The 103,480-nt window shown below is 42.5% G+C and overlaps 24 protein-coding genes and 1 long non-coding RNA gene across 36 annotated transcripts; 12 read left to right on the forward strand and 13 right to left on the reverse strand.

The window, feature by feature from the left end:
• Positions 1-5,044: 5,044 nt before the first annotated feature.
• On the forward strand, positions 5,045-6,237 carry LOC108006361 (uncharacterized). Its single transcript, XM_017069885.4, has one exon. The coding sequence runs from the start codon at positions 5,079-5,081 to the stop codon at positions 6,156-6,158; it is 1,080 nt and encodes a 359-aa protein (XP_016925374.3). The 5' UTR covers positions 5,045-5,078; the 3' UTR covers positions 6,159-6,237.
• Positions 6,238-7,402: 1,165 nt separating this feature from the next.
• LOC108021538 (uncharacterized) lies at positions 7,403-13,898 on the reverse strand. The gene is made up of 8 exons (XM_070997774.1): positions 13,098-13,898; positions 12,166-12,285; positions 11,694-11,781; positions 11,136-11,545; positions 10,032-10,735; positions 9,614-9,784; positions 9,400-9,553; positions 7,403-9,069 (listed from the first exon to the last, which is right to left on the reverse strand). The coding sequence occupies exons 1-8, from the start codon at positions 13,479-13,481 to the stop codon at positions 8,527-8,529; spliced, it is 2,574 nt and encodes an 857-aa protein (XP_070853875.1). The 5' UTR covers positions 13,482-13,898; the 3' UTR covers positions 7,403-8,526.
• Positions 13,899-16,315: 2,417 nt separating this feature from the next.
• On the reverse strand, positions 16,316-22,439 carry LOC139353484 (uncharacterized). The gene is made up of 2 exons (XM_070997778.1): positions 21,500-22,439; positions 16,316-21,414 (listed from the first exon to the last, which is right to left on the reverse strand). Exon 2 carries the CDS (start codon positions 21,201-21,203, stop codon positions 16,476-16,478), a length of 4,728 nt encoding a protein of 1,575 aa, XP_070853879.1. The 5' UTR covers positions 21,204-21,414; positions 21,500-22,439; the 3' UTR covers positions 16,316-16,475.
• Positions 22,440-26,508: 4,069 nt separating this feature from the next.
• On the reverse strand, positions 26,509-28,053 carry LOC108021234 (phenoloxidase-activating factor 2). The gene is made up of 2 exons (XM_017089843.4): positions 27,800-28,053; positions 26,509-27,400 (listed from the first exon to the last, which is right to left on the reverse strand). Exons 1-2 carry the CDS (start codon positions 28,013-28,015, stop codon positions 26,546-26,548), a joined length of 1,071 nt encoding a protein of 356 aa, XP_016945332.3. The 5' UTR covers positions 28,016-28,053; the 3' UTR covers positions 26,509-26,545.
• Positions 28,054-32,310: 4,257 nt separating this feature from the next.
• On the reverse strand, positions 32,311-35,080 carry Nnp-1 (Ribosomal RNA processing protein 1 homolog Nnp-1). Its single transcript, XM_017089842.4, has one exon. It carries the CDS (start codon positions 34,981-34,983, stop codon positions 32,893-32,895), a length of 2,091 nt encoding a protein of 696 aa, XP_016945331.3. The 5' UTR covers positions 34,984-35,080; the 3' UTR covers positions 32,311-32,892.
• A 249-nt stretch (positions 35,081-35,329) lies between these two features.
• Positions 35,330-36,285, forward strand: Grx3 (Glutaredoxin 3). The gene is made up of 3 exons (XM_017072767.4): positions 35,330-35,626; positions 35,686-35,948; positions 36,008-36,285. Exons 1-3 carry the CDS (start codon positions 35,417-35,419, stop codon positions 36,183-36,185), a joined length of 651 nt encoding a protein of 216 aa, XP_016928256.3. The 5' UTR covers positions 35,330-35,416; the 3' UTR covers positions 36,186-36,285.
• A 293-nt stretch (positions 36,286-36,578) lies between these two features.
• Tap42 (immunoglobulin binding protein Tap42) lies at positions 36,579-38,004 on the forward strand. The gene is made up of 2 exons (XM_017069874.4): positions 36,579-36,808; positions 36,866-38,004. The coding sequence occupies exons 1-2, from the start codon at positions 36,686-36,688 to the stop codon at positions 37,883-37,885; spliced, it is 1,143 nt and encodes a 380-aa protein (XP_016925363.3). The 5' UTR covers positions 36,579-36,685; the 3' UTR covers positions 37,886-38,004.
• Positions 38,005-38,673: 669 nt separating this feature from the next.
• On the forward strand, positions 38,674-39,965 carry LOC108005187 (DET1- and DDB1-associated protein 1). Its single transcript, XM_017068375.4, has 2 exons — positions 38,674-38,825; positions 38,898-39,965. The coding sequence occupies exon 2, from the start codon at positions 38,909-38,911 to the stop codon at positions 39,236-39,238; it is 330 nt and encodes a 109-aa protein (XP_016923864.1). The 5' UTR covers positions 38,674-38,825; positions 38,898-38,908; the 3' UTR covers positions 39,239-39,965.
• Positions 39,914-40,670, reverse strand: ND-B22 (NADH dehydrogenase (ubiquinone) B22 subunit). Its single transcript, XM_017068363.4, has 3 exons — positions 40,468-40,670; positions 40,252-40,391; positions 39,914-40,195 (listed from the first exon to the last, which is right to left on the reverse strand). The coding sequence occupies exons 1-3, from the start codon at positions 40,563-40,565 to the stop codon at positions 39,999-40,001; spliced, it is 435 nt and encodes a 144-aa protein (XP_016923852.2). The 5' UTR covers positions 40,566-40,670; the 3' UTR covers positions 39,914-39,998.
• A 216-nt stretch (positions 40,671-40,886) lies between these two features.
• Positions 40,887-43,374, reverse strand: Bdp1 (transcription factor TFIIIB component B'' homolog Bdp1). Its single transcript, XM_017089606.4, has 3 exons — positions 42,163-43,374; positions 41,773-42,101; positions 40,887-41,714 (listed from the first exon to the last, which is right to left on the reverse strand). The coding sequence occupies exons 1-3, from the start codon at positions 43,151-43,153 to the stop codon at positions 40,971-40,973; spliced, it is 2,064 nt and encodes a 687-aa protein (XP_016945095.3). The 5' UTR covers positions 43,154-43,374; the 3' UTR covers positions 40,887-40,970.
• Positions 43,375-43,763: 389 nt separating this feature from the next.
• Positions 43,764-45,826, forward strand: LOC108021086 (stAR-related lipid transfer protein 7, mitochondrial). Its single transcript, XM_017089607.4, has 2 exons — positions 43,764-44,771; positions 44,831-45,826. Exons 1-2 carry the CDS (start codon positions 44,130-44,132, stop codon positions 45,458-45,460), a joined length of 1,272 nt encoding a protein of 423 aa, XP_016945096.1. The 5' UTR covers positions 43,764-44,129; the 3' UTR covers positions 45,461-45,826.
• A 362-nt stretch (positions 45,827-46,188) lies between these two features.
• Positions 46,189-48,207, reverse strand: LOC108021634 (protein disulfide-isomerase A5). Its single transcript, XM_017090445.4, has 3 exons — positions 47,380-48,207; positions 46,713-47,324; positions 46,189-46,638 (listed from the first exon to the last, which is right to left on the reverse strand). The coding sequence occupies exons 1-3, from the start codon at positions 48,035-48,037 to the stop codon at positions 46,376-46,378; spliced, it is 1,533 nt and encodes a 510-aa protein (XP_016945934.3). The 5' UTR covers positions 48,038-48,207; the 3' UTR covers positions 46,189-46,375.
• Positions 48,208-48,660: 453 nt separating this feature from the next.
• beta'COP (coatomer subunit beta') lies at positions 48,661-52,224 on the forward strand. The gene is made up of 4 exons (XM_017089881.4): positions 48,661-49,140; positions 49,261-49,880; positions 49,945-50,527; positions 50,828-52,224. Exons 1-4 carry the CDS (start codon positions 48,786-48,788, stop codon positions 52,012-52,014), a joined length of 2,745 nt encoding a protein of 914 aa, XP_016945370.2. The 5' UTR covers positions 48,661-48,785; the 3' UTR covers positions 52,015-52,224.
• A 597-nt stretch (positions 52,225-52,821) lies between these two features.
• loqs (double-stranded RNA-binding domain-containing protein loquacious) lies at positions 52,822-56,710 on the forward strand. 6 transcript variants are annotated; one of them, XM_017090064.4, is made up of 5 exons: positions 52,822-52,981; positions 53,097-53,859; positions 53,929-54,214; positions 55,263-55,400; positions 55,974-56,710. In XM_017090064.4, exons 2-5 carry the CDS (start codon positions 53,141-53,143, stop codon positions 56,220-56,222), a joined length of 1,392 nt encoding a protein of 463 aa, XP_016945553.3. In that variant the 5' UTR covers positions 52,822-52,981; positions 53,097-53,140; the 3' UTR covers positions 56,223-56,710. The 6 variants fall into 6 exon arrangements, with proteins under 6 accessions (XP_016945553.3, XP_036669259.3, XP_036669262.3 ...); XM_036813364.3 differs by having other exon boundaries at positions 55,977-56,710; XM_036813367.3 differs by lacking the exon at positions 55,263-55,400.
• A 326-nt stretch (positions 56,711-57,036) lies between these two features.
• Ing5 (inhibitor of growth protein 5) lies at positions 57,037-58,524 on the reverse strand. Of its 2 annotated transcripts, none has more exons than XM_017072063.4 (5): positions 58,374-58,524; positions 57,954-58,310; positions 57,728-57,888; positions 57,296-57,454; positions 57,037-57,232 (listed from the first exon to the last, which is right to left on the reverse strand). In XM_017072063.4, exons 1-5 carry the CDS (start codon positions 58,408-58,410, stop codon positions 57,131-57,133), a joined length of 816 nt encoding a protein of 271 aa, XP_016927552.3. In that variant the 5' UTR covers positions 58,411-58,524; the 3' UTR covers positions 57,037-57,130. The 2 variants fall into 2 exon arrangements, with proteins under 2 accessions (XP_016927552.3, XP_016927544.3); XM_017072055.4 differs by having other exon boundaries at positions 57,686-57,888.
• Positions 58,525-58,739: 215 nt separating this feature from the next.
• LOC108020587 (general transcription factor 3C polypeptide 1) lies at positions 58,740-66,043 on the forward strand. Its single transcript, XM_017088940.4, has 7 exons — positions 58,740-58,898; positions 58,958-59,510; positions 59,600-60,335; positions 60,401-61,420; positions 61,503-62,501; positions 62,572-63,932; positions 63,996-66,043. Exons 1-7 carry the CDS (start codon positions 58,814-58,816, stop codon positions 64,948-64,950), a joined length of 5,709 nt encoding a protein of 1,902 aa, XP_016944429.3. The 5' UTR covers positions 58,740-58,813; the 3' UTR covers positions 64,951-66,043.
• On the reverse strand, positions 65,440-66,358 carry RpL24 (ribosomal protein L24). Its single transcript, XM_017088957.4, has 3 exons — positions 66,342-66,358; positions 66,151-66,226; positions 65,440-66,089 (listed from the first exon to the last, which is right to left on the reverse strand). The coding sequence occupies exons 1-3, from the start codon at positions 66,344-66,346 to the stop codon at positions 65,703-65,705; spliced, it is 468 nt and encodes a 155-aa protein (XP_016944446.1). The 5' UTR covers positions 66,347-66,358; the 3' UTR covers positions 65,440-65,702.
• A 549-nt stretch (positions 66,359-66,907) lies between these two features.
• LOC108012012 (membrane-associated progesterone receptor component 1) lies at positions 66,908-67,489 on the reverse strand. Its single transcript, XM_017077290.4, has one exon. The coding sequence runs from the start codon at positions 67,487-67,489 to the stop codon at positions 66,908-66,910; it is 582 nt and encodes a 193-aa protein (XP_016932779.3).
• Positions 67,490-68,021: 532 nt separating this feature from the next.
• LOC108007900 (dynein intermediate chain 3, ciliary) lies at positions 68,022-70,643 on the reverse strand. 2 transcript variants are annotated; one of them, XM_017071672.4, is made up of 3 exons: positions 70,588-70,643; positions 68,530-70,531; positions 68,022-68,469 (listed from the first exon to the last, which is right to left on the reverse strand). In XM_017071672.4, exons 2-3 carry the CDS (start codon positions 70,075-70,077, stop codon positions 68,128-68,130), a joined length of 1,890 nt encoding a protein of 629 aa, XP_016927161.3. In that variant the 5' UTR covers positions 70,078-70,531; positions 70,588-70,643; the 3' UTR covers positions 68,022-68,127. The 2 variants fall into 2 exon arrangements, with proteins under 2 accessions (XP_016927161.3, XP_070850491.1); XM_070994390.1 differs by lacking the exon at positions 70,588-70,643 and having other exon boundaries at positions 68,530-70,397; positions 70,453-70,531.
• A 438-nt stretch (positions 70,644-71,081) lies between these two features.
• LOC108021662 (trichohyalin) lies at positions 71,082-80,001 on the forward strand. Of its 3 annotated transcripts, XM_017090476.4 has the most exons (7): positions 71,082-71,242; positions 71,317-71,762; positions 76,871-77,002; positions 77,123-77,538; positions 77,596-77,668; positions 78,189-79,484; positions 79,558-80,001. In XM_017090476.4, exons 2-7 carry the CDS (start codon positions 71,319-71,321, stop codon positions 79,684-79,686), a joined length of 2,490 nt encoding a protein of 829 aa, XP_016945965.3. In that variant the 5' UTR covers positions 71,082-71,242; positions 71,317-71,318; the 3' UTR covers positions 79,687-80,001. The 3 variants fall into 3 exon arrangements, with proteins under 3 accessions (XP_016945965.3, XP_036672011.3, XP_016945966.4); XM_036816116.3 differs by lacking the exons at positions 71,082-71,242; positions 71,317-71,762 and adding an exon at positions 74,420-74,438; XM_017090477.4 differs by lacking the exons at positions 71,082-71,242; positions 71,317-71,762 and adding an exon at positions 76,518-76,733.
• Positions 80,002-80,204: 203 nt separating this feature from the next.
• Positions 80,205-80,693, reverse strand: Vm34Ca (Vitelline membrane 34Ca). The gene has a single exon (XM_017075606.4). It carries the CDS (start codon positions 80,637-80,639, stop codon positions 80,283-80,285), a length of 357 nt encoding a protein of 118 aa, XP_016931095.1. The 5' UTR covers positions 80,640-80,693; the 3' UTR covers positions 80,205-80,282.
• A 919-nt stretch (positions 80,694-81,612) lies between these two features.
• Flad2 (Flavin adenine dinucleotide synthetase 2) lies at positions 81,613-82,927 on the forward strand. Its single transcript, XM_017077033.4, has one exon. It carries the CDS (start codon positions 81,696-81,698, stop codon positions 82,458-82,460), a length of 765 nt encoding a protein of 254 aa, XP_016932522.3. The 5' UTR covers positions 81,613-81,695; the 3' UTR covers positions 82,461-82,927.
• Positions 82,928-83,097: 170 nt separating this feature from the next.
• LOC108012155 (uncharacterized) lies at positions 83,098-84,029 on the reverse strand. Its single transcript, XM_017077450.4, has 2 exons — positions 83,794-84,029; positions 83,098-83,740 (listed from the first exon to the last, which is right to left on the reverse strand). Exons 1-2 carry the CDS (start codon positions 84,012-84,014, stop codon positions 83,203-83,205), a joined length of 759 nt encoding a protein of 252 aa, XP_016932939.3. The 5' UTR covers positions 84,015-84,029; the 3' UTR covers positions 83,098-83,202.
• Positions 84,030-85,143: 1,114 nt separating this feature from the next.
• Positions 85,144-90,414, forward strand: LOC108017082 (uncharacterized). 3 transcript variants are annotated; one of them, XM_017084045.4, is made up of 2 exons: positions 85,144-85,282; positions 90,012-90,414. In XM_017084045.4, exon 2 carries the CDS (start codon positions 90,184-90,186, stop codon positions 90,412-90,414), a length of 231 nt encoding a protein of 76 aa, XP_016939534.1. In that variant the 5' UTR covers positions 85,144-85,282; positions 90,012-90,183. The 3 variants fall into 3 exon arrangements, with proteins under 3 accessions (XP_016939534.1, XP_070850496.1, XP_070850495.1); XM_070994395.1 differs by lacking the exon at positions 85,144-85,282 and adding an exon at positions 88,866-89,220; XM_070994394.1 differs by lacking the exon at positions 85,144-85,282 and adding an exon at positions 88,866-89,177.
• Positions 90,415-101,851: 11,437 nt separating this feature from the next.
• On the forward strand, positions 101,852-102,514 carry LOC136117345 (uncharacterized). The gene is made up of 2 exons (XR_010654882.2): positions 101,852-102,210; positions 102,279-102,514. It is a non-coding gene; the product is annotated as an uncharacterized lncRNA (long non-coding RNA).
• The last annotated feature ends 966 nt before the right edge of the window (positions 102,515-103,480 follow it).

Below are 103,480 nucleotides of genomic sequence, written 5' to 3' on the forward strand. Positions count from 1 at the left end.
AGGAACAACTGACGGCCTACCTATTTGTTGGGGTTCTTGGAGTAATTACGATTATAGTGTGTCGCTAAGCCAAGTTGAGATGTTGATAAGGCCAAAGTCCTAAGGATTAACTAAGTCAATGTCCTTAAAAACATATTTATCTAGTGTTGCTGATGAAAATAATTTAACAGTGCGTTTTTATAGAACTCAATCCTAACTCAATCCTGTTCTCACTTGTTTTGCACCCCTACCATCCCTTGTTCTTAATAAAATGAAAAACCTCTGCACAGCACAACCCAAATCTCCGCATCATTTAGAATAGCAACTTGATTACAGTTACTTTTAATTATATAAATTAGCTACGTTTCCTTTTTAATCAACGAATTAATTTTCACCCAGCTTCTGTGACAGTAGCCAGATCGCTTTCCGAAATTTCCATGGGCTGAAGGCCTGGGACAACGGGAGAATAAAGTGATGGCTCCTGCGGCTGGCCGCATATGTGGGCCAACTTAGTGGCAATAAGTTAAATTAGCATAAACTTAATTAGCATAAGAGTGCTGTGCTCTGCCGGGCCAACTGGGAGACAGATAGAGGCCAGGTGGGTGTCGCAGGTTGGCAGTTATTTCCCAGCCCACCCATCCCCCAACTCTGCATATTTCACAGCAAATCCGCAGCGCATTAAAAGAAAATACGTGGCGAAAAAAAAGAGAAGAAAATATCAAAAATAAAATGCACAGCAAAACAATGAAGGCAGCAAAAGCAGCAAATGCGAGCATTTCGAGTCTGGGGATTGTGCCAATGAAGTAACGACCGCACACACAATGTTGCGCAGCTGAAAGGTTGGAGGTTGCAGGTTGGATGTGGATGTGGATGTGGATGTGGATGTGGATGGCAGCAGTGCGCTAAGTGACTGCTGTTATACATTTAGCCGGGGCTGATGGGATTGCCGGGCGATACGGCGTAGCATGGGGATGTTATGGCCAGGGCTTCGTTCACAGTTAGAGCCGAGCCGAGAGTGCCTGGCCTCCTCGCATCCCCATGTCCCCATAATATCCCCATGTCCCCATATATGAACAAATGTACATACTCGTACACCTGGCGATTGTGATCCCCAAAGCGTCCAGGAGCGCGACAAGATAAAAGCTGGCGTACTAAATCTGCTGGATGTGCGCCACGGGACACAGTGGCCAAGCTTCCACTGCAGCTCTTACTCTGGTTCTGATTCTGATTCTGATTCTGGTCCTGATTCTCGCACTCTCACTGTTTCCTTGGCCACGCTGCGGATGAGCAATGCCATGCATGTTGAGTATACGTATTTGTCCTACAGGATTTGGCAACCGGGCCTCATCATGGCCTCCTGCATATGCAAAATAACGCGCTCGAAAATTTTCCACTCGTTGAATTCACTTAGAGCAGAGGTATTTCAGAAGAGTTATGTAAGTGCATACAGTACACATGTATTTCTTTATGATTTTCATGCAACATTATATTTATTGCACAAGAGTACATATTTGTGTAAAAACAGAAGATATAAGGCTATAATAAGAATATATTAATCTGTATTTATTTCAGAAAAATACTTACTTTCATAATATTTATTGACCTAATAAAGTAAGCAGTTTAATAATATTTAACTATAAGCTGAGCTCTTATAACATCGTGTTTTTACCCTCCACACATGAGAAAACAATATCTGCACAATTCGCTGAAATTGCAATACATTTTGTAGCCCCCTAAAGCTCGATGGCTATCATTAATGCAACCATTATTTCACAATTTTTTATTTGTACATATTTCTTCTTATCAGGGGGCAGGCCTGAAAGGGGGGCCAAGTTAATTTCACAGAACACTTTACGTGCTGCAATTTGGAGCGGTTCGGTTGCATTCGGACCCAGGCCAGCAGCACATTTGGTAAGCAATAAATTGACCAAGCAGCCAACGCCATCATCTACTTTAAAAGCATTTGTTGCCGCACCATCACCCAAACCAGAGGCTCCGCCCCCAATCAGCAGCCCTTTGACCTCCACATCCTCCAGCTCCTCTCAGTCCTGCTCCTCCTCCCCCAATCCCCTCCAGTTGGCAGCCAGCAATACTCGAAGCGGCGACGACGCTAAAAAGATACCGGAAATGTTACAGGAAACAAAATGACTTAATGGCCGCGATTGCAACGGCATGGAATCGTTTCAGGCATCGTCCTGATCCTGGTGCTTCCTTTCTGCTCCTTGCTCCTTGGTCCTTGGTCCATGGCCCGCTGGCATTCATGGCAGTTGCCGAGGTCAGCAAAAAAGCATAAAGGGAAGGTTATGTCACAGGCATGTGTCGGGCGAAATGCTCTTTCGCAGATCAAAGCTATTTTATTTTTATATTGAGCAGACATTTTCTTCGGCTATTAAGTAATAGTTTAATTAACGTTGAATGGGTAATATTATACAGAAATTGATCCTGAAATATCCAGTCTAATTAATATTTCGTTAAAGAAAACTTTGTGGTTTTTGGTATCCACGGCTGTTAAAACTAGACTTAAGAGTTTGAAAAGCTAAATTAAAACTCAAAATGGCCTTTAGTTTCAAAACGATCCTTAAAATTAAAAACTATTTAGACTTCTTTTGTCAAAAAAAACAAAATTTAGTCTACTCTTATCTCAAATTTAAGATCACTTCATCTCGAAAAACGAACTCGAGATTACTTTCGTCTTGGTTTTAAGAACATATCTTATATCTTAATACTCTAGAAACTGAAAACCTTTGATCTAGGTTTATTTTCGATCTCATTTTATCTAAGTATTATCATATATATTAATCAAATTAATTTTAATACACCCAAGAGTTGCTTTTCCACTGCACAGTTCCCAGCCGTTTTCCGTACTTTTGACTTAATGAACGACACTAGCTTTGTGACCTTTTCAGCATACATTTTATCGCCATCGTTAAATAATGCAGAATATCTCACACCTCACGTGGTGTCCTTTAAATCGACCTGATGATGAGCCAGCAAAGGCCAGATACTGTCCCTCCGATCCGACCTCCATCCATACAGGTAATGTAATTGCAATTGCGACATCATTATCATAAGCTAAACGGGGCCGCATGCTATTGAAACGGTTTTGAGGTTTGAACTTCTTTTGAGCTGTAACATATTTCTAATTAAATTAATTAAGCGAAGCGAGAATATGGCAAGTATGCAAGCCAATTAGTGGAAAATGCAAAATTAAATGTCTGTGCAGTGGGTAGACAGATGGGGGAGATGGTGGGCAGGACGGGCAGGGTGAAAAAGCCAGAAGACTGTGGGTGTCGCCCAGCCAGGACCCATTGTCCTTGCCCCTCCTGGTGGCCACTCGTCCTGCGGAGCCCTTTGTTGGCCACTCCGGCAATAATTGCGTTGAGACATGTAAGCTTTTGTTTTGCAGTTATGCGTGTGGCTGTGCGACAAAGTTAATGACAGCATAATTAAACAAAACTAACAGCAGACTAATAAAATGTTCATAGTGCATGTCGCTCAAGGCCTCGCCACATTGCCACATCGCCACCCCCACATTCCATCTCCATATCTTTGCATGTCTGCTCACATACCTTCCCAGTATTTCAGGACGGTGTTTGTCAACGTTTGTCAAGCAACAATTAAAGTCATAATAAAGGCAGGCTGAAGACAATCATTATACCTGGGGCCCCCCCATTCCAGCTCTCCAAAATGCCCCATTCATCCTCCCACTCTGAGCCCCTTTCCTTTTCGGTTAGTTATGCATAAAGTTCGCCACAAAAGGGGTTTAACCTGAGCGTAAACATACCGCTGACGGTATGCTCACTCCTTTGTTTTGCAGGCATATAAATTTCAAAATTAAAGCAAAGTTTAACCTTTGTCCTTGTGCAAATGCGGGGGAGGGAATCCACGCGATTGTTTGGGTGTGCATTATGGGAATGTACGTGTGAGGCCCGCATAAAGAGCACTTTAATTTTAATGCTTTCGAAATTGACTTTTTTGATTTATTTTCACCTTTTAACCAGCGAGCTTTGATTGCAAAAAATATGACAGCGCTAAATAGAAAACTATTAGGTGTTTTAAAGCAATTAAATACAGGAAAATATGCAGGCTCTGTTTTATCATTGCTCTTTTAAGTATTCCCCTTTACCATATTTCTTTAGAACCAAAGTTCAACAATTATTTGAGGTAAATTAATGTAAATTTTAACTAGTGGACATTTCTCTTCGCTAAATAAAACTTTAACTGAAATTTAAAGTCCATAAAATCAGAGACCGAAAATTATAGTACTTCTCTATGTAATATATCAAAGCAATTTCATTAAAGATAACTAATAAAGAACTGTTACTACACAGAGAGAATTCTGACGTTCTCATTTGAGTTGAAAATGTTATTAAAAATGGAAGGAAATTTTTGACGTTGAAAATGTTTTTATTGTGCTTGAATCGAGATGAGTTGGAGGTACTTACATTGTAAATATCAACAACTAAACTGTTAGTCCAGTCATTTGTGTATACTTATTAAAAAGTTGTTATATAAACTCAATTTACCTTTTCTCTTCTAAACATTTGGTCATAATATTGAGAACATTGATAACAAAAGAAACATGTACTTGAATATTTATTTAAATAATATCAGTTAATAAATATTTCGATGCCTAAAACGAAATTTTGAAAAAATAACATTGCTTGGAGAACAATTTGTTTTTTTAAAAGAACAAACTTCTTTTTATTAAATTTAATCTAATCTTACATTTGCAACATTTGATGACAATATTTTGTTCATCATATTGGTACCTCAATGTGGAGACTGCGACTTTGTTATACGATCATAATGTATTTACTATAATTTCAACCACATAAAGTAACACGTTTTCTCTCAAGAATTGTGCAAATAGCTTTCTTTGAAAATTATGCAACCAGTATGCACTTTTCTTCTATTGTGGACAGCGGGTGTCGTCAAGCGAAAAGCGGCTGATTAAATATTAACTAATTTAATAAAATGGTCTCTCCAAATACTGAACTAGTCGGCAGATCTATTTGCCCGAGCACCAAGCAGCTATCCGAGATATATAAAAGGCAGTCCCGGGGCAGAGAGATGATTAGGGTATCAGTGGACCGACGATGCATTCAACCAAGTCATCACTGCTCCTGCTCGCCCTGGCCATCAGCGCCAGCTGTGTGGTGGCCACGCCGCAACCGGAACTGCTGGATGAACTCTTGAGCTCACTCAACCAGACCGGCCAGAATATCATCAGTGGGATCGTGGATGCCAGTAAGAATGGAACGGCCATAGCCGGGGAGTTCCTCGAGAGCCTGAAGAACTCCACCGAGCAGTACTCCCATGAAACGGTGGCGTTTGCCCAGAGAATCGCAGATGCCGTGCACCAAGCTGCCACCGGCGGAATCAGGGACTTCGCCTACGCCCTGCACGAAGGCATCTCTAGACTCCTCAGCGAGATAAACCGGGTTAGGAATGTCCTACAGCGACAGGCCCTCAAGGACGCCCTGACCAAATTGCAGACCATAAATGCAGGAGTCGCCGATCTGGAGGTGGCCGTTAACAACCTCAACGATCGTCTGGACGAGAAGAAGACGGAGTACTCCGCCGTAATTCAGGAGAAGTGGAGCAACTGGGCCGCCGCTCAATTGCAGCGAGTGGATGAGCAGACCAATGGCGTTGGCAACGAGGAGGCCGAGGAGATCCTCGACGAGCTGGTCAACCGATATGGCGGATATCTGCACAGCTGCGTGGAGGAGTTGCAGGTGCAACAGGCCACCTATGAGCAGGTTGTCCAAGAAACCATTATCAAATACCAGAATGCCACCAGCAACCTGACCGCCCAAGTGGAGCTCTGCCTGAAGAACAACCTCAACTTCCGCTCCTGCCGCAACGGCATCGATAAGGCCCTGCGAGGACTCGACTCAGCTCCCCAGGATCTGCTCAACCTGAGGGTCCGAGGCATCCGACTGCTGGCCATCGGCCTGAATGCCAGCGGCTGTGTGGGCCAAACTCTGGCCGAGCACGCGCTGGAGAGGCCCATTGTGGAGCGAAAGCTGGACGAGATCATCAGGCAATATCTGGAGCAGCGCGATTCCACCGATGACGACTCGAGCTCCGAAGAGGAGACCACCACCGAGAATGACTCCGGATCAGAGGAGTCATCGACCGACGACTCCAGCAACGATGACGACTCCTCGTAGAAATATTCACTAAATCGTATTCTATTATTAAGGTGTGGGGTAAAAGAGGCACAATAAAATTTTATTTAATGCAACAAAATATGCTAAATAGTCATCGATTATATTTTCTGGGCAAAAATTTATGCAACTCTCTAATTAAATTGGCCAATTCCTTTGAAGTTCCAATGACCCTTCAAAAGGCTCTTCTACATTTTGTGTTAAAATTCTTAAAAAAACATGAAATTGGAAGTGCTTGACCTATATGCCAACTTATCGGTAACATTATAAGATATAACATTATATAATATCTATTTAAAAAGCTTCATGTTAACATGAAAAATTTTACCCATCCAAACAAACAAAAAACTTCATGGCCAGTTACATTTTAAGGGATATAAGGGTGAGCCACAAACATATATATCCCAGAAAAATATTACTTTGAAGCTTCATCTTACCGTGATATGTATTTTATTACTATCCAAGCGAACAAAAAACTTATTGGTAAGAGTCAGCTTGCAACCTGAAATTAACTTCGTCAATGAAAGGACACATTTTTTGCGGTTGCTTTCGCATTCAATTTCAATATAATAATGAGACAACGGTCACGCCTTAATGGAAACATTGTTTCTGTTAATCATTCGTTTTTAAAGTTCGCTAAAGTTTTATTTAATACATATTTTTAAAAAGATGAATATCATCCGGACTTTTTTTTACTGATGAGAGACGGAGAAAATAAGTGTTATACCAACTTACACTCAAAATACTTCCCCTATTTACATAAGTAAGTTACAAATGAACTTTGTGGATTCCCCTTAAAAGTGTCGTACAAGTTTGTTTTGTATAACAATAAAATTGGCAAAGATATGAATCTTGTTGTATGCCATTTACAGACTTTTGTGCTATAAATGGACGTCTGAACTTTTGTGCTTTTGTATATCCAAGAAAAACTTTACACCAAATGTCATATTTATAGCGCATACGCCCTGTATAACAAACATAAAGAACGAAATTGTTCTACCATAAGAATCCAATTATTGCTAATACGCCCTGTATAACAAACATAAGACAACAAAAATGTTCTACCACAGGGATTCCATTTATTGCGCATACGCACTGTATAACAAACATAAGACAACGAAAATGTTCTACCACAGGAATTCCATTTATAGCGCATACGCCCCGTATAACATGCATACGATTTCCCCTTACTGAATTTGCGAATGCGGAGAACTGAATGAACCTCTCCCAGAAAAATGAAAGGCAAGTTCTCTATCTTAGTTTGCTTAATTGCAATTTTATTGACTTCTTGTATTTAATAGATCTCTTTAGCATCTGAAATTGCCACTTAATTACTATAGATCGACTATTACGTCATTGTTTATTTCGTTAATGTTATGTTTGATTTACTTTATAATTATTTTATACCTTTTGCGCGCTAAGCCAAACAAAAAGTATACAGATTTCGAAGCATTGAAAATTCGTTTCAGTTTTGTGGTAAGCCTTAACTAATTACTTTCGATTTTTGCTGCCAGATCGAGTCTAGGGACAAGCAGATATGTCCTAAGCCCTTTATAGCCCGCTAATTCAGAGTCTAAGCGAGTACCTCGGAGGATTTTTTGCCTTGCGAAATGGTAATGTTGCACTAACAGTTCGCAGGAAAAGTATTATTACATATTCACTATCTGTACGCCTTTTGCTTCAATTTCTTTTTTGTATATTTTATTGCTTAATCTACAACACGAAACAATGGCTTAGATTACATATGAATTTCGCTTTAGGAATTTTCTGAATTTTGCTTAGGAATAATTTTGCATTAGGATTACCAAAAATTGGGAAACAATATTTTCCAAATCAAGAAGAAAAACTAAACTGTCATTAGTGATTATAATTTTATTAGTTGCTTCTATCTAGCATTGTCTGAGTATTTTTTGTGCAGTTGGAAAACAAATATCGACCTTTTTTAAGTTTTCCTTTTTTTGTAACCTGCTTCTGGTTTGAATCTAAAATATTTCAAATAAAGTTTTTGTATGATAAGATCAAAATTTAGATAACTGGAAAATATTCTTTAGGACTCAAAAAGTATTCAAAGGACTTTAGATGTAATAACGTGTAAACAAATATGTTCTCTATACTGTATTCGTATTTGCTGATGTCGTTGCTTCGAGATCGTATTGCTAGAATCTTGTGGTATTGCTTTGGGCTTACTTAAATGAGTGCGGCGTTTTACTTCTAGGGTGAGCAAATAAGTGTACTTAAATCGTAAGGGTCAGTTCGATTGTTGAGCATTCTGATTAACCGCAGCGGAGCACAACCAAAATATAATCTCAAACTAATTGGCACAGAAACGAACCAAAAGCCCCGTCTAAATGTTGCCAGCCAAGTCCCTATCTCATTGGTACTCCACCCGGGCCACGGGGATCCCGAAATCATTGATCTCGAAGACGATCAGTTTCCGTTTCTTGCGCACATTGGCCGAAGGATGCGATTGCTTGGGGGCTGTTGAAGTCCTTGCCGTAGTGATCATGGGCGTGGTGACCGGGAGGGATTTCTGCTGCTGCTGTTTCTTCGTTGTCACTCTTTTCGTTGTTGCCTTCGTCGTCGTTGTTGATTTGGTTTTTGGGGCAGCTGTGACAGCCATTCCTTTGATTAAGCTCTCCTTCGTTGTGACACCCAGGGGTCGGGGGTCCTTCGCTTTCGATTCTCGCAGCAACTTGGGCTTCTCCTTGGCATCTTCCTTGGGCTTCTCTTTGGCCATTTCCTTGGGCTTCTCCATGGTCTTGGGCAGCGGGGGCAGGGCAGGAAGGTCGCAGCGCTGGCGCAGATGACGATAGACCGCATCCACCCGTTGGACCAGGCGATTTACATACTTCGTGGTCGTACGATCCACTATTGAGGGCGCCTTGATGCAGTCGTTGCCACCGAACTCACAAACCTAGTTATAATATAACAATAAAATAATAATAAAATATTTTAGATTTTCAAAAAAAATACAAATTAAACAGATTTACTTAAACATATAATACTCTTTCTTAAGGACCTATCTAGTTTATGAGGAACCAAATATTTCCAGGACCTACATTTGTAGTTTATAATGTGTATCTTTTAGTATCCCATCTGTACATCAATTATTATGTACCTATGATTCTACAAAATTAATACAACTTTAATGAACTAAAAAAATCGTAAGACTATCTTAGGCATATAAAATGTCCTCTAATTTCTGCTCTCTAAAAACGATTTAATTTTTATTTTGAGTACTCACCCGATAGTGTTGCAAAATGGCCTCCTTTGGCGGAACGTTGAGGGATCCTTTTCCCGGAGCGAATTCCCACACAAAGTGATTGCCCGCCTCGACAACAGCCTCCGGCTTGCAGATGTACTTGGATCGCTGCTTCTGCGGATGCAGCTTATAGCGCCTGAGGAGTGTTATTATATATTATCCCGATTTCCTCCTTCTTTTAAAGAGGTTCACTCACCTGCGGGTCTTTCGTTGGGTGACCAGAGAAGCCCGCACACTGGCCAGCTGGTCATTGCCACCCTCTATTCCCGAACTGGCCAGACTGTCATCGGCAAACTGCAGATAGTAAAAGGCGTTCTGGAAGGAATAGGCTCCAGTGTTGCGATTGCGAAAGCGCTGGTTCAAAGATCTACGAAAATAAATATTAATATTGTTATTCAACTTCAAAACGTCAGAATTATCTTTAGTTAGGTGTATTATAAGGAATAATCGGGATTTATGCAAAGAACTGAATTACATTGTATATATATAACGCCAAGGTAAGTCATTTTATAAAGACGAAACAAGTGAAACATCAAAATTAATCTGTTTTAGGAACAACAGAATATGTTTTTGATCTATCATGAACATATCCTCCACACATCCTTGAAACTGACCTTATGAGTTCGTTAAGCGTGTCCGAGTAGCGGGGGACAATGAACTCGTCCAGATCGACCAGGGCCAGATACTTGTAGCGATACATGGTGCGGTAGAGGCAGTCGTTTAAGGCCGCAAAGAGTCCTTCGGTGCGGATCTCCTTCTGGCTGCGCATGCGCAGGTTCCACGGCAGGATGCTGACCGTGGGTCGTTCGTACTGCGTCCTAAGAACACGGGGCGTGGCATTATTGGCCGCATCCGCTGGCAGCAGCGGTTCCAGATCATGGGCGGTGAGATTTCCGGGCACCAGGCCCTGCTGATAGCTCTGCAGGACGCAGGAGGCGTGCGGTCCCAAGGTGTGGTTGTAGAAGGTGAAGTGGGAGACACCCAGCAGGGCGTAGAACTCCAGGTATTCCATCAGATATAGCGCTTGATCGTAGTTAAAATGTAAGGGTTTCACGCAGACGGCTATACGATCGGGTATGTTATCGCCACTCGGCGGAGGCCGACCCACTGGTAATCCTTTCCTGGCACTCGCATTGCGCGCCGTACTCGCCGCAAAATCCGCATCCTGGTCGGTGTTGCGCAAGATCAGTAGATTACCCGGAGGAGCCCGCAGGCGGGACACCACGCTCACAAAATGGGGAACGGCCAGAGGAGGAGTTCGCACCGGACACAGGATAAAACAGGCGCTGTATTTCAGATTCCAGTTCTCGCGAATGATCTGAAATACGGAAAATACATTTGGAGATCAAATTTTGTAAATACACAAAGTATATAAAATGCATTTCTTTAATAAAAATCAAGAAACCTAGGCTACTTACGGACGATGTGATGAATAAGAAAATATTCCATTTTAAATTATTAGACATGTAAGTAACCTCATCCTAGCTTAAGGCTTAGAGCCTATACCTATACAAATACAAGTAATTGTCTAAAATAGAATCTAAATCAAAATAAAAAATTTCCATTTTAAGCTGTTCCTTATTGATAAATTTAAAATGTGTTTTATAACAAGTTGAGTGCACTACGGCCAGACAAAGCTTTTTTAAAATTATCTTTGGTAAGAAATCAAGGCAATACATGTGCGGACATGGGGAAAAAGTGAAGCTAAGCCGACTCACCTTGACGCGGGCCATCACAGTGGCCGAGGAGTACTTGGCACGTGTCGAGGAGGAGGAGCCCCCATCCGAGGCATTGGCAGCACTCGGTCCGTACCAGAACCGGCACCAGACCCGCTCCGGTCCCCTCGTCTTGGTGGCACCCACCACTCGCACCAGACGCGCTCCTTCGCGCCGATCGAAGTAGGCGGAGTAGACAAAGAACTTGAAGCGGGTGCCGTTGACAACCTGCCAGGCGCCGTCCGTGGGCCGAGTGCCAAATGGGAAGTGGGGCAGCGTCTCCTCCACCTTGCCGGGCAGCACCTGGCCCCAGGGTATGAGCGGTACATTCACACCAAACGCTCCCGCTCCACCGCCCCCGCCGCCATTGAGGAGCATTCCTGCCAAGCGCTGGCCATCGGCGCCTGCGGCTTCTGTGAAATTGGAAAATTCATGAGACATGCGGCGTATACGTAATGTCCCATTGTCATCGCAGCCATCCCCTTTGTCAGTCAGCCTTTTTTCGATTCGCATTATTGGCGAAATGGCTCATTGTGTGCCGGGGATTGCTTCGATTCTTACCTTGAATTTTCAGTTTATTGTCACGCAGCTGTATAAATCCTAATTTATTATCACTCAAAATGCTGGCATCCAATAGATCGTAATCGTCCTGCAAGTAAATGCAATGGAATATTTATAGTGATGGGAAAACATTTAAAGGTTTTTAAAAAATTGTATAAAAAGAAATTATCAATTGAAAAATATTGCAATATCATAAAAAAGGGCAAGTCTAGTGCAATTTAAAATTAACAACTATTCTAAATTTTTGTATTTTTAGTGTGAATGAACTCGATCCTAAAATATTTGTAAAGTACGTTAGGCTTATTATGTAAATGTCTTTACTTGAGGCTTATGAAATTGTTAAATTTTTGTTTAAGTATTCAAATCGTTCTGCCCAGCGTACCAAAAAGCACATCTTTTCGTTCCCAAGGACCTTAACGAGTTGTCCCCTAAGCTGCCTAGGCCCTGCCTGCGATTTGCATAGCCAACTTACCTTAACATTATCATAATCCGGCATCGAGTCGCCCATCCGTCCGCCCAGACTGGCACCTCCTCCTCCGCCCGCCCGCATCGCCAGCATGCCGCTGTGGGTCCGCTCGTCGATCATGAAGACCTGCAAAAACGAGATGGGAAAAACGTTGCCTTTGGTCAATTTGAATTTCAAGTGGCTCTCATTAAGAATGGGCCGACTGCATTTTTAATTCAATTAAGTTGAAACATAAAAATGTACAATTTAAAGCTTCTTTGAATCTCATATTTATACCATCTAACCTTTTGGATTTTTAATGCTAAGCTCAATTAATTAATTATATCTTGGATTATTTTCCTAAACTGTATTGTTAAATTAATTAAAATAAGTCGGATTTGGGATTAAAAGAAATAAAATTTAGGAAAATAAATTTATTACAGATTCTTGAGGTTCTTGCGCAGCGCAAGTTTATTTCAGCAGGGTGTCATGCCCATAACGCAAAAAACTTTTTTTATATCGTGTAAAAGTTTTAATGGGATTTTGTTCTGATTATCATTACCCATCTGCATGCCAAAAATTACTCAAATCGGACCTTTAATTAAAAAGTTATAAGCTAGCAAAGTGTGCCATCTCGGAAACAGCCGATTTGTTGCATGCATATCTCCATCTCCCTCGCACTTCCTATAGCTGAGTAACGAGTATTTAATAGTCGGGGCCCTCGACTGTAACGTTCTTTCGTGTTTTTAATACGATAACATAATTTTAACGATGTATATATGGTAAAACCATTATAACTATCAAAGATTAATTGTGGGCATTACCTACATGATTTTAGGAACAAAATAACAGTTTAAAATATCGAAATTATATGATCTTGTAAAAAAGTCAAGGTTAATATAAGGTTTCGAGTAAGTGGTCTACATCATAATACATTTTGAACTGCTTTCTACACTCACCTCGGTCAGTATGATCAATCCGAAGACGGCGAAGAACGTGATGACGATGAGGAAACTCATGCCGGATCTTTCCCTGGTGCCCCACTGCTTCTTGCCCCGCTTCATGGTGGGGGTGAGCGAGGTGCGTCCTCCGTGGTGATGATGCTGGTGGTGATGGTATTGCTGATGCTTCTGCTGCTGCTGGTGTTGCTGCTGCAATTGGTGCTGGTAGCAGGCGTGCGAGTGTTGGCCCTGTTGTCCGTAGGCGGATTGGTAGTGACCCAGCAGCTGGGCCGCGGAGCTGGTGGAATTGACGGAGCTGATGGAACCGGCGGAACCGACGGAGCCGACGGAGCCCCCCGGGGAATGCTGCTTGTACTGAGGGGGGCTCCGGCTATTCAGCATGTTGGAGTGCAGGGAGCGGGGGATTAGTTTCTGTTCTCAGGGCGATAATTTTTCCAATGATTCAGCTATTTTTCGAACACTCATGAGCAACTTATCATGTCTATAGTCGTATTTTTTTTCATTTCTGATAATACATAATTTTTCCGGCGAATTTTGTGTGGGGTAACTTGGGTTGTTTATTTGCGAACAAGCTGAGCAAAACAAAGGGGCAAAATGAGAGCGGCACTTTTGGAGAGGGAAATGGGAAAGCCGTGAGCAGACAGAGAGTGCGCTCTCCGCAGACTTTTCCTTGCTGGCCAATTACAAAGGAAAAATCAATAAAATCTGTGCGAAGTTTGTCGCCAATTATTTTGTATAAAGCTGATTCAATCCACAAAAATGCCTCAAATTATCCAGATTATATAATTTGTACCCGACTTTGGCCTTAAGCGATGCGTTTGTAATAATTATTTTGACATAGTGCATTTAAGCAGGTGCCTCAATCACACACTTTTATCACCTTTTCAAAGCATTTAACTCGGCAATACACTTTATCACTTATCGCCTAGCTCTCGGATTATGTCCAATTTTGTTTCTAGTACGAATTTAAATTATGTGTTATTCAATTTTTGAAGTTTTTTTTGGCAGTTGGACAAAAATTTTACTCGCGTCGACAACAGCAGGAAAACAATGCGGCACAGCTGGGCCGCTCAAGGCGAAGGACATGCGCACAGGACATTGAACGCCAACAGATGATGAGAAACATTGCCAGACATTCGCAGAATTAAATATCCAAACAAAATGTTACATACTTGTGCACTAAAATAAAATATTAATAACGATCTTTTGATAGTTTTAAATCTTAAAAAAAATTGTATAATCTTAAACTTTTTAAAGAGTAGACTTGAAGAATCATAATATAGTGTAAAATATATATTTAAAAAAAAGTCTTATAATATTTCATATTCTTTAAGAAAATGTTTAATTTTTTAATTAAAAGACTTATCGTGCGTTCGCATAAGGTTTTTATTTTTTAATTTAAAAAAAATTTAGCAAAGTTTACTGTAAAGTTTTCTTTTTAAATGGCATGTTTGAATTTTTATTTAGTATTTTTAAAATTCTTAAAATATATTCCGGGAATCAAAACCTAATCAAAATAAAATTTTAATTTTGTTCATAGGCAGATTTATTTTGAACGTTTTAACTGTAAAAAGGCTTTTAACCAACAAAATATTGCCCAAGTGGCTTTGCGGAATTCATAAAGTCTTAGCCATATGTGAAAGCTGGCTTTAAGTAAATCAAAATTGGCAAGAAAATCAAAAAAAACCTTTATTCACACTGGGGCCACAAAGGTCCTTCAATTCAATGGCTACCATTACCGGGAAAACTTTCCGGCCAAAAGGGGTCTTCGGACCATTCCACATACCATATCTTTTCTGCCTGGTCTGGACAAAAGAAATTAGCGGAAACAATAAAATTTGGAAAACTTTTGAAAACCAATAAATTCCAAGTGTTTGGAAATCAATTGGGAACAAATTGCAACAGACAAAAAGTGGGAGAAAGAAAAGTGGAAGTCAGATGTGTGCTTGGCCAAATGCATATCTATACGTATTCACTCTCATTCATGGCATTCTGCTCTCCACCTTTTATTTGGGTGAACATTTCTGCCAGTTCCCAGTGGAGTTTGCAAGACAAATATGCAAAGAAAAAGGTGCTCAAGTGGTTGGGGCAAACAGTTTTGTTTGCTAAACTTTTGTCATTGAGTACGCTCAACAATAACAAACCAATCGCCAGATCTAACTTAGAAAATACATTCGAATTCGAACGGAGCTTCAAGTCTTGGGATGAACAAGCCAAATGCTCTTCCAGGAAAACAAACATAAATGTATGCTCAAGTTAATGCAGGGTAAATATGAAAAACAACCCAAAGGTAGACAAATTAATTAAGGTAAAATTGAAATGGAATTGAAATGAAAAGGCAAGTAAATAAATGCAAGTAGCTTGGTTGAACAAGAGATATGCACCCCAGTTGAGTTCTTCTCTAATATTAAATACTAAATTAAATATCTGTATATTGTTGGTCAGTTATTATGAAGACATACAGGTAATTGTGTAAGTTGCCAAATAACAAGAGTAAACAAAGAGATGGAAATACAGGAGCGCAAGTATTTGGCAATAAATACGAACCACTAAGAAAACCCCAACTCATGGTAAACACTCGGGAACATCCGCTGCTGCACCTCAAGTGAGATTAAATAAAACTGCAGGAAAATTGAAATGAAAATTCGGCAAGGCAAACACAAATTCGAGACAAGTTATAGCAGCATCTATGAGATACACTCCCCCGCTTATCCGTTGCCCTCCCCGGTTGCCGAAAATATTTCATTTATACAGATAGAACCCACTTACATATATTTGCTGGCAACTGGGAACTGGGAACTTCCACGTCGAAGTGCCGCTGTGGCAGCTTAAGTTACTACCAGGCCAGGCCATCTCCATCTCCATCTCAGCTCCCACCGATATTGCCCAGGCATAGGCAACTTAACTTTGATGAGTTTGCAAAGTAACATTCCGGGGAAAGGGTGGAATCGCAATAAGGAGTGGCGGACTTACCTTATCCACCGCCTTGAATGCCGTGTGCGGTCGGGTGTGCTTAAAATTATGATTAAAATAACGAAAAGGATGGGTTCACCTCAGTTTTGGCTGTTCTGAGGCAACCAATGGTTCCGAAAACTAATAAAGCGATTGTTTGTGGGGAAGACAACAAATATGCCACCCTTATATTTATAATTAATAACGCACGAATAGGTTATATTAAAGTGTATAGCGTTTATTCGGAGCGGCAGACGGACTGTGAATGTGTAAAAAGCTTGGCTCCAAGATCTTCATATAGACATATGCAGGCTTACAAAGTAGTTGCTGAATAGATAAGCGACAGCTTTATGGGTATAAGAAAGAAGGCGAAAGATAAGCAGAGAGCGATGCAGGTGCCGTCGTACACCTATGCGCGCATGACTAGGCGCAGGCGATCTGCTCCGAACATACTCCCCCCGTTGGAAGAGGTAAGGTTCCATCTATCTCGGAATCGATGGGCAGAACGGCTAGCTTGGCGACGGCTCTCTTGATCAGACCCGTAGCTGTACGGACCATAGCTACTCTGATGACTCCGTCCCCGCCGGGTATGACTTCTTGGATGCACCCAAGCTGCCATCTCAAGGGTGGAACGTTGTCCTCCTTAAGCAAAACTATGCGTCCAACCTTGATGTTAGACGTTTCGACGCGCCACTTGCTCCTCTCTTGAAGTAGGGACAAATACTCGCTGCTCCACCTTTTCCAGAAATGTTGCTGCATCTGGGTAACCCGCTGCCATCTGCTGAGGCGGTCTTCGCGGAGATGAGTAATGCCAGGCTCAGGAAACTTAGTGTAGCTGGAACCCTTCAGGAAATGCGCCGGTGTTAGCACCTCAAGGCTTTCAGCATTTTCTGAAATTGGACAGAGTGGACGGGAGTTAAGGATGGCAGAAATCTCATATGCAAGAGTTCTTAATTCATCGATGGCTAAGATGGATGCACCGACGACTCTGTAGAAGTGAAATTTAGCTGACTTCACAGCGGCCTCCCATAAACCACCGAAGTGCGGGGCACGCGGAGGGATGAACTTCCAATCGATCCCATCAGCTAAACAGACGGAAGATATCGATGCTGTGTGCTGCTCGCTCAAAAAGAGCTCTTTCAGCTCGGCAAGCTCTCTCTTTGCACCGACAAAGTTTGTAGCATTGTCGCTCCAAATGGTACGCGGACTGCCTCTAAGGCTGATGAATCTCCTCAGCGCTGCGATGAAAGAATCCGTCGTGAGATCCTGGACCACTTCCAAATGAGCAGCCTTCGTAGAAAAACAGACAAAGACGGCGATATAGCACTTGTGGGGTGCCTTATTTCTGGCCTCTGCTTTATGATAGAATGGCCCACAATAGTCCACTCCTGTGGTATGAAAAGCTGGATTAGGCTGCACTCTATTTGCTGGAAGGCTACCCATGACGTGCTCCCAAGTAACAGGCTTCATTCGGAAACATCGGACGCATTTGTTGATAACGCTGGCGACGAACTTGCGGCCTCCAATCGGCCAGTACCTTTGCCGTAATGCGGCAAGCAGCGCCTGCGATCCTCCATGCAAATATTTCTCATGATAATAAACGATGATCGCCTTGGTGACTGGATGATCCTTGGGCAACAGTATCGGATGCCTCGTGTCGTAGTTCAAGTTTGCGTTCTGAAGCCTTCCACCCACGCGAAGTAACCCATCGGAGCCGAGTATAGGTCTAAGCGAAACCAGCTTGCTTTTCTGTGGAAACGGCTTGCCCTGGCTAAGAGCTCCATACTCCTTCGCCAAGTTAACCTGTTGGATGCTCCTCAGAAGAAGTACAGTTCCAGAGTTGATCTCCTCCACCGAAAGTCGACCTTTTAACGGCGCAGATTTGGCTCTGCAATTTGAAATGAATCGATAAATGTATGCAAATACGCGCTGCAACTTATCGAAAGAGTTGAGGAATTTGCAGTTTGATGAACTGTCTATGCAAACGGCCCCAATTAGAGCCACAGAACGGCGCTCTGGAAGATCCTTTACTGAGTCTAGCAGGGACGGCCAATTTGACGAGCCTTGCAGAAGGAATGGAGGCCCGTTAGCCCAAAGGGAATGTTCCAACAATTCTCTTGGGGTACATCCTCGCGATACGACGTCTGCCGGGTTCAAGTTTGTAGGAACGTGATGCCAAGACATGTCTTTCGTCATCTCCTGAATTTTCGCGATTCTGTTTGATACGAAAACGTTAAACTCCCTCGGAGGTTGCCGAATCCACGCCAACACAATGGACGAGTCCGACCAGCAATGAAAGGTGCAATCGAAATCTATGGCTTCCTTGGCGTTTACGATTAGCTCAGCCAATAAAAGCGCTGCGGAAAGTTCTAATCTTGGAATTGTTAAGGCCTTCAATGGAGCTACCCTTGACTTGGCACAGAGCAGATGGACTTTCGATTCTCCATTGGTCTCCGATCGCAAGTATAGACACGCTCCATAAGCTGACATGCTAGCATCGCAGAATCCATGCAACTCAACGGAAGCCCTTGGTTGCAGTACGAATCGTGGGAATTTTAAGTTCTGTACGACCGATAACTGTGAGGTCAACTCCCCCCATGACGAAAGAATGGGCTCTGGCAGTGCATCATCCCAATCCACGTTCGCACTCCATAGAGATTGCAGAAAAATCTTAGATTTTGTGATAATAGGAGTTATTAAACCGAGTGGATCATAGAATTTGGCAATCGTCGACAATGCAACCCGCTTAGTGGGTCGTTGATTGATTGGCAGTTGAGAAAAATGAAATAGGAGCTGATCAGAAGATGGATCCCAGACTAGTCCCAATGCCTTGGCGACATCCGATCCATCGTGAAATTTGATTAACTGCTCCTTGTCGCATTCAGACTCTCCCTTCAGGGCTGCTGACTCATTCGAACACCATTTGCGAATTGGAAAGTGGCCTCGCGACAGTAATTCCTTCACCTGACGACGAATTTCTCTCACCTCCTCAACTGAGTCCCCACCAGATATTAAATCATCCACATAGAAATCTCTACGAACAATTTTTGCTCCAATAGGAAATGATTCCTCCTCATCGTAAGAGAGTTGATGCATGGCCCTTATAGCCAAGAAGGCAGCTGGCTTGGTTCCGTAAGTCACCGTGTTCAATTTAAAAACACTTAATTCTTTCCTGGAGCTCTCTCTCCAAACGATGCACTGCAAGAAATCATCCGGGTACGAAACACGCACGCAACGGTACATCTTGCAGATATCTCCACAAAGGGCAACTTTAAAAAATCGAAAGCGAAGCAGTATATTGAAGATTTTTTGTTGAATTGTTGGTCCTGCCAGAAGTAAGTCGTTCAGAGAGCTACCAGAAGTTGTTTTAGCAGATCCATCAAAAACGACACGAAGCTTCGTACTCGTGCTTTCCTGCTTATGTACGCAATGATGGGGCAAAAAGAATTGTGTTTCTGGCGGTTCCTTAGTTACAAGAGACATGTGACCTAGGTCGATATACTCCCTCAAAAATGCTGAATACTGAGCTTTCAGGGCTGGGTTTCTATCTAATTTAGCTTCCAAACTCTTGAAACGACGACGAGCCAAGCAATAAGAATCACCTAAAGATTCGAATCCGGAAGTGGTCAAGAGACGAACAGAGTATTGGCCGTTTCCAAGTCGAATGCAATTTTCAGTAAAAAGTTGCTCACATCGCAAGTCTTCCGGCAATAAAGATGGCTTAGACGAAGTGAAGTCCTCAATTTCCCAAAATCGCTTTACAATGGCGGAAAGTGTGTCATCGGAATAATCAGCTGGGTCCTTGATGCTGGCTTGTAAAACCGACTTATGAGTTGGCATGTTCGATGATAACCCTCCAGAGACTATCCAACCAAGCTTGGTGTTCTGAAGAGTTGGCAAAGCCCTATCCAAATGAATTTGTCCCATAGAAATTATTTCGAAAAACAACCCAGCGCCGAGTAAAAGGTCAATTCGTTGTGATTGATTGAAATTAGGGTCAGCGAGTGAAATGTTTTGCGGTATCCTCCACGATGTTGCATTTATATTGAAATGGGGTTGATAATCAGTAATACTGTGAGTCACAACCGCTGTGAATGCCGCTCGATAGCTTGCATCCCGTGATTGCACAAGAATATCGACAGTCTTATCAGAGATCATGGAAGATTCTCCTATCCCAGAAATCGACGTTTGCGATCTTCTGTGATTCAAGTTTAGTTGGCTGGCTAAGCGAGAGGTTATGAAGTTTAGCTGGGAGGCCGAATCTAAAATTGCTCGGCAAGGCATAAATGCTCCAATTCTATTTCTGACGTAGATAATAGCAGTTGGAAGCAACACGTAGTCGATCGGCAAAATATTTAAGGCTTTGGGTGGAGGGCTTGGTAAATGATGATCAGGATGCGATGATGTATGCGAACATGATACTAATGCTGATGAAGTAGATGGTAATGGCTGAGAGCTCGAGGATGGATCGCATGATGGAGATGAAAATGAGGTTGATGTTGCGGATGGGTCATGGTTCATGTGTAATAATGAATGATGCTTCATGCGACAATACTTGCAGTGAGTCGACTTGCATTGCTGCAAACTATGCCCCTTGCGCAAACAGTTGAGGCAAAGGTGCAACTTCTTTGCTTCTCTATATCGAAGATTCGGACTCAAATTTAAAAATCGAGGACACTTTGGCAAATAATGATCCCGTGCATCGCAAAATAAGCATGTCAAATGATTTGAGTTAGTAGCAGATGCAATAAGTGTATTTTGGTTATATTTGTGCAAGTTTTTTCCCACCTGCTGGCCTGGTGTTTGAGTTACCAAGGCTTGATCCAAGTTTTCCATCATCCTGCACCTCTTTTCCAAAAACGACTCCATAGCATCCCAGGTAGACAGCTCAGTGATTGACAAATCCTCTTCCCATTTTTCCCGCGTCCTCTGATCCAGTTTCCGAGTGACGATGTGAATTAAAAGTCCATCCAAAATTCGTTGCGTATTGGCCAGGGTTCGAATTGCTCGCAGATGCGAATTCATGCAATCGCTCAGCTCCCGAAGACCCTTCGAAGATCCCTTCTCGACACCCTTTAAACCGAATATTGCCTGAACATGTGCCTGAAAGTGTAAAACTTTATTATCAAATCGATTAACCAGCAAATTCATAGCCTTTTTAAAATTAGCATTCGAGGGTTCGAGCGATCGTATGGTTTCCAGAGCCACGCCGCCCAAACTCGAACGCAAATATTGTAATTTTTCAATGTCGCTTAGCTCATCATCATTTCCGATGACCGTAGTGAAAGTCGCAAGAAAATCCGGCCACTCAGAGTAGGATCCATGAAAACGAACAATTTCCAAATTTGGCAACCGAGGCTTTCTAGATCGAAAAGAAAGATCCGCATTATTAGTGATGTCAATAGATGTTGAATTTGCAGCGGTTGAAGCCGGCAATTGTGACTTGCGATGAGCCGCCAAGCCTCGGCTTAGTTTCGCCTTCACATCCATGAAGACTTCAGCAAATTCAATCCGATGGTCGCTCGAGATCTCTGCAAAGTCCAGTCTTTCCAACGATGTCTGCGCAGAATCAAATGCCTGGTTTAAGGAATTGATCCATTCCATTCGCGCCAGCAAATCAGATTCGTCAAACTGATTAACCGCATCAGCGTTTAAATAGCATTTCATCGAGCTCATTTGCCGCAAAATAGATTGGGCTTTGACTCGGTAGTAGTCGACGTCACTTGTGGATTCATTTTGAGCCCGAACCGAGTTTTCCGTATCAGACATTTTTCAATCACGAAAAAGAAAAAAAATGAAATGAAAATGAAGTAAAGTAAAATGTCCGACCGCGTTAGAGGCACAAAACACCGTATACCCTTTACCGCGAAAACGTGAAGGTTAACAAGCGTCGCCGAGATGCAACGGAACCTTTAACTTTGTTGTTGTTGTTCTTGCCGATAAATTGCCTGCCTAGCAACAGCGGATTGTGTAACTGGCAAACGAATGTATGTATGGCTATATGTACATGTATATATGTAATATGCGCTATTAACAAAGATTAAATGCGATTCACTTTGTTAAGAATTATTTGCACAACACAAATTTGGTGCTTTTTCACAGCGCAAAATGTACAAAAAATCAAACGGCCGGCTGTGCACTTTTATATGCACATATGTATGTATGTTTGTCTGTTTGTGACCGAATGCACGATAAAGACAGCGAAACAAAGCGTTTGTTTAAACTATATTAAACAATCGCGAAACCGAGTTGCAGACTCCGATTAAAACTGCTATCACGTCGGGGTCACCAAATGTTTGTGGGGAAGACAACAAATATGCCACCCTTATATTTATAATTAATAACGCACGAATAGGTTATATTAAAGTGTATAGCGTTTATTCGGAGCGGCAGACGGACTGTGAATGTGTAAAAAGCTTGGCTCCAAGATCTTCATATAGACATATGCAGGCTTACAAAGTAGTTGCTGAATAGATAAGCGACAGCTTTATGGGTATAAGAAAGAAGGCGAAAGATAAGCAGAGAGCGATGCAGGTGCCGTCGTACACCTATGCGCGCATGACTAGGCGCAGGCGATCTGCTCCGAACAGCGATTACGGAACATACATTTATGAAAAGGAAATCCCTCAAGATTCCTCTTTAATGTACATTTTTAAACCTCTTTATCGAAATTAAACTTTCTCGCACTAAATTTACAATTATCTTTTCAGATTTATCAAATGTCAGATATTGATAGGAAAATGATTTAGTTATTTATTAAATTAGTTTTAAGACTTCAGATCAGAAATATTATTTGTATTTACTAAAATTTAAAGGGAGAGTTTGATTTTAAAACAATCTAACTTAATAATAAACACATTGCCTTTATTATTTCCCATTTATTGTAACTATATTCTGTTTAAAAATCACAATATAACCTGCGAAATGTTTATACTAATTTTTGGATCGGATTCAGATCTTCTGAGCTAAATATATTATGTAGATAACTAGAATCCCAGCTTTATGCCCCAAGCAACTAGCAATAGCAATGGATTTTTATCCAACCACCAAGTTGTATATCCGTGGAGAAGACAACGTGGCATGCTTCCAGGCATTTTATTAATTTCACTTCATTTTGATGCTCTCTCGTTATCCTGGGCAGAGGACGAGGACGAGGATGAGGACAATGATGTCTGGAAATGGCTTGCAGCACTGCGGGCGCACATCTGCCGGATGCGCGGGTTGTTTGGTAATTTCCTTAACGGAAGTGCATGCAGTTGCAGGACCATAATAGGAGGAAAAGAACCATCCCTGTCCTGGTTGGGCTGTCGGCCGGAGTTCGGAGGAAGTTGGCTGGTCAGTGTATGTCGGATTGTCAGCCCTGTTCCTGCAGACGAGTGTGCTTGAAAAATGTGTGTGGCTGAAAATTTTCTACACAAATTTCCGCAGCAATAAAAGACCAAGAGCATTGAACGCTTTCCAAGGCCAATTTTCAATTGATTAAGCACTTTCGTGGTCGGCACAAAACCACAAAAGCCTGCAGCATAGTCCAATTTTGGACACTAATCGATGGATATGAAAATGTGAAACAAATTTAGAAGTTCGGGGCTCTCCCAGTAAAGTTATAATGCATTTTTTGAAGCACCTGTAATAATACAAAATTTATTTTGACTTATTAACTTTCATTAACATTAGATTGTTTATGGTTTATTTGATTGTAAGCATTTCAAATACAGGTCAAATTTATTAAATTTGTTTAATTTATTTCGATAAAAACCTATTTAAATATTCTCTGAACTACATCCACCCAAATCGAGAAGATGCAAGCAATTGACTTTTATCCTTATGATAAATTATGTATGATTATTGGGATTTCCTAGAAATATTTCCTTACACATCAAATAGAATCCAAGTTTGAATAAAGCATGTGCAGTAATCGCAATCTAGAGCCACCACCTCTCATTAAAAGTTTTAGTTTTTGAAGTAAGTATTATTGCGCTGACCGATTGTCGAGTGCAAGGGCTCAACTAGCCCAGCCCATTAAGTTCAGGATGAATCTGAATCGGAAGCACAATTAGGCTGAGTGCCAGGGGCGTGGGCCGTGCGAAGTGCCACAAAAATTCACCCTAAATTAGAGAACGGGAAGGGGAAAACCATCAAATGCAGAGACCGCAAGTCTGAGACGATTCCGACATAAATTCAATAGAACGATGGCAATAAGTGCATTAGCAGCATATTTCACAGATTGGCAGACACGTCGCTAGATGTGGTTCCCGTGGCCGGCGGAGGAACCAGCCAAGCACACCAGACCGGACCAAAACCACCCAGACGATGGCCAAGACCAAGCAGTAAGCCACAAATTGCATGAGATCATAAATATTTCAAGCATAAAGTACAAAATATGCAAAAGTTTCCTATTTTCCTTTAACGTTCTGTTCGCTTTGGCTATTGCCGTTTCCATTGCCAATGCCACTGCAGTTGGATGCAGTGCTGCCCATTTGTCCATTTTATCCCAAAAATGTCATACTTTCGGTCTTTAAAGTTGACTAGTAGTGTAGATTATCTCAGCAAATTATACAGTATTAGTATTCTACTCTTAGTTTTTAACACTATTATTAAAAATAAAAACGAATTCATATTAAATAAGAGAAAATAAATAAAAATGTACGTGTATAAGTGGGACCTAAACCTAACCTTAAAATTGTGAATAAATATTTTTAAAAACTACCCAAAACCTTGAAGTAATATTAATATTTTTGACCCTCTGAATGACAATTACTCACTAAAAATTATTTAAAAAAATAAATATTTATGTCAATTTGAAAATATAGAACAGTTGGTTTTTGGAAGAATCGCAAATAAATATATCAACACAAGAATAAATATATCAAAACAAGAATAATAACAACTATAATATTTTTAAGATATATTTAAATGGTATAATTTCCCTTTTTTCTCCATTTTTTAAATAGTTGCTGGCAGCACTGGTTGCTGCTGGCTGTTGGCTATTGCAGTTGGCCAGATACGAAGGACGTCAAACGGAGTAAGAAAAATATATTGCTAAATTCTCGCACAGGAAACGGCAGCAGGAGCAGGAGCAGCAGCAACAGCCAGCGGGTGGACAGGACAGGACCCTTCCGTAGTCCTGCGTCCTCCGTCCTCCATCCTCCATCTTCCATCCTCCATCCGCCATTCAAGTCCAGTGTCCGTTGTCCGTTGTCCGGCACGTGCACTACGCCAAAATGGCAAACGGAAGTTCAAAAGAGCAAAGAGCATGTAACGATATTTCGGTTCTTCTTTCTGCTTTTCCGAGTCGTATGGCCGTGCGATTGCGGGCAACAAATTTGCAATAAGCAATTTTTCAATTTTCAATTTAGGCACCAAGGCAGCGGGTGGACCAGGATATGCAAAACAGCGGGCACATATCGCCCAGCCATAACTCAACGCGAGTTGCCAAAATCCGAATCTGCAAAAAGGACAAACGGCAGTTCTGACCCAAGCCGTCAGTCAGGCGCAAAGCGCTATTAATTAACAGCGATTCTGTCCAGGCGATAAATTAGACCCAAAGAAGTTGATTTGGATAGAGAACCTAAAACCGGTAGGTTCTTAATTAAGACGCCTAAACTTATTTATTTTTTATTCGCCAACGTTGGCCAATCACCAGGGCAGCCAAAAGAAGCCACATAATAAATGCCACATATGGATAAGCGGATGCGGCCTCCTCTTCAGTCAGCTCCGAATTTTTCAGGACAAACACAAAGTTCCTGTAGTTCTCCTCGCACTTTGTGCAGCCATCGAAGTCCACAGCCACAAAGTCATCCTCGTAAGGTCCTTCCCTGGAGATTAGTTTTGCATTGGCTGGTGGAAGCCAGAAGCCCATCAGCAGGAAAAGAAGTGGGGAGCCCATGGGAGGTCAAGCCAGGTGTGTGGCCATCCACACAACTAAACTGACAAGCCTTCTCCAGGGCCTTTTATAGGCAAGTGCAGCGAAGGGTTTGAAATTACAGATTGGAGAATTCACCAGGTGGTCAGGCCAATTCCTGGATTTCCACCGATACGAAATAGGTTTATGGTAAACAATAAGTTTAGTAAATAGACAGTAGAAAAATACTGTAAAATCTAATTTTTTAAAAATTTAATTAATTAATATATGCTCAATGAGCTATGCTCATGCGTTTTGATTTCGAGCAGTCAAATTTAGGAGATTAAGAAAAGACTCCAGTGGATTAAATTCATAAAAGGAATAGATTCTTGAGAGAACTAAAATTTTAATTTGCTATAATTGCCCAAGTATGCACCCAAACTAACAAACTGATTTTACACCTGAACCAAATTCTACTTAGCCCTTCAAGATATTGAAAATGTTTGTTATTATAAAATATTTAAACATGTTATTTCGATTAGAAAATATTAACAAAATTAACTTTGAGTGTGAAATCAGTTTTCTGTATAAGAACTAAAGTAAAACAAAGACGAGTCATCATACATGTACTGTTTATTTGTCGGGGATTGCTTTACACCATGTACTGCCGTATATCGAGATCGCGTTCCCTCAGCTTCAGATCGATCCACTGTCGGTACAACTTGACGTTCGTGTAAATACCGAGGAACTGTGGGCCATCGCAGCGGGCTGTCCTGGTCAAGAGGCCGGCCAAGTGGAACCGGTCATCGTGTCCGGAGAGCGGACACATCAAGGGCACTCCGGTCATGTCCACGTCACCGCAGACGAAGTCACCCTTATCGCCGCCGGCGCAGAGCAGGCTGTCGTTGTGGGCGTGGCGTCGCCCCAAAAATGACAATCGCAACTTGGTCCTGCACTGATCGGGGGGCAGAACATAGAGGGTCCATCGCTTGGGCAGGATCGCTGATGCCCCAAAGTCGCCTCTCTGCCAACCGGATACATAGCACTGACTATAATTGTAGGCCATTTGTGGGGGCGGCAGGCAGATGGGCTGCACATTGGGGGCCAGCTGAAAGGGTTTATCCTTGTCCACCAGCAGGATCGCCATGTTGTTGGCCATCGGCATTTGCGTGTAGTTGGGATGCACCAGCGACTCAACCACCGATCTCGCCTGGTGTGGCTGGGGTTCCAGCTCCACGGCAGCATCCCATTCCCCGGCCACCACGCGAAGCTTACCGGCTTCCTGGACATTCTGGACACAGTGAGCTGTGGTTATCACGGCCAGCGGAGTGATGAGTGCCCCACTGCAGAGATACGTATCCGCCCCGTAGACCGCCACCAGCCAGGGAAACTCCCCGAACTTGGCCTCCTGCTGCTTGTAGCCCAGCGGTCGGAGATAGTACCAGAGATCATGGCGACCCCCACATGGACAGTTGGCCGCCTCCTGAGGGAGTCCTGGTGTCGAGAGCTATTGGTAACCAAGCATTATTTTAATTAATTAATTCAATTAAATTCATCTATAAAATAAGGGCTTGAAAAACTTGTACTGAAAAAACGTAACAAAGGTAGATTTTTTGTTACAAACGGTTTGTAAAGAGAATGAAGTTTTCCGCAAACTATCAACTAAAGGATAAACAATTTTTTTCCGATAAAAAGGATGGCTTTTTTGACGGACTTAAATTACAACTAAAATAATAATTGAATGTGGTTGTCATTGCAACCGTTAACTGGTTAAAAATAATCCTTTAGGGATTAAATAAAACAAAGAGAGTCAAAACAAAATCGGAATTGATTTTGTTATGGGAATCAGTAAGCAGTATTCGATTTCAGAATTTTTCTTTTGCTTTTTGTTCAACACTGTACTCACTATATCTTGGATATTACAGCACTTTTCCATATAGTGACAGTTCCCGTCCAAAGTAGTCCGACTGCGATCCGGGTAGAATTTTCCGTCCACCGTTAGACCCTCGTTGCACTGTTCGTACGGCACACATTGCTTTTCAGGTGCACAGTTCTGGAATACCGATATCGAGGGTCTTAAGGAGCCCAGCAAATATAGTACCACAATATAAACAAACCACATATCCGCGAATTCCGTCCCGGAACAGTTTCCGAGCACTTGAACTGCGCAACTGGCCGACCGCTGGTTTTTATAGCCTCGCCGAAGTTCAAGCCGTACACCCCGATTTGATTGGGTAAAAAATAGATTGCGATCCATTAAAGAGCTAAAAATAGTCGGCAAAGCGCTGGGAAAAAGGGGCTGGACCTGGAATAATCAAATAAATGCTTCAGGCGACCATGCACTAAGAAAAATGTTCAGAGTTACATTTTTAAATGTTTACAACGTAATGTTTATGGTAACCAAACGTTTTTAATTCCAATACATTACCATATAATTCCATTAAACTAGCATATTAAAAGGAATTTATACAAAAACGACCCAAGATTTATTACACACAGTTCTTAAAACTGTAGCTTGTAAGAAGAATTTTTTGCTTTAAAATTAGTATATTTTCTTACGATTATCAGGTTCAATCCTACAGTCGTGTCAGCTGGAAATGGTAACCAATTAATTTTTATATACAAGTATCATAAAGTTTAAAAATCTGTGATGTTATTAAATATCTTTTTTTAGCTCAGAAAATGTGTTTAAAATAGTTTATTTACTAGAGACTATCAGGTTTAAGCTCTGAATGCCATGCTCTGCTTAAAGACCTCCTACAAACGTGTCGGCTGGAAAGGGTAACCAATTACCCAGATGTACTTGTATCTGGCACTTTCCTCAGTCTGCCGACTATTCCACGTATCCATATCTATTACCGAGCATTCAAATAAATCGTCCAGGGGGCCAAAAGTGGGGGAGGATGCGGATCAGCTGTGCAGTGCTTCAAGTTTGTGCGTCATATCTTAATGTACAATCGTCGCCTAAGTGCACGTAAATTGAATAAAATTTCGACAAGTTTTAATACACAAGACATGCATACAACACAGCACTCGGAGGAAAATGAGGTGGCGACAAGACAGGTTGGCTTTTTCCGGGGGGAAATAGTTTCCCAGCCGTAGTTCGATAGACACACAATTCAAGTGAAGTGCCAGTGCTGTGTGTAGTTGGACATACACACACGTATTTGTTGCACTGACTTGTTTGGCTGGGATTTACGCAACTTAAACAGATTGTCAACAGGAATTGTGAGGGATGAGATCGAATCGAGTGAAGTGGGCTGGAGGACGGGGACACCAATACCAGGAGGACAAAACATGCGTCAAATGTGTAGAAAGTTAACGTGTCCTGTGCCTGCTGGTCCTGTGTGAAACTTAATTTGTTCAATCGTGTTGCAACACTTCTGAACAGATGTTATCCTCGAGGAAATGAATTCTGTTATTGTTGCTGGCCATTCACTTTAAACAGATTTATGAACATGTCACACCTCCTCCATCCGCCCCCAAATTCCCCTCTGCGGTGCCCAATATTCAATTATTATGAAAATTTATTATTCAACCAATTGCGTTGGACGGATCGGAAGTTCATTTTGCATGGGTGGGATCAAAACTGTTTGTGAATTGTGTTGTGAGTCCGTATGAATATCTTTTAATACACATCAACCGCAAAATGACATAACCAAAAGAGTTTTTTGTCCAAATTACAATGGCATTCAAATGTAGAACACACTTGCAAATTGAAATTGAATGAAATTGACTTAAGCGTTAATGAAAACAAAATATTCAGAAAAGCTGGGACTATGTATTTTATCATTTGAAGAAAAGTAAAAAATAAACTAATTGATTTGTGTTATAAATCTAACTGAGACTTTATTACTAGATAAAATACAATAAGTATCAAAGGATTTAACATTTTTAGCATTTTTAACATTTGAGCAACTCTCATCTCATTGTGAGTCAAATGTAAACGCATTTGAGCACTTTCGTTGAGTATGTAAGTTGAGCTCTTTTATTTGAAAACTCAAATTGCATACAAATCGCTCTCTTAAATGCAATTTCTTTTGCTCAACTGCAAGTGGAGTGAAAGTGTACAGACTGTTAACTGCAAACTCAAGAGTCAAGAGCAAAGTGACTCATATAAGGAACATTGAGTGCAATAGACTGAGTTAAATCAACTTTAGGTTAATCCAAGGGCTGTAAATTGCACTTGTTTGATACCTTTATTCAAAGTATACTGCAATATGTATTACTTAACGACAAAAATAAAGCAGATTGTAGGCTTGTTCCTCTGTTATCCTTATTGTTTGCAAGGTGCATTAAAATCAGTAAAATGAATAAGCAAAGGGTTAAAATCTCCCCGTTGAGCAACCCCAGATACTTAATTTTAATTATTTAATATTAATATTTGATTGATTAGTAAAAATAGTATTAAGATATGTCGAAGGTATAAAATAGGGAATACATGTAACTTTTTCAAAAAAGATCGAAAAACATCGTATTGTGATCCCTATAACTCCGGTAAAACTCAAAACTAAGCTTTTTTGTCTTTGTATAACGGAAAAGAAAAAAGTTCGACGAAAATCCGACCATCGGATCTGGGTTACCCAATTTGGAGATTTTTACTGAAAAGAAATACAAAAATTTTATTATGACTTACAATTTGATGATTTTTGGTGGGCCAGATTTAATCAATAGCAATCGAAACCTTTTGTCACCATACAAGCTTTCTTAAAAATTTTTCAAAATTCTTAAAAAGAAAAATTTTAAATGCTTAAATAAAAGGTCTTAAAATACAAAGTAAAATTGATTCTAATTATTGTAATTACATTTAAAGATTACTAATGAGGCGCCTTCGAAATTGGGAAACGACTGTTTTTAAAACCATAATGTTTTTGCACCTAAAACATAATATTTTGAGGTCCTGGACAAGACAACAATGGTTTTTATAATATTTTAAATATAAGAAATTAAGCTTATTAAAATTGTTATACCCTTGTTAATGCAGTAAAGGAGACGACTTCGACCCTATCAAGTATATGTATACACTCTTAATCAGGATCACCTGGGGATATCTATATCCATGTCCGTCTGTTTCAACATTTCTTGCGAGATCATTCAAAAAGCTAGCGATCTGAATCTTTTACTGTCGTCCGCTATATTGTGTACGCAGATCAAGTTTGAGAACCGCCTCTATCGGGCATCTATATCCTATAGCTCTCAAAGGAACGATCGGATATAGATTACAATAATTGAATATATATATTTTTTTTAACGACGAAGTGACAGGGGAAAACGAAAAGGGGACTAACATGTAGACGCTCCTTACTACGAAATCCACAGTAAGTAAACTATCAAACAAAAACACCTCTTAACGAAGTAAAAATAAATGTATTACACGATCTACTTAATAAATTCATCTAAATTTGTATCATTCGACACGATTTATCAAAATCGTACAGTTAAACACAGGCATATTGAATTGCTGCGTGCCGAATGGAAAAATAAAGAAGGTCCATTTATTTAGTAGATCGTATAATACATTTTCGTTACAAACGTTGATATCAGAAGATTTTTTGTTGAAGGTCCGATCGTCACTAGATTTGTACCTCGTTAAGAGGTGTTTTTGTTTGATATCGGAATTTTTTGTTTTAAACATCAATCATATAATTTATCTACCTTTTCAAAAGCCGTAGAATTCAAGTTTCTTATATGAAAGAAATACCATAAAATAGCGTTTGAGGACGCACAAACAAAATTCAATGTTGTGCAAGGATGAGGAATCTCAAGGGCTATAAAGTTTAAAGTTTAACCGAAAACTTTACCGATGGTATTTAGACAAATCATGTTAGGAAGATTTACTCACTATTTCAATACACCATTCCAACGACATTTAGCACAAGCTGCATGTTTTAGAAATTCACAAGTTACGGGCGTTCAAAGTATAGCTATTTATAGCTGTTTTCCCGCCAAACTAGCGGATTTTTCAAAAGTGGTAGAACAAAGTTTCTTATATGAAGCTGTTTAACACCATCTTAAATTTCTAACACCCTAAAATTACGTTTTAGGACTAACTGAAAAACGAAATAAAATTTTCATTTTGAAAAGTCCCCCAATGAGAATTAAACTAGACTTATGATCTTGTGCATTTATCCCCAGATAACAGATAAAATGTACTAACTTTTCACTTTTAATCTTTCACCGCTTTTTCTCCCAAACCAATCGATTTTTTTAAAGTCTTGGTATGCAACACTTTAAGTCTTTGCGATACCATTCGATTGATGTACACTCGTAACGATCGTACGAACACAGTAGATTTTCATTTCTTTGTATATATATATATATAGTAGTCGCCTTCGCCAGAAGGGTGTGCCTGGTGCGCTTCGTCCACAGTGAACGTTTTGAAAGATCCAGTTGTATTTCCCTTCAGAGTAAACAAAATTTTGTTTTTATTTCATTTTACATATACTACGTTTGCTTTTATTTCAATATCAACTCAGAGGATAGCTTGAACATAAAATGGCCTACAAGCAATAGTACTTTAAGTCGTAATTGTAACTACTAAAAGGTTAAGGGGTTACATTTAGTACATGTCTTATGCGGATCTTATTTGGGTGGAAAATTATAGACTTTTCAAGTTGTTTAGTCGTACCAGCTTACAATGCAGGAAAAATTTCAACTATTTTGGAAAATTGAAATTTGTAAAGCATAGTTATGCGTTCTGAACTAAATAAAGATCTTAACATTTTAAAATAGCAAAATATCGAATGGAAGCTTTATCAATAATATATTAACGTGTTATAAAACCAGCATAAGTCATGTCTATGGTGGATGTGCTACCTTAATCTCCAAAGCCATGTCAGGAAGTGGGATGGTTTTTGATGTGAATGCGGTCCCTCTTCGTCGGGTGACACTTACAGGAGAGCTAGATTGCAATCCTTTTGGGATTATACCATTAGAGCACCAAGACCATTAATGTTCCTGATCCTGTTCCGTTCCCAGGCGTTTCCACTGTACTCAACGTCACAGCGTGTCGTTGAACAGCCGCTTGGCCCCCTTGAAATTAGGATGAATCGGACCCGGTAGCACATGCGGCTTAAGGGCACTCTTGCCGGGCAGACGATCCGCGTCATAGGGCAGCTGCGGTGACAGCTTCAGCTGGCGGTAGTAGTCGCTCTTGGGATAGGAGCAGTTGCTCTTGGTCATTATGCGCACTCGCTTGGCACTTCCCGGTTGTGGAGTTGCAAATTGCAGTCGCGCAACCTGCTTGGGCGTCGATTTCTGCACCTTGCTGTTGGCCTGCTTCAGTTGGACTTTTCGCGAGGGAACAAAGATTTCCTGCTCACCGGCCTCCAAAGGGGCTTCCCAGCCGTTTGTTGGCTGCGGGGTAGCGGTGGTGGCTTCATCGTCACCAGCAGTCTCGGTTTTGGAGGTGGACTTGGGTTGCTCCTCCTTCTTGGGCGTAGGCTGCTCCTCTTTCTTCGGGTCGGACTGGTCTTCCTTGGACTTCGGCTGCTCTACTTTCTTTGTCTTTGACTGTTCTTCCTTCTGTGCCTTGGGCGTGGGCTGCTCCTCTTTTTTGGGCTTGGCGTTCTCCTTCTTGGGCTTAGGCTGCCCTTCCTTCTTCGACTGCTCGTCTTTTTTAGGCTTGGGCGTGTCATCCTTTTTAGCTTTCTTTGCCTTGGGCTTGGCTTCCTCTTTGCCATCTTCTGTTGCATCCGACTCCTTAACGTCCTCGACCACCCAGGCGTTGTTTATGCTTGAACGCACCTTTGCATTGTGTTTTGCCTTCTTCTGCAACTCCGGAGGGAGGGCCTTGCCAATGATCTCGTCGTAGTTGTGCTCGTCCACCTCTTCAAAGTTAATGGACTGCAATAGACGCTTGCGCTTGGACTTGTTCAGCTTCTTTAGTTTCCTACCGGTACCGAAGACCTCGTCCTCCAACTCATCGATGGCGGCCACCTTTTGTTCCACCATTTCCGACAGTGTTTGGCCCTCCACTTTAGGCATTGTGCGAACGCCGAGAGGAAACTCTCCTCCCTTGTAGGTCTCAAAGATCTGGATGAGCTTGCGCAGCCCCTTACGACGCTTGCTGTTGAAATCGTTGGTACGAAGCTGTGTCTGCAGCTCGTCCAAGACGCAATCTGCGTTGAGCGGCAGCTCTGGCATGTGCACATCTACGTTGCCCGCTCGGGGATCTAGGGATGTGGCCCGAGGAGTCTCCTCCTCGGCGTTGCCTTCATCATCCTCCTCATCGAAGCCAGAGTCCAGTTTCTCGATGTCATCAATGGAGGCGGTGGGGAAGCCCATAAGCTTCCAGGCGTTGTACTTTTCGCTGTACTCGCGCCCCAAGTCGCTCTGGTAGAGCAGGTGATAGAGCACCCTAGTGCGGCACTGGGCCACCAACTTGGCATCGCGCTGAGTGGCCACGTAGGTGACGAACGGACGCAAAAACAGGTTGACCTGGGCGGCGGTGATCTCGCCATCGGCCGCCTTGGCCAGCTCCTCAAAGAACACATCCAGATAGTGCATGGTCATGCCGCGACTCTTGGGCTGCTCCGCCAGCACGGAAAGCTGCATGCTGCTGTTAAAGGCGGCGATGAGGTCCGGCGACCACTTGCTCTGCTTGAGCAGACGCAGAACGTAGCGCACCATGCGACGGGTCAGCATCAGAAACTTGTCCATGCGCCACTGGTCGATGCCAAAGTACTCCTGGCACATGGTGCGCATGAACGCACTAAAGTAGGCCAAGCTGCAGGCAGTGTTGCCATCGAAGCTGTCCACCATCTGGGCCAGCTGCTCGGCCAGCTCCTCCTGGACCAGCGGCTTGTCCGACATCCACATGTTGTAGTACAAACCCTTCCAGATGCGCATGAAGTCATCCTCGGTGAAGGGGAAGGAGCTACTAGCCCGCAGCTTGAACCACTTACGTAGCTTGCGGATCTGTCGATTCCGCTGGGCCACATCGTTGCAGGCGAGGGCACGGACGATTTTCACCTCCTGGGCTACCACCATCACCTCCTTGGCCACCTTCGGCTGGGTCGCCTCCTCATCCTCGACCTGGATTTCCGCCGCCTCGGCGCTGCGCTTGACTGGCTTCTTGCGCGTCACCATGCTCCGGCTAATTCAACTTTGGGTCGCGTTGCGAAAAATAAGTGAGCTGTGTATATTGAATACGGCCTTTGATGCACGTGTTGCCGTTACAGTGTTACCAGAAATCGATAGCCTATCGGTGTTGCCAGAAATGCAAGGCGTGAGCATGGGCCTATTTTAGTTTAGTTTTGATATAGTTTTTGTCGTATATACCGGTTTAAAATATGACATGTAATTAATTAAAATTAAAGTAATTAATTTCTTTGCTGAGGATTTTTTTTAACCATTTCCCAAATTCAAAAATAGCCGGTATAGCTTTTTTTAAGCTGCCAGCTCTGGCACATTGCTCTCATTTCGTCAACAGTCTGGCATCACTCTTCCCAGCTGATAATTCGGCCTGCCTTCCATAAATTGTGCTACTCAGAAGCATTAAGTTGCAAAAATCAAAGAAAACATGCCCGTGGTGAACGTAACTGCCGCCGAGGAGTACCAGAAGTACATAAGTACCGACAAGACGACCGTGGCGCTATTCGCCGCCGACTGGGCGGAGCAGTGTGGTCAGGTGAAAGACGCGCTGGAGGAGCTGTCCAAGATTACTGGCGAGAAACTGCAGTTCATCAGCCTAAATGCCGAACAATTTCCAGAGATTTCCATGAAGCATCAGGTGGGTTTGAGCCTCAGAGGGCAGTATAAAGGCACGAACTAATTTTCCATCTCCCCCAGATTGAAGCCGTGCCCACAGTGATCTTCTTCGCCAAGGGCTCTGCTGTGGACCGTGTCGACGGAGTGGACATTGCCGCCATCAGCAGCAAGTCCAAGAAGTTGGCCGAAAGTGCCAGCAGCGCGGCGGCAACGGGACAAACGCTGGAGGACCGCCTGAAGGCCTTGATCAACACGGCTCCGCTGATGATCTTCATGAAGGGCGACCGAAATGGACCGCGCTGCGGCTTTTCCAAGCAACTCATCGCTATTGTTAACGACACAAAGTATGGCGTTTCCTTACATACTACTTTTCCTCTTTCTGATCAAAAATATCCCCAAACAGTTTACCATACGAGACATTTGACATCCTGAGCGATGAGGAGGTACGCCAGGGTCTGAAGACCTACTCCGACTGGCCCACCTATCCGCAGGTGTACGTAAAGGGCGAACTAATTGGAGGACTGGACATCATCAAGGAACTGCTGGCCAACAAGGAGCTCGAGGCCACGCTCAAGGGCTAATTTCAATTAACTGCGACCCACTCCATCGACACCTCAATCCAAGAACAAACTTTTTGCTAAGTCCTTAGGCTTTTGTATAAATAAAGGATTTTTGCCAACATTTCTAATTTTGTTTTAAAGGGTGTTTAATTAAACTTAATCACTTACTAATATATTAAAAGTAGAATTTCGATATTTTAGTTATCTAGTTACTAGATAATCTGGAAGATTATTAACAATGTAGTTGGAATGCATTTATAGCTTGGAGCCATTTTCAAATTTCAGCGCTTAATATAGCTTTAGCTACAAAAAGAATATGTTAAAATATATATTTAATTACGAACTCTTAAAAATAATTAAAATAAGAAAAAAAGCTAAATATTTACAAATCAGCCCTGCTGTAGCTTCAATGTTGCATCCCTAAAAAACAGCTGTTTGGCATCGGCTTGCAAATCATTTTCGCAACTTTATTATTATTTTCGAAAAACACATTAAAACCGGAATTAAAGCAGTATTTATAAATGGCTGAGGGTAATACCGCTGGCGGCGAGGACCAGAAGCTGTCGGACATATTTTTAAGGGGCTGGAACATCTTGGACGAACTGGAAGTTACCGACCTGCCTTTCAATGGCAGTGAATTTCAGGTGTGTTATTTGTCATACCGTCTAAAACCAATTCTAGAACTCTAACCCACCATCTAGAACAAAGTGAAGACGGCAATGGGCCTTTTCGAGCAGGCCACCGTCATCGTAAACCAGGTGAGCATGTTCAGTGCCAACGAGATGATCGACGAGGTATCCACCGAATCGCTGCCCTTCATGCTTCTGCCCTACTTCCTCGGCAAGCTGACCACCAAGATCAACAGTCCCCATAGCACACAGTCCTTGGAGCTGGGCGAGATCTACTTCAAGGACCACCTGCAGCGCTGCCAGGAGTACGAACTCTGTGCGGGCCCCAAATCACAGGTGGCTCAGGCGGACGGACAGGCCCAAAAGAGCGAGCAGCGGGAGCTGATGGAGGCAGCCTTCAATAGGAACGACAAAATAGCCCAGTATCGCAGGATGAAGGAGATCGACGAGTACATGGCCAAGATGCGGGATGCAGTCAAGAACAAAACGGCCGACGACGAAGACAAACGTGCGTTCTTCCTGAAGTATTTGGACAAGAGCATCATAGACTCCAAGCAGGAACTGGAATCGCTGGGCGTGATGAAGCAGCTGGCCCAGATGCGTCTGGCCCGAATGGCTGGTGGCGAGGCCGACAACGAAGTGGACTCTTTCCGTCCGCCAAATCAGCACCAACCTCCATCATCGTCCACCTCCCGAGGTCATGGTCACAGCCACGGACCCGGACACCATCATCATCATCAGCAGGCCGCCAAACCAAAGCCTCTGCAGCCATTTATTATCACTCGCAATGCCACGCAGAAGGCTGTGTTCGGCTTGGGCTATCCCAGTCTGCCCATCTTGACGGTGGATGAGTTCTACCAGCAGCGCGTCGACGAGGGCATCTTTCCCGACGAGGAGAAGACGGCCAAGATGAATCAGGCGCAGGCCATTGCGGCCGCCCGCGATCCCAACGAACAGGAGGACGAGGAGAAGGCCATCGAGGAGTTGCAGGCGGAGGAGGACGATCCCGAGTATCTGGACCGCATGAGACGCATGGATGAGTACAAGGATGTGGTGCGTCGCGGGGACGGAAACCGTCATAACCGTAGTTAAGAAACTCACTCATACATTATGTATTTTTCTAAAAACAATAAAATGGGTTACCCAAGTTCTGGTTTTAAGCCAGTATATCCAAAAAAAATCAAATTATATTTCACAATCTTACGATTTAACTTAAAGTAATTTTGATATTAATTGTGGGCGGTTTAGCACTGGGCAACTAAAACCAATCAAAATTTGACTAGAGCCAGTAATAGTTGTTAAATATGGCGAAATTTAAATTAATTTTTGAAAAATCCTAGTAAAGATAATAGTATTTTTGTCTATCTTAGATCTATTAGATAAATTTTAAAAGAGTAACTTCTCAGTAAATGTACATTAGGGCGGTCCTATTCTAACCGTCCTATACTGTGCTATATTCGAATATATTTAACGAACAAAACTTGGATAGTTTTTTTTAATATTGCCTGACAAAAAAGAACTTTGAAATCCACATGCCAAATCACAAAATCATTTCACAATCCCTTATTTGTTAAAGAATGAATAAAAAACCAAAAAATGTGCTGCACTATATGTATTTCCCCCCTTTAGTCATGTTAATATCTAAAACTTTTAAGCATACAAATTTAAATTAAATTATTAAACTTTTCGGGATTTCCTGTTAGCACATTTTCGCTTATTTTAAATACTTATTAGTCAGTGAATTTTTAATCGCGAAAGCTAAATATGTTTGATTTTTGTTTGATTCACACAGATACAGCAAAGCTTTTTTCCATTGTTTTTAAATTATTGTTTTATTTAAAAATTCGCCTTGCTCCACCGTTTCAGTGCTGGTTAAGAGTTTAGCAATTGTGCGTTGCACAACACTGGCTGTCACCACCACCAAGAACAACAACAACAAACCCGAGGGCACACAAAAATTGCTATAAAGAAAAGTCGCATATAGTGAGATTGCTCCGCTGAAATACTAATAAAACAACGAAGAAATAAAAAGGTAAGTCAATAAAGAATGTTCTAAGTGAGTGGTAATCGCAAGTGCTGTACACATATTTTTCGTTCCCCGCAGAAACTTCAAAAATGTCCGTGAAAGATTTTATTAAGGGGCTGCCCATCCACGACTCGACCAATTTCACCCACTTAAGCAACGAGCATGGGATTCGCACCTCGCAGAAGCGGGCCTCCGTCTACCTGCCCACCGAAGATGAGCATTCCGAGCAGCTGATCGTGATGGACAAGCGCTGCGTCCTGCTGCGCTACCTTACCCAGCAGTGGGACAAGAAGACGCTCCAGCGCAAGCGTGAGCACGGTGGCGAGTCCGGAAATGGCAACGGCAACAGCTCCACGCCCAACGGCAACGGCACCAACAGCAAAAAGCGTCCTCGCTTGGATCCCAACGAGCTGAACTAGGCGGCAGGACCTCCAGCCAAGCACACGAAGGACATCCCCACAGCACTCGCGCCCCTGAGCTTCGCCACCACAACCTATCGTTCATTTACTTTCATAAATATATTAATATATAACAAAGAAAACACAGTACAAAGGAGTTGCAGTCGAACCTCACATGTCGCATATAGAATACGCGCTTAAATTTCACCTTCGCATGTGTATGAAAGTGTAACTTGTACCTAGCCAAAGGACAGGCCATCAGCATTCTTCGTACTTTGAAATTGAACCAAATTATCATAGGTAAATGCTTAAGGCCTAGACAAATAACATGTATCAAAGTATTTCTTAAGTTTTTTTTTCAAAAATAAGTCATTGAATTCATGTATGGCTGGCTATGTATGGCTTTTCCCTGGCAAGACTTTTTGATACTTTGTACTTACTCAGGCGAATAAACGTCTCGAACCATTCTGTTATATTTAAATGTAACCTCAATACCGTATCTTAATGTTACATCTAACGAGTGTTCTTGTAAATTTCTTACATGTTTAAAAACTTGTATCTAACAAAATGTTCATTCTTTCTTGAAAAATCATATATAATGAGCCATGGATAGGGCTTCAGTTAGGGAAACAATACTCGTTATGAAATATAGATTTCGACCAATGGAAGTTCGACTGCATTCCGGTACAACACACATATTATAATAGCACACACTCTGAGCTCCAATAGATTTACTTTTAAAGAGAAAGACTGTATTTGATTTGACTACGGTACTTTAAGATTAGTGGTGTCCCAGGTCCTTGGGATCCGGCTTGCCGTGTTGCTTCTCCCACCAGGCCACGTACTCCTTCTTGCGCTGCTCCCGCTTGGCAAAATACTCGGGGTACTGGGCCTTCTCCAGGGGATGCCAGTAATCCAGCAGCCAGTCGGGCGGGATCACCTCTCGTTCGAAGGCGCAGCCACCGGCGCTGTTGGCAACTGCAAGGATAACATGTTAGATACGTAGATACGATGACCAGCAGCCATTTATTTACAGTTCCGGGGCTGGAAATGCTTCGTCTCGAAGAGCTCCTTCTGTGCGCAGGCCAGGATTTGGGTGCCCTCGCCCAGATCCTTGCAGCGGTTCTCGTCGAAGCGGGCACGCAGCTGCACGGCGCGGTAGCGGAACTCATTGCTGGCGGGGATTGAAACAACCAAGATGCACTTGTTCATTATATAATCTTCGGATATTATTGGGCAGCCGCACTCACCGTCGGTCGTACCAGGCCTCCAGGTTGCGCAGCGCCCGCTTGTACAGGCTGCACACCTGGCGCTTGTGCGAGACAATTGCCAAGGGAACTTGGGCCATCGTTTGTGGCTTAATTTGTTAAATTCTAGTAAATTGCTACCAATGCCTCGGCAACAACAACAACAGCTGTCAAACGGCCAGTGTGCTATAACGGCCTTGTTAAACAATAGTGTTGGGAGTCGTAGAAATATTATTGTAATGCGGCAACCCTAAAACAGGCGCCTATTCAAAAACTTGTTAAATTTAAAATTTTATTTCTAATTCAGAACAAAATATAAAAACAAAAACAATGAAAATTTTTCGAATTTAACACTTAAATTAGTAGAAAGACAATTTTGGTTTAAAAAAAGAGTAAATTTGAACATGAATTCAATCTCAAGATTATTAATTAAATGCATCCATCAAAATGCTTTAATAAATTATAAACGTTAACAATTACTCTTAAACTAATAATATAAAATATTGTTAGTCCTCTAATTTCATAACATTCATTATGCATTGAACAATATGCTCTGGTATATTCAGCGGTGTTTCGCACAACTCGCCCGTATTTTTATCCAGCATGTAGATTTCGTTGAGCACACGATCCTCGTGCTCTGGATCCAAGGACGAGACGAGGACTAACGATCCTTCCGCCAGTTCTGCGAGAATTTGTTCAATATCCGGTTCGGTAGTGGTGGGCGGAATGGGGTCATCCGGCGTTATAACTTCATCGTTTTCAATAAAGTTGATTAAATATGTTTCCGACTGTCGATTGGCCGCCTCACTCCCGGATTCAACGTCGCTCACATAGGTTAGGGTACCGTCATCCATATCGATGATAGTTTTATCACTTGGCTTGCTTACACCTACTTCATATTCCATTGGGTCATCCATCAGCAGTCCATTGAGATCAGCCTGCAGTTCTCCTCCTGATGGTAAATGGCATAAAGTTTGTTCGGTTTTGATCGCTTTCTCCTGTTTAATGGCCGCCAAGTTCGAATGTCCCTCAGTTGCCACTTGAGTTGGTGGTTTGGGAGGTCGTCGCCTAGCCTTGGGCTTTCGCTTGGCGGGAGCACTTCCATCGTTCTCGTCGGCCTCCAAATCCTTCCGCCTTTTGGCCCAGGCCTGCTTGCCGAGCTTCTTGTTCGTCACGTGCTCGTTTTCGTAGACAACATCGCCATCTTGCAGAGCACGTGACGCCTTGCTTTGCTGCTGTATTCGAGAACGCTAAAAGTATATAGTAGTTATGGTAACTTTAAATTATATGTCCTCTTTTTAAACAAACCTTTTTAGGGTTCCCCGGAATAGCTTTTGAAATTTCCTTCCACTGGCGATCATTCTCCTCTCGCTCGCGATCCTCTTCCTCCAGCTGGTCCTTCAGTTCCTGAATGTTGAATGCCTTGGGATAGAGCAGCGCCTTGTTGATCAGCTGACCATTGGTACGCTCCTCCTTTTTGTACTTGAGCTTCAGATCCCGACGCGATCGCGTGGGAAACATCTGGCACATCAGCGAGAAGTCAGTCCCGATGATCTGCAGGCTGCGATAGAAACGTACTGTTTCATCGGACGTCCAGAACGGCGTGCGCTTGTGGCGTTTGTAGAAACCATTATCACCTGCTCAGTAGATAAGAAGCTATACAAAATTGTTCCATTTTAGATGATCTATGACACCCACCCGTAGTCTCATCCATTAGAATAAGAGATGAGTTGGCCAGCACCTTACGGGCCTCTACCTCAGCTGTGGTCTCGATCTCCAGCGTTTTCTCGTCAATGATCATCTCGCCATTGGCATCGAGCTTCAACTGAGGCACTAGCATGGCGGATGTTGACTCTCCCTTGGTCTCTAGCAGCTGATCCGTCGACGGCTTGGCCTCGTCGCCATTAGACTCATCTTTGATGGTCGTAACCGCCTGCTTGGGAACCATGGGATTGCTCTCTGGATTGTAGAAAATCATGTCCATCATCTTGAACGTGGACTTGTCGGGCACGCCTTTGTTGAAGCGCGTCTCGAAGTCACGCCGGGCATTCAACCGCGCTCCGCCGTGGCCTTGTGACTTGTCATCGCCCTTTCGCTTGCTGCCTCCCTCGGAGTACGTGGAACAGGTGGATTCGGTGCGAATGCGTCCCATGCCCGGACTCATGGGTGGGTATTTATATGGGGACGGAGGCATGGGCGATCCCACCTGATGCTGCTGTGGTGTTCCCGTGGACGAACCGCTGAGGTAGCGCTCCCGTCGCGTGGGCGTGGCCGGCGATTGGTAGTCGCCCTCATAGTCACCGGCCATTGGGGAGCCCACAAAGCTGTTGCGCCGTTGGCCAAACACTGGAGTGGGTCGAACACGCTGGCGGGCTTGCGCCTTGCTGGGGGACATGGGAAACCCATTGGTGGTCTTCTGCAAGTCCATCTGAATGACATTGTCCTCGAGGTCCGAGTGGAAGACATCCTCCAGTTGGCCTGCCGAGCTGGCAGGCATTTTGAAGGCGATTGCATCAGCTTCGAGTTCCACTTCCGCAGAGGTCGCTGCAAGGGGCGGGGACTCAACCACCGCCGCCACCGCCTCATCCTCCACCTCCTTCTTCGGCGCTGCGAGCTCCTCCTTGCGTGGCTTGCGCTTGATGAGCGACAGGTTGGCCGGAGCCTTGATGCGCTGGCGCCGCATGGACATCCTGCCTGGGTTGTCTTAGGATTCTTCCAGGCTCAAAAGCAGTTTCACACATCAAATCGAATCAAAATCTGCGCAACAAAAACAATGCTGCCGCACCACGAGTTGGCCAGGTGTAGTGTTGCCTAACGTCGAAAGGCAAAGACAGTGGGCAAGGAACTCAAAAGAGTGGAGTGATAATGCGTATTCGTAGGTTAAAATTTAACAATTATGAAATATCGAAAAACGTCACCGAGTTAAAGTCTTAGTCAAGCTAAAGATTTTTTAATTTCAACGCTTAAATTTAGAATTGTGTTTGATAAAAAAATTTTTGGTATTATTAATGTGTTACTTATGTAAGTATTTACTTTTGGAAAGGCATTTTTGTAGACTCAAATACGTCCAGTCAAGACAGTTAAGCCGCTAAAAAACAATTCCAAAAATCAAAGCCTATTTTTATAAGTCACAGGACTTAATTTACGCAGTGTCAGTTTTCAGGCGCTGAAGCAAAATGAATTTTGCTTATATTATGGCACTAGTATTCAGTTCTCCCACAAAAATTTGTTTAACGTGAATGTTTTTTTTATTTATAACTTACATTTTAGTGTTGCATAAAAGGTGAATTAGTGATCAGAGATCACTGATCGCAGCTGTCAACTCTCAGCAGGCGGCCAGCCGTTCTCCAACACTGCTGCCTGTAACGACACCAACAACAACAGCTCAATAACAACATAGCAGCAGACAAATTGCAAGTTGCACGTTTTTTCAATCGTCAAACATGATAAGCCCGGCCAGAACATAACCCAGCTCTCGTGCAGTAAGTCTTCCGTCAAACCGATCGATTGTGTCCCGGTCAGCAGTACTAAATTCCCCAAGTTTCGAGCCGACAAATGTGCCAAGTGTGCGCGGGCGAGGGCACACAGTAATAGCGAAGGAGCTTAACAAAGTCGCCGCATATTCAGTGGGCTGTTATGCAAGCGGCCAAATTGAATTAGCCGGCATGCTGCTCAATCGATTTGTGCTGGCCATCAAGAACCAGTCGCGGGAGACGCTGCGCGCCTGGAGCTATCAATGCGAGTCGATCTTTGCCCAGCGGTCGCGCCGCATTCAGCAGCTGTTCAGTTTCTACCAGTCGGTGTACGGAACCCAGGGACTGAAGCAGCTATGGCGCGCCTACTACCGCCGGGAGCTGCAGCCCCCGCTCCGGGGAATGGTGATGAGTGCTGTGGGTCTCGTCGGGCTGAACATCAAGCGGCTGGGCAGCGACGGCTTTGACTGGAACAAGGAGCGCCTGGCCCTGTCCAATTTCGACATGTGCCGCCGGGACATTGAGTTCATCAACGCCCTGCCCCACAATCAGCTCTGCGAGCGCTGCCAGTCCAAGAAGATGAAGTACTGTTACTGTCAGCTGGGCAACCAGCGCTGTAAAAAGGGCCAGACCAAGCCATCTACCAGCAAGGAGGCGGAGGCGGAGTCCAGCATCAGCAATTGCCAGCGACCGCTGGATCTGGACGTGCGCAATGCTCCCGCAGGCACGGTACGCATTCAGGCCCAGGATGACCACACATGGGAGCCGTACTTCAGCAAGAATGAGTTCAGCATTTGGAGGCGGCAGGAGCGCTCCTCCTTGTACTCATACAAGGTGATTAAGCTACTCTCATCTCTGGTATAACTTATCTTTACTCTCTATTTTTTGCCCAGGTTTATGCCCGTTTCGAGGACATTACAGCCGACGATTTCCTCCACGTTCAAACCGATCTGGACTACCGCCGCCAGTGGGACGACACGGCCCTGAGACTGGAGCTCATCAGCGAGGACCCCGTGCCGGGCAGCAACTCACATCTGATATACTGGGAGATGCAGTGGCCTCGGCTCTTCGCCAATCGTGACTATGTCTATTGCCGTCGCTATATCAAGGACGATAACAAGAAGATGATTTTCATCTGTAACCGCGGGGCCACGCACAACTCCTATCCGGCGTTGTCTGGAAAAGTGCGCGTCACCGACTACTGGAGCCTAATGGTCATCAAGCCTTTTCGCGGCTTTCACGAGCCCGGGCTGCACTTCGTCCTAACGTACTACGACGATCCGGGCATACCCATACCGCAAAATATCAAGTCCTGGGTGACGCAGAAACAGATGCCCGAGTTTCTCACCAAGATGTACGTGGCCACGAAGAACTATGCCTGTTCGCGTGCCATCAAAATGAAGGACATGTTCCACGGTTTCGCGCTTATCAACGACGATTATACGGCTAATGAGCAGCGCGGCAGTTGGCTGGGCAGTTTGAGCCGTCGCAAGGTCAACAGTAAACCCGAAGCAGAGCGCTAAGACTCCAATCTTTATATGCCCGGTCCCTTCCGCTCACATTAGACCTTCCCGCCCCCACAAAGCTGCTAATCAAACCCTTCATCCCTGCCTTCGACTTTGATATCAATTCAGGCGAAACAAATCGAAACCACAGAACACCAGAGCAAGTGTGCAATAGCTGTTGGCATTTTATGCTCTAAGAATGTGTGCCACATTGATGAGGAACTTTAAATATAAATATATATCTATACTAGCTATATAGCTAAACCAAAATATATTAAGTTTAGAAATTGTTTTAAACGCAATTAGAAACTATTGAAATTTATTGTACAATAAAAGAAATGGAAAAAGTCGCCCAGAGAGAGACTGATGACTATTGTAACGCAATATCTTGAATAACTTGAAATTTTATGCCGCACTGATCACTTTTGCATAACATCTACTCAAGATTGAGCAGATCGCTTATATATTTCTTCATAACATAACATTCTTTGTGGCCCATTACTTATTCTTATCAATTCATGGCGGCGTGCGCCATTATCTTGTATTACTATTCAAATTCTTCAGTTTTTTTTGCTTTTTTTATCATCAGAACGAATCTGTTTTACTTGCAGATTAAAAGGAAATTGATTTCAGGGGACTGAGGGATTCTGATAAGTCAAGGCAAATACTTTTATATAATTTCAATAGTTTTTATTGTTCCAATAGAGGCATCTGTGTAAAAGCATTTGTTAAACGAAGTTCATCTATTAGTTTTAACATAATTTATTAGTATGCTATTCAGTTAGAAAGTGCACATATATTTTATAAAATATTCGATAGTCTAGACGACTTTCAAGGCTGATTGTTAACGAAACGAATACAATTAGAGCTAATACAAGAAGTGAGATTGCAAAATAGTGAGAGAGCAGTATAGTTACACTTGGCAGAGGCTTATCACAGCTCTGTGCGGTCCGCTGAGCTCGGCGGGTTGTTCATGTAGGCGATAAAGTCCTTGCTGGTGCGTCCGCCGTTGTAGTCCAGCTTGGTTTTGAGGTAAGAGAAATACAGAATGGTTGGATAACCGCGGACATTGTACCTTGCGCAGAGCGCGGCCAGTTTTGTACAGTCAATGGCGACAAATGCTATACGCGGATCATCCTGCAAGGCTGTGGCAGCCGCCGTGAACTCCGGCTTGGTGTGCTTACAGTGTCCACACCCTAAAAGAAATAATTGATTTTTATTAAAGCTAGCACATTCAATAAATAGAAAGAGTTCTGGAAGCTTAACTTACAAGGAGCATAGAACATGACCAGTGCGTGCTTCTTTCTTTTCAGTGTTGAACTGAAAGTTTCGTCATCCAGAAAGAGCACCTCCTTGCTGTCCTCCTCCTCCTCCCAGCTTTTTTCTGGCGGTGGTGGCGGCGGCGGCTCTTTGGGATCTCGCATAAACTCGACAATTTTCGCTGCATCCCGTACATTAACCTCAAACTTGAAGACGCCCTTCGAGAAGAACTTGACCGTTGGATAACCCTTGACTTTGTACTTCTCGGCAATCGACGGCTCTTTCGTCGCATCCAGAGCGGCCAACAAGCCGGGAATCTTTTTTTGCTTCATTTCTAGCGCAGCCTTTTCGTATTCGGGCTTCATCCTCTTGCAGTGCCCGCACCATGGAGCATAGAACATGACAAGGGCGGCCTTCTCATCCTTCAACGCGGGCTCGAAGCCCTGCGTGGTGAGGTGGACAATCTCAGAGTTGGTATCGGCCGACCATTCGGGCTCCTTTGGTTTCGGCGTGGGCTTGGCATTCGGGTTGAGCATAAAGGACACCAGGGCGTCCTTATTGTTCTCTCCCTCGTAGGTGAACCGTAGTTTGCCGTTTTCGAAGTAGATCATAGTGGGGAAACCTGTCAAGAAGTTTTGTTAAGTAGGAAACGTTTACCATTGTGATTGCTGGCTCACCAGTTATGTTGAACATTTTGCGAATGGGAGCGTTCTCCTGACGCTCCACATTCATCGCCGCCAGGAGATAACCGCCCTTGGTCTTTAACTCCGTGGCCGCTTTGCTGTAGTCAGGCTTCATTTTCTTGCAAAAACCGCACCAGGGAACGTGGAACATGACCAGCATAGGCCGAATGTCCTTGCGCAAGTGTTTGCTGAAGGAGGCGGCGTCACTGAAGTGCAGGACATCCGCGCCGGCGGGATCCTCCTCCCAGGGCAGATCGCCGGAAGGATCCCTCATAAAGGTGACCAAGGAGCTGACACTCAGTTGCCGGTCGTAGTCCTTGTGGAAGTCGCCGTCCTTATAGTGCTTGATGGCGTAGGGATCCGGTGAGACCTTCAGCTTCTTGCACAGCTTCTTGCGATCCTGCTGGCTGCAATCGAGAAGCAGCATCGTCCCGGTACCCCGTATCGCCTCCGCCGCCTCCCGGAAAACCTTCAACTCGGCGGCAGCGGTCTTCGCATTGCTCACATAGAGCGTGAGGACATTGTTCTTGGTCCGCAACAGCTTCTTGAAGTCCTTGTACTCCGCGATGTCATCCTGCACCGCCGAAGTTTTCGTTTTAGCGGCAACAAGTGCCACCAGCAGAAGGAAAACAAAACGACCCGTGATCCACATCGGGCAGCTCGAACTTTACACTTATCAGTAATGGAATGCTTGTCTGCAGAGGTATTATTCAGCGCGCACTGGGTAATTGCATGTTTAATACAGGTTTAATTGTAATGCGGCATTTTAGTTTTAAGCCGCAGGTAGAAGACGTGGACTAGTTGAAAAACCTATCGATAGCTGGCTTGGCGGGGATGGTACTAAGAGCACGCTTCAAAGTGCCGGCTGTGCGAAAAACACCTGTCTCACCACTAGTTGTTGCTGATATTTCGAGTTCCTAGCTTGGAATAAGCTAGAAATAGCTAACTTAGCCAACTTGTTTATAGATTATACATCCAATTTGATCCAGATTTATTTCATAATAAATAAATTTAAAAAGTTTTATAAATGATTTCTTAATATTTTAGAACTCCTTCATTAAGAATACCAGTAAATAATTAACCTCCTTTAATTGTTTATTTTAGTTAGTGTTTTACACACGTAAAGAAAACAACCTTATCTGCAGAACGCATTTTTAATAGGCCTCGGAGTCTAGCAGCTATTAAAAAAATAACCACGAGCCACCACTGACCTGTTTCCGACTATCGATAGCGCGGTCGGCAGCGCTTGTACGTGGCAGGCGACAACCCTAGGCCAGCTCTGACACATTAACAAGGGGAAGAAGAAGAGCAGCGGAGGCAGCAGCAAAAGAGTTTTCCTGGTCTCGCCGCAATTAATTAGTGTTTTCGCAGACAGCCGTAGTTTGCCCAAACCGTGGAAGATGCCTCTCAAACTGGACATCAAGCGTCGCCTGACGTCGCGCTCGGACCGGGTCAAGTGCGTCGATCTCCATCCGGCGGAGCCCTGGATGTTGTGCGCCCTGTACAATGGCCACGTACACATCATGAACTACGAGAACCAGCAAATGGTGAAGGATTTCGAGGTGTGCGACGTCCCCGTGCGCTCCGCCCGTTTCGTGGCACGCAAGAACTGGATCCTCACCGGTTCGGATGACATGCAGATCCGGGTGTTCAACTACAACACGCTGGAGAAGGTGCACTCCTACGAGGCGCACTCGGACTACCTGCGCTGCATCGCGGTGCATCCCACACAGCCGCTGGTGCTGACCAGCAGTGGTAAGTGAACAGTGGAATTATCCGACCCCTATTTCGTCATCCTCTTCTTGTGTTTACCTTGGACAACGCTGGGAAGTATGCTTTGGTTTTGTGTCTCACTCCTTCCTCTTTTGCCAACAGACGACATGCTCATCAAGCTCTGGAACTGGGAGAAAATGTGGGCGTGCCAGCGCGTCTTCGAGGGCCACACCCACTACGTCATGCAGATCGTGTTCAATCCAAAGGATAACAACACCTTCGCCTCCGCCTCCCTAGATCGCACGGTTAAGGTGTGGCAGCTAGGATCCAACTTCGCCAACTTTACGCTGGAGGGGCACGAGAAGGGCGTCAACTGTATTGACTATTACCATGGAGGCGATAAGCCTTACCTGATTTCCGGTGCCGATGATCGCCTGGTGAAGATCTGGGACTACCAAAACAAGACCTGCGTCCAGACCTTGGAGGGACACGCCCAGAACATTTCGGCCGTCTGTTTCCATCCCGAGCTCCCTATCGTGTTGACTGGCTCCGAGGATGGCACCGTGCGCATTTGGCACTCGGGCACTTATCGTTTGGAGACCTGCCTGAACTACGGATTCGAGCGGGTCTGGACCATTTCCAGTATGCGGGGCACCAACAATGTGGCCCTGGGATACGATGAAGGCTCCATCATTATTAAGGTGGGCCGCGAAGAGCCAGCAATGTCCATGGACGTGGTGGGAGGCAAGATAATTTGGGCTAAGCACTCGGAAATGCAGCAGGTTAGTAAGCAGGGGATACTTTGTCTTAGTAGTACATATCTAATCTATTTCGTTTGCTCTGCAGGTCAACCTTAAGACCATTGCCGATGGCACTGAGATCAAGGATGGCGAACGCCTGCCCGTTGCCGTTAAGGACATGGGCGCCTGCGAGATCTATCCGCAGACCATCGCCCACAACCCCAATGGCCGTTTCGTTGTGGTCTGCGGCGATGGCGAGTACATCATCTACACATCGATGGCGCTGAGAAACAAGGCCTTTGGCTCCGCCCAAGAATTTGTGTGGGCGCTGGAGAGCAACGAGTATGCCATCAGAGAGAACAATGGCACCGTTCGTCTGTTCCGCAACTTCAAGGAGCGCAAGAGCTTCACTCCCGAGTACGGAGCGGAGAGCATTTACGGCGGCTACTACTTCGGCGTAAAGACCTCCTCCGGATTGGCCTTCTACGACTGGGAGACACTGCAGCTGGTGCGGCGCATAGAGGTGCAGCCGAAGAACGTGTTCTGGAACGAGAGTGGCAGCCTGGTCTGCCTGGCCACAGATGACTCCTACTTCGTCCTGGGAGTGGACACAGCCCAGGTTGCCAATGCCGTGGAATCCAAGGAGGGACTGGAGGATGACGGCGTGGAGAGTGCCTTTAATGTTTTGGGTGAGTGGATACCACTTTTAAACTGGGCCAAGATAGTTATCTAACATCTTATCTTGTGTAAACGTGTCTTGAACACGTTTTCCAATAAGAGGCAAGAATAGGCACAACATTTGATCGTGTGTTTAATTTTCTATGGTATTCTTATTACTTTAAAGAATATAATTGTCTAAATCCGATTTCATAGTTCTCCACTTCAACTTATATCCAATCCATACTTTTTAATCTCCCTTTTTTAATTTAAATTGTCTGCTACTAAGAAACTAGAATTAAATGATATCCTTTGGATCGTTTTAATTGCAGGTGAGGTCTCAGAGTGCGTCAAGACAGGCCTTTGGGTAGGCGACTGCTTTATCTACACCAACTCGGTTAATCGCATCAACTACTACGTGGGCGGCGAGATCGTCACAGTATCCCACTTGGACCGTACAATGTACTTGCTGGGCTACGTGCCCAAGGACAACCGCATATACCTGGGCGACAAGGAGCTGAACGTGATCAGCTTCTGCCTGCAGCTGTCCGTGCTGGAGTACCAGACGGCGGTGATGCGCCGCGATTTCGAGCGCGCGGACATAGTGCTGCCCACCATTCCCAAGGAGCATCGCACCCGCGTGGCACACTTCCTGGAGAAGCAGGGCTTCAAGTCGCAGGCCCTGCAGGTGTCCACTGATGCCGACCACAAGTTCGACTTGGCCTTGCAGATCGGGGAATTGGAAATCGCCCTTAAGTTGGCCCGCGAGTCGGAAAATTCCCAGAAGTGGTCACAGCTAGCTGATGTGGCAGCGAGCAAGAACAACATGGCTCTGGTAAAGGAGTGCATGCAGAAGGCGAACGACTTCAGTGGTCTCTTGCTGCTCTCAACCGCATCCGGCGATGCTCAGTTGCTCGAGGAAGTGGGTGCCGCCGGCTCGACCCAGGGACGCCACAACCTCGCCTTCCTGGCAGCCTTCCTGCGTTCGGACGTAGAACGCTGCTTGGATATTCTCATCGAGACGAACCGCCTGCCAGAGGCAGCGTTCTTTGCCCGCACCTACCTGCCCAGTCAGATGTCGAGGATTGTGGAGCTGTGGCGCGAGAAGCTCGGCAAGGTCAATGAAAAGGCGGGCCAGTCGCTGGCCGATCCGGCTCAGTATACAAATCTCTTCCCGGGCCTGGGCGACGCGCTGCGCGTGGAGCAACATTTGGAGGAGGAGCGGGCTCGCAAGGCGCCGGCGCGTATAGCCGCGCAACTGCCCCTTAACAGCGAACGTAACCCCCTCCATGAACTACTAGCAGTCGAGCAGGGTGGCGCCGGCCAGCAGCTGGAGGAGAAGGTGAAGCCAACTTTCGTTCCCGCTCAAGCCGCTGTTCCCAGCAGCCACGTGGTCGAGCCCACATCTGCCGCGGATGACGACGACGACCTAGACCTGGAGATAGATGGCATCACGTTGGATGACAATATCGATACGACAGATGTGAACCTGGATGATGACTTTCTAAGCGACGATTAGGGCGGGCCAAGATCGGAGCCAGATCTAGAATACCATATTAAACTATCGTTTACTGCTACGGGAGTCCCACATTTCGAGCATTTCGAGCCACAGAATTCCGCGCATACATTCACATTTGATTTGATTGAATGTTGTTTAAAATATATATTAATATTATGTACAACAGTAATGGAGCAAAAAATGCAATAAATACTTATACAACAAATTCAATTCCACCGGGCTTTTATATAGCCCTTCGAAAAATCGATAGCATCGTTATCGATTTAAAGTTATAAACTCAAAATCGTTTATAATGGTTTAAAATATGTTATACCATTGTAACTGTCGGTATAAAGTTGTTTTTTTCAGTTATAGTAGTAGCTTAAGCCTAATACTAACCTCAATCATAAAGGCAACGAAATGAACATCTCTATACAAAATTGGATTTATGAAATTTGTCGTCTGTTATTTTTGTATGAACATTTATGTTTTGTTGCCTATATGATTGAGGTGAGTATCAGGGTTAAATAAGCCGAAGCTAAGCGAGACATTTTCGAATTCACCTATAGGAGTGATTCTTTGTAACACCTGTCAATCTTTTCTTTGTGGTCTCAAATCGATTTCTTAATTTAAGAAACTAAACCAAAATAAAACAACCATAACTTCGCTTCTGTTAGATCGATTTTTTTTAATTCAAGTAATTTTGTGATATAAATATAAAATCGTTTTAAGACCATAAAGAATAAATAAACTTTTCACAAGAATCACTCTTATTCAAAAACCTGGCTTTTTAGGGGTGGCAATAGTTTCTCAAATGAGTAGGCAATCCCAAAACAGTCTGGCAACCACGACCACCAGTATACATACATACATCTCAATTCGTGTGTGCGTCTGGATTTTGCTGTATTTTTTATTTAAGAATGAATTATTAACTAGCCATTAATAAATTATACTTAAATAAAAAACAGTTAAAAACCGCAAATCAACCGTGAGTAGTCCTCGAGAATCGGCGGCAGTGGGAGTTACATATCCAGATTTCGTCCGCTGCCCCGGCGGTGATATATCGATTTTTCAGCCACATATTACCCCAAAAACCCAAGCAGATACACACCGAGTCCTACCGAATACCGTAAGAAACAGGAACACCATGGACCAGGAGAACTTCCAGGGGCACAGCCTGCCGCAGCAGCTGCAGAGCCTTCACATCCAACAGCAGCAGCAGCAGGCGCCCCCGAATCCCGTCCAGACGGGATTTGCTCCGCGGCGGCAGTATGAGAACCCAGGTGGCCTGGGCAACGGCAACCCAGCTGGCGGAAGTCCGGTAAAGGGTGCCCCTTTGGGGCAGCGCCCCGTGAAGATCAAGAAGGAGAAGATTGCCCAGGTGGCTCAGCCGGGCCAGCTGCAGCTGACGGAGATCGGTGATCCCGCCTTGGCGGGCGGATCAGGAGTACCAGGAGCAGCTGGCCTGATGGGGGGAATCATGCCCAGCGACGAGGCTCTTAAATTCGTCAGCGAGACGGATGCCAATGGATTGGCCATGAAGACGCCCGTCAGCATTCTGCAGGAGCTACTCAGCCGGCGCGGCATTACGCCGGGCTATGAGCTCGTCCAGATCGAAGGCGCCATTCATGAGCCGACCTTCCGGTTCCGCGTGTCCTTCAAGGACAAGGACACGCCCTTCACGGCCATGGGTGCGGGACGCTCGAAGAAGGAGGCCAAGCATGCGGCGGCCCGTGCGCTCATCGACAAGCTGATCGGCGCGCAGCTGCCGGAATCGCCGAGCAGCTCCGCCGGTCCGTCGGTGACTGGGCTCACGGTCGCCGGAAGCGGAGGAGACGGCAACGCCAATGCCACGGGCGGAGGAGAGTGAGTTGCCCTGCCGGGATCTCTGCCTAGGCGCTACCTAATCCCTTTATCCTTGTGGTGTTCTTGCAGTGGCGGCGACAAGATCGTGGGCAATCCCATTGGCTGGCTGCAGGAGATGTGCATGCAACGGCGATGGCCACCACCGTCGTACGAAACGGAAACGGAAGTGGGGCTGCCCCACGAGCGGCTTTTCACGATCGCCTGCTCGATCCTCAACTACCGGGAGATGGGCAAGGGCAAGAGCAAGAAGATAGCCAAGCGCCTGGCCGCCCACCGCATGTGGATGCGGCTGCAGGATGCGCCCATCGATTCGGCCAAGATCAGCGACAGCATCTGCGGCGAGTTGGAGGGCGAAGTGAGTACCACCCAAGTCAGCGATCGATACGTGCGAATCTCTGAAGACTTTAAGTTGCTTGAGATTTAACCCAGGGATTTAAGAACCCCACACCTTTTTATAACACTCCACGCATGCTTCCAATAACCGACTGATTATATTTAATTGGTTGCGGGCTGCCTTAGTTAGCATACATTTTTATTGATTTACGACCGTTTTCTTGTATTTAAGATTTTTTAAAATTGGAATTTGGTAAATATATGATAACATTGTCTAACATCCCCTAATTTCCTTAAAAACCCCTCCCGCCCAATTTAAAAAAATAACCGAAATCTAAAAGTGTACGATATTCATTAGTGAATTTTAAAAAAGTTATGTACCTTAATCTATGTAGAGTTCTGTACCGTTGCCAAAGTTGATTAGAACTTGTTTATTTCTTTCTTTTTATACCCTTTGAAAGGGTTCTATAACTTTGATCTGAAATTTGTAGAGCAGTGAAGGCGACGTTTTTGACCCTTCAATCCATGTACATTTTGGATTAGCATCACTAATTTGGAATTTTTTTTGCTTAACCTGTACTTACCGGTAGAGAAACGAAACCAAAACTTTAAAATCAAAATGGATCGCCTAGCGCAATAGTCGATTCGGTGCTGAACCGGTACCGGAGAATGGAAATCGATTTGATTCCCTGGTCCCAATACAGCCCTGATAAAATGTACAAACTTACATTGATTTCAGTTACAGTGTTTATTATTAGCAATTTAAAATCAATAATACAATTTTTACCAAAATGCTTAAACCTGATTTTTATTCGTTGACTTATGTATTTATGTGGTTTATTTGGTTGTCTTCTGTTCCATATTCTGTTTTCCTTCTTTATTGATCTGTGGTAGTATCTATATATATGCTTGGATTTAGTTGTACTAAGCAGTCCTAGAGCTCGACCGCTTAAAGCACCCATCCCACATCCATGCGATATGTTTCAACTCACCATTGGCGTGGGAAATTTCGTTTGTGTGCAAAATACAACGGAGAAAAGAAACCAACAACTTTGCGCTCTTATTTACAGCCCCGCAGTAGCGAAAATTATTATGGTGAATTGAAAGATATCTCTGTGCCGACACTGACCACGCAGCACAGTAACAAAGTATCCCAGTTCCATAAGACCCTAAAAAATGCGACGGGCAAAAAACTTCTCAAGTTACAGGTAAATTTCAGTCACTACAATACATTTATATTTTGCAAATAATTAGAGTTTATCCTCTCAGCTTTTTGCAATGGATAGCAAATTTTAAAGTTAAATCTAAAGTCGAACTTTCAAGTCTTAAAACAATTTTCTAAAATACAGTTTTAATTTCCCACAAATTTGGTCTAGGCCTATCCAGCTTTTGCCTTAAATCTTTATCTCCTTTTCCCATCCCAAACTTAAAGCATATGGCATTAAGATTTTAATATAAATTATGTTTATCTTTTGGCTTAACGAAATATTAAATAATATCTGCTTTCATCTATTGGAAATGGTACATGTACTTTATCTAAACTATTCTATACTTTATCTAAACATAGTTGATTTGTACAGGTTTAAATTTTTTTAAAAATTAAATTTTAATTATTTTTTTGCTATAACTTTGTTTAAAATAGTACCCTCTAAGAGTACCTTGTTTAAAAGTTCGACTCTAAATTTATCTAAATTTGTTTCTTAAAACACAACATAATTGACACGAATGTATTCCTGTTTATCTTGAGACTGCTAATTTGGTTCCATATGTTTCGTTTCTAGAAGACTTGCCTTAAGAGCACCAAGATAGACTACATCAAGCTGCTGGGCGAGATCGCGACCGAGAACCAGTTCGAGGTAACCTACGTGGACATAGAGGAGAAGACCTTCTCTGGCCAGTTCCAGTGTCTGGTTCAGCTCTCCACTTTGCCCGTGGGTGTTTGCCACGGAAGCGGTGCTACGGCCGCCGATGCCCAGCGGCATGCCGCCCAGAATGCTCTCGAGTATCTGAAGATCATGACCAAGAAGTAGGGGCAGCAAAATCTGAACGCACACCACGAGGATTTGGCGCAAGCGATTATGGATTCGAGAACACCCGAACCGAATAGCTTTTTCTGGAAAGGTCCCCCAGTTTTGGCTCAAAGTAATGGCGATATTAAGTTTTTGTTTTCTTTAACCGATTCCTTCGATTAGACAGTTGACTTTGTTCACTATATATGTAAATGTTCATATATGTACACCTAACAACGTATGTACACTTGCATATACAAGTGTGTAATCTATATTGGAATCTATCAGGGGTGTCACTGAAACGGTTTTGGTTGGTTGGTTTCCAAAACCGTCGACGGTTTCTGTGAAACCTTTGTATTAGTCGCTTTGAAATTGTCTAAAACTCTAAAGGCCACATAAAAACCAAAAAAAAAACAGTGAAACTAGCTAACTAGGCTTAAAATATGTACGTGGTTGGTCTGCGGAGGTGATAAGGCTTATGAATATATTCGGTATTTCAGTAATCGCTACTTGCATTGACTTTTTATTTAATAGGGGGGTTATCTCTAGTTCTTACAGCTTTCAGTGTTGGGAAACACGGTTTTTAAATCGCATCAAAACGAAGAAAAAAACATGGAGCCTCGGAAAAATTAAAAGTGCATGGAAATGGAGCAGATCTAGCAGCAGATCTTCCATTGATCAAACAAACACAAAGTTCGTTAATCAAAAATGAAATATTAGAAATATTTGGATTTCTAAATCCAAGGATTGTTGGAAAATTGTTAAAGTACAAAAATATTTTTTTACACGCTACTTGATTACGAACCGCGTCATGGTATTTAAATAAAAGTATAAATTAGTGACATTATTGACAAGCCGAAGCTTTATTCATATTAATATTTTAGTTCTTAATCTAGGTTTATTCTAAACTATTAAAGAGGGAATTGCGTCTATTTCTTCTTTCGGTCCTGCGTACACTTGGGGCAGAACCACTTTCCTTTTGGCTTTGTGGTGAGGCCAACGCAGGCAAAGTGGAACCACTCGATGGGACACTGAAAAGTAGTTGGAAAAGCCATTACTACTGTCGACCGAATGTATAGAAAACGGATACTCACGTCGGGATTGTCGCAGCCAATCATCTCGCCATAGGACACTTGGTGGCACAGGCAATACGTTGGCTCATTGGGATCGACGGGCATGTCCATGACATCGCTGGGATGCGTGGCGGCCGTGTGGCACGATTCCTTTTCCGAGTCATCCACTTCGACGGTTTTCTACGTTGAGTGATAATAAAAGGTGTGAAAAATGGGTTTTGAATGGTAGAGGCATGCAGTAACAAAAGTGAAAATGCAAACGACAGCGTGAAGACAATGGACAATGCAGGATTTCTATGGGGGTAAGCTACAAATCTAAAAAGAAATTCTATATCGGGACAACCAAAAACTGGAATATAGTAAACAAACTAAGATTCTAACAATGTATAGATGAGAATGTGGATGGTTTACCTTTTGTGCGCCCCCCTTGCGAGTTTCTTTTTCTTGATTTACCTTGGACTTTTTCTTTTTGGTACCTTGTCCGGCATTGCTGCTCGAATTGAGGCTGGAATTGGCGTTAGTCTGGTTGTTGCCACGCCCAGTGTCCTCGTCCGAGGAGGCGGACTTTTTCTTTTTGCCCGTCGTCTTGCTGTCCTTGGTCTTTTTGCGGCCCTCTGGAAGAAGGAGTCAAATATGGGGGTTACCTTGTGGAAAGAAAGATACCGAAGTCGAATCATACTCTTGGCCACCACTTCTTCGGACTTGGCGCGTGTTGAGGAAGCCTTCTCCTGGATCTCGCCCTCGAAGCGGGCCAGATCGTTGTCTAGTCGCCGGATCTGCTTGTCCACCAGTTCGTATGTTTGGATGGCCAGCTGCACCTTGTCGTCACTGTATTCCTTGGCCTTTCCGAACAACGCCTTTATGTCTTCCTGGCGCTCCTTCCTCTCCTCGTCGCTCATGGCCCCGTTCTCGCCCAGCTTTCGCATAAAGTCCTTGGCATGGCTGTCGATGCTTTTCATGGCAGTTTGTGCGCGGTCGTCCAGTTTTCGCATCAGCTTAAAGTTTCGCTCCAGCTCGGTGGGCAGACTCTCCAATCCTGTTTGGGAATTGTAAATATTATAAGTTTCCAAGTGAGTCCCAGGTGCAACTAAGGTTATACCGTCCAGATAGTTCTCCAAGTATATAGCAGAGGACATTTTGTGGCTAAATAATAGGTTTTAATAAGCAATTTAGAGCACAGAAGCCGAAACCAGCGTCTATTTACGATTAACAACAGCTGTTTTTTTGGTGCGTGGGAGTCTAGAGATGACAACGTGCTCTCCTGATAGTCATCGATAACTTTACTATCGTTGGCAACTCTAGCAACATGCAATTCAAAAAGTCAAAATAGGTCTTGTTTTAGAGAATTTCCTCTTCAGATCTGCTTATTTAATCTATGGTAATTTTTTAATAAACTATTATTAATATTTAAAAATTATATTAACGAGTCAGCAACAGATGTTTTGAATGCGTATACCAACTTTGCAGTGGTTGGCAACCCTACAAATCTCAGTAATTTGTTTTGATCGCAATTACTAGAGTTAGTCCAACTTTTTAAGAATGAGCGCCAGTTCGGGAGGATCCTGGATCAACGCCATCTACGATGAGGTGGCCCTCGAAGGCCTGGAGGGGGTAACACTGCCCTGTAAGTGATTCCCCTGCCTTTTGCGCTGCAATCCCTAGTAATCCCCATATTCTCATCAGATCTCTGGGTCCTGCTGGCCAGGCGCCTGGAGTTTGCTCCATCTCCGCTGCCCGATCGCATTCGGCAGCAGGCGTGGACCTTGCTGCTCCGCTCTCCGCCCCACAAGATCGAGTTCTTTGAACTGCCGGCGGAGCGACCTACGATGCCCTACTATGATCGTTTGAACGACATGGACGAGCAGCTGGGATTGCCTGTGGTACCGGAGCAGTGTCCCTTCATGCTGTTTCCGCCCGCCTACGTGCACGAGGGCGACATCAAGGGCAACTGCAACGACTTCAAGACCCGCAAGCCAATCCCCTCTAGCGAACTGCAGACTCTGAATGCCGATCAAGCCACCGAACAGTGGGCTGGCAGGCTCGTGGTGGTGGCCTCGCAGGAACTTCGGGAGTCGGCACTCACCCCCGATCACCTCATGATGCCCAAGAACCTGCCGCTACCCAACTACATCTTCCTGGAGGCCATCGGGCGGTCGCGTTACAGCGGACACACAACCGGAGGTCCTTGGTCGCTGATGAACTACAGCAAGGACACTGGAATCCTCTTCTACATCAAGTGAGTTGCAGCTTAGACTTAGTTTTATACTATACATACATATATGTAACTAACATTCTGATTTAATTGAATGAAAACATTATTTTCAGAAATAAGTTGATTAACCTGCAGTTAATCATCGCCCAGAACTATAATGAAATCAATAAGGGGCGCTTTTTGGCCTCTTCGCTGCTGATGCTGCCGCGCTTTTACCGGATCTACAAGAACCACTCACAGGAGAACCTCGAGAAGCTATATCTTGCGATAACGCGGTCCAGCAACCGCCATATACCCGTGACCGAAATAACCGAGTTGCTGGGCCGCCCAACCAATTTCAAGACCAAGAAGCTACTGGTGACGCACGCCTTTCGCAAGTTCTTTGAGACCACGCAAGTAGAGCGGCCGGTGCCGCCGCTGACCAAGTCGGGAAAGCAGTCCAAGTCGACCACACGCAAGGTGACCGTGATACAACTGCGTAATCCAGACATGCAGCTCAAGGATCTGTACAAAACCGAGGAAACCGAGGAGAGTCCGGCGTCCGAGTTCTTGGATTTCGGCCACTGCTACCTAGATATGCCTCCGGAGGAGGAGGTTCTACGCGCCGTGGCGAGATTCGGCAAGCGTGGCCTTAATAGCACCGAATTGTGCCACTACACGGGTATTAACGCGACAACAATGCGTCATTTCATCAAGCGAGTAAAGAAAAATGGAATGGTCCAGGAGTACTCGGAACAGGTGGGAAAGAGTCGGCAGTTCCGCTTCGTGGCCGTACAGCACTTAGGAGACCGCGCAAAGGAAGACGAGGTCAAGAAAAAGGAGCTGGAGATCAAGTGTAAGGATGAGCCGGTAAGTAAAATTCAAATATTACTATTAAATCACGAGTTTTTATACATTCAATCTTTCGTCCTTAGAATATTATCGAAAGCACTGATGTGTTGCTGAAGGACATGCCCGAGATCGTAACGAATGCTCGACCCGTAGCGTTCAAAATCAAAAAGACCAGATTGGGCAACCAGACACAGCGTCTACTTAACCGCCAGAAAATGATTGTGCGCCAGATCGACCAGAACTGTCTGGTGCCGCTGCCGCGAATGCTAAGGACCGTCCAGGAGACAGAACGCCAGGCAGGGTTCAAGGACGTCCTCTGTCGCCGCTCTTTAATGCGCATGCTGCTTCCTATGGTGGAGGATCATATTTTAAACGTGTTCGAGATCACCCTTCACTACAATCAGCGAGTTCGCGTCTACCGCTTTGCCACGCACCCAAAGATCGGGCTTGACCACGCGGTTATGAAACGCGAGATCCTCAAGCTTAAAAGCAACTACCATCTAATCACCGAGGAGCGCATAAGGCGGCCATCACAGATGCCTCCCAAGGAGCGCAAAGAGGTACTCGCTCGTCGAAAAGTGATGGCGGAGCGCTCAAGTGTGGTGTTCAAGACTCAGGCGCCCAAACTACTGCTGGCCAGGACGTTGCACGAGTTCCTCTACTATCTTCATCATGAGTTGCCGCTGGATCAGAAGCCTCTTGCTATGACCGCTGAACTTGTGCAGCAGTGGCAAAAATCGGAACCGGCATTGCAACCACGCCAGTTCTTTGAGGAGTGGCAGGCGGAGGAGTACAAAGTTCAGCCCTATACCGAGGAGATAGGATGGCGCACCTTTATACCGCCGTTGCCGCGTTACGAGGACAAGCCATCTGGTTGGCTCTACTTCATGGACGCCATGGACCGAATGCCGCTCTCGCTATTTCTGCGCATCTGTCGCATAGAACGCGAGTCCAATGACGAGTTACGTGTGCAGCTTCAGCATCCCATCCGCCAGCACTACCTGCTTTCCCAGCTCAGGTTGGAGTCCATTGTGCCACGACTGAAGTTGCAAACGCTTTACGTGGGAACTCTGCGCTTACTGAACAACATGGGTCTTATCCAGGTGAGGAAATTTCCTTACTTTCATCTACTCTTATGTCCCATTTAATCAATCTTTACTGAAATTCAAATGTAATCTCTTCTAGGTTAGCGAGCAGAAGCTGGGTCGCGACTCTTTGCACCGCTGGGTATACCTTAACCAGCGCACTCGCCTATTGGACACCACGTCCAGCACTGAGCACAATTACATGCAGGTGAGCGCCGATCGCTCGTACACACAGCTCAACTTTGAGTTCTCGAATGTAGAGCAACTAGCCAACTACTGGGCCAAGCTGCAGCACATCTGCATCTATACGAAGCTGGGATACCGTAAATCATTAAGCACGCAGAGAAAGCTGCCGGCGCGTCTAAAGGTCGTGGTCTTCCAGCCCACCGTGGGCTTTCAGCAGGCTGTTGAGCTGGATAACGGAACGGTTCCTGGCGATCATCTGGGAGCCGCCGGATTGAGCTCACATTTATTTGCCCACCAGTTCCGTCACTGGTCGTGGGTGCAGCGCCAGAATGGAGGAAAAATGAATGCGGCGAGAGAAAAGGCCAAGAGGCCAGTCCGGAAACGGGCAGTGATTTCGCGCCTGAAGATTGGTCCCCGGGTGGGGGTACGCAAAGCCCGTGAGCTGTCTACCGGAAAGACTGTTAAGAAGTCCGGTCCCCGAGACGACATCGATCGGGATGCCCTGCGAAATATGCGCACTCTGCGCGTTAAATGGGCCCCAGAGGAGGATCGCCTTCTCAAGATGGGCCGGGCCGTCTATATGTTCATAGACGCACCGACGGTTACCTTAGCCCTATGCGATTTGGCCGTCGTCTGTCGTGACTTGATACGCCGTTGGCTGGGCATCTGCAACAAGACAACTCAGGCCTGCGTCCGCCGTGTGCAGTTCATGGTGAAGATGAAGCGCGACATTCCGGACGTGCCCAGTTGGATATACGCGATGCAGACACAGCCCCAGTTCACCTCGGTGTACAACGATCGTTTCCTAAGCCAGCTAAAGCGGGACTATCCCAACAAGGCTGATTTCCAAGGGGCACTGATGACTCACTTTGCCCTCATGATGGCCAAACTTCATAGGATGATTGCGAAATCCGTGAGTTTAAACCATATATACCCAATATAAACTGCTTTTTATGTAATCTATAAATCTATTTTCCCTTCAGCAAGGTTCTGTCAGTCGGCAGTTCTTACTACCAGACTCCTTGGACGCCTTTGCCAACCAACAGTGTCGGTCAGCCCACGAGCAGCAACAGCTGCTTTTTCAGGACCCAGTTACGGAAGAGGATCTTCAGGTGGCCGTGGCCCACGGAGTTCTGCACAGCAACATCTGCTGTGCCAAGGACAAGACTCTGCTTAACCTGCAGACGTTCGAGATCTACAAACACTTCTCCGAGGAAGTGCTAAACTCTGCTTTTAACAAGGCGCGGGCGGACTCGCTGGTGGTGGCCGTAAAACGACGCAACATCCAGTCGGCGGCCAGCCGCCAAATCACAGGACCTGGCCATTTGCTCAGCTCAAAGTACAAGTACCGCCTGACCTACACCAAGCTGACGCACGTCCTCTACGACAGCTACTTTGCTTTGGATCAGAAGTTGCGGACGGACCAGGAACAGCATTTAACATCACCGCACTTTGCCCAACTCCTCGTGATGGGTGAGTGGCTGACGGAAAACCGGCTACTCCTTTCGCTCCAGCTGCCGGCAAATATCCTGACTGTAGACACCTCCACCATGGGCAGACAGAGTGGCTGTCACTCGGATCGCATTCTGGATCACTATAGCTGTATCTTTGACAACGCTCCTCAGACCGAGTACTCTAAGCGGTTGGAGGGCGAGTGCAGTGCACGCCAGGCGTCGCGGTTGCGCTTCCATCCCGCTAACCTGAGCTTCCGACTTCCGACCAGTGCATACAACCAGCTCTCCAAACTGCAGTTGCGAGGCATGCACTTCTTCTGTGCATTGGACGCCCTGGGTGAGGCCATCACTATAAGTCAGGCGCGTTTGGAGCAGGGCGACTGCCCATTCGCCAACTGCATCATGCGTAGCGGCAACTATCTGAATGCTGTGGAGCGAATAGCCCACGAGCAGCGTCCCATTCTGCGCCAATTGGTGGCCGATGCCCTGCCCTCGCAGCAGTTCCATTTGGAATCTCATCCAGCGGGCACGCCATTCACAGTGACCACCTCAAATCTGCTACCGTTTGCCCAGCAACTGGAGGCGTACTGGCGGCGAAGTCAACAGGCGATGGAGGTTAAGGATCTGGGAAAGCAGCTGGCAGAACGAACTCTTCACAAGCTCACGGACTGGAGGTCTATTTGTGCCGAACTACTTGACGACGAGCCCCATGCCTGGGAAACGGATCGCGTTCAGGAGTACGAACCGGCCTTGAACAAAGAAGAACGTGCCCGGGCTCAGGATGTGTTCGTGGTCCATTTGCCCACCATTGGCATGAAGGTCGTGGAACAGCCGGAAAGCAAACAGGCAATTGACAGCCTACGGAATTCGGTCCTAGACAAGGTGCTCAAGTAAGTCTTAATAGCCGACTTCTGAATTTGCATATTTATCCACTGCGTTTCTTTATTTTACAGGACTACCTACTGGCAGTATACGGAGAATACCTTTGATACCCTTCGGCCAAAACTCCATGAGAGGGGATTCGACGCACGCGCCATTCGCCACATGGAGGACATACTCAATCATATTGAACAGCATTCTCTCGGCGTAAAGGGCTTGGAGTTGCGTAGGATCTTTCCCTTGGGCGACTTCCTCTTGGAAACTTTGCACCTTCTTGCCGACCACAATCTCATCAAACAAGTGGGCATAGTTAGTATCATGTACGTTCACAAAAACCACATCCGGAACTGGGTGGTGCACACTTTCCACATAAAGAGATTGGAGCGTGAGAAAGTGCAGCCCTTGGTGGCGGCAGCTCCCGGAAATCTGCTAGCCGTCGTTGGTCACAAGCGCAAACTAGAGGCCCAGGAAATGGCCAGCTTGGTTCCCGAGAAGAAAGTCAAACTCGTGGAGCAGCAGAGTACTGGGAGTGAGAGCGACGAGGCGGGAGGATCTTCAGCAAAGCGTCCTAAGAGGATTAAACAAAAGGAGCCCGCCGCTGGGGTTTCTAACGCTGCGCTAGAGGCCTCACGGGATGCGATTGCCATGCGGCCGCAGCCGTGGATTCGAGTAAATGCCTCTCTTAACCGACGCGTCCTCGACCGCTGGCTGGGCGCCGTTCTCAGCGAGTGCATATCTCGAGTCGGCTGCACTGTGCACAACTTGTTCCTGCGGTTCACGCACATGGTGCCAGTGGATATCATGTTCCTGCTAGAGCTCCTGCACGATCTCGGCTGCCTACAACTCATGGAGATGCGGCCGCATAAAGTGCACGTGGAATCTCTGCTAGAAGATGACGAAGACGGCGATGAGCAGCCTGTCACGGAGCTCTACGATCCGATGCAGACCTACGTTCAAGTGCATGGCAACGCTATCGGACGACTCACCAACTTTATTGGCCTCAAGAAATACAGCACAGAATTTATTTAGGGTTCGTTCTAAGATATTTCGTCCAATTAAGAGTAGATTAAGCCTGCCTTTATGTTAGGACGTATCTTAATTTGTAATTTAGACTTTAATGATTACTAGTTTTGTAAACCTCTGCTTGATTTTGCGTTGACCATATACTGTTTTATATAAATAATCAATGGTTTACCAAAAAATGATCAATTAATCTTTAACTATAGTCTCTTTTTTATACTTTAACACCGATTTCAGTAAAAAATTACAAAATTAGTTATAGTTTTCAAAAAGATGATCTTTAGTTGTGGGCTAATATGTTAACTAGTATTTTTGCATCCAAAAAACTTGATTCTGTTATAGTTATATTAAAAAAAGCATTATAAGCTTTTAAACTTATTGCAAAAAATGAAATAAAGAGCAAATCTAAAAGTGCAGGCTTAACTAGTACTCATACGCTAGAGAGTAAATAATTTGCCTCCGATTACAAAAGCCCATAGCTGTACAATAACAATCCAATTATTTTCAAGCAAAATAAATATTTTGAAAGTTTAATATGCTTGCGTCTGATCCAGAAGTTATAGGTTTAATCATTAAATGGCTGATTCATAAACACATTTCTTTCCACTCCATAAGCCAAGCTTCATGGGATTAAAACACGCGACAGGTTTTTTTGGTCACCACGAATTCGCATTCGCGGCGTTTGTTTAATTTTCCATTCACTTGTGGTTTCTTAAATCCTGGATTAACTTTAGCACATCACTACCGGCGAGAAGAGGTGTTTACCGCTTGCCTCCGACGCGGGGGGCGGCCTTCTGGGTGACCTTTTGGGCCTTCTGCTTGGGGGCGGTCTTCTTGGCGGGCGCGGGGGCGGCAGCCTTCTTGGCGGCCTTGGTGGCACGCTTCTGCTCCTTGGCCACCTTGATGGCCTGGTCGCGCTGCGCCTTGCGCACCTCCGGCTTCATGTTACGCTTGGCCAAGATCTCGGCCAGCGAGGCACCGACGATGGCGCGCTGGAACTTCTGGGTGCGGCGGGTGCGCTTCTTGGAGGCCTCCTCCTCGATACCCTTGCGGTGCTTGCGACGGTAGAGCACGGTCCACGTAACCTTGCGGGGATTGCGCTTCATCAGGTAGGAGCGCTCGCACTTCTTGTCCAGGAAGGTGAAGGACTAAAAGGGTATCCGTAGTTTATTATTCCGCTGCGGTATCTCCTGGTTGGTGGTCACTTACCTTGCCATCGACCTTAACCATGGTCTTGCCATGGCCGGGGTAGATTTTGTACCCGCTGAATGCGCACAAGCCAATTCTGCAAATAAAAACACTCTCATTAGCAGGGGCACTGTTTACTGTTGCCAAATTATGGTTAGCAAATGCCAAATAACACAATTAACCATGTCTTTGGGCGTTTTTCAATTTCATACTTCATCTTGCTGGCGTAGAAACACGAAAAGAAAAGAAAACGGAAGTGGAAACGAAAAGCGGGGCCAAATTAGTGTGGCTGCCGCGGTCGCACAAATGGACCTAATAAATACCGCCACGTGCCGTGTCGTGCTGTTAACTGCGGACTGTTAAGCGCACTAATGTCAAAAAATGAAACTAGTGGGGGGATTCCTAAACATAAATATTTATATTAAAAAAAAATTGGATAAACTAAGTGGAAATCATTGCTCGGAAAAAATAAATAATTATACGAAAGAAAATAAAATTGGTGAGGGAATTCTCAAACCAAAAAATTAATAATGTTCAAATAAAAAAAGGATAGACTCGAATAAAAAAATGTTATCTGGTGTCAAATGAAAAAAACTTTCAAGTTCTAAGGAACAATAAACTTAATCAAAAACAAATTAAAACAAGCAAACAAACAAAAATGAACATCACATTGTTTCTCATTTTAAACATAATACCAATCAAGAGATTCTAGGCCAATATGATGATTGGCGTCATAGGATTGAGTTTTATTTGTTAGCAAATGAAACGGTCATCCTCTTCATTCCATTTGCTGAACCTCAGGCTCCGACTCCAAATCCTCCTCATCGGTATAGTATGATGGGCGTTCTCCTGGGCGCAGAAGTTTGCCAACAAGTGGGTACTTTTCCTTGTACTGCTGATCCCACTCCCTCAAGGTGTTCATTTGGCTGATCGATAGGTCGCTTAGATCATCAAATTTCTTGCTATTATTCAAGTCAACAGAAAAATGTATCAAGTTCCGTGATATGTCCCGTCCGGCATAGGTTGGATAAACGCCGTCTGGTCCGTAATAGTGTACGGCACGCGATACATCGTAGACATTGAAGTTTATGGCCACTAGGATGCGGCCATCTTCCCGGAATCCGTCGTATTCGCTAAGTTCGCAAACCGTGAAGTCCTTCCGTAGAGGTGGAAGCCCCGCATCCACTTTCTGTTTCTTTCCACGATTTTGACAACGACGCCGGGTAAGTCGGGCGACCTTGAAGAACACTATGGTCGATACAATCACCATGGCAAAATTTATGGGCGTCTGCTTGATGGAATTGTAGAAGCTGGAGTACCAGTTGGTGCTCTGATCCATAGCCTTGGAACTGCCAGCCATCCTGAAGTCTTGAAACCTGGTCTGGATTGAACAAGAAAACGATTAAAACTGTATTCAAGTTTCCCCGAGTGCTCCCAAGTAAATTGACTTGTGTTGACTGGATTCGGATTAATGAATTATGGTTTGACGTTTAGTCGTAGCCTGCTTTATATTATTCGATGTGATAAAAGTTAAAATCAGAGTTGGAAAAGATAATACTGCATTCCACCTAGGTAAAATACAAGGAATAAGCGGTGTTTTAGATAGATTCGGCTATTTCTTATAAGCGCATTTGGGGAAAAAGTAAAAACTTAATGAAATTAATAAAATGTATCACAATTTATTAAAAATATCTAATTCTAAGCGTATAAAATGTGAATCTACAGTGTAGATTCTACACTGTTTAAAATACACCTTTTGTAGCCAGAATATCAACGGTAAAATCTGGTTTGAGTATGCTCTCTATTAATTCGATTCGATTTAACAATTTAACTTTAACTGAAAGAAAGAAATGGTTTTAAATTAACCATTTAATAAAAACTAAGTCTTGAAGTAATTTGCTTCTCATTGCGTTTATTAAAGTGCATGTACTAACAATACATAATGTGTTACGAAATTGCTAGCTAAAATACAATGGGTTACACAAGAGTATACCCTCGTTAGCCTGTAACGTTTGGATGATACGTTTCGAAAACGGTGTGTTCCATGGCGAAAACACGCTTAGATCGCTTGGCGGCGACGATTTCGATGCTTTCGTTGAAGTCCAAAATAGCCTTGCTGAATTCCGGATCGTTCTCGATCATCCTGAGGAAAATGGTGGCCTCGTCCTCCGCCTTGGGCTCTTGTTCCTTCTTCGCCTGGGCCTTCTTCTTTTTGGCCTCCAGCTTCTCCTTGGACTTGCGTTCCTCCTCCTCAAAAATGGTGGTCAGACGCTTCTTCAGCTTCATCTCCTCCTCGCGGGCCTCCAAAAGCTTGCAGCGCGATATCTCCCGCTCAAACATCTGTGAAAGTAACAATCAGAAGATATGTTTTCCATTTCCGCTTAGGAGCCCAGTACTTACCGACATCATCAGGGACTTCTCCTTCACCGTGGCACTTCGCATGCCCTCTTCCATACGGAGCATCACGCAATCCCCGTTGGCCATGCTCACGGCGAGCATCGACCCATCCGGCTTGAAGACCAAATGGGTGACGACGTGCTTCATTTTGATGGTCAGAATTGGGCGAGAGTGGGTCATGAGGAGGTCCCAAAACTCCAGGTTGCACTTGTCGTCGCCGATGCAGAATAATGAGCAACGACCGGTGCTCCAGGCACCACTGATCACCTGGTTGGGTCGACGGAAGTAGAAGGTGCTGGGGCAGCCCTTCACCTCCTCCGACCAGATGCGCACTCGCCAATCGCCCACCAGGAGGAAGTTCTTCACGAAGAACGGATTGCGCATCACACTGCGGATGGGGCCGGAGAAGAGTTGATAGACGCCCACGATGGTCTCCTGCGGAGTGAGTCCCTTGCGATTCCCGACGAACACGCAGCCCATGTCGGTGCAGAAGATGTAGCGCACCGGGATGGTGTACTCGAATTCGAGGACAGTCACACCATGGGAATCCTGGCGGTTCTGGACTTGCTGGGGATAAGGTTCGGCCAGCACCTCATTCACTGGCATCAGCAGATCCCGGGTGTCCCAGTATTTGACGGACCCGTCCAGAGAACCCGAATAGAACTCTGTGTTTAGTTTAGAGTGCACCCAGCAGAGGGCCGATGTGGCTTCGCGGTGACACGCCTCCAAAGGGCAAATACTCTTGGGACCGCCCATGCTGTCCGTTTGCCAGAAGCCCACTTGGCCCTCCTGGAAGCCACCCACCATGTAGCTCTCATCCCTTACGCACACCTTGGCGATCAGCAGGACCCTCTGGCAATCGAAATGGGCCAGAGGGCGAGTGGCGTCGTCCAGGTCCCAGACGTAGAATCCGTGGGGATTATCGTTGCCAAAGTCCGGCAGAGTGTTCAGTTGTTTTGTGTAATCCGGCTCCAGGCTCTTCCGGTTGGAGAAGGTCAGAAAGAACTGATTGGGATCATTGTTCAGCCATTCGCACATCACCAGCTGGCGCGGTGGAATCCACAGATCATGGAAGACGTGTGTACACCTGGCCGCAATCTTCATGCTAATACCGCGACCCAGATCCTCGGGCAGGTCCACAAAGAAGTCCTCATAGATGTTGACCGCATTGTTGGCCGAACTGATCTGCATCACGTCATGCATTAGCTTATTAACCTCGACGCCCCAGGTGTCATCACGCTCGACCTTCTTGCGATAGCGCATAGTGGACTCCTCGTCCATGACGTTCACCTCCTTCACGTTCCAGCCGCCCTCGAAGTGATTCATTCCGTGCGAGTCCAGGCTCACATTGTGGGTCAGAACCGAAGACACGGCGTACTGCTCGCTCAGCTGCGTCTTCTCGTGGATCGGATTGCGCAGGATGTACTTTAGGCGCAGGCGTCCACTGGGATTCACACTCAGGAGCATCTCGTTGCGGTCCGTGAAGAGGCACTGCCGCCCGAAGCGACGACGCTCCCGCGACAGGATGAACTGGTTGCCCAAAGTGCCCATCGCGATAGATTTGGGTTGACTTAATTGAGAGTTTTCCAAAAATATATATATATGTTTCCTTGTTTTGAAGAAGTCTTTATACCGAACCGATAGAAATCTGACTGAAAATGTATGCTGATTTCTGGTTTGATTTGAGTAACGTCACAGGAAAGTAAACTGTTAAGGTATGGTTTCCAACGAAAAACTCGATTATGGAGCTGAAAGTCCCAGAAATTTTTCCTTTTAACTACGTTGTTCAAAAATGTTGGGTCTCCCAGCTTGATTATATTCGTCTTCTTAAGTATAAATCTTAATATTGAAAATGGTAAAACAAGATAGAACTGCAAGGGCAGTTAAAAAAACTTTTTTTAAAAAGAATAGCAAGGGAAAACTCACGAATCAAATTTCCTAAAAAAAAAGGATTAAACCAAAAATAATACAGTGTCCAAAGGAAAAAAATCGGGCTCTTTTTATCCTACGAATAAAGAGTAATGAATATAAAAAAGTAAAGCCGAAATTTCGTAAGTTTACCGTTAATGTATTTGATCTGAGCGTGAAACTAACTTATGTATTTATTTGATTGACTTAATTTATAAACATATATTTGACTGATTTGTCTAGGAATAGCCGTTTAACTTTCTCAAATTTCTCATTTCCTTATTTTTCATAAATAACAAAAAGTATTCCAAAAACTATACATTACATTTTTTTTAATAGTTCAATACTTTAACGTTAAAATTAAATTATTACTACTACTAATTCTTAGAAAATTCCAGCAAAGGCTACAAATGTTTTATCTTTAAAGAAGATCTAAACTGAATACATTATAAATTATTAATTGGTAACTTATTTTCTCGTTATGTTAAATTTAGTCCTCAGTTAAAATTAATCTTAACTTCCAACCTTAAATTTGTAGTTTACAGTGAGATAACAGTTTCCGGTTTCTCAAATCCTAACATTTCTGCACAAGGGTGACCATTTATTGGTGTAGCTTCTCGCGTTAGTGCGCGCGGTGCGAGAAGTAACAGGTAGTCAAGATGCGGTCACACAAAACTCCGCGGAAAACATTCAACTATTTCGAAAGCGACGCTTGATTTATTCAATTAAATAGTGCGCAAATTGTAGAACAAGCCTGGTTGCGCTGGCATTGAATGTCCAAAAACGAATTGGAGCAGCTTGCAATGTGGTATGTTTCGTGATGCATCCAACTAGCTCATATATGTAAGTGGAGTGTTTTCATACGTATTCCTTGTGTTCCAGAGATGGACCTGCAACAGTTCCTTTCCCTGGAACGCCAGCAACTACAAAAGGATCGCCAGCGCCTGGCCACCCAAAATCCTTGCCCCGCCGCCTTGCTAGCAAAATCCCCTGACTTCAAAGTGCAATGTCGCAGGGCCAAGGAGTTTAAGGAGTCCACGGAGTCCAATGAACCCGCCACACAATCGTCTTCCTTGGCAACCGGCGTCCAAAACGAAGAACTTCACTTGGACTTGCAACTGGTGGGGGAGGGGGAGGGGGAGGGGAAGGCGGAGCTTCCGGAGGAGGTGGTGCCTCCCAACCCCTCGAAATCCACCAAGGAATTCGCGAATCAGCGCCAGCTGCTCGTCGGCAGTGCTCGCCAGTACAAGTCGCCAGATGCGTCGGTGCGGCGCAGTTTGGAGAACGAGCGACCGCTCAGTGAGAACCGTTTACCAATCCGTCGGTCGGTAAGTGCACTTAAAGAAAAATCTATATGATAAAATGATAAATTAGATAGTTGCACCAGCAATACAGCACTATACCTATTACCTATACACAAATTCATTGTTCTGCTTTTAAATTTAAGCCTTGTTAGCTACATCTAAAATCTACTTCGGTATAAAATTATACATCTTTTTACATTTTCTTATAAGTTCTTTGTACCATATACTATGAACATTTTGGTTTAATATGTAGGAAACCCAAAAATTTGTCTTAAAAACAATGTTTCCAAATGTAGGTAAACCTTGTAAAATTTTAGTAAAGCTTTATTTATTTAAACTAAATTTAAAATGCATCAACAAGTGCTGATATTTTAGATAACACTTTTGTTATCATATCTTATAGGTATTACAGTTTTCAATTTACCAATAATAATTATTAACCGGAACGTTAATATTGGCATGCTTTTTTTTGTGCACATCCAGTGAATCCGATTTAGAGATCGAGCTCTAAAATGTGCGTTGCGCTTCACTGGTGCTTCTTACCGCATCGCATTGCCAATTTGCCAGGCGACTGTCCATATTTATGGCATATTTGAGCGAAATTGGCTTCTCTACGCCTCGTTGCGCTACCCATATATTTTTAAGCACTTCCAAAATTTTTTCGGAATCTACATCAGTTGCACATAAGATTTCACAGTGTTCTTAACTCTAACTTGCTGTGTGGTATTCGGTTAGTTTCACAGATATCAAAAGCCTTAGTTGCTCACAGTGCTTAGTACATAATTATTTTCCTTCAAAAAAAAAAGTTAAATTAGGTTTATTAGTTAAGTATGTTTAAATACCTTTAATGCAATAAAGACATCTACTGTTTTTATCGCACATAAGAGTACTTAAAATTATATGCTTTTGCAACTTGAGAAATTATATAAGCGTCTCTCTAAAGATCTATACTTTGACAGAACGATAATTAAGGGGATACGCCCACAGCCGAAGCCGTAACAGCTAAAGCAACCAAATTAGTACTTAATATTTCATAGGGCGCCCCGAGTCATGGAACCGAATCTTAGAATTGAATCATTGAATCAAATTGAATCGAATCATAGGATCGAGACAAAATCAAATCATAGAGTTGAATCAGAGATTCGAATCATATAATCGAATCACAGAATCGAATCATAGAGTAGAATCATTGAATCGAATCACAAAGTTGTATCATAGAGTCGAATCATAGAGTCGAATCATAGAGTCGAATCATAGATTCGTATTATTGAATAGAATCGTAGAGTCGAATCATAGAATCGAATAATTGAATCGAATCATAGAGTCGAACCATAAAGTCGAATTGTAGAGTCGAATCATTGAATCAAATCGAAGAGTCGAAATATAGAGTCGAGTCTTTAAATCGAATCATAGAGTCGAATCATTGAATCGAATCATAGAGTCCAATCATAGAGTCGAATCATTGAATCGAATTGTAGAGTCGAATCATTGAGTCAAATCATAGAGTCGAATTTTTGAATTGAATCATAGAGTCGAATCATGGAATCGAATCATCGAATTGAATCTTTAAATCGAATTATTGAGTTTAATCGAATCATTCTTGCTGTTGGCTTTGCCACCTAATTTCCGAGTGTGTATTTGTGGGTGTGTACAAACGGAAAATGTGTGTATTTAACAAGCATTTTCCATTTTAAAAACATAAGGAAATATTATTCTTAGAACGTAAAAATTAATTTTTATTTTTAAACATATATATTTGGCTGCAAAGTGCATTCAAAATGTTTGAAACAAAAGAAAAAAAATATATACGTAACTCACGACTTTTCAAATATAATCGTTTTAGTAACGACGATTTGCTAACAAGCAAAAAATTATCACAGGGGAACTGACAAGGTGACAAATGGGTAACATTCCAAAGAAGCAAAGCCAATTGGTGAAATGGGGTAAAAAGGCAACGGAGTAAAGAGTTTATTTAGTGTAAAATACCCGGAATTAAAACAAAATTTTAAATTTTTAAACTATTTCGATTGTCTATATATATATATATATAATTTTATGGAGACAAAATAGTATTAATAATCTTTCCTACCACTTTTAAGAACTGATTCTTAAACGCGGACAAAAGCGGCGGGAGAGCTAGTAATTATACATGTGCGCTGCATTTACAATTAGACAAGTTATAGACAGTCAACGCACCTTTGGATTACCTGACTGCGTTTCCCGTTTTCACTTTTCAATTTACATTATTTATAAGCTCTGAGTTCTCGCAGGGCTAGTAGGCAATGGTCAGTCCACCGCACCCTTCCGATTTGTTGCATAGCCTATTAGCTGGCACCTTTCCCCGTGTGTGTGTGGATTAGAGAACAGCCAAATTAGTTTGGAACTTTAATTATTCACATTATTTCTTTTGACGTGTCCGTGTTTTGTTGCGTTTTGAGTGTGGCCCCGTTTCCTTCCGCTATCAATGTTGCATGGCCCGTTTGTATTTGCTGCTGTTTTCCACTGTAGTAAGTCGATTCCGTGCTCCAGTTACCAACCATTCCGGCACTGTAAACGAGCCATTCGCTTAATGAATTTGCTGGCATCGCTCTCAGTTGTAATTCGAAGCTCGTTTGTTGCGTTTGCTATTGTTGGCCTGAACTTGAAATTACGAAGTACCCATTCGGTTCTCTATATACCCACAAAGTGTACCTTTATGAGGTGAGGCGTGCCCCTGATTGCCGGCAAATCAAAATCAACGAACGGAACGCGATGAAATAGGCCGACTAATTGACTTGATTTCGCAAGCCGGCAGGCGCCACAAGTTGACCCAAAAATCAAAGTGACGTAAACCAAATATTGAACGTTTTCTAAAAATACCCGAATTGACATGGATCAGTTCACCCCAAGGAAATTTAAAAATAATTATCAATCAATCAATTGTCCAGCCGTAATTTAATTTAATTTATCAAGGAAACCATTCCGTTTAATTTACAGTAAAACCACATTTTGAATTAAAATCTTTGAATACTTCCTTAATAATGTGAATGGACTATTCGTTTTGTCGACTCACTTTCTTAGTTAATGACTATTGGTGTGAAAGTGCACAATCCACATGTGCCGGGCACGCCCATCTGTCAGCTCCGCCCTGCGATGGTTCCCATAAATTACTAATGATAATGGACATTGAAGCTACTTTCTTTACTGAAAATTTAAAAACTGTTTGTCGGGTATATTTTATAAAACTCTTCACCTATATATTTTGGTCACATGCTATTTTTGTGTATATAATGCACATACATCGCTAGCTATTAAAACTAAAACTTAACACGGAAACTCGAACTCGAATAGAGTTTTACAAATGTAATGTGAATGAAAGTCATGACCTGCACAAGGCCGTGGGCAGACAACTGGTAATTAAAGTGCTTGTTAAGGATGGCCGGACTAATCGCTATGACGTTGTTTAGGGTAAATTGAGGTCGTCTGACTGTCGAAGCACTAATAACACTTGTACTTTCAACACAGGTCCATCGCCCTCACTTTAAATTCCTTTGACTGCCCTTGAACTTCCAGCGATGCGTGGCGACAACAAAGGCATCCAATTCCGCTCAGCTTTCACTCGCATTTTCATTAGTTTTCGCACTTTTCGTACACAAACTAGCTGGCACTTAGTTAACCCAATTTCGAAGCGACACGCAATCAAATCGGATGAATGGGCGTAGTAAACAGAGTCGTTAAAGCCACTGAACCACAGTGGGTTTCTCAACTTTAAAATAGGTTACTATAAATATAAAAAAACTAAAATTTTGAGAAAGTTGGTTTTAATAAACGAAGTCCTATAGACTACATTGCAAGATAAATTTTATTTAAAAGTATTTATTAAAGATTTACTATGTTAATTGTGGATTGCTTCCCACTGTTTTAAGACTCTTGGCTTTGGTTAATAGCACAGGAAAAAACGGAACCCAGACTGGGCACCTTTTCCCTCACCTGAGATGAACTACGTGACCCCATAATTCAAATCCCTCCTTGCCACTTATTCCACTGATTTGCAGTCTTCATTTTGATAGTTTCCTTGACCTGAATTACTGGATAGCTATGGCTTTTCACCTTTCATTGCAAGCGTTTGGCTTTGCCACCTATTAACTATCACATGCTTAAATTGCTCTTAATTATGCACAGCAGAAACGTTTCTCGGATATCCCCGGTCTATTCAGGCACTCACCTGAAATGATGAAAACGTTAAAACGTACTTTAATTAAGGCGCACATCATCAGGGCTAATAGCGAGTGAAGCGTAATGCATGCAGCTAATAAATTGAAGTGCAGGTTCCCTTTCGACTGGAGGAACACCAGAAGGCTGAAACAGCTGGGCCTTGTTGATAAAGTGGCGTGGAAAAACGACTCAGCCGAGTGCTGAAGGCACCTCCAGTCGTTTTACGAAGCGTCTCATCCTTTATGTTATTATTTTTGTTACCCTTCAAGGAAATAGGCATGTGTGGCTTAAGGATGATAAAGAATAAAGAGGATTTACTTCAGAATTTCGTTGTAATAGATTGAAATAGGTCGTCGTTCCTTCAAAAATCAATTAGAATATTAAAAAAATGTACTTTAGAAAAGTCAAAGAGCTATAAGAATCGAACGTAATGTGTCTTACAAATATTTGTACGGCAATACCTATTAAGTCACTCCGATTGTTTAGGCATGCTGTTGTTAAAATACAAACACAGAGAAATTAGTGGAGTATAGGGCTAGGTATTAGCTAAGTCGACCCCTTGTCACCAGTTTGTTGTTTGGATTATATATAATTTTGTTGATGCCATCGGTGCACGCGATTTGCGCCGTCAACGGCATAAAAATTATGTGCAAAAATGGCAGTAGGCATTGTGGAGTGTTCGCTGGAGCAGCTCCTGCTGAAGTGCTGGTGCTGCTGACCCAAAAACCAGACGAAGAACGGAGCCGGAGTCATTTGTGGCCCTCGCCACATATAAAAATGTATACAAGCTTCTTGCTGGTGGTTAGTGTCGCCGAACGAAACGTGGGGAATTAGAAAAAGAAAGGGCCCGATAAGAACTATATACTTACCCCCCTCAAGGAACCACTCACAAGTTAGAACGACCAGCCACTAACATTCGTTTTCTCTCTCGCACGCAGGATGATATGGAGCAATGGGTTACGGACACATTTTATTCGTACTTTCCCGGCTTTAACAATGAAAATCAGAAGCGGCAGAATTATTTGCGTGAGCGACAGCGCGAGAACCAGCAGAACTTTCTCAAGCACCAGGTGAGCGTTTCTATATTACCATAAAAAATGTTTTGATTATGTGCGAACATTCTTAACGCTAAGCATTGTAAGATTTACGAGATTGCAATAAATGTTTCATTTGTACGTATACTCTTGCAGATGCTCCATCCGCCGGTCACTAAGCATCCGCGACAGGGACAAGTGAGGAAGACATCCCAACCCTCTGCGGTTCCGGCCCAAAACCGTTCCAGCCAATCTAGCACCAGCACCTCGAACCACAGCACAACGGATAAGACTGACTTAGAGTTAATTGTAAATAGTAATCCCAACTATGTGCCGCCCAAGATTCGGCCCGGCACAACGCGTCAAAAACTCCTGCACGATCTGGGACATGTGGAGCTCTCCAATATTGTAACAGGGGATGGTATTATGGAGCGAAATCTGCGGAGTGCCGAGCTGGAAACAGCTCGAAAAAAGGACTACCAGCGGGATTTAATGCAGCAAATCGATGAGAAACGTCGCTCCATAGAATTGATAAGGGAAAAAGAGCGCCGTCAGGAGGAGGCATTAACAAGGTAATCCATTAGATGAATATATATTTTTGCATCTAACGAAGCAATATTTACCAACAGGCGACTGGAGGCACAATTGAAGACAATACAGCTGGAAGAGCAGTTGGAAAAGGAGCGTCTGCGAGCTGAAAGGGTAGGGGATCCTTTCATAAAATTTAAGCACACTGTGAAAGTAATTTGGATAAGGATATAGTTTTTTCAAGGCATTTTCCATAGGCATTCAATAATTAATAGTTCAATAATTTTGTACTTAATCGAGAGTTTATATATTTATTATTAAATTTAGAACAGATTTCATTTAACTATAAATCAGATAATCCCAAATCTAAAAGAATGTAAATGCAAAATGATTATATGATTTATATGATTTCATGGTTAACTAGCCTTCCGCAGTACCTTGAGTTTATTTATATAAAAAGACTGCAATTACATATCCGAAAATTCGATTAAACGTAATTGTCATTGATTGGTGTTACCCTTAGATTCCCAACCTTTTGGCCCGAAAATAAATGACTCGACACGGAAAATGAATTGTAATTGATAGCAGTATTACGCCCTCTGATTTTGTTAGTCCACATGTAATGTTACTTAATTGCGCTCTAGCTTTGTTTTCGTAATTGTTTTTCTCTTACTATCGTTCACTTTCCCGACAGGCTCGCTTCGACTCGGAACAGAACCGTTTGATGCGCGAACAGTTGTTGGCCAAGCTGGAACAGGATGCCCAGTTGCTGCAATCCAAGGAGACCAACAATCTAGCCGACACGCCCAGGACCTCGCGCATAAAAGGCAAAAGCTACAACGCCAGTAATAATATCAGCACAGAAAGCAACGCCAACCGGGTGTACAAATACTTCAGCAACTCGGCCCATCACGAGTACAGACGTGGTCAGCCCTTGCCGCCTGCAGTTGAGCTGGACTTTGAGGTGCCCCAAATGGCCAAGATCGAGCGCGAGTGCTTCCATCTCTGCGATAAAATTTGTCCGCTCTGCGATGAGCCCCTCAAGAACTACGAGAGCTGCTGTCTGCGATGCCAGCGGAAATTGGCTGTAAAACTTAAGCAAAAGGAGCCCAAACGGAATGGAGAAAATGGAGAAAAACGTGAAGAAGATTCAGAGGAGGGAAAGGAGGAGAAAGAGGACCGGGATGAAGATCGGGAGGAGGAACCTTACCATAACTGCCAGAGCAGCTACGCCCTGGTGTGCCACAAATGTGAGCGCCTGTATGCCATGTGCACCCAGTGCCTGGCCAAAAGCGATGTCTGCCGGGCGTGCCAGCGGGAGCGGAATGTCTGCATGAACTGTCGCCGCAATCTGTGCTCGTTTTGCCTGGAGGAGGTTGCCTGCGGCAGGGACACGGAACGCACGCATGTTAATGACAAGGAAACCACCAGGGAGCCGCCTTCAAACGACGCCTTTCAAGTCTTGGAAATGAACTATTCTGTACCACCAGCTAAAGATTCCACGGCCGGTCTATCCGATGTGTCGCCTCCATACTCCGTTAACATAGCGCGCAACTCGGTATTCCATGCCGATTATAAGGCTACGCCCGTAAAGCCGTCTGTCCTCGAACAGCTGGCAACGACCTCGGGGAGTGCCAACACCAGTCTCGAGGTAGATAGCGCCGATGAGCAGGCTGTGGAGCGACTGCGTCGTCAAACGGATCAGCGGTTGTCCCGCTATCTCAAGAATTACGGCGATTTGGCCACCAAACAGCGCCAGAAGTTGCAGCAGATGGAGTTGCAGCGGAGCAAGAGCGAGTCTCGTCATCGGGGCACTCAAACGACGCCTCAGTCGTTGGCCAGAAGGGATGTTGTGCTCAGGGAGGCGGCTGGCCACAATCTCTCAATGCCTCTGCTTCGCGAGATGCCCAAAATGACGCGACAGGAGACGGGTGCACCCTTGGCTGAAAATGGCCATTGCAAGATCGACAATCTAAAAAAGCGCTGGGAGGTATGTAGATTTAAACGTATAATATTATAAGGTCAATTAAACAACATTCTTACCATTTTTGTATTGTATTCAGGTGCCTGCCGTGCAAAAGTTCACCGTTTCCACATCATCGCCTAAAATCTTAACCCAAGTGGGAGCCATAAGAAAACAGTTGCAAGCGGCGCGATTCTTTGATGATGAAGTTGATTCGGAAGACTATTAAGAATAAGTTAACCAGTTTTTTTTAAAACAAAAATTATTGGGTTGACTTCTCTTTTTATCCGAGCAAAACGAATTTAATTCTTTTTGATGTCTTCACATTCTAAAACATTTGCCACTCGAATTTCATTTTGTAAACAACTCATGTAGTTATAGCTTTATAGTGAGCTGATTCCAAGTGCTTCGGCTGTATCATTCAGCGACTTTAATACATAAGACATACAGTTTGTTAACGTTTATTGTTCTTTTTTACGGAAATTTATTAACTACGAATGTGTTAATTAAAAGATCACCATTAAAGACAAACTTGCCTAAACTATCTACGTTGTTTCTTTTGGTTCTGTAAACATATATAAAAAGCTAAATATTATTATAACTGATTGATCTTGTCTATAAAAGTAAACAGATTTGCAATGGTATCCTAGAAGATTACCCTTAATAACACTTAGATGCTTGTACTACAAGCTTGTGTCCTTATACCACCTTTATGTCCCAGATAAGCCAATTTAAACAAATGAAGTGTTATGGTTAAACATAAATATTTTTTTTTATTTTTTATTTGCATTGTAGTGGTTCCTTGGGGTCAATGGCATCTATTGATTACCACTGGAGGGGCTGGGGGGCGTAGACGGGGGCGTACTGCGAGTAGGCACCGGCGGATCCGTAGCCGGAAGATGGGGCGCTGCATGGCACTGGGGCCAGGTTGGGCTGGCAGCTGAACAGGTAGTTCTTGGGGCAGGGAGGGGCCGGGATCGAGACCGGGTTGTAGGATGGAGCAGCTGGGGCGGCGTAGGCCTGGGGAGCGGGAGCCGGGGCAGAGTAGGCCTGAGGAGCAGGAGCAGCGGCGGGCTTGCCGTAGCCACCACCGTAGGACGAGCCGAGCATCTTATCCTCCTTATCGGCAGCGACGAAAGCGGCCAGCAGGCAGATGGTGGAGACGATGGCGATGCACTTCATGTTGGATGGTTGGTGGTTTCTTAGACTGGTTGGTAGCAGACTGCGATGCTTCTGCCTTCGCCACTTGCACTTTATATACTCTGCGCTGTGCCATCAAAAGTGCATAGGCAAGCAATGACCAAGTTTTCAGTTTAGCAACTTTACCAACGACCCCTCGAAGTCGACGTGTATGGGGCTTTTTCTGCATGGCCAACAGAAAGAGAAAAGAACAAAATTATTTCCTCTTCTTTTTTTGGGCCACTGAACTTGTTGAGTAAACAAATTGTCGTATGCCAAATTCATGAATTATGAGAGCAACGGAAACAAACTTTGAGAAACACAAAAAATAAATCAAATAATAAGCAATGTACTGAACTCAAAATTAAATAATATTCTCCTTTCTTTTTACACTGCGGTATTCTAGGACTATATAATCCAAAACATATATTTTTTCTGCATGACATGTACCAAATGTCTAAAAACCCTATGAACTATTAAAACTCAAAATGTGTACAAACTTAGAAAATTAAGCCACTTTAGATTTTTTAAAAAAAATTCTTATTGCCAAAACTTAAAAAATTTTCGGGAATGCCCAAAATGCATTGCATAGCACAACGTTTATATGCTTAGCAACAATATTTTTATTCAAGTTCTAAAAAATCTTTTATGTGGATGAGCTTACTTTGCACAATTGTACTTTTAGTATGAAATATTTAGGCGGATTTAAGTTTGCTGAATCTTGGTAGTTTTATATTTTTAGAACATTTCGAAATGTTTTTTAGTTATGGATTACTACATTTAAAATTGGGTTAAGTATTTAAATTGTCTTAAGTATTTAGCTACATGTTTCAGTTAAAGTTCGAATTTTTAAAATAGCTATTTTAAAAATATTAATACTGATTGTTTTAAAGAAAAACGAAATTTTATACAAATCACAAATTTTATAATGGCAATCTAGTTATAGATTATGAAATGATAATGCTTTCATTGATTTACAAATCCGAACGAAATGATGTGCTGTAAAACAGTTATCATATAATACGACAACTAGCTTGAGTTTCTGTTAAGCTTGTTAAAATGAAATTGGTAGCTCAGTTCTGGCCCAGAGTATGGCATTCTCAGCTTAAGAATCGCGGTTTGCATGTTCCACCAGTCGAAGTGAAAAGATTGAATGACCAATTGAAAGACAAGCTTCAGCACTCCACAGAGTTGATAAGAAGGGCAATGAGTCTGTATAAGCCAAATGAGATTATGCTGTGCTTTAATGGCGGCAAGGACTGCACAGTCTTGCTGGATATTTTAGCCAAAAATAAGCCACCATCGATGCCACTGCGAGCGGTGTATGTAAAGTCCGCGGATCCCTTCGAGGAGCTGGAGAAATTCGTCGATGACTGTGTTGACCGGTATGGACTACAAATGCGCCGCTACGAGGGTGTTCTAAAGCTGGCCTTTCAGCAATTGGTGGCCGAGGATCCCCAGGTGCGGGCCATGTTCCTCGGCTGCCGTCGCAGCGATCCTGGGGGTGGCAATCTCCACGAGATGCTTCCCTGCGACAACGGATGGCCACCGATGATGCGGATCTTCCCACTGCTCAATTGGAGCTACCACGACATCTGGAGTTATTTGCGGTCCAATAATCTGCCCTACTGCTGCCTCTACGACCAGGGATATACATCTCTGGGGGATCGCAGTTCAACGCGCCTGAATCCCAGTCTGCTGGTCTACAACGAGCAGCTGGACAAGATGATCTACCGCGCGGCCTACGAGCTGGAGGACATCCGCCTGGAGCGGGCCAACAGGGATGAGCAGGGTCAGGCCACAGTGGGCGAGTCCAAGCAATAGTCATCCGCCAAAGTCCAGGTCAAGCTCAAAGTTTCTTGCTGTGCTCTTGACTTGCTTTCTTCTCTTTTCCCAACCCAATGTGAGCCAAAGTGGAGCAGCAAGTGTCAGCTAACTGGGCCGACAATTCGTTGTCAAGACCCCATTTCAGTTGCCCGCATTTCGCTTATCAGACAATTTCAAAAACTTCAACAAACCGGCCTAGCTTATTATAAAAGTTAACTTGAGTATAAGAGAAAAAATGGTGAAAGTTTTAGAAAAAAGGTGAATTTGCCGAAAGCTATTTGCACCAAAAGCTCAGGAACCATGTTGTTTTAAATTCTTTGATAAAGAAAATATTTATATTTAAGTATGCATTTACTTGCAGCCAGCTGAAAAACATCTTTATATTTTTAAGCTTTATTAATTAGTCAATAAATTAGTTATTTTATGTCAAATATATGTATTAAAAGTTACACCAATACTTAAAATTACAGTTAAATTCAATAAAAAGATTAACATTTCTCATAATATGTTTTAAATATTTATTCTTAGAATTAACAATCTTTTAAGTTTAAACATAAAAGAGAAGAGCGCGAAACCCCAATATAAATTTATTGATTCCACCAGACCCAGTTGTAAATAAATAGAAAAATGTTGATTATGCTGCAATACTTTCTTTTAAATATATAAATACTATTTAATTTTATAGCTTAATGTACCATTACGTGAAGTTAACGAACTGTGGTACTATAACTTTTAGTGGTTACTTAAGCCCCTTTATGAAATAAACCAAGTTGTTTGCCGACTGGGGTTGACTTTGCCCTGGTGGTGGTGATGTTGTAGTGCTGGTTCCCTCTTCTTCCACAAGGAACAGTCGATGATCGTGTCTTTGGCATCCCTGCTTTCTTAGCACCTTTACCTCTTTTTCGATTTCGTTGCCATGGGGAAACTCCTGGGATGACTCTGCCTGCGGCGTGTATGCCAAGAGGTCACGATAAACTTTCAACAGACTCTGATCCTCGGAACGGTCCAGCCAGTTGAGCAGATCCTGAATGGTCTTATCGTGCCGATGGGCAACTTGCGAATCGAAGGGCGGATGCTTCCGGGTGGCGAACTGTGCCCGGTAGCCCGTTTTGTTGGTTTTCGGGGTAAGACTAACACGAAACCATTGCTGATCCTTCGGATCCTCACCCAGAAGGGCGTATTCAAAGTCCGGAGCTGGAGAGGACGTGTCCAGATTAAGACCCAGGTTATTCGTGGTGCTCACTACACTGTTGTTGGCCTCCGTTAATGGTCCTTGTCTGGTAAATTATATCTTTATTAAATTAAATAGGTTACATATAAAAATGATTACCCCAATTGAGTGTATCTGGCCAACTCGGTGGGTATGGCCATTCCATTGCTGACCACTATGCAAAAGATTATTATTCCCATATACGGTTTGTTCCACATTTCGCCCATTTTCGCTGAGTGCGACGAAGTTTCTGACTTCAGTGGGTTATATAGTGATTTATGCTTTTGCTTTGTCATTTTTCCCGGTTGCTGGGGCTTCGTGTTCGGCGTAGAAATCGCCATGTAAATGTAGCTTTAATATTTTCGATTTGACTAACGGAACTTCTCAGATAGCTAATGCTCGCGATATACTGTCACGTATGTGGTTTGAGTTACATTTTCTCAAAAGATGGTACTACTGGAATGAACCATTCTCATTTACGTTTCCATAATAGTAAAGCGCTTGTAAAACTTCAATAGTTAATTAGGCAATTAAATATTTTTAGAACCTTTATTTTAAGGGAAATAAATATCTATTTTCTAATTATTAAAGTCATTAGTATTTGTCATTGCTTAACATATTTTTGGTTGTTTGTGGAAAACTGAAACAGTATTCATTAAGTAATTGGGCTTTAATTACGCTTATATTCGATATTAAATCTTTTCTTTATTTTTATTCATTAATAATTATGAAATAAAATGCCTTTTCCGGTTTTAGTTGTGGCTAACAGGAATATTTGTTGGCCTTTTGAATTTGCTTGGGGAAATCCCACTTGGCCAAGTCACTTCCGGTGCGCTCTTTCCGTTTCCGCTTCGCTCTCGCAACAGCTGTGGCGGCATTACCAGCATGGAGGAATGTTATTATCAGTGAAATTGGCGACCTTTCCAATGTGGGTAAACTCTGAAGGATGTTAATCAACAAGGCTACTTTCACTTTAGCACCCCCCCTTTCTCCACCCGCTTTCCTGTTGTGAGCGTGCGCCCCAGAGGAAACTTTCTCTAGCCATTTCTTCCGCTCTCCCGCTCGCTCTCTCGCTCCTTTAAAAGAGATTTTAACAGCAGCTGAGACGGCACAGCTGTTTGGCATTTTGCGCGCGCACTTTCCTAAAACAAAACGAAACGCATATCACACATACGCGCCGTGGTACGGCGAAGGCAGCTCTCCTTGGGTTCGACAGGACTCGGATCCGTTTCGCACACTCAGTAGACAATCTTTCCTCATTTCGTTAACACACTCACAGCACCTTCAAGCAAAAACCAAATAATATACAGAAGAATTTCCCCAAAGCAACAAACAGCAACAGTAGCTAAATTAAATACCCAAAGATAAAACGAACATAGATATATCTATATACCTATAATAATCATTTCCGAAACAAAAAAACAGTTTTGAAGAGCTTGAATAGATCTGTGTGGTTGCTGTTCGCCGATTAAAAAATATATAAATATGTTAGATATATTCAATAAAACCACATTTACCTAAATTGAATGTCAACGTGCGTGTCTAGTGCAAAAACCTATATCACTCGTCTTGTTGTTGTGGCTGTCGTCGCCTGTAACTTTAAACGAAAGTATGTAAAAAAATGTATCTCTTATCAGGCAGCTTCGTTTATGCGTGGCACTTTAATGGCAAACAGCCAGAAATTGCCCGATAAAGTGCGGCCAACTCGCTTGACTTTAACCATTCTATCCACTTTACTTTCTGTATCCTGTTTTACTGGAGCCGTTCCTTGAATAAGTTGGCCACTTATCAGTTGAGAAACGAAACCCATGGGTTGTAGTGTGTGTGCAGAGTAATTGCTGTGCTCGATATCTGATAACAATCCCGTATTCCCATTGAAAGCCAATCGTTATTATAATTGATGGGTTGCCAACATCAGCCGATGTCAGTGAGGGTAAATTGTGAAAATTGACAAGTCCTTGAGTTGTCTAAAAGGTGGAGGCAATTTATTTGTTTACTATATATTAATTTAGTTACAGAAACATGGTGGAATTTAGGAATACCTTTAATTTCCTTGAACTTTCCACTGCTTTTCTCTGTTACCTAAACCCAAAGTTTTAACAATTCAGTTTGTTTGAAGTTCCTTTTTCGTTCAGCATTATCTATTATTTTTAATTTAATTAAATGTGTTTGGATCGTGTTTGTTGGTTGGTTTGTTCGTTGCCTGGCGTGTTCAAGTGGCGTGTAAAGTAATTTACCAAACCCGCAAACTTTTCGTGGCCGCTTAATTTTTAGCGCAAAACAAATAAGCAATCGCCAAAGGCAGAAGGCAGAAACGGAAAACTGCGGACCGAAAGTCCTTCAGATTGAGCTGAGCGGAGTAGAGTTTCAGCCAGGTTAGTTAAGCGAAAGAAAAAGTTTCGGCCTGCCCATTACTTTCACTTTTTCAGCTGTTCCCCTGTTCGCCACTGCAATATTTTTGCCGTTTTCTAAGCCAACTTGGGGCTTCACCTTAGGTGTGTCTACAGCATGTATATATACGTATATATATATGTGGGGGTTTGAGTGGTAGTGCGCGGACTCGTCCTTCAAATTCTACCGTTAGATTTTACTTGTCAAACGCTTATCAAGCGTTTTAGGATCCTTGTATTTGACTTTCAACTATCAAAACTTGAACTAACTTGAGTCGTAAAATTAGAATTAATTGAGGGGCAAAAGAGTTTGCCTAGTCAATTTCGTAAAATGTTGTCTCAGTCAAAAGTTACTCAACTAAAACGTATTTATCTTTAATAAGCTAACACTTATAAATAAAAAATTTGAAATTAAAAAAATATTATTTTTTGTTTTAATTATTTAAGTTAATTTGTAGTAGATTTTGTAGTGTTTTTTAAAACAGTTAGCCTTCACATTAGTTTTAAATTTTAAATATACAAAATTGGGTATATTTTAAATTGCTCTTATTATTTTTATATAGCTTTTTAACACAGATTTAGAATTCTTTATAAAAGTTTTAACAAATGTTTTCATAACTGTGATTATCGTATTTTGTCTACTTGCAGTGTGAATTTTTAATATCTATTGTTATCTTGTAACAAAAAAATTTGTTAGTCTTTCCAATATTATTTGTTAAATCTAAATAATCAGATTTTTTAATTAAATCTAATAATGGATTGAGTATTGATTTATGGAGTTTTTATTATAAAACCCAAGTACGTTAATATTGATTTAAAGACTCGTTTAGAGTGTTTGGATGGTTTTGTTTTACTTTTTACTGGCCATTTTGTGAGCGTGGGTGGCTACGTGTTCGTGAGCAGGAGAAAAAAGGTTGCTATTATGTGAGGTGAACTGAGGTAACTATAAAAAAGTCGACCTACTCGGTTTGGAGTCGTAAATTGTTGATGTTGCTGTTGCTATTGTCATTTGTTGTTCTTCCTTTTGGGCATGCAGCTTGACTTGTAATGAATATAAAACTGCCTTTTAACTGCCTCGGCTGAAATCCTACCCCTAGGTCGTTTTTTGTGCATGTCCGAGAGCATTGCGAATTCCTTATCCTGACTTTTTTATGACCCCTCCGCCTAGAGGCTTTAACTCAGGCAAATAGTTGTTCTTCAACGAGAAACTTGTTGAGGCAAAGTCGGATCAAACAATTGAAATGGGTGTACAAAAAAACTACAAGATTTTGGCACGCTATAAACTTGTGTATCATTTTTTCGATTCTATTTTTCGTTCTCTGCCTTGAATAGAAAAGATTTCGACATTTCACTTTTGCAATTTTTTGCCCCAATTCCTGTTTGGCAAGTCGCGTCGTTTTCTTTCGCCAAAGCAACCAGTGTTTTGCGTGAGATAAGCAGCTTGACCGTGGGCACTGCCAGCTATAGGAAGTGGGTGGTTCGGGGGCTGGATGAGCGGGATGAGCAGGACTTCCACGGGCCACCATCCAAGGCACAAGGACAGGCGAAAGCTCCAGCTCCATGGATATCCAGGCGACGACACGTACGAAGGCGAATCGTGCACAGCGAGATGATAATTTCGTTGAATACCCAAGTCAGCCTCGACTTCCATATAACACCATGCTCGGGTGGGGAGTCCGGGGGCTTAGGGAGTGCTAAGTGTTGAGCTGATATGCAAAACAGCTATATGTACACTGCTCTGGACAAATCCGAACGAAACCAAACCACTTTCTGTTTAGGTATATCGATAGATAGAGAGGCAAAGCAATTTTGGAGAATTCAAGGACGAGACCGCAAAATTCCAATTGTTAGCTGCTTAAATTTAAACCTTTAAGAGGTAATAACTCTGAAATTACCATAAAAAATCAATTTTATGTTTATTAAAGAATTTTTGCATCAACACATAGGAACGATTTAAAAAGTAATTGAAGGATTGGAATTGTCTTAGACTATGTATGTTATATGACCGATGAGCATATATTTATTATTCTTCACGATGAGATTGACTCTTATTTGTCAGAGCCAAATGCGGTTGTAACCCACATTTTGAGCAGTCATTTGGGCTCCATTATAGACTCATTGACAGACACTAAGCTGAAAGCATCAAATTAGTCAGCCTGATGGGCTGTATTTCTTATGTACATACACATATTCCGCTTTGTATGCCAAACAAGACAATAACTTCTGGCTTTAATGAGAGTGGCCAATGCCAAAGCCAAAGGCCAGCGTGAATTTGTTTCAAAGTCGTTTGGTGGGCGTGTGAGCCGCGCAAGGATGTGGCTAAGGAGTAGTCGTACATATATGGGTGAGAGAATATATGGGAGTGTTTTGGCCAGGCCAACGCCTGAATGTCTCAGCGTCAAGCGAAATCTTTTAAAAAGCCTTGAAGTTGTCCGCTGCCAACTTTTCGACAGGCCAGCTCCAAAAGTTCAAGTTAAGTGCAGCGGGCAATAGCAACAGCATACCAGCAGCTGAAAAACATGGCCAACGACGATGGCTCTGGACATACTACATATAAGGGTACTCGTACTCCCCAACTGTTGTGTTGTTGTTTTTATAAACAAGCCAGGAACTGGCCAAGTTGGCAACTCTCCGGACGCTCCTGCGCGCGCACATTTCTTTTTTTTTTGGCTAAAAACCCAGAGAGCCAAGAGAGACAGAGAGTTTTCTTCCCACAGGACCTGAGGACGCAGCTGCTTGGCATCCAGTGGCAAGCCCATGTCCTTTAGTATACAAAACGCAGGCAAACGAAGCGTTTGCCACACGGCCAAAAAAAAAAAAGAGGAAATAACAGCGACATACTAAAGCAGCCACAATATCAGCGCCAAAAGTTCGCGTCTAATGAAGTGAAAAGTGAAAGTTGCAAACTTGCGCAAAATTTTTATTTCTCCAGTTTTTGTCCAGGTGGGGCCTCTCGGTCGGGCGCACGCGGCGTATGTGCGATGTTTCCCAATGAGATTGAATTAAACGCGTTTGTCGTCTCCGTTCAGCCCGAAGGACTCCCTGGAGCATCCTCACCCTTGGCCAAAACAAATGTTTTATGCCTCGCCATTCTGTTCCGTTGGTTGAAAACGGGTGCGTGATAAAGTTAACTGCTTGGGAAACGAAGAATTTCATGGTCAGGAAAAGTAGAAGCTTAAACTTTGCCGTAAAAACTGAATTTCGGGGATAACTATTTAAGTGGACAGTGGATCTTATCGTTTATAAAAGAAATTGATAGCCTAAAATAAGCAAAGCCGAATTATCTACACGTAAATGTATAAATGTATTAATTGGGAAATAGTTGAGTTTTTTTATTTATTTTTGTTTCTAAGACTCACAAGGAACATTTACATATATTTAGTGGAACGATTTTTAATTTCAATGTTATAGAACGCCTAATTTTGCGAGACGAAAAAATGTTATTTGTTAATTGATTTATTTAAATGATGAGAAATACAGAGAAGGTTTATAATTACGAATTGTCCACTTATATTTGAGTACTCTTTGCCTTTTAAGCATATATTTAATAAAGAATTTGTTTTTGCTACATGTATTTTATTTATTTTTAACTATTTTTTAGCTTCTTCTTTTATCTTTTTATTTATTCGCTTTTAATTTCCTTGGCAAGCCGATACACAGGCAATATGTCTAGGGTTAGCAAACAAATGTGCTTAAAAATGTACCCACCCAAAAATCACCAACTTTGTGTGTCCAAGGAAATAGCCTCCTTCTGCTAACCATATTCAATGGGTTTTTGCTTGTTGTTTTTCCTCAACGAGCTATCATTGTATTTCCTTTCAGTTTGAGTTGGTGCTTCCGTTTTATGTTTATTAACCTCTTGGATTTTTGGCCAGCAAATGTTTGATCAACTAACTTTAACTGAAGTTCTTCTTTGGTTTTTCACATATTTTATGGAAATTGCTACAGACAAAGTTTGCCAGCCATGAAAACCCCTGACTTTGATAACAAACTGCGCGTATAAACTGCAAAGGGAAATGAGCACACACGAGGAAAAGCCATTGTGAAACTGTGAAAGTGTAATCAAATAAATTCTCTCGCCGGATAATCCGAATAGCAAAAAAAAGGTCAGCCGTGGAAGATGTGCATAAAAACCTGCGACGACATCAAATTCGGTGACAATAGCGACGGAGGTCACGAAGGTGGAAAGAATAACGTCATCCGCACATCCAATTCGGGCTACGAGCACTTCCAACTTCAACTGCAGTTGCAGGCCAAGCTAAACAAACAAAAGCACAAAGGCTACAAATTGCCCAACTTTAAGATTCTCATGTGTTGTTGCTACTTCATCATCATAGTCCTGATGATATGAAAACTGCAAGCAAAAACTATCATCCAGTGCAAAAAAAATATTCCAACCAAAAATGCTTCAATTATACAGATAAATGCAAACATACTGAAACCACAAAACGTACCAGAAATTAATGTTCAACTAAACGCATAAACAAGGTAAAAATTCAGTTGCCTACTTTTGGGAGGGTTTTATTTTTAAGTGGATAAGAATTTTTTGGTGGTGTAAATACTGGGTTAAGATGAAACATAATATTATTTTAGTAATTCTTAAAATAAGCCAATATATTTATTTAATTGTTTAACACATAACAAGGGTCTAATCAGGATTTTTCTTTGTCTGTAGGTCATCAAACATGTTTTGTTTTATTTGAATACAGTAGAAAGATGCAGTATATTACATTTTGTTTGAAATAATCTAATGGCCGCAGACATAGTTGTATTGCTTGGAAATTCATTTTAAATTTTAGTTAATTATTAAAATTTTATACATTTTTTTATACATCCTATTTCCAGAACACTTAGATTAAATTTGATACGACTTTAACTATACTTAGACATGTAACAAGATATTAATTTGTTTTGTTTATTATATTATATTGATTTCTTAAACGGGCCTATTATTTAAAAGCCAATAGCTGTATAATTTAATGGATTTACTAAGCCACATGGTCTAATCCAGTGAGTAAGGTCATCTAAAAATAGTTCCGAGCTATAACTTGTCGACTAGTTGGCTTGGTCCTTAGCCGCCATCCTTTCTACTTATCGAATTATATCAATTGGTGTTTTATGGGCCCGTTTGGTTTATTGAAATTAGCGCTAAATTGATTTATACCACAATATGTTGCCGCCGTCAATACACGAATTACGCATACGTTCTGCCCTTTGTTCGTGCCCAGGCTTTGTTTGTTTGGCTTGTCCCCGCTGATTACTCATACGACGCGTGGCACATTTCATGAAAATTGATTTTACACTGCGACAAAGCTCAAAGAACACACACTCGCACACATTTTCCCACCGCATGTGTGTCGGTCTGAGCATGTGGTATTTGTTTTTGTTTTTATTCTGATTTTCAATTCACATTGCTGACCTACATTTTCAGTTTGCGTGGGTGAGGCCTGGTATTTTTTATTGTTGTTGGCTTTTGGGCCACAGGTTTTTGGAAAAATAAAAGATATCCTGCCAGGGGTCATAATTTATTCGTTTACAGCCAAGAAATTAATTAATCCAGGGGCCACAAATTTGTGAAAATTCCCAATGAATAATTTAAGGTGCGTTTAAATTCGGACGATAGACTGAACGGTCTACAAATAATTCATTGCGTTTGGCATAGTGAAGAATGCAGCTTAAAAGCCTTTTAGTGAGATGTGAAAATATTTACACGATATATATTACATATACGTATAAAGTATATATGTATGTCTTATAATATAATTGAGCATAAAATGCGAAACAAAAAGGAAGATCAAATTTGTGACTTCTATCAGAAATTTTTGCGTCATAATGTTTTATAATATATTTGAGAACACAGTGTGAAATAAAAAGAAAAGACTAAATTTGTGAGTTACATCAGAAATTTTTGCATCATGTGGAACCATAAACTCTTTTAACTCCTAGAAATGTAATACCACCTTAAATATTTTTTTATTTTATACTTTGGAATGGTCGTAAGCAACGTATTACAACAGAGGCAACTCGTAAATGGAGGGAGTCGTTATTGCGCTGATATTGTCAGCTTTGAATTTATTTTTATATTATCGTACTTTATGGCAACCGTAAACATGCACTTTTTAATGCTTTCTTTCGTTCGAGGATTTTTATGCGAGTTTTAAATCCTTGAAGGAACATGTTTAATCCTTGTTTTTATTCTGCTGAAATTTTCATCTATATGTAAATGGCTTTACTCATGTGACATAAGCCCAAGCGAAATTTATTCTTTATTTGGTGAACATGCCGGAAACGTGCATTAAATGTCAGAAAATGGGATCTCAATCTCTTTTTTGGAATGCCTTTGGCACAGCTGCTCCAACAAACATGACAAAATGGAATAAAAGTATTAGAAAAAAAGGGTTGACCCTTAGAGAACACAGAGCCCACATTAACAGCAAAATAACATGTGGAAATAACGTGTGGGGAAATTGTTTTCATTTGGTTAGCTTCCAAGCAGTCGTATATTAAGGTCTTATGCTTCTCCATTCCCAAAAAATTTGATTAGATTTATCTATTTACTCTAAAAATGTCCGAGCTGAATTTATTCAAAAAATAATATTCCTTGTATTTGTTTTTATTTTTATCCTTTAATAAATATTGTATATTTATTTTTCTTAAGTTGTATTTACTTGCTGCTCAAAGTACACAAAAACAATCCAAAAATGTATTTTGTTTCTGTGATAGATAACAAAGGTTTTATTTTAGAGACCGATATATTACCACTGTGCAACACGAAACATTTTTCCTAAAACTGTACAGACAAACACATGTGAACCCGATATATACTTTTTGTCATTTGTATGCGTAGCTAAACCCTTTATTATCCTTTATGTGCTTTTATACCAAATCACACACACACATACTCAGCAAGGATATCCTGTCAAAATGTTGTTGTGTCTAGCCATTGTGCAATCAAATTGTTCAGTGGGCGTTGCTTTTGGGTTAGCTCCGCTTACGCGTGCATTTACAACAAATTATACCAGGAGAATTGTTATTAATGTTTTTGGCAAGGTCACGGAATGGCTTTTTGGAAAATTAGATAAAGGGTTTTGGTAGGGAGAGGGGGGATGGGGTGTGTATGTGACTAAAATGTTAAAAAGAGTTCTGTAACTCCCATGTCTAATTTATTTTTCCTCTTTCTACTTGCAGTTCTCATTCGATTGGTGTCTATAAAATAAACCATCAGTTATTTACATACGTGTGTTAATAAAAAATAAAATATATATGTATGTTTTAATATAAAAATATTAAATATTTTCAAATCTAGCTTAAAGAGAAAATTAAAGCTAATGTTTTTGTGTCTGTGCAAAGTGTAATTGTTTATCCATAACCATTGAAAAGTATATGTTTAACTGAAAAGCATTCAATACTTTAATAACCTGTAGCTGCTATAATAAACACCAGTAATCGGAAATGAAATCAACGAATGGCTCCAGCAATTGGCATTATTTATAAAAATAATACAGACGTAAAGTGAGTACAATTTATTTATTTTACTATTTTCAGTAGTTATTATTTGCAATGAGAGTTCCATCAAGGATTGTCAAATAAATTTAAGTAAACATATGTTGAACATGCTAAAAAAACTAAGTTTTTTCTTTACTTTACTATCTTTTTAATACTTTTATAAAAACTTTCAGAAATAAATACGATATTGTATTTTTTTAGTATATCGAATAAAAACTCGTTGGAACGCTCATTGTTGAATATATTTATTTGTAAATAGAATTTAGACTTAAAAGGTTTAATATCCTTTAGATTCTTATAAAACAAGTTATACTCTTTAGCTCCCCACGTATGCTCCATTGAACCCCCAGCAAATCATTCCGAATTAGTTATAAACCCTAGGCAAATAAAATCTGGCCAGTTGTCGTAACTCATCATAGTAGAGTTTAACCACTTTGTTCACTAGTCGTATGCGCAATGTGGATTCGAATCATCACGACTCGACCGAAAATGTTTAGCAAGCATCAATATTGAATGGCAAAGCAAATTTGTGGAGTATGTTGACAGACATGCGAGAATCGTCCCAGGGCCTGGGCAAACAGAATGTGTTTCAAACTGAGAATCAGGGCGAGGGACCCATTTCTGTGATTGTGTGTCCTGTTTGCCTTTTCCAGCTTGCCCACTGTCAATAGCAAATGCAATTTTAAACAGGTCCTGGTAATTGTTTTATGGCCCTCGAAGGAGTCACAAAGAAATCAAACTGGAAAAACAAAAAACCACTCAGACTTTAGGCGTAAGATTTATGAGAATGCCTTTACAGAAGAGGGCTGGCATTATGAAGTCGTAAAGAAAGACGCTCACTTGGCAATTTGGCTTATCAAAAAGCCAATAAATAATAAGCCAAAGAGCTCGTTGCGCGGTACATGAAAAGTAGATCAAGATTATGGGAGAGAAAACTTGTTTTTGTTTTACATGTAGATGGAAGGCGAACGTGTGTATAGGTATACATACTGTGTGTGCTGGTTGTCTACAGGACATGTTGACACTTTTTATGGCTTATTTGTTGGCAACATAAAAAATTCATCTAATTGGCAAAGTCTGCATACTTGATTTCACTAATGGAGGCCTGTCAATGTGGGCCACAAAAGGTTGTGGCATTCGGGGTGACAGCCTGTGATTAGAGTTTCTCGAATTCCATTGATTTTCCCCACAATTTTAAACTGCTCGTCGATTTTCGGTGAGGTCAAGAGGTCAAGTCCCACACCGAAATACCAAACTCAATGGCATTTACACACAATTCCGTCTGTGAGTAACAAGGTCGACGTCTGGTCTCTTTGCAATTCGAAATACTCACCGAAGTTGACTGACATAGACCAAGTTTGCCTTTGTGAGAGAAGTGCGTTAATTAAGTAATTTGCCAGGTCACGCTCACCTGTCCCTAGCAGAATAGAACACACCTTTAATGACCACCTCGGTTGGGCGAAAATCGATTTACTTTACCATTTTCCCTTCCATTGTGGAGCCACGAAAAAAAGGAGGTCTGCTCCTAAAATCGATGGCATTTTGGGGGCGTAATCATTTAACAAATACTGTAATCGAGGTCATTATAACCAATAAGCTCTGTTATTATAAATTTCCTGTCTCTAGATTGGATAAGTAAAAATAAATGAATATATAGGTATTTAATAAAAAAGGTTGTGAAGGGTACATTATGTTTAAAAGATTGCTAGAGGCAATCGTAGTGTTGTTAGTTTTTGGTGTCGAATATACGATTCTAACAAATTTGAAAATCATATACGATTTTGAAGAATGATAACAAGTTAGTAGGACGTAAAAATTGTTTATACAATTTTAAAGTTTAAGTTTTTAATTTAGTACTCCCAGTTATAGTCTCTTGCTTTAGTGGAGTGTGAAAAACAGTCTATACAATTTTAAAGTTTAAGTTTTTAATTTAGTACTCCTAGTTACAGTCTCTTGCCTTTTATGCAGTGCCAACTATATTTCTGGTAGCTGCCCCATAACAATTTGCAAGACCAATTAATTTGCATCGAAAATTCAAAACTTGAATGAATAAAAAATGGGAAAATGGGATGAAAAGTTGCCTGATGAGCTTAGAGGACGAAGGCCTTTTGCTGCCTTCGGCTCATTGCATTCACTTTGGCTTTCTCTCCGGTTGTCCTGTCCACAGGACACACCTTTCCTTTTTTACCGTGTCAGCAGAGTGCATAGTTAAATACCTTTGCGTTCCTTTCTTTTCCGCTTTCACTTTCACCCAGCAAATGGCAAATTCCGCATTTTCCCTGACACATTTTCTTCTCCTCCAGTTTCTACCAGTTTATTGCATTTTTCTTGCATTCCCAGTTTACCTAAAATGTTTGGCTTTAATTAAAATTGGCTTATGAGTGAGAAGGTGACTTGCGGTTCATTTTGGTTTTGGGCTTATTTCGGTGGAAGTCTCGAACGTTTCTTAAACATAAATCAGGGGCCACAACCGCACACACATTCGCACACAGCGGGGACATTGAAAGTGCTTACATAATTTGTTAGGCGCGTCCAAGTCGCAGCCACTAAAAGCAATTTGCTGTAAAAGTAAATACGAAATCGTATTTCATGCCATGTCGTGTCCCGACAGCCGAAAGACATATGCAAATCATTACTGTAGTCCCTACTTAAGGACGTTCGGTTGTACATATCCGTGTATGCACTTAGTCGAGAATTGTGTTGGTTGGCCTAAGTTGGGTAATATAATTTATGGCCTAAACGATAATTCTTGGAAAAGTTGTAACAAATAATTAACTATTCTTCTAGCTAATGCGGAGCATATTTTATTTTTAAAATTTGTTGGAAGCTTGTATTAGTATAAAATATAAAAAGAAATTCGTTCGTCTATTGCTGGGTACAAACCAATTTTACACCAAATTAATGATTGTTTATTATTATTTTTAAACTTTTATTTTGTATATTTGGGCTTCTAAATCGGTTTTAAGAATGAAAGTTCAAATTTCAGTATTTAATTCTGTTAATGGAACAATGGATTACAATTAAGTATATACATATTGAACTAAAAAGGTAGTAAAATATTTGAATCAAGTTGGAAATTATTGGAAACGATTGTTAAATGTGACATTAAAAATTTTTCTTTTTATTATTAGTATATTAAATATTTGTTTATTTGTAGTTAAATGTCAACTACAAGAGATAAAAAACGTAGCGCATATGATTAAAATAAAATATTAAATTCACTTAATGGCTACGTTTTTTTTGTGCATAGGAATCCACTGTGGCGTTTTCCCAAATTGAATTGCCTAACTTTCGGCGCCCCGTTATTTAGAAAGTTTGCTTTTTTATTTAATTTTTAATGAACAGTACTAGGACGTCTATTACGATTAAAAATACTTGCAGTTTGAGCTGGTTGTTTTGCTGTCGCTGTCGCTCTGCGAAACTCGATGTCCAAGGCCGGAAACGGAAGTGTGCACATTGAAGAATGGCGCAAGGCGAAGACGCCAAGATCTTGAATGCGGTGAATGGGCCAAAGTAAGTAGTTGGCCTAGGGAATGTTGCCAAGTTTGAAGGCGCAGGAGAGGCCACTTAAATACCTGCAAAAGTTTTTCGCGCTTCCGCCGGAAATTGCCGGGGGGGAGGGGGGCGACAGGAAAAAAGAGAGTTGCTTTCTTGGTGGGTGAGTGTGTGTGTGCGCCCCATATCAAATCTTCTGCAAATGCACAGCGAGACAGCCAGGAAATGCTGAAGGAAATTCGTTTTCTTCTGAGACACAGACGAAAAGGGTATGATTCGGCTGGAAAAAACAAGACAAGAAAGTCCTTTGAGCGTCTGCTGCAAATATTGCACAAGTGCTCGCCACTCATGGAGCTGCACAAACACACGGTACACAGTAAGCAAAATAGCAAAATAGCAAAACAGCAGCAGCAATACAGCAGCTCAGCGGGAAATGCAAAGAAACAAAAGCAAAGGCAAAGGCAAGCTCGTTAAAATTACAAATAGAAGGCAAGTGGCAGAAAAGTGCGCTCAAGGACGCGTTGGCGTCTCCAGGCCCGTCCGTCCACCCACTGCCGCCCACTGCACCACCGCCCACACTGCACCACCACCACCACCCCTTTTCTAATCTCCACATGTGCGGCATTGTGTGGCAGGCATGCGAAGCGTTGAGGCAAGACGAGGCTGCATTTGAACTTACTCGTACTCGTACTCATATCATGCCATCAGAAACTTGCGCCTCAATTACGAAATGTTATGCTCCCCTTATAAGCCCCCCTCCTAAAAAAAAAGGAGTCCTTATAGCGATTACAGGGGGCGTGGCATGCGTGTTTACCCTTGCATTAGGCTGCACACAAAGTTTTCGTTTCGGGTAACTACCTTTTTGCCCGCTCTTTTTAAAACTGTTGCATTTCTGGTTTAGTTTGTTGATATGGTTTTGGCTTGGCATTTGAAGGTCACTCCTGCCACTGACAGGACCTCATGGGGCGGCATTTGGCTGTGTTCCTTGGGTTAGACCAATTTAAAAGTCAAGTCAGCTTTCGAATGTCCGAGCCACGCAAGAGCCAAGAAAGAGGCAAATGTAAATTACAGATACGGTAGCTCACTGCGAATTTAAAATACAGTGGAAGCAAGGTTTAATCTTTAATCGATACTTCTTAAGAAAATTCATCAGCTTACTTCCAAAAGTTTTGTGGGCTTTACAATTTTTTTGGAACTTTAATAACACAAAAAGGGTGATGGGACACTAACCAATATTGTTTATATCAAAATTCATTTGTTTTGCTTAGGACTTAATTTATATATTAATATTTCATTATAATCGCCATATTGCATTCTGCAGTTGCAATTATCATTAATAATTTGTATTTTGCTTTCAACTATTTTTTTTGTGAAATATCAAATTGCATTGACAATAACCAATAGCATTTGTTGGTATTTTCAGTGCTGTCTGCGGCAAAACGATTACCAATTACCTTTAAAACCTTGCAACTTTTCTCCGTTTACCGTCAGCGAAAATTGTAGCTAACTTTTGTATTACTTCAGAAACAAATTTTGTTAGCAATTCGCTCAATTAGGCAGCAAATTAACTGCAGCCAAACCACAAACCCAACGCCCATCGATCCAATGGATCCAAGTCGTGCCCTGCCGCACCGGAATAAAACCCCAATACGACGAGTAGACGCCGGGATTTATGTCGACAAATTATGCACATTTATTTTAGCATAAAGGCGAATGGTAAATGATGCAGCCAGAGTCGCAGGATAAGCCCCAATACGAATCCGATTCCGAAATGGAGCCAGAAACGAGAATCGAGTGCAGCGAGGCCAAAGGGCACATAATAAACCTATAATGCGTGGCAGGATGCGTGTCAGGATGCGAGTCCTGGCGCATCCTGCCGAAAGCCATAAGTGGTTGCGCCTCATTTGGCACCCCATTTGGCATCTTTGTTTGGCCAGCTCATTTCCACGCCAGGCGAGATTTATGTCCATTGCATTTTTATTCAAATTTAATTGATATTTGCTTATGGCCATAATAACAATGTCGGCGCTAATTTAGTGGCAATGCGTATGCGCAACTGCTCTTCACAGAAGGATTTATGGTGCATGCCATTGGCAGCGCTGAAATGACACTCCAAGTGGCCTTCAATGGAGTGGCGTCAACTTTGCTGGCCAGTATAAAAAAGAAGAAATAAATTCGAGTTCATTTCATCAATACTGTGTTACTGCACTTCGAGGCATATGTTAAGCTTTTTTAATGATATAAAATTAAAGTGCCTCTTAAGTATTTTAAATTAACTAAAAGTACTTATATAGTTCTTATATTTCGAGTATACTCTGTATATCTTTTGTACCTATGTCAAAAATTTTAAAAATATATTGATATGCTTTAAAATAGTAGTAATTATAAAGCAGGAAAAAACATATTTGTAAAACACTTACATAAGATGATAGACAAATATAGTACCTTTGTATTGCTTATATCTATCTGCTAAATAACAAAGGTAGTTAATATTTATCCAATTGTAGGAAAGTTATCAGGACCCTTTAACAAAGTTTTTGTTTCTTAAACATTTTAAAGAGGGACATATTGTACAACATTTAACGACGAGATACACTTTTAAAGTGGTAAAAAGCGTCTTTAAAATACAATATTTACATTTGAGAGCAAATATAATTATTGAAATTGTTCACTTTAAAAAGAGTTATGATATCAGCAAACAAAAGTACTTGCGCAGCTCGTTAAAATGATAATTTCTAAAATTTATGCCGCTCCATGTCGCATGTCTCTTTAATTAATAAAGTTGTAAACAATGCAAATATTTGAGTTCAACACCTCGTACACTGGGTTGATTTAATCATTATCGCATGTTCCATAAGGATGTTTTTGCTGGTGCTGCCAGCGATGTTGCCAATGATGCGACAGATAAGACATGCATTACGGCGATATAGCAAATATGGCGGGGAACTCTGGCTCCGGGGCGACTCTCGAATGACATAATCGACGCTGCAGTTTCCGCGCCCCGGAGTCCGGACTCCGGAACATAAAAGATGAAGGTGGATGGTGGGATGGTTGAATGGTGGGATGGTCGGATGGGTGGACGTGGATGGGGATGTGGATGTATTGCTGCTGCTGACGGGCTGCTTCCTGTTATGAGGATACGGCGCCCAAGTCCCAGCTGATGACTGCTGAAGGCTGGCTGTTTCCACACATTATAAAACACAGAATGTTATGTTGTGCTGCTTTTTCCTTCCTCTGCCTGCATGGAAAAGTTCCTAATTAGTCGGCAGTCGGCTGTATGAGCGACGAGAAAAACGAAATTAAAGCTGCAAAGTTTCGCCATGTCGCAGCTAATTGCATTTGGAGTTGATGCTAATTATTATGATTAGGCTGACGTTGATTAGCTTTTAGTTGGTGTCTCTCATATCGAAAATGTTGGCAAACTTATTGTTCTCATTTATTGCCAAAAAGTTGCCAAGCCTATCGACATAAACTTTGGAAATTAGGTACATAACAGTTGAGTCATTTCCAATAGTTAGCTAACTTTAGTATACTCTTGGGATTTCATAGCTTAAAGGTTAGAAATCATTGGAGAAATAAATTTAAAATTTGAGAGCATTATTTTAGCGACAATTCGAATTTAGTTTCAAGTATAGAAAACATTTTAAAATGTTGTTTTACCAATTAAAAGTGATTAGTTTTGAATTCCTTCAATTTCATTCCATTTATATTTTAGCTTTATATCATGATGAGCCGCAGCTTGCATATACACACCGTACACATATGAATTAAAATTATTATTCATTTGCACACATTATTGCTACTCCTCACAGTTGAAAAAGCATAATAAATGGATCAATTCGATTTTAATTGAATCAAATTAAACAGTTAAAAGTTGGAAACATGAATAATTTTGTTTACATGTAAGCCAAGCTTTAAATAATTGAGTGTTTTAATTGTAAATCACTCAGTGGAATTAAGTACGTGCTCATATGGCAATTTCCCCAATGGCTCATTAGTGTGCTATACTAAAAAAAACAACAGGCAAGAACATTTGGATAGCTTGCAAGATTTATTACCTGCATTTCAGTACCTAATTTTGAATTACTGCTGCACTAGAACTTACTGAGATAGGCAATTCCCAAGCCGGAAAAGTCAAATGTGAAATTCCGCAATGAAAATTTTGCGGTTCGCTGAATCGAATGATGCTGCAGCTAAACTGCATAAATTGAAGCATTTTGCGGAGCGCACCTTTCTCATCACGTCTCATTAATTTCCACTGGCATTTTCCAAGTGCACTTTTCCGTGTGCCAGGTGGGCGTGGCCCCCTGAGTGGGCGGGCGCTTATAATTTATTGTATGTTTACTTTACACTCGAGCGCATGCGGAATGTGGAATGCGTGGGGATGCGGATGTGGATGTGGGAGGACGAACTGCAGGATGCCCATCCATCCACGCACCGATTTTTCAGCTCTTCCACATAAACTTTTGCTCCGGCTTATGCAAATAAAAGTGCATAAGGATGCAGATGACTGAAAGCTGCACGCACACAAGTGCAAGTTTGCATACTTTATGCGCTGCAGTTGTTTTGGGCAATGGGGAAAAAGTAATCTTTACTCGAGAAGGCAACTTCACGACGCTGTGCACAGTGGGCCGAAACTGGGAACTAAGCATATGAAAAAAATGTACTTAAAATTCAATTAAGCCAGTACATAAAATTAAATACAAATTTAACAATCCTTAAACCCTCATAAACCTACAATAGTTTGGGAAGTTTTTTAATATTATAATAGGAGTTTTTGCTGCACTCAAAAAAAAAATTACCATAAATATTAGAAAATCGCCCGTGATTTCAAAACGCCATTGAATTAAGAAATATTTTCTTGATTATAGAAAAAATGCCTACAATTTAAGGAATTCGCCATAATTTTTTTTTTTTTTTTGTAATGAAGAAGAGGAAGAATCCCACTTTTTCTTCAATTAATGGCGAATTTTTCTTGATTTTTTTTCTTGAAATAATGGTAAATTCTTACTTAAATTTAGGAAAGAAATACCCATATTTTAAGAGAAAGTGACTTTTTTTATACATTTTGATGGTGGTCTAGCTGGTAAAGACGTCCGGTCAATAAACAATCGAACAAAAGTACCTGGTTCGAGCCCACGCCACGGCAAGTGTACCCTTTGTTTATTTATTTTTCTTTTTTTTTTTAATTTATGTAATTTTTATTCTTATTAGTTTCACTTTTCTATTTACCAAATTGTTTAAACGGTTGTTAAAAAGGTTTAGATTAGAATAAACGTTATTTGTATGCGTAAAGCTGGACCAAAAGCACCTTAGCCCTCTTTAGTCATTGTATGACAAGAAGCACGCGTGGCCGAATGGTTAAGACGTCTGGCTATGGTGTGAGCAGTTGCGGGTTCGAGTTCACGCCGGGGTTGTCTGAGGTAAGGATTTTTCCATTTGTTATATTTATTTATATGTTTATAAAAAGTATTTATGTAAAATAAATCTTTAATAAATTCAGGTAAATATAAAAATTTTCAGACTGTAGTAATAATTGCCATTAAAATTAGAAACGGTTTTATCCATTTAAAATTCAACATTGGTATACAAAACCAACCAAATTCCTCAAATGTAAGGTGTAAAATGTAAAATGATGTAATCCTACATCATAAATATTTTTTTTCTTATTTTAATAAATTTTTCCCTTAATTTTAAGGTTTTTTACCATACATTTAAGAAAAATTTGTCATTATTTCCAGAAATGGCAAACCATAAATTCAAGAAAATTATTTATTTAAAATAAAGGTGAGTCGCCGTTGGATGAAAATCATAGGCGATTTTCTTGATTTAAAGGCGAATTTCTTGATTTAAGGGCGATTTTTTTTTTGGGTGTGTGTAGTCAAAAAAAGAAATTGATCACGAGCTATTGATAGAAATCATTATACGGAAACCCATGATATTTTCTAGTGATTTATTTTATATCTATGTTAATTGTATTTATATTTTTTTCTATATTTATAAACATTACTTCACTCCATTGTAACTTTGTTTAAAAAACAATGAGGATTTATTATTGCCGCAGAGCAGTTAAAGCTACAATTTAAACTATATTTGTTTTCCTGTGATAAACACTGCTTTTAAAGTTCCCAATTGCAACTGCATTTATTAGCCCCTGTTGACCATTGTCATGAACATCTGGAAAGTGTTTCCATCTCCAAGTTTTCCAGGATCGTGCCTCGCAGCAGTCGTAGCCGGACCAATGCCTAAGCACAATATTATTATTATTACTTTCTGCCTGTCGAATTTTAAGCAAAAAGTTTATCCTTCGGATGGACGAAGAGGAGCTTGTCCAAGCAGTTGTTTAAACTTGGCCCCAAAATGGGAAAGAAAAGGGGAGCCCGGGGACCCCAGGGGTAGTGGAAAGTAAAGAGCTG

This window comes from Drosophila suzukii, chromosome 2L (genome assembly GCF_043229965.1).
Source record: "Drosophila suzukii chromosome 2L, CBGP_Dsuzu_IsoJpt1.0, whole genome shotgun sequence".
In the NCBI taxonomy this organism is placed as follows: Eukaryota; Metazoa; Arthropoda; class Insecta; order Diptera; family Drosophilidae; genus Drosophila; species Drosophila suzukii.

Bases quoted from the DNA above. Each gene is read 5' to 3' on its own strand.
- Nnp-1 (XM_017089842.4), bottom strand. From the start codon at position 34,983: ATGGTGACGCGCAAGAAGCCAGTCAAGCGCAGCGCCGAGGCGGCGGAA.
- LOC108021086 (XM_017089607.4), top strand. From the start codon at position 44,130: ATGCTGCTCAATCGATTTGTGCTGGCCATCAAGAACCAGTCGCGGGAG. The intron at 44,772-44,830 runs GTGATTAAGCTA...TTTTTTGCCCAG, and splicing joins CCTCCTTGTACTCATACAAG to GTTTATGCCCGTTTCGAGGA.
- LOC108020587 (XM_017088940.4), top strand. From the start codon at position 58,814: ATGAGCGCCAGTTCGGGAGGATCCTGGATCAACGCCATCTACGATGAG. The intron at 62,502-62,571 runs GTGAGTTTAAAC...TTTTCCCTTCAG, and splicing joins ATAGGATGATTGCGAAATCC to CAAGGTTCTGTCAGTCGGCA. The intron at 63,933-63,995 runs GTAAGTCTTAAT...TTTATTTTACAG, and splicing joins GTCCTAGACAAGGTGCTCAA to GACTACCTACTGGCAGTATA.
- LOC108017082 (XM_017084045.4), top strand. From the start codon at position 90,184: ATGTGCATAAAAACCTGCGACGACATCAAATTCGGTGACAATAGCGAC.
- LOC108006361 (XM_017069885.4), top strand. From the start codon at position 5,079: ATGCATTCAACCAAGTCATCACTGCTCCTGCTCGCCCTGGCCATCAGC.
- LOC108012155 (XM_017077450.4), bottom strand. From the start codon at position 84,014: ATGGCGATTTCTACGCCGAACACGAAGCCCCAGCAACCGGGAAAAATG. The intron at 83,741-83,793 runs GTAATCATTTTT...ATAATTTACCAG, and splicing joins GCCAGATACACTCAATTGGG to ACAAGGACCATTAACGGAGG.
- Vm34Ca (XM_017075606.4), bottom strand. From the start codon at position 80,639: ATGAAGTGCATCGCCATCGTCTCCACCATCTGCCTGCTGGCCGCTTTC.
- Tap42 (XM_017069874.4), top strand. From the start codon at position 36,686: ATGGCTGAGGGTAATACCGCTGGCGGCGAGGACCAGAAGCTGTCGGAC. The intron at 36,809-36,865 runs GTGTGTTATTTG...CCCACCATCTAG, and splicing joins TCAATGGCAGTGAATTTCAG to AACAAAGTGAAGACGGCAAT.
- loqs (XM_017090064.4), top strand. From the start codon at position 53,141: ATGGACCAGGAGAACTTCCAGGGGCACAGCCTGCCGCAGCAGCTGCAG. The intron at 53,860-53,928 runs GTGAGTTGCCCT...GTGTTCTTGCAG, and splicing joins AATGCCACGGGCGGAGGAGA to TGGCGGCGACAAGATCGTGG. The intron at 54,215-55,262 runs GTGAGTACCACC...TCTTATTTACAG, and splicing joins GCGGCGAGTTGGAGGGCGAA to CCCCGCAGTAGCGAAAATTA.
- ND-B22 (XM_017068363.4), bottom strand. From the start codon at position 40,565: ATGGCCCAAGTTCCCTTGGCAATTGTCTCGCACAAGCGCCAGGTGTGC. The intron at 40,392-40,467 runs GTGAGTGCGGCT...AATCCCCGCCAG, and splicing joins GAGGCCTGGTACGACCGACG to CAATGAGTTCCGCTACCGCG. The intron at 40,196-40,251 runs GTAAATAAATGG...TTATCCTTGCAG, and splicing joins GCATTTCCAGCCCCGGAACT to TTGCCAACAGCGCCGGTGGC.
- LOC108007900 (XM_017071672.4), bottom strand. From the start codon at position 70,077: ATGGGCACTTTGGGCAACCAGTTCATCCTGTCGCGGGAGCGTCGTCGC. The intron at 68,470-68,529 runs GTAAGTACTGGG...TTACTTTCACAG, and splicing joins AGAAGTCCCTGATGATGTCG to ATGTTTGAGCGGGAGATATC.
- LOC108021234 (XM_017089843.4), bottom strand. From the start codon at position 28,015: ATGTGGTTTGTTTATATTGTGGTACTATATTTGCTGGGCTCCTTAAGA. The intron at 27,401-27,799 runs GTGAGTACAGTG...GGTTACCAATAG, and splicing joins GCTGTAATATCCAAGATATA to CTCTCGACACCAGGACTCCC.
- RpL24 (XM_017088957.4), bottom strand. The intron at 66,090-66,150 runs GTAAGTGACCAC...ATACCCTTTTAG, and splicing joins TGGTTAAGGTCGATGGCAAG to TCCTTCACCTTCCTGGACAA.
- LOC108021634 (XM_017090445.4), bottom strand. From the start codon at position 48,037: ATGTGGATCACGGGTCGTTTTGTTTTCCTTCTGCTGGTGGCACTTGTT. The intron at 47,325-47,379 runs GTGAGCCAGCAA...ACTTCTTGACAG, and splicing joins CAAAATGTTCAACATAACTG to GTTTCCCCACTATGATCTAC. The intron at 46,639-46,712 runs GTAAGTTAAGCT...TATTTCTTTTAG, and splicing joins GGTCATGTTCTATGCTCCTT to GGTGTGGACACTGTAAGCAC.
- beta'COP (XM_017089881.4), top strand. From the start codon at position 48,786: ATGCCTCTCAAACTGGACATCAAGCGTCGCCTGACGTCGCGCTCGGAC. The intron at 49,141-49,260 runs GTAAGTGAACAG...TTTTGCCAACAG, and splicing joins GCTGGTGCTGACCAGCAGTG to ACGACATGCTCATCAAGCTC. The intron at 49,881-49,944 runs GTTAGTAAGCAG...TTTGCTCTGCAG, and splicing joins AGCACTCGGAAATGCAGCAG to GTCAACCTTAAGACCATTGC.
- LOC108005187 (XM_017068375.4), top strand. From the start codon at position 38,909: ATGTCCGTGAAAGATTTTATTAAGGGGCTGCCCATCCACGACTCGACC.
- Ing5 (XM_017072055.4), bottom strand. From the start codon at position 58,410: ATGTCCTCTGCTATATACTTGGAGAACTATCTGGACG. The intron at 58,311-58,373 runs GTATAACCTTAG...ATTCCCAAACAG, and splicing joins CTTGGAGAACTATCTGGACG to GATTGGAGAGTCTGCCCACC. The intron at 57,889-57,953 runs GTATGATTCGAC...TCCTTCTTCCAG, and splicing joins CGAAGAAGTGGTGGCCAAGA to AGGGCCGCAAAAAGACCAAG.
- Bdp1 (XM_017089606.4), bottom strand. From the start codon at position 43,153: ATGTCCATGCGGCGCCAGCGCATCAAGGCTCCGGCCAACCTGTCGCTC. The intron at 42,102-42,162 runs GTGGGTGTCATA...TCTACTGAGCAG, and splicing joins TCTAATGGATGAGACTACGG to GTGATAATGGTTTCTACAAA. The intron at 41,715-41,772 runs GTTTGTTTAAAA...ATATACTTTTAG, and splicing joins TTCCGGGGAACCCTAAAAAG to CGTTCTCGAATACAGCAGCA.
- LOC108012012 (XM_017077290.4), bottom strand. From the start codon at position 67,489: ATGGCTGGCAGTTCCAAGGCTATGGATCAGAGCACCAACTGGTACTCC.
- LOC139353484 (XM_070997778.1), bottom strand. From the start codon at position 21,203: ATGAATTTGCTGGTTAATCGATTTGATAATAAAGTTTTACACTTTCAG.
- LOC108021662 (XM_017090476.4), top strand. From the start codon at position 71,319: ATGGACCTGCAACAGTTCCTTTCCCTGGAACGCCAGCAACTACAAAAG. The intron at 71,763-76,870 runs GTAAGTGCACTT...TCTCGCACGCAG, and splicing joins GTTTACCAATCCGTCGGTCG to GATGATATGGAGCAATGGGT. The intron at 79,485-79,557 runs GTATGTAGATTT...TATTGTATTCAG, and splicing joins ATCTAAAAAAGCGCTGGGAG to GTGCCTGCCGTGCAAAAGTT.
- LOC108021538 (XM_070997774.1), bottom strand. From the start codon at position 13,481: ATGCTGAATAGCCGGAGCCCCCCTCAGTACAAGCAGCATTCCCCGGGG. The intron at 10,736-11,135 runs GTGAGTCGGCTT...TCCGTATTTCAG, and splicing joins CTGTGATGGCCCGCGTCAAG to ATCATTCGCGAGAACTGGAA. The intron at 9,554-9,613 runs GTGAGTGAACCT...AACACTCCTCAG, and splicing joins ACCCAACGAAAGACCCGCAG to GCGCTATAAGCTGCATCCGC.
- Grx3 (XM_017072767.4), top strand. From the start codon at position 35,417: ATGCCCGTGGTGAACGTAACTGCCGCCGAGGAGTACCAGAAGTACATA. The intron at 35,627-35,685 runs GTGGGTTTGAGC...CATCTCCCCCAG, and splicing joins AGATTTCCATGAAGCATCAG to ATTGAAGCCGTGCCCACAGT. The intron at 35,949-36,007 runs GTATGGCGTTTC...ATCCCCAAACAG, and splicing joins GCTATTGTTAACGACACAAA to TTTACCATACGAGACATTTG.
- Flad2 (XM_017077033.4), top strand. From the start codon at position 81,696: ATGAAATTGGTAGCTCAGTTCTGGCCCAGAGTATGGCATTCTCAGCTT.